The sequence below is a fragment of the Leucopleurus acutus genome (assembly GCF_964270905.1).
Source record: "Leucopleurus acutus genome assembly, chromosome: 19".
NCBI classification, from domain to species: Eukaryota; Metazoa; Chordata; class Mammalia; order Artiodactyla; family Delphinidae; genus Leucopleurus; species Leucopleurus acutus.
Window position 1 is genome coordinate 13,863,113 of NC_139161.1, and position 127,990 is coordinate 13,991,102.

General features: G+C 37.9%; 1 protein-coding gene across 2 annotated transcripts; it reads left to right on the forward strand.

The window, feature by feature from the left end:
• The first annotated feature begins 3,635 nt into the window (after positions 1 to 3,635).
• On the forward strand, positions 3,636 to 120,595 carry SMURF2 (SMAD specific E3 ubiquitin protein ligase 2). 2 transcript variants are annotated; one of them, XM_082860473.1, is made up of 19 exons: positions 3,636 to 4,174; positions 69,124 to 69,162; positions 74,887 to 74,995; positions 82,064 to 82,197; positions 84,789 to 84,854; positions 86,372 to 86,456; positions 89,229 to 89,312; positions 91,609 to 91,811; positions 94,097 to 94,181; positions 98,382 to 98,540; positions 104,433 to 104,625; positions 105,670 to 105,773; positions 108,293 to 108,407; positions 110,191 to 110,369; positions 111,252 to 111,389; positions 114,840 to 114,960; positions 117,273 to 117,474; positions 118,736 to 118,811; positions 119,152 to 120,595. In XM_082860473.1, the coding sequence occupies exons 1-19, from the start codon at positions 4,123 to 4,125 to the stop codon at positions 119,249 to 119,251; spliced, it is 2,244 nt and encodes a 747-aa protein (XP_082716599.1). In that variant the 5' UTR covers positions 3,636 to 4,122; the 3' UTR covers positions 119,252 to 120,595. The 2 variants fall into 2 exon arrangements, with proteins under 2 accessions (XP_082716599.1, XP_082716600.1); XM_082860474.1 differs by lacking the exons at positions 3,636 to 4,174; positions 69,124 to 69,162; positions 74,887 to 74,995 and adding an exon at positions 81,492 to 81,594.
• Positions 120,596 to 127,990: the final 7,395 nt, after the last annotated feature.

Below are 127,990 nucleotides of genomic sequence, written 5' to 3' on the forward strand. Positions count from 1 at the left end.
TAACTCAGTGGCTTAGTGTTCCATTTCATGTTCCAAGGAGAGAAAATCTGATCTGCCACTTGGTCACTCATCCACCTTTGGCTCAGTTAGCTGAGGCCAAGCTCACCTAAGTACAAACGTAGCCACCCAGCCTCATCCCTAGTCTAAGGCAGTGGTTCTTAAAATTGGTTCTCTCCACCAGCGGCATTAGAAACATAAATTCAGGGCCCTCACCCCAACCTATTGAACCAGTGTCTCTGGGGGTGGAGCCTAGGATACTATGTTAGAGCCATGGGTGAGGGCAGATTCCCTCAGAAGAGGATGTGGGTAAGGACTACCATCTTAGTACACCAAGGTAGAGGCGGAGAAGGCCAGAGCTGAGGTGAGTAGCATGGGGGAGCCCACACCTGGAGAGAGAGGTCCCAGATGTGACTGCAACTTCCATCACTGGGGACCAGGTGTGCTGGGAGGGTGTGAGGGAAGGGGTCACAGAGAACAGCTCAGAATGTGACCTAATCCTAAATCATGTCAGAACAGGACTACATGTGAGGGTTTTTAGTGAACCTAACTTTGAGGACCTGGGACAGGCAGAGGCAGAGAGGAAATGAGTGGAGGTTGGAGAGGGAGAGTCAGGTTGATAACAGCAAGTATATGGGGGCTGTGCTTGGCTGCTTCATCAGTTACAAGCTGATTTGGAGGAAGCTAGAACTAAATATTAAATCAAATTAATAACAGTTAAACATTAAAGAAAGTTGAATTTTTAAGCAGTGGTAGAAACTGCTGAGTGCCTGATGTTTGCTTTTTCCATGGCACATAAACTGTATTAAATTTGAAATTTACACTACAAAAATAGCTTCACAGGAGTACCATTATTAACATAAACTTACCTCTGACAGATTTTTTATTACTGGAGACAACTCTTCTATGTACAAAATGTATTAACGGCTGGAGCAGAAGAAAAATACCAACTACAGATGGTAAGCATTTTCTTGCAAAGTCACATCAAATTTAACATTAGCTTTGGAAAATAGAAACATATTTAAACAAAAGATTTTAGATATTCTTAGAACTCTGTGTAGCTTTTCACCTCTGGTCTAGGATACCATCATAAAGAGTGCAACTTTAAGTGATTAAAATAAGTTAATGAAAAAGTTTACCACTTCTGCTCAAAAATGCTATTTAACGTGTTGTTACAGCATTTTCATTGGCAGGTTCTATTAAGTGGCATTTATGGAAAAAGACATATTTTATTGGTATAAAATAGGTGGAGTCAGTATACTTGAGAAAGATGCCTAAAACAATGATTCGATAGAAGGTGCACAATTCCACTGAAAGCAAATTAGAAGTCATAAGGGAATAAAAAGGCTTTGAAAAGATTTTCTGCAATTCCCATACCCATTAGAGACCTGTGCAAGTACAATTTACATTAGAAGTAGATTTCTATTTTAGGCAGAAAGAAAAGAGTGAATTCCTAAGAATTGTTATTACTCCTTTTCTTTCTCAAAAATATGTCTAAAAGTGTTGCCATGATGAAGCAATGCTGTGCATCTAACGCTGAAATGTAATCCAGTGAAAGTTTAGCTCTCCTGAACAGTATAAATGGTTTTATTATTTTTTTTAAAATTTATTTATTTATTTGTTGGTTATTTTTGGCTGCGTTGGGTCTTCGATGCTGCGCGCAGGCTTTCACTAGCTGTGGCGAGCAGGGGCTTCTCATTGTGGTGGTTTCTCTTGTTGCCGAGCACAGGCTCTAGGCGCGCAGGCTTCAGTAGTTGTGGCACACGTGCTCAGTAGTTGTGGCTCGCGGGCTCTAGAGCGCAGTCTCAGTAGTTGTGGCGCACGGGCTTAGTTGCTCCGCGGCATGTGGGATCTTCCCGGACCAGGGCTTGAACCCGTGTCCCCTGCATTGGCAGGCGGATTCTTAACCACTGCTGCGCCACCAGAGAAGTCCCTAAACTATTCTTATATGAATCGTTTTTTTAAACAATGAGATTTAAACTTACATGCCGGCAAGAGTAAACAAATCCTCCTCTGCATATTAAGCATGTATACATTTTTCTGAATTGTCACTTACATATTTGAATATACTGCTTTAAACTTCACAACAGGCAATCTCCACAGCTCCTCCATTGTGTTCTGAAATCCTAACTTTTGTTACCTAATACAAAGCTACAAATTGTGTTAGTGGGTGGTTGGGAACAGTGGGTGCCATTAGAATGGGGCAAATGCGTATGTATACATCAGTTTGCTAAGTTTTATTGCCATTATACATCTAGTCGTTTAAATTGTGATCACAACTATTGTTGAAATTGATTAGGGTATCTTCAGAGCTTCTGTAGCACAAAGAAGCATTTCTAAAGGAACTTGTTCACTGCTTTGCGCATAGTAGGCACTCAGTATTTGTTGAATGAATTTCTAGCACCGTCCCCTGAATTTCTAGTCTAACTTCCAGAACTTTATATAATTTTTGGATCACTTTAATTGTAGGGCTGTATCCAGACTGATGAGATGTTCTTGGAGGTAACTTGATCTGGAGAATAAAATGACATCACTGATGAATTAAAAGAAATGACTGACACTGACTTAGGATTAAAATATATCAGACTTTATTAAACATTTAAAATTGCAATAGTAGTAGTCTTAAGCAAAACTAATAAGGCACACAAAAAATCCCCCATGCATACGTTTGCATGCATACATACAACTTTTTATTCTGCTTTTAAACTTGATTATTTGTAAACTCTTCTATATTATATGGTCTTCATAATTGCCATTTAAATGGCATTAAAACCCATGCTGTTGATGTAATTCGCCATTAGGCTGTTAGCTCATCCCCCTTTTGTTATTAACCGAAGTTTGCAAAGAACATCTGTACTATCATATCAAGAATAAATTCCTAACAGTGCGATTACAGGGTCAAAGGGCAAGGTACACTTATTTTTATTTCATTTTCTATTTTTTCCCTCCTGAGATAACGAAATACAGTACTGTACGAAGAGCTTTTCATACATTGCTCTCGAAGGCTTATCTTGTTAATTATCCTTGCAGGCATTACTATCCTCCTATCCTTGAGCTACAGCTGAAAAAGGAGCCCAAGCAGGCCGGTAACTTGATCTCGTTCACCAGGTGAGTCCTGGATGGTGGTGGCAACTACGATACCAGGAGCAAAACACCCCGGGGGATTTGCTGGAACCCTCGGTAAGGGAATAGTGTCTCTTCCCTCACCCCAGCGACGCTCAATCCGGAGCGCAGCGGATTCGGTTATCACTTTGCTCGCCCCAGCCTCTCAGAGCCCTGCACACAGTGGGCGTCTAATAAAAGCGGTCTGCATTGCACTGACAAAAGCTCTCCGTTAAGCGGGATGAACACTAGGCCCTGCTGGCACCACAGACCTCGGCGCCGCCACTCTGCTTCTTTGCCCGCTCCTTCCTCAAGTTCCTGCATGGGACAGCAGGACACACCAACACAGACCGACGCGCCCAGGCCGAACCCGGGCCTGGCGCCCCAGCGCCCCAGGAACCCTGCGCGCGCCTGCCCAGGCCCCGCCCCAGGCCCCGCCCCGCCCTCCGGCCCCGCCCCCGTCGGCCCCGCCCCCCACCCCCCACCCCGTCTCCTCCCCGACCCCGGAGCCGACGAGTGGCGGCGGCGGCCCCAAGACCCGGTTCCCTCAGACAAGAGGGCGGGTGGAGGAGGAAGCGGCCGAGCCCCGAGTCCTGCTCCGGCGCCGCCGAGCACCGCGCGCTTCAACCGACCGGCCCCGTCGGCTCCTGGGCCTTGCCGAGCCGCGAGGAGGGAAAGGCGGAGGCGGCTGCGTGGAGGCAGCCGGGGCGCGGGAGCGGGCGGAGGCGGCGCGGCCGGCCGCGGCTGCCGCTTTGTTGTGCGTCCCGGGCCGAGGAAGGAGAAGTGGGAGGAGGGGGGAGCTCGGCGTCCCGCTCCCTCCGCGGCTCATGGCGACGACGCTCGGCACATCCGGGACCCTCCGGCCGTGGCGGCCGCGGCGCCGGCTGCTCGGGCCCCAGCCCCGGCCGCTGTGGTGACTGCGCCGCGCCTCGCCGTCGCCCCCGCCCCGCCCCGCCCGCCGCCCGCCGGCCCCGGGCCCAGCGCCGCGGCCGCAGCCCCGTCGCCGCCCCCGCCGCCGGGGACATGTCTAACCCCGGGGGCCGGAGGAACGGGCCCGTCAAGCTGCGCCTGACAGGTGAGGGGGTTGGGCGGGCGGCAGGAGCCGGGCCGGGGCGGCCGCGGGGTGGCCGAGCCGGCGGGGGGGGTGCCTGTGGCCTTGAGAAGGGCCAGGGTCGCGATCAATGGTGAGTGGCGAGTCGGGAACGTGGGAAGGCCTAGTTCAGGGAGAGTAATTGCAAACCACTCTGCCTTGTTTGGAAATTCTTACAAAAGCCAAGGGTGACTCGGGTGTCTTTTGTTGGGGGGGGGTCCCCCGGTTCGAATTCCTGGCGGATTTGAGGTCGAAAAGCCTGGTCCGAGAAGCACGGTTCTCTCCTGGGGCGTCGGGGAGCAGCCCTTGGGCTACTGCCCAGGTGGGGTCGTGGAGGGGATGAGGAGCTCCTGTGGAGGGGATTATTGAATCCGGCTGCTGACTGCGCGCAGTAAACACTCCTTAAAGATGGAGCGCTTAACGGGAGAGAGTGTGTGTGTGTGTGTGTTCCCTGGTTGTTAACTTGTTCGCCCACTTGTGCCCGCGTGCAAAACCTTCCCTCTCTGCTGCCAGGCACAGCAGCCGGTGCCACACACCTGAAACGCACGGCTTTGAGAGGGAAGGAGACTGAGGTTGACTTTTCCGGTGTGTCTGTCTGATCCGACGACTCGGGCTCATTGTACCCTCTGTGTTTTGGAAGTGTTTGATTGTAGGGTAGCGTGTTTGGGGTTTTTCCTTGTAGGCCGCAGAGCTTGTGTCTCACTGCTAACTCTAGACCTGCTTTAAAAACACCTTTTTTTGGGTCCATTTCTAAGTATGTACTCAGACATACTTTAAGCGAAGTTTTCTCTCTCTCCCCACTCTCCTCCCCTTCCCTTTTCTAAATGGAAAAGAATGTCTGGAGGGGTTGCTAGATAGCAGGCTTTTCTTACAAAGTGTTTATGATTCCAAGTGCATGAAATCTTTAACGTTACAGGTACATTATGCTTACAGCGCCGTTTTTGATATTCTTACATGGTCGTGTTACCCCAGTATAAGGAAAAATTATTTGGGGTTTGAAAAGTGTAATGGAAACCAGTGTACTTATCCTAGTTTCAGTATTCATTCTTAATTATCCACGTTGATATTCAGATATGTGGTGAGAAAGGTGGCTTTCCTTAGAGAATCTGTGTGTGTATGTGTGTGTGGGTGCGCGTGTAAGAATAAACTGTAATTATGTTTGCCTCCACTAGACTTTGAGATTTATATGGACTAATTTTGTAATTGAATGCTTGTGTGTCACATCCCAGTCCACTGGCTGAACTTTCGAGATAAAAACTTGCAGTGAATTAGGTATTTGAGAATTTAGCCTGACTGTATATGTTGGCTGCAGTTTTTAAAATATATTACTTTCATGACAGTTTTACCTTCCTTAGGGAAGATTGCAAAGAATCATTAACTGAGTGGTTCTTAATGGAAAACCTGGATTGGGAGATGCCTGTCTCCCCTACTTCCCCCCATTCAGTTTCCTTATTTTCTTAGGAAGCAATGGAAACCTTTATAAGGGATCTTTGTTGCTTTAGAGTTTATCTACTCTATCTGTTCCTCTCTGGAGTCAGTCCTGTGTCAGTGATGGTGGAAAGAACCTGTGATTCCAGGTGTGCAAAAAGTATTAGAAATTGGCTAGTGGCCACTTAATTCCTTCTAGGCTGTATACACAATAAGAAAATGAGGGAGAAAACAGGGATTTTGATTTTCTGCAGAATGAGTTTGAGGTTTTTAGTGTGACTCAACAGATCTTAAAGTGTTTATCTGTGGTTTCCTTACTGAATATGATACATTATAAAAATTCACGAGTAAAGTTAGGAGAAAAGATTACACTTATTCCCTATCCCTCCAAAAAAATACTGGGCTAAATTTGTAGAGTGATTTTGTATTTTTACATTTTTCTGAGGAATTTTAAATACACTGTGTCCCCTTAATTGTAAAAACAGTTTGAGATACTCTCAATTTCTTAAAACCATTGGGAATTTGTCTCTGTCATATTTTAAGAGAAAACTATTCAAATATTAAAAACATCGCCCTCTCCATTTTGGTTACGTATGGTGGATTTTCTTGTTTTGCCAGGAAAGTTAACATGTATTTTTTCATTTTTGTTCGTTTACAGATTAGATGGTATAGATTTTAACAAATAAGGTTTCAAGAGCTGGATTCAATTAGCAGCTTTTTAGGACATAAACATTAAAGAGTTAGATGGAAAAGATTGTTTTGACTGACTGGATAAATGACAGGGCTGTGTTTGATGTGCGTCCAGGAATTGGTCTGGAGCTGGTGCCCAACTTTTCAGTCCATCTTGAGAAGCCAAATAAAATATTTAACCTAGGCCTCGTTTTGTTTAAAAAAAAAAAAAAGTTGATTCTTTGTTAAGACCTTAAGAAATGTTTGGCATACCTTTAGACTAAGTGTTTAACAGTTCATTTAGATTCAGGTTCCATAAGAGAGGAAAATTAAAAGAAAAAAAAAACAGATCCTGTAGTGATTTTTTATTTGGTTTACAATACACTTGGGCTGTAAGATGATTTAAAGTAATTGTTCTTTGCTTTAAGTTAATACCATACTAGTATTTTAAATTTATAGACTGTCTTTGATTCCCAGGTACCTTATGAATTGTAGTTACTCAATTATATCCTTAATGTAGAGTTGCCCCTTTACTGAAAGATGTAAACAACTCTTGCATGGTGTCTGTCTGTCACACACATACATAACACACACACACTCTCATACACACACTCTCACACATACATACAAACTGAAGGAGAAATATTTGAACCATGAGATCTTTGCCCACAACAGATATTAAACTTTTCCACATGTTATTCCTGAGACCACAGTCAACTAGCAAACTGTTTAGTATTTGTTGATGCAAAGAAGGAAGGGCTAATTTAATCCCAAATTTGAGATTCCTCAGGTCATTGGTGGTTGAAATCTGATTTGGTCCATCAAGCTACTTCTATTTTTTATGACACTTTAACACTTGATCATTAAAATGGGCTGTATGGTAAAGCTATCAATTTCAACTAGTATTTGTAGAGCAAATTGATTATAAAATGTAAAATTTGTATACATTATACTTATGAATAGGCTTTTCTTATGATGGTTTGGATAGAAGATATTCTTTGATGATAAAAAAATTGGGGGTAATTTTTTATATTACTGTTTTTTAAAAATTAATTAATTTATGGCTGTGTTGGGTCTTCGTTTCTGTGCGAGGGCTTTCTCTAGTTGCGGCGAGCGGGGGCCACTCTTCATTGCGGTGCACGGGCCTCTCACTATCGCAGCCTCTCTTGTTGCGGAGCACAGGCTCCAGACGCGCAGGCTCAGTAATTGTGGCTCACGGGCCCAGTTGCTCCGTGGCATGTGGGATCTTCCTAGACCAGGGCTCGAACCCGTGTTCCCTGCATTGGCAGGCAGATTCTCAACCACTGCGCCACCAGGGAAGCCCTATGTTACTGTTTTTTAAAACCAAAGGCTGGAAAAAGCAGTTAGTATAATTTCTAATATTTAAAATTCTTAGATATGGAGAAATAACAGATTACTTCTCCAGAACATTTATTGCAGACCTTTTTGTAATTTAAATGTTTTCGTACAGTGCATCTCATGTTCTTAATTTATAAAACCCTAAGCAGTAATGAGGTTAACCTTGTCTATAGCTAAAGGAAAATTACCTTTAAAAGTCTCACTTTAGATATGCTGGTATCTTAGTATTGTTTTACTGCATATTTTATTGATTCAAGGCTTTAAAAATTACAACTTGATTATACCTCGCAGTTTTCTAAGTGGGAATGTGCCTGTACACCATAATGACTTGTTCTAGGGGCGTTAGTGATTTGAATGTCCCCAGTTCATTTTTTTTTTTCTTGGTTTCTGAGGAGGAAGCCAATGTGGCTTAGCTCCTTCCTTTTCTCTTAAGTTTCTCTCTTCTAGTCAAACCTTCAGGCCGGGGGGGCTGAACCTGCCTAGGTGCTTCATGTAGTTTGGTTTTCATTGGTGAGTAAAAGAGAGAGAGAGAGAGAGAGAGAGAGAGTGTGTGTTTAATCATGGATTCTACTTTTTTCCTGTTGGTTGAACTATAACTATCACAACATACTAACATGTCATTTATTTAGCATGTAATTTAGCATATTTAGTATATAACTCAAGTTTTCAAGGTAAATGAAGATCCATGCTTTAACCATGCAAGGTTTTAATTTTAGCTATTTTTGATGTCTTTTAAAGATTTTGAAGGCTTTTGAAGATGTAATATGCCCTACTCCTTTCAAATAGACCGTACTTAACAGAACTTAATGTTTTATTTATGATTCAGTATCATTATGAATATAAGTTATTGTGCTGTTGTAATGTGTAGTACAAGGATATCATCATGGTATGTAGAGAGAACCGTTTGACTCTGGCTTTATGGTGACATGTTTAACCCTGTTCTTACTGCTTTTTCTCTCTTTGCCTTTGTTTTTGTTTACTGTTACTTTCTTTGCTCTAAGAAAGCTGAACCCTTGAAATGTACTGTTGTAATCAACATTGTTATGTGTTTCTGTATGAGGGACATGTACTGAATGCTTATTAAGTGCCAGACACTGTATTAAGTTTACATCTGTTATTACTTTTAATTCTCATAATAGCTTCAAGAGGTAGGAGAAATTTGGAGAGGTTAAGTACATGTCAGAACCCAAGCTGTCTGTCTAGAAAGCCTGTTACAAACTTACAGGATTTTGTGTGGAAAATAAAATAATTTCATTTATTTGGAATTACCCTTGTCCCTTGAGATACTTGCTTATCTTTTAAGGCTCAACTCAAGGTACCCTTATCCACAGATCTTTCCTTGACCTGTGTTGACCTTTCCTCTCTGACTAAGAGGCTCTTCCTCTAGCATCAGACCTAACTCAATGAAGGGCATTTGTTGTCTGTGCTGTAAGCTCCATGAAGGCAGAATCCTGTTTCAGCATGCATTAAGAGCCTTTTGGCATTTTATTTTGAATGAATGCTGGAGACATAGAAGTAATTCTCTGTAGTTTTATACATGTTTTTTATGGCTGATGCACTGGGTGTGAGTGGCAACAGGTGAGGCTTGTAGACAGGGACCAACCCATTTTAGGACCTTGTTATATTTTGTCAAGAAGTTTGATTTTTTTTTTTTTAATATAGTGGGAACCATTGAAGGATTTTAAGCTTCAATATATTTGATGTTTAGAAACGTTAATCTTTGGGCAATAGGAAAGATGGACTGGAATGGGAACCACGAAGACTGATTTTAGGATAACCAGTTAAGAGAATCTATACAACAACCATTGTTCATATTTTTTTCTTGTTTTAACTTTTATTTCCAAATTCTGTTATTATAGATAATTTATAAACATCTTGGTATGGATAATTTTTTTTTTTTAAGGATTGTTAGGATATTTCCATAGAGAGAGTGCTGTTGCATTAAAGGGTGTGGATCTTTTTAGGTTCTTGATTAATTTTTCGTCAGACTGTTTCCTAAAAGAATTGTGCCTGTTTAGAGCAGCATTGAATAAATGTGTCCCTCTTAATATTCTATTACAAGAATTGGCTCTTGTTTTTTAAAATGTTCGCTAACTTCATGGCATATAGTATTTAACATTTTCTTGTGAAGTTGAATATTTTCCTGTCTGTTTACTAATTATATTTCTCTTTGTTGCCTTGTTTGGTCTTGTCCTAGTTACCACTTAGGCCATTTGTGTTTTTCTTAGTGATCTGCCTGAGAATTAAAAAAGATACTAATCTTTTGTCATATTTGTTACAGACGTTTTCCCCAGTCTGTTATTTGACTTTTAATTTTGATCATTTCTGAAAGAAAAATGATTTTGAATAAATTTGTTACTTTAGGAGTCAAATTTGTCCAACTTTTCCTTTGTTTTTCCTATCGTTTCTATACTTAGGAAAACCCTTTTCTTCAAGAGGCTTAGTAAATATTTACATTTTATTTTAGTATTTTTAGAAATGGTTTAGGAAGATGTTTCCCCCCAAATTGCTACTCAGTCATCTCATCATTATTTATTAATCAATTTTTCCTTTCCATAGTGGTGTGATATCTTTTTAGTTATGTTAACAAATTAGTTATAATAGTCAGATTATCTCTTGTTCGGTGCCATACTCTTCATTATTGTAGCTTTATAATTTAGTTTAATCTCATTGTGCTAGAAATTTTTTTTGACTCTTTTTACTTATTTGCTCTTACACGTGAATATTAAAATTGTTAAATTTAAAAAGAAATTTCATTGGGATTGTAATTAGAATGCATTAATTTGGGAAAAGGAGGCATTTAAGTGTTTTTAGTTTTCCCACCTAGGAATATGCTATGTTTTTACGTTTATTTAAGCTTTTGTTCATATTGCTTAGGATAGTTTAATAGTTTTCTTCCTATGTTTTAATGTAATTCCAGCTAATCTAATTTATATTTGTGGCATATCCATTGTATTTTCTAACATTAGTTATTGGCTTGTATTTAGGATTGCAGTCATATCTATTTTTGCTTGATTAGAGCAACTTTGCTGAACACTAAGCCTACTAATATTTCACTAATGCTAGTTTTCCAGGTATCAGTATTTGGCATTTTTTACAGTTGAATGCTAACATTAAAATTTTTTTTTCTTTTGTATTTTTCCACTAATACATAATTAATTGAACAAAGTGAAGAATTTTGTGTTTGTTTTAGAATCGTTTCTAAAGGCATTGACTTTTTAAAAACCGCATTTGATATGAATTAAGAAATATCAACATGTGTCTTAAGTTTGGCATTTGGTTTCTTACTAAAAATTGACAGCAGACATAAAACTTAGTTTAAAATAAATCCTGATTTTAGGTAGGAATTCCTATATAGATGATTGCACAAATAGCATTTCTTTCTTTCCCAAAAGTTTCCTCCTGCCTCTTCACAGCCAGTCTCCTCATATCCCCAGCCCTTGACAACCACTGATTTACTTTCTGTTGCAATAGTTTTACCTTTTCTAGAATTTTATGTAAATGGGATCATACAGTATGTAGTCTTCTGATTCAGGCTTCTTCTCACTTAGAATAGTGCTTTTGAGGTCCATCCATGTTGTGTGTCAGTTGTTTGTTCCTTTTAATCCTGAGGAATATTGCATTATGCACACATACCCCATTTTGTTTATCCATTCACAAATATCCACAGACATTAGTTTCCAGTTTTTTGCCATTATGTATAAAGCTGCTATGAACATTTGGGTACACCTCTCTTTGTGAACATGTTTTTATTTCTTTTGGGTAAATGTTTAGGATTGTTGGATCATATGGTAAGTATGTGTTTAACTTAAAAAAACAACAACTGCTAAACTGTTTTTCAAAGTTGTACCATTTTGTATTTCTACCAGTGTTGTCTGAGAGTTCCAGTTGCTCCCAATCCTAGCCAACACTTCAGCACTTGCTGTTGTCAGTCTTTGATTTTAGCCATTCTGATTGGTGTGTAGAGATTACTTCAGTGTAGCTTTAATTTTAATTCCCTTTGACCTACGGTGTTAAGCATCTTTTAATGGACTTACTTATCATCTGTGTATCTTTGGTGAATATCTGTTCAAATCTTTTGCTCATAGTTTTAAAATCGGGTTGTTTTCTTATTATTGAGTTTTGAGAATTCTTTTTGTATTCTGGATACAAGTCCTTTATCAGATATGTGTTTTGCAAATATTTTCTCCTAATCTGTGGCAGTTTTTCCCCCCTCAATAGTGTCTCAAAGAGCAGAAGTTTTGAATTTTGATTAAGCCCTGTTTATCAGTTTTTTTCTTTATGGTTCATGCTTTTTATTTTCTATATAAGAAATCTTTTCCTAATCCACAGTTCTAAAAATTTTCTATGTTTTCTTCTGCAGTATTTATAATATTAGCACTTACATTTTGGTGTAGGACCCTCCTAAATTTAACTTTTTAAAAATTTGCTGTGAGAAGTAAGGGTCAGGTTCTTTTTTTTTTTTCATATGGATATCCAATTTTCCTAGCACCATTTGTTAAAATGCTTATGTTTCCTCCGTTGAGTTGTCTTGGCACCTTGGCTAAAAATCAGTTGACAACATACATGTTCTATTTCTGGACTCTATTCTGTTCCTTTCATCTATAATTCTTTTCTTTGTAAGTTTATTATTTATAATTCACACTTTCCTATTACTGTAGTTTTAACTTAAGTCTTCTGATTTCAAACATTGATTGAACTTTTCATAAACATTTTGATAGTTTAATAAGCATAATTGAGTCTTTAATTTAGGACCCCATAATACTTTAGGATCTTGTAATGCTTTAGAGCAGTGGTCCCCAACCTTTTTTGCCACCAGGAACTGGTTTCGTGGAAGACAGTTTTTCCATGGACGGGCAGGGGATGGTTCAGGCGGTAATGTGAGTGATGGGGAGTGGCAGATGAAGCTTTGCTCGCTAGCCTGCCGCTCACCTCCTGCTGTGCCGCCTGGTTCCTAACAGGCAACAGACAGTTAGCAGTCTGTGGCCTGGGGGTTGGGGACCCCTGCTTTAGAGCCTGTTTCATTTATTTAGTCAACAAATATTTATCAATTTCTTGACATGTGTCAGACATGGATTTTTAAAAAAATTCTATAGTACCATGAATGGAGATATAAGAAATCAGAATAAACCTAGGTTGGTCTCAATATTTTTCTTTTCAACATTTCTATTATGAATCTTTGAAAAGTTTATTATTATTTTTGTCTCTTACTGATGAAAGTGGATTACAATAAGCATGACTTAACAAAGTTTGCTGTTTACCAGCTATCAGCCCTCTCAACTCATTTTTGGAAAAAGATGGGATAAAAAAAAATAAACATATCTAAAATGTGGCAATAGAAAAGAAAGGATATAATTGTTTTGTCAAATGTGGGTTGGATTATGGTTTTTTAATTTTATTTATTTTATTTTTTAATTTAAATTTTTTAACAATCACTTAATTTGGTTGTGCCGGGTCTTAGTTGTGGCAGGTGGGCTCCTTAGTTGCGGCTTGCTGTCTCCTTAGTTGCAGCATGTGGGCTCCTTAGTTGTGGCATGCATGAACTCTTAGTTGCGGCATGCATGTGGGATCTAATTCCCTGACCAGGTATCAGACCCAGGCCCCCTGCATTGGAATGGCAGAGGCTTACCCACTGGGCCACCAGCGAAGTCCCGATGGTTTTCTTAAACTTATATTTTATATTATGAGCATTTTTTCCTATAAGACAAAAGAAAGGAAGAAACTTAATTTTTGAGGTATAGTTGATTTACAATGTTGTATTAATTTCTGCTGTACAGCAGAGTGATTCAGTTATACATATATATGCATTCTTTTTTAAAATATTCTTTTCCCTTATGGTTTGTCATAGGATGCAGAATATAGTTCTCTGTGCTGTACAGTAGGACCTTGTTGTTTATTCATTCCGTATATAATAGTTTACATCTGCTAACGCCAACTTCCCACTCCACCCCTCCCTCAGCCCCCTCCCCCTTGGTAACCACAAGTCTGTTCTCTATGTCCCTGAGTCTGTTTCTGTTTGGTAGATACATTCATTTGTGTCGCATTTTTAAAAAAATTAATTAATTTATTTTTGGCTGTGTTGGGTTTTCGTTGCTGTGCGTGGGCTTTCTCTAGTTGCAGCGAGTGAGGCTACTCTTCGTTGCAGTGCGTGGGCTTCTCATTGTGGTGGCTTCTCTTGTTGTGAAGCACGGGCTCTAGGCGCGTGGGCTTCAGTAGTTCTGGCACTCGGGCTCAGCAGTTGTGGCTCTCGGGCTCTAGAGCGCAGGGTCAGTAGTTGTGGCACGCGGGCTTAGTTGCTCTGCGGCACGTGGGATCTTCCTGGACCAGGGCTCAAACCCGTGTCCCCTGCCGTGGCAGGCGGATTCTTAACCACTGGGCCACCAGGGAAGTCCTGTGTCACATTTTATATTCTATATATAAGTGATATTATATGGTATTTGTCTTTCTCTTTCTGACTTACTGATAATCTCTAGGTCCATCCATGTTGCTGCAAATGGCATTATTTCATTATTTTTTAATGGCTGAGTAGCATTCCATGGTATATATGTACCACATGTTTGTCCATTCATCTGTTGATAGACATTTAGGTTGTCTCCATGTCTTGGCTATTGTGAATAGTGCTGCTGTGAACCCTGGGGTGCATGTATCTTTTTTGGATTAGAGTTTTGTCTGGGTATATGCCCAGGAGTGGAATTGCTGGATCATATGGCAACTCTATTTTTAGTTTTTTGAGGAACCTCCATACTGTTTTCCATAGTGGCTGCACCAATTTACACTTCCACTAACAGCGTAGGAGGGTTCTCTTTTCCTCCACATCCTTTCCAGCATTTGTTATTTGTAGAGTTTTTAACGATGACCATTCTGACTGATGTGAGGTGGTACCTCATTGTAGTTTTGATATGCATTTCTCTAATAATCAGCGATGTTGAGCATCTTTTCATGTGCCTGTTGGCCATCTGTATGTGGAAAAAGCTTAATTTTATTAAAATCTAAGATGACTTTTTTATTTGACCACAGTGCATTCCTGGGAACTGTCACAAAGCAGACATCTGTAATGTAGACCTATTTACTGTTATTGTTGGAGGCAGTTGGGATGTTGTAGAAAGAGTATAGAACTTGGAGGCAGAAAATTTGGGTTCATATCCTAGTTATGCCACTGATAAGCTTTGTGCCTTTAAGCAAGTCACTTATTTTCTTGGTGCCTATGCTTTTAGTTATAAATGCATATTTAAAATGAGTGTTGTTGGGGCTTCCCTGGTGGCACAGTGGTTGAGAGTCCGCCTGCCGATGCAGGGGACACGGGTTCGTGCCCCGGTCCGGGAAGATCCCACATGCCGCGGATCGGCTAGGCCCGTGAGCCATGGCTGCTGAGCCTGCGCATCCGGAGCCTGTGCTCTGCAACGGGAGAGGCCACAACGGGAGAGGCCACAACAGTGAGAGGCCCGCGTACCGCAAAAAAAAAAAAAAAAAAAAAAAAAAAGAGTGTTATTTATTTTAGGATCCTGCTAGATAAGAAATAATGTATGTGAAAAATACTGTTCAAGCTGTAAAGTATTCTGTTAATGTATTTTGACATTTTTGATAAAAGATTATGTTTTATTTTTTAATTAATTTTTATTGGAATATAGTTGATTTACAATGTTGTGTTAGTTTCTGCTGTACAGCAAAGTGAATCAGTTATACATACATCTGTTCTTTTTTAGATTCTTTTCCCATATATAGGTCATTACAGAGTATTGAATAGAGTTCCCTGAGCTATACAGTAGGTTCTTATAAGTTATCTGTTTTACATATAGTAGTGTACAAAGATTGTGTTTTTTTAACATCTTTATTGAAGTATAAATGCTTTACAATGGTGTGTTAGTTTCTGCTGTATAACAAAGTGAATCAGCTATACATATACATATACCCCCATATCCCCTCCCTTTTGCTTCTCCCTCCCACCCTCCCTATCCCACCCAACTAGGTTGTCACAAGCACGGAGCTGATCTCCCTGTGCTATGAGGCTGCTTCCCACTAGCTATCTTACATTTAGTAGTGTATATATGTCAATATTACTCTCTCACTTTGTCCCAGCTTACCCTTCCCCCTCCCCGTGTCCTCAAGTCCATTCTCTACATCTGCGTCTTTATTCCTGTCCTGGCCCTAGGTTCATCAGAACCATTTTTTTTTTTTTTTTTTAGATTCCGTATATATGTGTTAGCATACGGTTATTTATTTTTCTCTTTCTGACTTCACTCTGTATGACAGACTCTACGTCCATCCACCTCACTACAAATAACTCAATTTCGTTAAAGATTGTGTTTTAAATAAAGTAGTCATAACCGATTATATGCTGTTTTATAGGAGCAAGTGCAACATTAATAATGGTTAATATAGGTATTGATTTAAATGAAATCATGTCTTATAAAATAGGCATAAATGTTTTGTACACCTTGGGGTACCAGTGTGTTGTAAGGAATTCATATAGTTAAATTAGCTATTGTTATAATTAAAAAAATATTTAATTTATTTGGCTGTGCCAGGTCTTAGTTGCAGCACGTGGGATCTTTAGTTGTGGCATGTGGGCTCTTTAGTTGTGGCACATAAACTCTTAGTTGTGGTGTGCACGTGAGATCTAGTTCCCTGACCAGGGATTGAACCTGGGTCCCCTGCATTGGGAACGTGGAGTTTTTTTCACTAGACCACCAGGGAAGTCCCTAAATTAGCTGTTGTTATAATTTTTATCTTTAAATGATATAGCAAACATTTAGACAGTTAATTGTGTTCTCCCTCAACCCCTCCATCCAGTTTTGGTAAGAAGTGGAAGAGCTTTGGTAAGTAATTTGAATGGCTCAGGATTTTGGAGATGGGAGAACTGTTTGGATCCAAGTCTTCAATGACTTTCTGCTGGTACTTTCAAAAATAGCCTGTAGTTTCATCTGTTGCCAGTAGATGGAGATATTTCTGCACAGGTAGATGTCAACAGTGAGTAAAGACCTGTAAAACAGAAACCCAGAGTGTAAATAAGAGTTCTTGAAATAGAGTTGGAGAATTAGAAACTATCAAAGATGATGCTGGCTTCTAATGCATATCCATACTTTAGGATAAACTTTCTCATATAAACTCTATGTTACATGTACAGGAGCAATACAAAAATTATTTTTGTTATATTAGAATTACAAACATTAGTAGTTTATTCAACTTTTTTTTTTGTTTGATCTTATGTCATCAGGCTTTAAATACAACTTTCTCTAGTGAAGTAGAAAACTTATTGCTTGGTCACATTATTCAGAATCATATAAATTTAATACTATAAATAAGGTTGAAAGAGCTTTCTTTTTTTTAAATTTATCATCTTAATCTTTTTTAAAAATTATTTATTTATTTATTTTTGGCTGTGTTGGGTCTTCATTGCTGTGCGCAGGCTTTCTCTAGTTGAGAGAGAGCGGGGCTACTCTTTCCTTGCAGTGTGCAGGCTTCTCATTGAGGCGGCTTCTCTTGTTGCGGAGCACGGGCTCTAGGCGCGCGGGCTTCAGTAGTTGTGGCACACAGGCTCAGTAGTTGTGGCTCGCAGGCTCTAGAGTGCAGGCTCAGTAGTTGTGGCACACCGGCTTAGTTGCTCCGTGGCATGTGGGCTCTTCCCAGACCAGGGCTCGAACCTGTGTCCCCTGCATTGGCAGGCGGATTCTTAACCACTGCGCCACCAGGGAAGCCCTGAAAGAGCTTTCTTAAAAAAATTGAATTTTGTAAAGGAAGAAGAATGAAGAAAAAATATTTTTAAAGATTCTTCTATCTTTTTAAAGTAAAATAGTATTTGACACATTCAAAACACCATGTCTAACACAGTACTTGGTACATAGTATATCTTCAGTAAACTTTTGTGAATTAAAGAATGATTCATGAAATTGAAAAAAGCTTACATGGTTTAAGAGGACCTCATTTGAAACAGATAATAGAATCTCTCTTTGTGACATTATTACTGAATTAACCGATGTTTGTACCTTAGTAATTTTGACAATGTTAAGTTATAAAGATAGAGGACCAAAGTATTCATTCAAGTTCGTATTTGACTTGATGGCTAGAACTCCTTTACCATTCTCTGCAAAATTTACTTCTCAACAAAGTGAAGATCAGTCTGATAGTCACTGCAAAAAGATCTACTTTTGCATGTCACCTAAGAAATTCACATATATAACTAGTCTGTCAGTGTTAGGAAGAAAATTAATATTTTTTCAGAGCTCTATAGTTTTAACTTGTTCTCATTTGTTATCTAATTTAATTACTGTTGAGATCCTGACTTTACAAGTATTCTAAACCAGTGAAGGCAGAATATAATCTTTTATCTGATGAAATTTTTTTCTTGAATCTTTTGAAGAGAATAGCAACTGATTTTTTTGAGGGAACAATTGGTACAATTATTCAAATTCCATAGAAATTAGGCTAGTTGTACCAGAAATCTTGTGTAATAAAACATGAATCCTTGTACATTTTAGTTTTCTATTTCCTAGTTGTTTTGAGTTTTTCTTATTTTAGATAGGTAGGAAAGCTTAGGTAGTAAACCGGTCTTTTTCTCTACGTTAAAATAGGGTTGGTGATGATATTTCAAGTTTCTTCTGATTTCCAGTATGGTTATCTCAAGTCTTTTTTCTCTAACTAGAAAGAGGACTTGGAATGGTGGTGAGATATTTACATATTCATTCAGTGATCATTTGTTGAGAGTCTTAACATGCACCTTACCCTGAGGTGTAGGTTCTGGGATTTCAAGAAGAGATTTGGATCCCGATCTTGCTTTCAGGGAACCTACAGTGTAAACAAGTAGAGACAAGACTTGATGGATGAAATAATTGAACAGTCAGTGCTAGAGTTAGTGATACATACAATGAGGGTGAAATAAAAGAATGAAAGCCCATGGATATTTTTAAGGGAGCTCAATTTCCAGATTCTAAAGTTGATCAGTTTTTCATATTTTCTTCCTTTCACTTTACAAAAGAAAGGCACATCTCTAGGCCATCCCAAATAGTACATTGTCCTGGGGTAAGAGGCCTTCCAGGGCACCTAAGAGACAAATTAGAATATTGATGAGGTTATTGAGAAGGCAGTGACTCCAATGACTTAACATCTTTTCACAAGTCACGTGGTTTCAGCCCTTCAATTTCAACAAAATTAGGGACCCGATCAAGTTGTTAGTTGATCATTAAAAATAATTTTCATAAAAATAAGTTTTCTTAGCACTTACATTTATAAAAATGAGAAATAGGAATAAAATATTTTCAATAAACATTCATTGATAGACACATGAACGAATTGAAAATAAGATAACCTCATCCATGTCATGAAGAGATACATTTCCAATTCTTCTTTTCCTCGTCCCGTTCCCCCTTTTTGAATAATTGGTTTGTTCTAATCCGTATGCAGGAAGGGCCTACACGTTGTATTTTGTTGGTATGTCTGAAGTCTTTTTTAAAGTATAGGCCCATTGCCCCCCCCGCCCACCTTTGTTCTTTGAATTTTCTTTGAATTTACTTATTATAGAAACCAGATCTGTTAAATACCTTCATCTAAAAACTCTATGATTTGGTTCTAGTATTGTTTCCCATCATGCCTGTGTCCCATCATATGCCTATGTTACACCACTCTGAATTCCTCACTCTTTCCTATTCTTTTCACATTTTCTTATATCTCCCAAGTTTTTGATGGTGCGCTTTACTTAGACTCTGTTACAGTACTTTCTTCCTTACCTAGTCACCCTGCCCAATCTCCTCGGCTATTAAGACAGCTGAAGCATTTTCTCCTCTGAGAAATCTTCCCAGACTTCCCCAGGCTGAGTTAGGTGCCCCTGTCTTAACAGTTAGGGTCCTGATAGAAACAGATAACATTCTCACAAAAGGTGAAAGAGAATGTTGTTAGGGGACTACTTAGAATAAATGGGCAGGGTTAAGGGAATCCAATTAGGTATGGTGTAGCACCTAGGGACTAGCAGTGATAGGAAGTTGCATCATCTTTGGGCAAGAAAGGGAAAGGGAGCGAGTAGTCATGGGAACGCAGAGAGACCGTTGCTGTTGCTTCTCATTTACTGAACCCAATTTGAGGCTGGAGGGTAAGGGAGCCCAGTTCCTATAGTCCATTACGTCAGCCTCCTAGGACACTAAGTGCTGGTTAAAGGATGGAGAATGATCTGAAGGAGCAAATAGAAATATCCAAAACACCCTCATTTATATTCCTACAATACGTTAGCATACTTCGTTGTATCATGAATTATACTGACTTAAAATTCATTGGTTGTATTGATGTTTTCCCCATAGCACTGTGAACTCCTCTGTAGCTATGAACTAGCTCTTACTCATATTTGCCTACCCACAGTGCTCATTAGATATTTAATTAAATGAATAAAAGTTTAAAAAAGAGATGAATGAGATACATAATTTAAAAGGTCTGTTCTACTTAGTGGTAATGTGTGGTGATTCTTAGTTCAAAAGAGTAAATCTAATACTTTTTGCTTTGTTTGGCAGTTTTGATGCTTCTGCAATAATTGACTCACTCTTTTTGGTTGAAGAAAGGCCAGGGATTAATTTAGGCCATAATAGATAACTTCTGTATTTAGAAGGATTATAATGCAAGACTGATCTGGCTGAGCTCAGTGGCATGGTAAATATATTTATGCACTTCCTTTTACTATGGGTGAATCATGATGCAGGGAAAGAATCTGTAGAGGCTATAAGGCCATAAAATTAAATTGATTTCAGGAAGAGTGTGCCTTACTTAACTATTATTAGACTTTCTCTGGATTATTACATAGCTTTTTCAAATCTCTTAAGTAAATGAAAGCTGGTCTTGGGACTTCCCTGGTGGTCCAGTGGCTAGAACTCCACACTCCCAATGCAGGGGGCCTGGGTTCGATCCCTGGTCAGGGAACTGGACCCCACATGTCGCAACTAAGAGTTTGCATGCCGCAACTAAAGACCCTGCATGCCACAATGAAGATCCTGCGTGCTGCAAAGACTCAGTGCAGCCAAATAAATAAGTAAATATTAAAAAATAAAAAAATAAATAAATGAAAGCTGGTCTCTATATGGAAAAAGGCACCCTTATTGCTAGCCAAATTCTTCCCCTCCCCCCAATAAGTTGAACTAATCATCATATATTTGCTATAAAGGCTTGTTAGAATTGCTGCATAAAAAATTACTCCAAAACTTAAAGGTCTAAAACACAAACAATAATTTTATTATCTCTCGTGATTTCTGTGGATTAGGAGTTTGGAAAGGGCTCTGCCAGCTTTTAAAAAATTTTTTTTAAAATTAATTAATTAATTTTATTTTTGGCTGCATCGGGTCTTAGTTGCGGCACACGGGATCATCCTTTGCGGCACGTGGGTTCTTCATTGTGGTGCACAGGCTTCTCTCTAGTGTGGCGCCCGGGCTCCAGAGTGCGTGGGCTTTGTAGTTGTGGCACGTGGGCTCAGTAGTTGCGATGTGTGGGCTTAGTTGCCCCACGGCATGTGGGATCTTAGTTCCTGGACCAGGGATCAAACCTGCGCCCCCTGCATTGGAAGGTGGATTCTTAACGAGTGGACCACCAGGAAAGTCCCTGCTGGCTGGTTTTGGCTCAGGGTCTGTCATGTGTTTTATTCAGATGATGGCTGGAATTGGAATAGCTCGGGGCTGGCTGGGGATTTATCTCTCTTCAGGTCATCTGCGAGCCTCTCCATGTGATTTCACTGCACGAGCTAGTTTATGGCAGCTCCAGGGCAGTTACACTGCTAATATGACTGGCTCAGGGTACCAGCAGGAATTGTCAGGAAACAAGGCGAAAGCTGAATCTCCTTTTCTGACTCAGCCTAGGAAGTCCTTGTTGCATTTTATTGGTTACAAGCAGGTTACTTACAAGTTCTTCTAGATTCAAGGGGAAAGAACATAGATTGCATCTCTTGATGAAAAAAGTGGCAAAGAATTTGCAGCCATTTAAAAAACTGTCATAGGTGACAGTGGTGGCAGCTACCACTGCTACTTCTTTTGTTCTTTTGGTTGGACTCCGTGCTCTTTGGTATCCTAATCTAATACATACTATTTTCCAGCTTTTGTAATTGAGTTATTTTATGTTCTGCCTTTGAAGTTTCCAGGAATTTTATTACAGAGAACTTAACAAAAGAAATTTTCAACAGTTTCTAGAAGAGTTATGATAATGTTATTAAAATCCATAAGTTATTTTGGTAAATGATAAGAAAGATACTCAATGGAAACAGAAGCAGACTGGTAAAAAGAAATAAGGCAGATAAATACTATTTGAATAAAATAATTTCTGCAAGTATGTGAATTCTTTAATTCTCTGGAATGAGTCTTATATTGAAAAAATATTATAATTCAGAGCTAATAATCAGAGTTTTAGTGCTCCCCCATCAGGTCTGCATTGTTTTTCTTTAACCCTTTTATAATCTATTCCCCATGGAGCAGTTTCATAAATTAAAAAAGAAAATGTAAATTGGATAATTTTACTGCTTGCTTCAAACCCTCCAGTGGCTTTCCATTATACATTGAATGAAATAGACATTATTTGAACAAGATCCTGTACAATCTGGCCCTGTCTTTCCTTGGCTCATTTTGCTTTAGTAACATTAGTTGTGTTTTGATATCTTGAAAAGGCCAATCTTTTTCCCATCTGAAGGCACCCCCACCCCGCTTTTGTTGCCGGGGTCTTCTTTCTCTACTTATTATTTTTTCTGTGTCAGTTTATGATTTCAAAGAGTTCCTAAATACTCTGTCTAAAGTGGCTTCTACCTTCATTATTCTCCATCATAGTATCTTGTTAACTTCAGAGGACTTATTATAATTTATTTTTATTTATTTATTTATTTTTTTGCGGTACGCGGGCCTCTCTCTGTTGTGGCCTCTCCCGTTGCGGAGCACAGGCTCCGGATGCGCAGGCTCAGCGGCCATGGCTCACGGGCCCAGCCGCTCCGCGGCATGTGGGATCTTCCCGGACCAGGGCACGAACCCGTGTCCCCTGCATTGGCAGGCGGACTCTCAACCACTGCGCCACCAGGGAAGCCCTATAATTTATTTTTATATTCACTTCTTTACCTGTTTGTCTTTTTAAAAACTTTAAATTTTAGATTTACAGAGAAATTGTGCAGGGCAGAGACTGTGTGTTTCATTTACCTAGAGTAGTACTAAACACTTAGGAGATACTCTGTAAATATTTCTTAGAAGAACAACTACTAGAAAGATGTCTTAAGAGTTTATAGTCTAACCTCTTCCGCACTTTATGTGAATAACATGCTCACGGAGGTCATGTGTGTCTTCTTTTAAGTCCATGGCTAGTTGGCAAGTCCCAAGTCTCCAGGGTAGTACTAGAAACCACATCTTGTGATAATCCAATTTGTTGTATTTATAGGTGAGTTTACTGTGAAACTAATGAAGCTTAACTTTCAGGATCCTATCTGAGGGCCTGGGAGGGACCCTGGCAATGAGTTCATGGTCACTTTAAGAGGGGTGGAATAAGGAGGGTGAGAGGGAGATGCAAGAGGGAGGGGATATGGGGATATACATATGCATATAGCTGATTCACTTTGTTATACAGCAGAAACTAACATAACACTGTAAAGCAGTTATACTTGAATAAAGATGTTAAAAAATTGTTTTATTAGTATATATTATATTTATATACAGAAAGAGTGCCAAGCTTATAAGTGTGCAGCTTAAGACTTTTCACAAACTTAACACGCCTATATAACCAGTGTCCAGATCAAGAAACAATATTTCCTGTACGTTGTCGCATAGTTATGAAGGATTTGCAAATGTACTATATCTTAACCACAATCAGTTAAGATTGCTGTCTCTTTTTACACTGATTTCCCTTCTCTCATACTTCTCCTCATGTTGGTGGCACTGGAATAGCTGTAGGCATTTTGGGCATCTGGCTATGGGGAAACTGACTTGGGGATACATTTAGTTGGGTATTAGCAGGATATGTTGATGTGGTTCACAGTCTCTTCGTGTATAGTCAAGGTATTGCTAGCCGTCTGAGTACAAGGATAGTGTGTATGAATACTACACATTGTGTTAACTCATTTGGCGTTGTGACATAAACATGCAGTCCTAGAGATGGTATAGTGATATGAATATGTCCCATAGCATCTGGCACCTGAAGTATGTAGTTAGTGGAGCAAAAACCAAGGTTTGATGCCAAAAGGCCAGTTTGTGAAAATTTTTTCCGAATCTTAAAGCTTCATATGAAAGAGACTTGTTAGTAGTTTTCCCAAGTTTGGCCACAATCTTAAAAGTTTACATAACATTACCAATAATGGCTCTGTGCTAAAAGAAACTTTTCTAAGTTTTACAACAACAACAAAAATATGTTCAACTATGCTAGAGAAAAGACTGAATTATTTTTCTGTTATCTCTATAGAAAATGATATTATAAAACTCATGGGAAAGTATGATACTAGCATAAGGGTTGACATATGGGTCAATGGAGTAGAATCGAGAGTCCAGAAATAAACTCATACATCTGTGGTCAATTGATTTTTCCACAAGGGTGCCAGGGCCACTCAATGGGGAAAGGTTAGTCTTTTCAGCAAATGATGTTGGAACAATTGGATATCCACATGCTAAAGAGTGAAGTTGTACTGCCACCTCACACCATATACAAAAATTAACTCAAAATGGATTAAAGACCTAAATATAACAGCTAAAACCATAAAAACTTTAGATGGAAACACAAGACCTTGGACTGGCAGTGATTTCTTAAATATGACACCAAAGCACAGGCAACCAAAGAAAAAACCAAATTGGACTTCATCACAATTAAAAACCTGTACCCCAAAGGACACTATCAAGAAAGTAAAAAGAGGGAATTCCCTGGCGGTCCAGTGGTTAAGACTCTGTGCTCCCGATGCAGGGGGCGTGGGTTTGATCCCTGGTTGGGGAACTTAGATCCCACATGCTGTGTGGTGCAGCCAAAAAAAAAAAAAAAAAGGTAAAAAGATAACCCATAGAATGGGAGAAAATATTTGTAAATCATAATATCTGATAAGGGTCTAGTATCCAGAATATATAAAGAACTCTTACAACTTAATGACAAAAGGACAACCCAATTAAAAAATGGGCAAAGACTATGGAAAACAGTATGGAAGTTCCTCAGAAAACTTAAAATACAATTACCAAATGATCCAACAATCCCACTGCTGGGCATATACCCGGACAAAACTATAATTCACAAAGATACATGCACCCATGTGTTCATAGCACTGTTCACAATAGCCAAAACATGGGAGCAGCCTGAATGTCCATCAACAGATGAATGAATAAAGAAGATGTGGGGGACTTCCCTTGTGGTCCAGTGGCTAAGACTCCACGCTTCCAATGCAGGGGGCCCAGGTTCGATCCCTGATCAGGGAGCTAGATCCCACATGCTGCAACTAAGAGTTCCCATGCCGCAACTAAAGATCCTGCACATGCAGCAACTAAAACCCGACACAGCCAAATAAATTAAAAAATAAAATATTAAAAATAATAAAGATGTATATATATACAATGGAATACTACTCAGCCATGAAAAAGAGCAACATAATGTCATTTGCAGCAACATGGATGGATCTAGAGATTATCATACTAAGTGAATTAAGTCAGAAAGAAAGAAATACCATATGACATTACTTCTGTGGAATTTAAAATGTGGCACAAATTAACCTATCTACTAAACAGAAACAGACTCACAGACATAGAGATCAGACTTGTGGTTGCCAAGGGGGAGGCAGGGAGGGAGAGTGATGGACTGGGAGTTTGGGGTTGGTAGATGTAAACTATTACATTTAGAATGGATGAATGGCAAGGTCCTACTGTGTAGCACAGGGAACTGTATCCAGTCTCCTGGGATAAGCCATAATGGAAAAGAATATTTAAAAAGAACATATATATGTGTAAAACTGAGTCACTTTGCTGTATGGCAGAGATTGGCGCAACAATGTAAATCAACTGTACTTAAATTAAGAAAAACACAAAAAAACCCAAAAAACGGGCAAAGGATTTGAGTAGACTTTTCTCCAAAGAAGATAGACCATTGGCCAATAAGCTTAATGAAGAGCTGCTCAATATCATAAGTCATTAGGGAAATGCACATCACAATGAGATACTATTTCATACCCACTAGGAAGGCTATAATAAAAAATGGGAAAATGACAAGTGTTGGCAAGGATTTTCATACATTGTTGGTGGGAATGTAAAATGGTTCAGCTACTGTGGCAAAAGTTTGGCAGTTCCTCAAAAAGTTAAACATGGGAATTACCATATGACTCAGCAATTCTGTTCCTAGCTATATAACGAAGAGAATTGAAAACATATGTTCACACAAAAACTTGTACACAAATGTTCATAGTAGCATTATTTATAATAGCCAAAATAGTTGGGTGGAAACAACCCAAATGTTCATTAACTGATGAATAGGTAAATAAAATGTGGTATATCTATACAATGGAATATTATTCAGCTATAAAAGGGAATGAAATACTAATATTGATACATGCTACAATATGGATGAACCTCAGAAACATTACGCTGAGTGAAAGAAGCTAGACACAAAGGGTCACATATTGTATGATTCTAGTTGGAAAATCTATAAAGACATAAAGTAGATTGATGGTTGCCAGGGGACACGGGAAGGGAAGGGTTGAGAGTGACTTCCCAGGTATGGAGTTTCTTTCTGGATGATGGAAATGTTCTGGAATTAGATAGTGGTGATGGTTGTACAGCATTGGGAATATACTAAAAACCATTGAATTGCACAGTTTAAAATGGTGAGTTTTATGTTATGTGACTTCTATCTCAATAAAACAAATTGCAAAAAACCCCTGTCACAGGGGAAGAGGTACTCAAAGAGTACGCAGCCAAGAAACTAGGAAAAATGGCTTTATAGGGGGTGTGTCAATTAACGAAAGTATTATTTTCTGGTTTTTATAATGTTTATGATATTTGTCAGCTTGTTAAAATTTATGATTTCTCATTCTAAATTGAATATTTGCTTTCATAGCTAATTTTGTATTATTCTAAAGTGGGGCCCCCAAACTCTATAAACTCCAGGCTCTACAAAACCTGGACGCACCCTAAGATGTATATTAGCATCAGATAAAAATGATTCAAGAGCTGTGCCGTCTTTTTAAGCATGAGGGATTGAACAAATGTTTATTTCTGTTCTCTCCCAAACCCCATTCAATGATAGTAAAGGGATAAAAACAGCATACACCTACAAGAGCAAAAAAACAGAGGAGGAGACAGCAAATAAATGATGTCAGAAAGTTTCAGGAAGATGGAAGGTAGTTGGAGCATATAATTTAGCTGAGAAAGTAGAATATAAAGTATTTGCAGAGGGCGTACCAAATCCTTGCTGTATTCCAGCTAGTTCATATCACAGATCTCTAGAAAAGACTCAGGAATTGGAGGCACCAAGTATCTCTGGGGGTACAGATGAGATGTGAGGCTGAAAACGAGAAATGTTTTAAAGTCTGTGGAAGGTTCTATTTGTATATATATATTATCCCAGGAAGCCTGATGAGTGTTCTTCCTCAACCCTCACAGAAAGTTAAAGACATTTTGGGAAGAAAGTTAACCAGATTGGCTCCAGGGGCAGGGATACCTGGCACTGTGGAAGGTAGGGGAGAAATGCTCACCTGAAAATGAGGGGACTGGCAACATTTTAAATAGTGAAACTCCCAGCCCGCCTCTGCTGTTCAGCTGCATGAACACTAGCACCCAATTAAATCTTTTCTCCTTTATGAAAAAGTCTTCTCTGGAAAATATTGGACAGCTCAAAGAAAGCACTAATAAATACTTATATTTAGAGTGTCCTAATGAAACAGCTAGGTCACCCTGCTAGACACCCTACAGTGAAAGTTATCAGTTGCTAGGTGGGAGAGAGAAGGCCTCACCACTCCTTAAACTTTCACTTGCACATGAAGAATTAGAAATGGCACTGACCTCTCAACAGCAATATCAGAACTGAGAAGACAGTTGAGCAATGCCTTTGGAATTCTGAGGGAACATGACTTCCAGCCTAGAATCTAACCATTTGCTCATCAAGTATGAAGGCAGAATAAAGGCATTTTGGGGCATGCCAGATCTGAAAAAATTATTTCTACTTATCCCTTTTTAGGAAGCTACTGAAGGATATATCCATCACAATTAGGGAACATACTATAAAAAAGTAATACATGGGTGATTGTATCCTTATACACAAAGGGAAAGGCAGAGTCAAAGGGAAGTCAGTAAACCTAAAGCCTGGGGAAAAATACTCTCAAAGTCTATGCAACGTCTTGTGTATTTTTCTTGGGAGAGGGTCTGTGTTGAGATTCTTGTTTATAAACAAACAAAAGCCAAACTTGTAAAACAAACAAACAAACAAAAAACATTGCCAATCATGAACATTATCAATTTTTTAGTGTTTGACAGTCTTGTAGGTAAGAGAAGAAATGACATGTTTAAAGAATTTTGAGGGACTTCCCTGGTGGCACAGTGGTTAAGAATCTGCCTGCCAATGCAGGGGAGATGGGTTGGAGCCCTGGTCTGGGAAGATCCCACATGCCGTGGAGCAACTAAGCCCGTGCGACACAACTACTGAGCCTGTGCTCTAGAGCCTGTGCGCCTGGAGCCCCTGCTCTGCAACGAGAAGCCATGGCCATGAGAAGCCTGCGCACCACAACAAAGAGTAGCCCCTGCTCGCTACAACTAGAGAAAGCCTGCGCGCAGCAACGAAGACCCAACTCAGCCAAAAATAAATAAATAAAATATAAATAAATTTTAAAAAAATAAAGAATTTTGAGCTTGATAGTCTTTTTTTAAAAAAAACTTTATTGGAGTATAATTGCTTTACAATGTTGTGTTAGTTTCTGCTGTATAACAAAGTGAATCAGCTGTACGTATACATATATCTCCATATCCCCTCCCTCTTGCGTTTCCCTCCCAACCTCCCTATCCCACCCCTCTAGGTTGTCACAAGCACGGAGCTGATCTCCCTGTGCTATGCAGCTGCTTCCCACTAGCTAGCTATTTTACATTTAGTAGTATATATATGTCAATGCCACTCTCTCACTTCATCCCAGCTTACCCTTCCCCCTCCCCGTGTCCTCAAGTCCATTCTCCACGTCTGTGTCTTTATTCCTGTCCTGCCCCTTGGTTCATCAGAACCTTTTTTTTTTTTTTTAGATTCCATATATATGTGTTAGCATACGGTATTTGTTTTTCTCTTTCTGACTTCACTCTGTATGACAGACTCTAGGTCCAATCACCTCACTGAGCTTGGTAGTCTTTTATTAGTCCTGTTGATAACTTTTATTGTCAGAATTTTTTCTTTTTCTTTGCTTTGTCAAGTACTTTATGGCTTTATTGCTAAAATACTTGCTGTTAGAAAACACTCAAGTTTTAGAGCTGGCTGAGAACCAAGCTCTAAAATTACCTTAACCTGGGATATGTAGACCTTTAAGAAGTTTGTGCATTGGCTCCAGGTGGGTACTGTGAATCCCCTGGGTTGTATATGTGGACAATACTCACCCCCCACCCGCCCCCACCCAGCCTAGGGTCCAATTTCATATCGCAGAAAAAGAAGCTCAGAGAGGTTAAGTGACTTAACTCAACAGTGGTCTTCTGATTCCTATTTTGGTGTGCATTCTCCTGTTAAATCATGCTGTCTTCAAAGTCCTGAATTAGTTTCATTTTTGTTACATGATCAACTTTTAAATTTCTTGAACACTGTGTGTAATGATTAAGATGAATCTAGGAACTGATATGAATTTCTCTTGAGTGATAAACTATGTTAAAACACCGAATTTTATTTATTTATTTTTTATTTTGGCCGTGCCGCGTGGCTTGCAGGATTGCAGTTCCCCAACACAGATTGAACCTGGGCCATGGCAGTGAAAGCACTGAATCCTAACCATTAGACCACCAGGGAACTCCCCAAAACACAAAGTTTTAAGATGTGACTAACCTCAGGGGGACAGGCAACATAGGGATAGGGGATTAAGAGGTACAAACTATTATGTATAAAATAGGCTTCAAGGATATATTGAAGGGGAGTATAGCCCTTTTTTTTTTTTTTTTTTTTTGCGGTACGCGGGCCTCGCACTGTGTGGCCTCTCCCGTTGCGGAGCACAGGCTCTGGACGTGCAGGCTCAGCGGCCATGGCTCACGGGCCCAGCTGCTCCGCAGCATGTGGGATCCTCCTGGACCGGGGCACAAACCCGTGTCCCCTGCATCGGCAGGCGGACTCTCAACCACTGCGCCAACAGGGAAGCCCTAGCCCATGTTTTATAATAGCTATAAATGGAGTTTAACCTTTAAAAATTGTGAATCACTGTATTGTACACCTGTAACATACAACAACTGTACATCAATAAAAAAGTGACTAACCTAAAATAATGAGACATTTCAAATAGTCATCATTATGAAGAATAAAATTTTTGTACTTTTCTGTTTGTGAAGGAAAAAACTGAAAAAAATAAAAATTCTAGAAACATTCTTAAAGTGTTAAAGTGTGCATCTCACACACACGTTTTTTAGTTTTTGTTGGGGGGGAATTGTTGAAGAATGAATATTTAGGGAGACAAGTTGGGTTGCTTTATCTACTGTGTTGAAATTTTTTCTAGAATGTAAATCTCCTTTTCTGCCCTAGTTAGTAATATCTTAATGGCTGTTTCGGGGTCTTGTACTCTTGTAGTTTGGAAGTCAGTTTGAATGCATTTTAGCATTGAAACCTTAAGTAATGTAGGAAATTGGATAGAACACACATTCCTAAGCTTTTAGTTAATTTTGGAAATAAAGCTTAAGGACTAGTGTACCTTTCTGTGACTTGTCTCTTGAGCAATTGCTGAGCTTAATGCTATATCTTGTCTCTTACTAGGCTGAAACCTCCTTGGGGGCAGGGCAGGGACTTATTTTGTGTAATTTGTATCAAGCATATAAGGAGAAATCAAAGGTTATTTATTAAATAATCAGTCCTCAGTTTAAGTCCATTAGGGTGTATTGTAAAGATTGAAATTATTGTCAGTTTGTAACATTGTTTAAGCAAAACTGATTACAAGATAATAGATACATTTTAGAAATGTAGAAAATTACTAAGTTTTAAAAAATTACTAATTATTTAGAAAAGTAAGTCATTACTCAGAGATTACCTTACATTTTGGAATTACACTGAAACATTTTCTTTTGTTAATAGTATACGGCCCAGAAATATGTTTTAATAGGGATATCACTTTCTTTTTCTAAGTGTAAAAATAAATTTATATTGATATGCAGTCAAGGACTTTCTTTGCCTTTTTTCTCTATTAAAACTTTTAGTTTTAAACTTTGCTACACAGTGATGGGAGAAAGATCAGAGTTGCCTTGGGGTAGTTATTTGGCTTGAACCATGAAGAACAAGACTTAGGACTTGGGAGTTTCCTGGTCGTCTAGTGGTTAGGACTCGGCGCTTTCACTGCCAGGCCTGGGTTCAATCCTCGGTCAGGCAACTGAGATCCCACAAGCTGTGTAGTCGCAGCCAAAATTAAAAAAAAAAAAAAGTTAGGACTTGTTCTGATATTGTGATTGATTTTGAGGTGAATTGAAACAGGTTGTTACCCAGTTTTTATATCTTTTATGCATGATTTTAAAAAGTTAAAAACATTGAATAAGCTAAATGTGTATGTGTGGCAAATTGTACAGAAGATTGTACAGTGAAATGATTAATTTCTATCTGCTCCCTAAACAGTTTCTCTTTTTAAATTGAACTGTAGTTGATTTACAATGTTGTGTTAGTTTCAGGGTACAGCAAAGTGATTGTTATACATTCTTTATATATTATTCTTTTTCAGATTCTTTTCCAATACAGGTTATTACAAGATATTGAGTATATATAGTTCCCTGTGTTCTACAGTAGGTTCTTGTTGGTTATCTATTTTATATGTAGTAGTGTGTATCTGATAATCCCAAACTCCTAATTTATCCCTCTCTCCCCTTCCCCTTTGTTAACCATAAGTTTGTTTTCTATGTCTGTGAGTCTGTTTCTGTTTTGTTTTTGGCCGTGTCATGGGGCTTGTGGGAATCTTAGTTCCCTGACCAGGGATCAAACCCAAGCCTGGCAATGAAAGCGCTGAGTCCTAACCACTGGACCGCCAGGGAATTGCCTATTTCTGTTTTGTAAATAAGTTCATTTGTATCATTTTTTAAGATTCCATGTGTAAGTGATATCATATGATATTTGTCTTTCTCTGACTTACTTCATTTAGTATGATCGTCTCTAGGTCCATCCATGTTGCTGCAAATGGCATTATTTCATTCTTTTTTATGGCTGAGAAGTATCCCACTGTATATATATACCACATCTTCTTTATCCATTCATCTATCAGTGGACATTTAGGTGCTTCTGTGTCTTGGCTATTGTAAATAGTGCTGCTATGAACATTAGGGTACATGTATCTTTTCTAATTAGTTTTCTTCTTTTCCGGATATATGCCCAGGAGTGGGATTGCTGGGTCATATGGTAGCTCTATTTTTAGTTTTTTAAGAAACCTCCATACTGGTCTCCAAACAGTTTCTTAATGTGGCTCCCCCAGATATAATTAGTTGCCAGTTTCACCTACTTTGTAAATTGCCAGCTGCTGAAGTAGAGGCGTCTTACAGTTTTGCCCCATTCTCTTTGGGAACCTCTTCTGTCCCACTCTCAGTCCAAGTAATTCCAGTGGTCTAAACTGATCTCCAGGTGGAGAGAAGCATGAGCAAAAGCAAAAGATATAGGGACTTCCCTGGGGGTCCAGTGGTTAAGACTCCACGCTTCCACTGCAGGGGGCGCGGGTTCAATCCCTGGTCCAGGAACTAAGATCCCACATGCTGCGCGGTTCGGCCAAAAAAAAAAAGGAGAAAAAGCCAAAGATATAAAATGTCAGGTGTACAGTAGGGTAGGGAGGGGAAGAAAGGAAAACCTGAGGTCAGATTGTACAGTGACTTAAATGATAGACTAAGTCTGGATTTTATCCAATAGGTAGTCAGGAGTTAATAAACATTTCCAAACAAGGGAGGAATTTTAGATTTATAATTAATTCCCTATTCCTTCTAACCCTAATTCTCAAACCTTACTTTTTCTTCTTTGAAATCTCTTAACCTATCCTTCCTTTCCCATTCTTACTCATTCCACTACCATAATCCAGTCCTTATTACATCAGACTGAGATGGTTGCCATAGTTGACAAACAAATGGTTTCTCTACTTTGAGTCCTTTGTCCTGCAGCCCATTCTGGACATCACTATCAGATTAATGTTACTTAGAGCTTCACTTTGATCAGGTCTTTCTCCTGCTCATAAACTTTTAATGTCTCCTTATTTTTGACAGAGTAAGATCCAGACTTCTTAGCCTGTCATTCAAGCCATTCCAATAATTAACCCCGTCTACCTTTTAAGCCTTATTCTTTCCCTTGATTCTAGAGAACTTGGAATGTTCCGTTTTATTCTCTCATATATCTTGCCCCTTTCATTTTAAAATTTTGTCTTTATTTCTTCCTCCTGGGTTATCCTTTCTCTAGTCACTGGTTAAAAACCGTACCATCCTTAGAGTTCAGTTAAAGTTATACCTCCCTTGTACAGCTTCTTCAAATTATTTAGAAGCTAGTTTTAGTTCTTTCCTCTGAAATCTCAGAACTCCTTGTACTTAAGGCACTTAATGCTTTCTGCTATGCTTGTTTGTCTTAACTGCCTTGCTAGATGATGTAACTTAGTTATGGTGTTTATTTTCTACACACAGTACCTTCATATACTTGTGTGCTTGACAAATATTTGTTCTGTTAATTGCATTTTCCTATTTTGGACTGTCTTTTGTGCTGGCTATAAATGTTTTGGTAGTTCATTTTAGCACTAATTGTTTAGCACTAATTTGATAGTAGTTGTTTTATGTTTCTTAGTCATGGCTTCTCAACTAGACTATAAGATTCTTAAGGGCAGGAAATATGTCTAATCTGTACTTCCAGAATTCTTCCATACTGTATACATAATGTTTTCATTTTTCAAAATAGTGCTGAGATGCTCCTGTCTGGCATGAAATACTGGACAACTGATTATTGGACTTAGAGCTTTTTTAGTAACTGAAAAAAACTTAAAACATGTTTCTCAGAACCCTAAAAACACATACATTTGTATGAAAAAGAAATAAACACAAATATGGAATTTCTATAGCTTTAGATTTAGGTTCTATTGTAAGGAAACAGAGGTTCAAGTAGCCCCTCCCTTTTTGGGGTGCAAACACAATATGATACCCTTTTCTATAATTTAAATTTTCCTCTATTCAAATAATCAAAAGCTTATCTGCTTGAAATAGTTTTATAGAAATTATTCTGAGATGAGTGCCTTTTTCTGTGTTTGAAATCTGAATTTGATGAGATAATTGGTTTTATGACAACTCTGTGTGTGTGTTTACAATTTGTCATAATGTGTCCTTTACAGTTGCCACCTAGTGTAGTTGATTTTTTTTTTTGAGGGGAAGTGTGTATTATTTTGAGAATTATGTTTATATACTAATGGCAATTGTGTTTAATAATAGTGTGTATTCTTGTGTCTTAGTAATTTTTTCCTTAAAATCACAGAAAAATCAGTACCTTCCATTTTTCAGTATTATGCTAATCATCTTGGAGTATTTGAACGTTAAATACATAAATAAAATAAATGAAAACATAAACACATAAGGACCTGTGGCAAAAATATGCTTGTGTGCCTGTCCGGTTTTATAACAGATGTTAATATGGAATCAAATTGCAAGTATTGTCTGCTTTTGAAGTGGAATTTGGCAGTTTGTGTTCAATTCAGAGGCTTTCAAACAAGGCAGAAAACAAAAGGGGAAACAATTTGTTACTTATAATAATTTAGATTAAAAATAAGTAACTCTTGGCTCTTTTATTGTTTTTAAAAACTGCAGATATATTCTCTACTTTATAATGCAGATTTTTGAAGTGTAAATTATTTAAAAATCCAGAAAGTACAATAGTATATGTTAAACATTTTAATTTTCATTGTTTTTCAGTTACACAAGTATTATAAGTCTACATGCTCACTGTAAAAATTTCAAACAGTATAGAAGTATATAGAGTAAGAAGTGTAGGTTCCTCCTCGTACCTTGTCTTATTCTCTTCCCAGAAGTAACTACTGTTCATAGTTTAGTGTATGTATAAGTTTTCTAGATTTGCCCTATGCATTTGGCTTATACACACTCACATAGTATTTTTTTCCTTAATAAAACATGGATATAGAATCATACTGTACCAAGTGTTCTATCACTTTCTTTTTTCACTTAATTTATCTTGAAGTTATTCTTTTTTAACCATAGAATAGATAATATAAAATAGTAGGCAAAAATACTGGCAGTAATTAAAAGTAGAGGGTACCTGTCTTCTATTGCTGAATACTTAGGTTGTTTCTTTTTAGCTGTTATAGTTACCCAGTGAACATTCTTGTGTGTGCATCTTTTTTTTTTTTTTTGCGAGCATTGCGCAGCTTGTGGGATCTCAATTCCCCCACCAGGGATCGAACCCGGGCCCTCGGCAGTGAAAGCCTGGAGTCCTAACCACTGGACCGTCAGGGAATTCCCTTGTGTGTGCATCTTTTGGTTCATATTTTAGTATGTCAACAGAATATATTCCTAGAATTGCTGAGTTAGGATAATTGTATTTTTAAAAAATATTTATTTGGCTGCGCCAGGTCTTAGTTGCGGCACTCAGGATCTTCGTTGTGGTGCTCAGGATCTTCATTGCGGCATGCCGGTTCTTTAGTTGCAGCATGTGGGATCTTTAGTTGCAGTATGCGGGATCTTTTTTTAGTTGTGGCATGCAAGCTCTTAGTTGAGGCATGTGGGATATAGTTCCCTGACCAGGGATCGAACCTGGGTCCCTTGCATTGGAAGCTTGGAGTCTTAGCCACTGGACCGCCAGGGAAGTCCCAGGATAATTGTATTTTTTTTTTTTTTTTTTTTTTGTGGTACGCGGGCCTCTCACTGTTGTGGCCTCTCCCGTTGCAGAGCACAGGCTCCGGACGCGCAGGCTCAGCGGCCATGGCTCACGGGCCCAGCCGCTCCGTGGCATGTGGGATCTTCCCGGACCGGGGCACGAACCTGTGTCCCCTGCATTGGCAGGCAGACTCTCAACCACTGCGCCACCAGGGAAGCCCGATAATTGTATTTTGATTGCTGTCAGATACTGCAAAATTGCTTTACATAAAGGAGGAATTAATTTACATTCATAGCCATGCACAGTAAAAAAAAAAAAAAAGTCTGTTTCTTTATAATCCTGAAAATACTGAGTTTTAACAGATCTTTAAAATTTTTGCCAGTTCAATGCGTTAAAAATGTTACCATAATGTTTGTTTCAAGTTTAATCTCTTTGGTTCTTAGTGTGGTAATCATATTTTCATATTCTTATTTGCCATTTCTACTTCTGTGAATTCCATGTTTATACTGTTTTAACCATTTTTCTATTTTGTCTGACAGTTTTCTAAGTGATTTGTAGAAGCTCTTTATATGTTCTGGATATTAGTCCTCTGTTAAATTCTATATTTATTTTTTTCTGTCATTTCTCTTTTAACTTTGTTTTATGGTAACTTTTGCCATACAGAAGTTTTAAAATGGTTACTTTTTGTGATGAGATTCAAATTTAATATTGCATAAAGATCAGATCTGGCATTATATGGAACTGACATTATTATACTAGGTTTTAACTTTTTAAGAAAAGTTTGATAAACCTTAACTGATCATAGTTTCATTTCATTTTCTTGCTGTTACTATAACATGGACATTTATTGATTGATTGCCACGCTGCGCGGCTTGTGGGATATTAGTTCCCCGACCAGGGATTGAACGCGGGCCCCCTGCAGTGGAAGCAAGGAGTCCTAACAACTGGACCCTGGCATGGACTTTTAAAAATCATCCTTCTAGGGCTTCCCTGGTGGCGCAGTGGTTGAGAGTCCGCCTGCCGATGCAGGGGACACGGGTTCGTGCCCCAGTCCGGGAAGATCCCACATGCCACGGAGTGGCTGGGCCCGTGAGCCATGGCCGCTGAGCCTGCGCATCTGGAGCCTGTGCTCCGCAACAGGAGAGGCCACAATGGTGAGAGGCCCGTGTACCGCAAAAAAAAAAAAAAAAAATTATCCTTCTAGGTATAAAGTTGCATACAGGCTTCTTTTGTTCCTAATTTTAAATAATAAGGACAGTAATTTAAATAGTTGGATTATGTCAGATGATATTGAAATGATTCAAGTCTTAGAGGGCAGTAATTTCTATCTGTATAGCTTTTTTTTTAAAGTTTTTTTCCACAGAGTTGATTTCATTGAGAATTTATGCTTTTTTCTGAGAAAAGAAAGCCTAGAAGACGTGTTTGTTTTTTGTGAAAAAAAACAGGAAAAAGAAAGTGAAATCTCGTATCACTTTGGTCTGAAAGCTCTTTCTCTTTTATTTTTTAAATTTATTTTTTATTGAAGTATAGTTAATTTACATTGTTTCTGGTGTACATCTTTTCTGTTTTAATATGCATATCATTATGTACTTGAACAAGAGATTCTACACATACACAAATAGAACTTGTGACTCTTCAACAATTTTGAGCATATTTTCTGTGAAGGTACTCTGGGGGAGATTCTGTCCTTAAATGATTAGCAACTAATTCTAGTCATGTTTAACCCCTCTCAAAATATGAAATAATTGAAACTAAAAAAATAACAAAATTCATCTTGACCAAGTAGATTTTTCCCAAGATTGTAAGGGTGATTTAACTATAGAAAACATGTTAAGTGATCACCACATTAACAGAATAGAAAAAGCATATGTTCATCTTAATTGATGTAGGAACAAATTTTAGTACCCATTTATGTTAAAAATTGCTTGTTAGCACATTTAGAAGAAACTTACTTAACTTGGTAATGGATTATCTACTAAACTCTTTTTTTCTTTTTTTTTTTTTGCGGTACGCGGGCCTCTCACTGCTGTGGCCTCTCCCGTTGCAGAGCACAGGCTCCAGACGTGCAGGCTTAGCGGCCATGGCTCATGGGACCAGCCGCTTCGCGGCATGTGGGATCCTCCCGGACTGGGGCACGAACCCGCGTCCCCTGCATCAGCAGGCGGACTCTCAACCACTGCACCACCAGGGAAACCCATTATCTACTAAACTCTTAAAGGAAAAATCACATTGAATGATTAATGATAGAATTATTTGCTTTAAGATAAGGAATCAGAGCAGAAAGTCCAGTATTACCGTTTTTTATTCATCATTGAACTGGCAGTCACAGGCAGTACTTTATAAGACAAGAACAAATATAAGAATTAGGAAGGAAGACATAAAATCACATATGACATAAAAACCTAGTGTTAAGGATACTACCCTGGGATTAATGATCACCACATTTGAGGGTAGACCTAAAGGAGCCGATAAGAGTTAATCTAATCTCTAGATTAGCGCTAATCTAATTTTTAATGTAAAAGTGGTAAACGTATTTCTGCTAACTGTATTTGACAGTTTGAAGTTTTTCTTCTACTTTTAATAAACCATCAAAGTTGTTGGCCTCATTTTGGGAATAAAGTACCAGTGAGTCTTTGTGTCTAGGAGGATGGTCATTTTTTTTTATATAAATATTTTTTTAAATTTATTTAATCTATTTTTATTTTTGGCTGCATTGGGTCTTTGTTGCCGCGTGTGGGCTTTTCTCTATTTGCGGCGAGCGGGGGCTACTCTTCGATGCAGTGCGTGGGCTTCTCATTGCGGTGGATTCTCTTGTTGCAGAGCACAGGCTCTAGGTGCGCGGGCTTCAGTACTTGTGGCACAAGGGCTCAGTAGTTGTGGCTCGTGGGCTCTAGAGCTCAGGCTCAGTTGTTGTGGCGCATGGGCTTAGTTGCTCCACGGCATGTGGGATCTTCCTGGACCAGGGTTTGAACCCGTGTCCCCTGCATTGGCAGGCAGATTCGTAGCCACTGCGCCACCAGGGAAGCCCGAGGATGGTCATTTTTAGTGTTAACAGAGCAAGCTGCAAATAATCTCTGAGAGTTACTTTAGAGTTCACTTTGAGAGTTAGAGTTATGCTTCCTTGACAAAAAAGATTTTACATGATGATATTCACCAGTAATTGGTGAATTTGCAGTTATTTATCGGTCGATTCTGAGATAAATTATCCTCATTGCCTGTGGATATTCGTTAATTCATTCTACCACTGTTAACTATTCAGAGTCAAAAATAAGGTTCTGAATTTGGTATTGTGGCTATATGGATGGGTGGAAGGATGAATGAGACAGTCTCTCTTCTTATGGGGAGATCAGTTGATAGCTGCAGCGATAAAAATTATGTAAAACAGATGTTTCATTCGTGTATGTTCTGTAAAGGGATGTGTGTCAGATACATTATGGGGAAAATAGTGAAGTAATTGGGGCTATTTTTGGATTTTCTATTCTATTCCATCAGTCTGTTAATGCACCAATACCCATGTCTATTTATGTGTTAGTGGTTTTAATTATAGAGGTTTTGTAGTTTGTTTCAGTATCTGGTAGGTCTAGGTCTCTCCTTTCCCCCATAGCTTTTCCTCTCAATATTCTTTCGTGATATTTTCATGTATACTTAGCTACCAATTTTCCCAGAAAATGATTGTTAGTATTTTTATTGGATTTTCATTAAATTCATAAGTTAACAGAGTCGATACTTTGATGATATTGAGTAAAATGTTCTAATCAAGAGCAAGGGATTTAATTGTATTTCATAGATTACACTTAATTGTGACCAGAGAGTGTACTATTTATACTTTATGGAACTTTTTGATTTTTTTTTTTTTTTTTGGTGGGGGCGCTCCTAATATACATCAAGAATTTAAAAATTCTTTACCTAAATCATCTCATTTAATTTTCAAAGTAATTCTGTGAAGTAGGTGGGTACAAATATTGCTGTCATATCATCATCAGAAAACACTGACCTCAGAGAGGTTAATTAATTTGTCCAAGGGTACAAAGCTAGTAAGTATAGGGGAATTTGAATTCGAACACAGAGGTGTTTTACTCTCCGCTCTGTGTTATACTGTCTTCTTAAATTGTTCAGATCTCTTGACAGAGAGCTCTGGAGGCCTTTGAACAGGCTTTTGTTTGTTTGTTTTTCCCCTAAGCAGTTCCTTTTTGTCCCACTTTTCCCTTCAGCTTAAAAAAAAAAAAAAAAGGGAGACACAAGCATTTGTAACTTCCTTGAGAACCAAGTTTTAGGTCAAGTAGGCTGAGTGTTTTGAATTAAGAGAAGTTTGGTTTTGTCCTGCCCATCTCTCTTTTCAACAGCTGACTGACTGTAAGTCAACTGGAGATTCATTTCATTTATTTGGCAGACGTTCCCTGGGAGGGTTGATATTAGGAGAGTGTGGGGGCCTGGTGGATTATTAACCATGTGCTGTGGATTACACAGCATACTTTGGCCATTCTGCCTTCAGACGTCTGAGCTAATGGAGAAATTGGTGATTAATGTGCCAAAACTTAAGTCAAAATTTAGGGAAATTGAAAGTGTTGCCTTTTTTCCCTTTTTAAACAGAGAGGCTTAGGGTGGTTAATAGATGATGAGAGGCATATGATAGTAAAGTACAGCTTCACTGGTGATCTTCTCTAAACCTTCATTGTCTTCTGTAGAATGAGAATAATATTATTAATCCAGAGAATTTAATGAACTAATACATATAAAGTGCTTATAAATAGTAAGTGCCTGAGAAATAGTAAGCACTCAATGAGTATTTATTGTGTGAGTACTTTTTTACACCCAATAAACATGGTGTAAAAATGAGAAATGAGTTCAAAAGTAGAATTTAGGATCTTGTCACATTTCTTTGGTGTTTTTTTTGTTTGTTTTTGGAGCGTATTGGTTAAATGCTTTTTGTGAAAGAGTAGATCATAGGGGCTTGGGATCCTCATCAGTCAAGGCCAGTTAATTTTCCTTTTGGGATGTGGAACTCTGCCCTCTCAAGTACCCTTTTCCACTTCTTTCAGAATTTAAATATCCACATGTGCCTCTCATACTAAAAAGTCCTTCTTCAACCCATCTCTTTTACCTCCTGTATTTCTTCTTTTCAAGTCTGACTTTAAGAGGCATCCACTCTCACTTTTATCCATGTTTCTCACCTTTCATTTATGTGCTAATCCAGTTTTTGCCCAGTGTTCTTCCAAAGCTGTTATTGGTGAAGATAATGGTGCCCTAATTGATAAAATGAATGGAGACTTTTCTGTCTTACTTTTCTTGACTTCACTACTTCATTTAACTAGTAGTTGCTTTTTAAAGATACCATAGAGTTAGTTGAGTGCTGGCCTCAGGGGATGTTTTAAGTTCTCCCCAAAAGAAACTTGTTCTTTGTCAGTTTAGCTGATGAGAGGCAAACTCCGGGTAATTCTTATAGTTTTCTAAGGACAGTTTAAAAAACTGATTTGTGCTAAATTTATTTCAACTCTGGATGGACTATCACCTATTTTCTTTCCTCTGATGGTTGTCCGAGAGCCTTTTTTTTTTGTAATATATGTTAGCATTCAACTTCAAAGCTATGTATTTTATTTATTTTAAAAAATAAAATTTATTTTTAAAAATAAATTTATTTCATTTATTTTTAAAAATAAATTTATTTCATTTATTTTTGGCTGCATTGGGCCTTCGTTGTGGTGCGCGGGCTTCTCATTGCAGTGGCTTCTCTTGTTGTGGAGCACAGGCTCTAGGTGTGCGGGCTTCAGTAGTTGTGGCTTGCAGGCTCAGCAGTTGTGGCTCACAGGCTCTAGAGCGCAGGCTCAGTTGTGGCACACAGGCTTCGTTGCTCCACAGCATGTGGGATCTTCCCGGACCAGGGCTCGAACCCATCTCCCCTGCGTTGGCAGGTGGATTCTTAACCACTGCGACACTAGGGCAGCCCTGTCCTAGAGCCTTTAAATAGAAACTTTTAGCTCTGACAGTATTAACAGGCACTTCTCCTGCCTTACTGCTTACACCAACCTGTTACACCTGTTTGCATGCGGTGACAAGAACTAATTTCTTGTGTCTTGGTAGATTAGTTTTCTGCACATTTGCAGAGTAAGAGGCTTCCTTTCTTTTGTGGCATTTAATTTGAATGATAGTATATATTTTTAGAAATTCCCAGTTGACTGATAATCTCTCAAATAAAGTGGTGTTCTACTTGATGCAGACATGAACACTCCTAAAACAAAACAAAACAAAAAACTCTTTTAGGATCTTTGCTAATCACTTAATCTGTATTAACTTTATATTCACCACCTAGGGGCAAAAGCAGGTGATTATTCCCTCCAGTCACCACAGGTGACTAGTCTTCCCTGTCATTAATTGTCTCCTTTTTTAAAACCACCTTGTTCACTGAGGTCAGATTTACAGCTAATCTTCATATTTTGAGAGCATTTCTGGATTCAAACTGTATATAGTCGAAAGACAAGTAGTTTCACGTCTCTCAGCTTGACACATGTTTAAAGTATAAAATAGCTCCTTCAAAGTTTGTTTTGTGATTTCTCAGGTCATTCTTCTAAACCGAACTAACACTTAGGGTTAATGTCCTTTTTTTTTTTAAAGTAGCCCTTGAGTTGACTATTTTAATTAATTAATGGCTGCGTTGGGTCTTCGTTGCTGCACGCTGGCTTTCTCTAGTTGTGGGGAGCAGGGGCTACTCTTGGTTGCAGTGCATGGGCTTCTCATTGCGGTGGCTTCTCTTGTTGTGGAGCATAGGCTCTAGGCGCACGGGCTTCAGTAGTTGTGGCACACGGGCTCAGTAGTTGTGGATCGCAGGCTCTAGAGCACAGGCTCAGTAGCGCACGGGCTTAGTTGCTCCGTGGCATGTAGGATCTTCCCAGACCAGGGCTTGAAGCCGTGTCCCTTGCATTGGCAGGAGGATTCTTAACCACTGCGCCACTAGGGAAGCCCGGGGGTTAATGTCTTTAAGTTTTCTCTACATCTTCTCTTAGGCCTAAGCCTTTACTTTCTCTACTAGTAGCCTAGGTTTCTGGATATGTATTTTTCTTGCAGTCAGGTCACCAAATTCATTTCCTTTAGACTTTAGGTCAAAACTCTTATCTCAAGACAGCCTTCTATGGTGGGTGTTCTTCTAGGCTCTTCCTTGTAGGTTTCTGAGTAGGCTTTCTTTGGTTAGTTTACCTATTCATTATTGTGATTGTTTTTCCTGGCCTCTGTTCTCTTAGTTCTTTTTTCTTTGTTTTCTGTCTCTTTTTCCTATCTTGTTCTTAAAATTTTAGCAACCTGCTGTTCATCTCAGCCTCTTTTTTTTGGCCGCGCCACGTGACTTGCGGGATGTTAGTTCCCTGACCAGTGATCAAGCCTGGGCCAGTGAAGTGCTGAGTCTTAACCACAGGACGGCCAAGGAATTCCCTCAACCTCTTTTCTTAAAACTAACTTATCTGTCATTTTTTCTAGCCTTTCTTTCTACTGCACTGTTACTGAAAAAAGTCTTCTTCAAGATACTGACCCAGAACATCAGTCCCAGTCTCCAAGATTATTTCCCAGGACATCTCTGGAAATTTCATCTCTTTAGGAACTTGGCTTACCCTGGTCTGGTTGCCCCTTTAATTCCAGTGCAATGATAATTGCTCTTACTTGCCTTAAGGAGTCTTAAATACTCTTTACAATTTATAATCATGGTTTGGGGAGGGATGAAGTTGCCACAGTAGATGAGAAGCTATTTTCTCTCTAGATTTTACCCATAAGTAAACAACAAAATGTAGTGGAGAGAGTATAGTTTTTGTAGTGAGAAAAAATTGAATTTTAAATCTTCCTTTCCCACTTTGTAGTTTTGAGGCTCTGAGTCTCAATTTCCTCATCAGTAAAATTTTATCCACCTCATGCAATTGTTGTGGGACGAAAAGGACAGTTTATGTAAAAGATGATATCTAGAAGATAGTGAGCATGTACATACATAGCGAAGGTTTTTTTTTTCCTCTTTAAGAAATGGGCCCCAGTTAACTAACCTCACTGGGGTAATTATTCTGCAATATATATGAGTATCAAATCATCGCATTGGACATCTTAAACTCACACAATGTTATATGTCAGTTATATTCAGTATTTCAATAAAGCTGGAAGAAAACCCAGATCTCTCAGACTGTTAAAATAGTGACAGTCCAACACTGAGAGCATCATTCATTCAGTACAGAAATATTTATTGAGTATTTGGTATATGTCAGGCACTGTAGTAGGAGAATAGGTGTTAAGAAGACATTATCTTTATTTCTAAGGTAGCTACAGTGTGGTATTTCAATATGTTTTGGTAAGTGCAGTGGTAGAAATAAATACAGTACTGTAAGAAGACTAAGAAAGGAAAACCAAACTTGGCCAGGTCAGTAGAGGCCTGAGTTAGGTGCTGAGGATCACTTTCTGCTGGGAAATGATGATTGTGTTCAGTTTTTAAGGCTTAGTAAGATTTCGGACTTCCCTGGCGGTCTGGTGGTTAAGACTTCACCTTCCAATACAGGGTGTGCCAGTTCAGTCCCTGGTTGGGGAACTGAGATCCCACATGCCTCGTGGCCAAAAAACCAAAACATAAAACAGAAGCAATATTGTACCAAATTAAATAAAGACTTAAAAAAGTAATAAAAGGATTAGTAGGATTTAGCCAGATGTGTAAGTTGGGGTAGAGAAGGAGGCATTCTGTATTGAAGGAGTATAGTGGCTGAAGGGTATGTTTGAGTGTATGAGATTAGGCTGGAGAAGATGGTGTTCAGGCCCCAAATTATAAAGTACCATGTGTGCTAGGGTGTTTTGGCAAGCCATTGAAGAATTTTAAGCAAGTAAGTGATAGAGTCTGAGTTCTGTTTTAGAACGTTTACTATAGAATGTGTATAGATGATGGATAAAGATTAATTTCTCAACTGCCTCTAAACTGTGTGGTTTGGTAATGCTGTTAAAATTGAGGGGGAAATGGAAAGATGAATCAGAATTTAATAGTAGGGAGAACCCTAGAAACAGTTACTAAAGAGAACAGTGAAGACTATTCGAGACCAAAAAAGTGAGCACTGAATGAAGAAATTTTACTGCCAAGCAGGGAACCTGATCTAGCACAGAGCCTAGGTAGGCTCTGGAGGACATTGTTAGGGGGAGGAGAAATGGAGTTGGTCTTTCAAGGCCAAAAGACCACAAGATACCCCGTTCTGTATTAGGAAAGCAAAGTGTCTGAGTGTTGTTGATAGGCTGGTGATATAGGTATTTGTTGGTCAGATAAGCAGTGGCCTGGCCAGAAGTGGTCTGTGTATGTGTCTTGAGTATATATGTATGTGCCTGTCTTGAGATTATGGTGTGTAGCTAGCTGCCAGTGCACAGGCTAACCTGTAAACGTGTGTTTTAACTGTACCAGGAACTAAACATAGTTAAGGTCAGTTTCACTATACTAAGAGAAAACAACAATCACTTGGTATTTGAATTAAACCACCAGAAGAATACTGTAACAATTATTTTTTAAAAAGAACATATTATTCTGTGTTTTGTTCCAGTATCTTGTGCAGAAACTTCTATATATGTAGTTAATAGCTTGATCTCTGGTGCTGGGGCAAATTGTAAGTTTCTTGGAGTCATCTGCTTCTGGAGTCCTTTTAATTAGACTCGTTTAATTAGACTCGGTTTAAGGTCACTCAGGGGCATGGAAATCCACTGGTCTGGATTAGTAGCTTGATTTCACTGTGACACACAAACCCATGCATCAGAACCTGGAAGTTGACTGTTGTAGCTGTTGACAGGAGGTCCTGAAATGGTCCCTTTAGGTAAGATCCTTTCCAGAGAGGAAAGGTAACTTAGTACTTGTTGGGTGAAAGACGGGGTAAATCAGGTATTTAGTGAGATTTGCATGTAAGAGAGATTTGCATAAGCTTTTAGTGGAGTTGTATCCCGGTTTTGTTGGGCATATTGTTATGATTTCATAAAGAGAGAAAGTCTTTGTCAGCTATGAGGGAACAATTGCATGGCCATTATTGATAGTGGCAAAACTTTAGGTTAGGAAAAATGAAAGTTTTCTGAAACTTTGGGGATAATTTAACAGTGGAGTTTCTGTGTTAAGAGAAGGATATTACAAAGTTTCTGTTTAACTCCTCCAGTGAAATGAATTCCTTGATTATTTGATAGGAAGGTAGGGCCCCATGTTTCATTAAGCAGTGAACTTGCTTCAGTGCCTACATGTTCGATGGTAACACCGTTCCCTGCACAGGGAATACCTTTGTCATTTTTAAGATAAGTCCTTCCACAAACAATATGAAATCAGATTTGACAAAAGGGGTTATCTGTAGGATCGGACCTGGGCATAATTATTTTTGAATTACTGTTAAACAGTCATGTAGTTCCCCATCATCTGAAGAGGCAGTAGGGTTGCATGATTAGGTTTTGAACAAAGTTGAAGAGTGATAACACAAATTAAAAAAAAATCAACTTCATGAGAGGTAAGATGGTTGACAGAGTGCTGGATGTTGCTTAGAAGTAACAAGAATTGCGTAACATGTGGGACCCATCAAGTGAGTGGAGAGGGTGCCACCAGATGCAGAGAGGGTATATCTCAATAAGCAATAGGCTTCTGGTGTGGACAGTGCTGTTAAATTACTTATGGATGGACCTAGAGATTTTCATGCTAAGTGAAGTAAGTCAGACAGAGAAAGACAAATATTGTATGATATCGCTTATACATGGAATCTGAAAAAATACAAATGAACTTATTTACAAAACAGAAATAGACTCACAGACATAGAAAACAAACTTATGGTTACCAAAGCATGGGGGGGATAAATTAGGAATTTGGGATTAACATATCCACACTACTATATATAAAATAGATAACCAACAAGAACCTACTGTATAGCACAGGGAACTGTACTCAGTATCTTGTAATAACCTGTATTGGAAAAGAATCTGAAAAAAAAATGTATATGTATATTATGTATAACTGAATCACTTTGCTGTACATCTGAAACTAACACAATATTGTAAATCAACTATATTTCAGTAAAAATTTACTTATGGAAGGAATGGAGCATAGGGAAATGTTTGCTTAAGAGCCACTGGGAGTCTGAGGATCACAATTCTATTGATTGTCCTGAGATCTTGAATAGATCTGCAGTCTTTTCCATTAGATTTCTGAAGGAGCAATAGGGGAGTATGACAAAAGACACTAAGTCTTTGTTCTAGTTAATACTCAATATGAGATTTATTCCTGATAATCACTTCAGATTTAAATGGATATTGGAGTAACCTGAAGCATGGCTTTGTAAAGATCAATTTGAACTCTTTAAGAGTCAGCACCATATATTCTGCCTGTGCCAGTAAAGTCTTTAGCTCAAAGGGTACAGGCTGGTTTAGGAGAGGCCAATATGTGCAAGAAAACAAGGGTGTCTAGGGCTGCTACAATTTGGCTTTGTGTACACTTTTCATTTGGGATCTCTAAAATATATATGCCTTCTGTAGAGCATTTAATTTGACGATGCTACCTACATAATAATCCTCAACCAGTAAATTATCCAGAGCAAAGATTACACTGTAGGAAGGTATCTTCCTTTTCTAATAGACTAATTGAAATTGGTAAACGTTGGGAGACTGGGAAGATAATAGGGTTATTGGTGATACCCACCACTGTTATTCTGTTAGTACTATGAGGAAGAGTAGAAAGGAATTTAAGGTAGAAACAGAAAGCCCTGTACCCAGGAATTTGCAGGCCTGTTCCTCAACAGAAAATTCATTTTGTCTAGTAACAGCAGAGAGTATAATAGGGTATTGTTGAGATGCTCAGAGATATGTCATTACCATGCATCTCTAACTTGGCTTGTTGAACTCCTTTCTCAGTTTTTAAGGGATAGTCACTTTTCTAGCACTTGAACTCCTTATGGATTCAACAAACCCCCTCGGACAGTTCTTTCCCTTATCTGTCCTAGGAGGGAATGTTAGACTTCGAGTAAGTTGTTTAATTTGAAGGGGACTTGTGTTTTTTTTTTTTTTCTTTTCATTCTTTTAGAGTTCTTTGACAATTTTCTGTTGTAATCCATCTAAATAATCTCTTTGCTAATCCACTGACATTCTTCTCACTAATCTGGTTATTTCTGGTTTTAATCCGTTAAAAGGCTCAGGAGATCCTGTAGTGGTCTCCCTCTTGGTCTATATTAAAGTATTTCCTAAAGGTTTCTAAAATTTCTGATTATGAATAATTTTGCTTGTAATTTTGGATTTTGGTCCAATCTACTTTGGTAAAAAAGGCTTTTGCACTGGCCAGAAGCAAACACTTTCCTGTGTCTTTAGCTTTCTTTAAAGTTTGTTCTGATTTGTGGTACTCTGATCTGCATTAAGGACTCCAACCAGTTTTTTCGAACCACCTTTGACCTTCTGTTGAGGAAACTAATAGTCTGTATAAACTTGTGAAGTTCTGGAAAGTCAGAGGGGTATAGGTGTCTAAAAGTAAACTCCTCAGAAATCCTTTGGTTTTCAGTGAGCATGGGGATTCTGTCTGACCAAAGTTTGAAAGCAACAGTATGACCTTCTTTTGAAGAGTGGGATGGGTAACTCCATGATGGAAATTGTGATTGTCTGTCCCTTACTGTGTGGGTGCTCAGCAAGAGGGGAGGAGGTAGGACCATGACACCTAAGGAAGGAAGATATTAGGGGAAACCCATGATAATAAAGAAGTTGTGAGAGAAGCATGAGGTCTTCATCTGAAGAGTCAGTACATTAGGATTCTGGAAGATGGGATAAAGGCTAAACTTCGGAGGCAGGAAGTCAGGAACAGAGAAGAAGCTGCCTTTTCTTTAGTGTTTGCCAGGGACTCCTTCAAGGAAGTTAATTTTGAGTTTCTGAGGCATTTAGATGTCTTGGTGTATCAGTTTAAGAAGGCAAACTATTGCCTTGGGGGCAAGCCCTTGCTGAAATCATAAGTTCCCCAAAGTGGCTGCTGCAGTTATAAACTATCCTTGGTGTAATTATGCCGTGTTATTAGACATGTATATGAACTTGGACTTTAATGAATGTACATATACTTGATTCTTTGGATTGACAGTCCTACAACAAATACCAAGAAGGAGATTGTTTTACCATTTGGTAGACAAATGTATACAGAGTAACTAGGCAGTCGAGAGAGACCCAGTAGTCTAGTACATGCAGTCCTTGAATCTGGTCTAAACCATGAGTTTTCTGAGGAATCACTTTGACAGGACATAGGTGGACTAACAACATAATATATATAGAATAGATCCCCTCTGTTTGTGTCACTCAAGAAAGAGACCAAACTTCTACTCATGAGAAACCAGATGGCTCTGAGCCAGAATAAACAGAACCTTTGAGACAGGACCGAACAAACTCAGAGCTGAAATCAGCTGAGTCACCATCAGAAGGTGCCAAAAACGTGCTAAATTCAGGGCTCTGTAGGTTCTTAAGTGTCAGTGGTCTGTCAGCTTCACTGGGTGTTTCAATCATATGATCTCCGTGGGACCTCCAAACTGTTAAAGAAAGCACAACAACTATAAGAGACCAAAGATTGTGCACTAAGTGAAATAGCTTTATTGCCAAGCATGGAACCTGAGTCTATAAGTAGGTCCTGAGGGATGGCTTCAGGGCAGGAGAAATGGGGTAGGTCCTTTAAAGCCAAAAACCATGAATTATCTTTGTTTCACAGTAGAAGAGCCAGATCTTTGAGTGTTGTTGATTGGCTGGTGATATCTGGGTTTGTTGGTTGGTAAGCATTGGACTGGCTGGAGGTAGTCTGTAGCATACATGTGGTATGGAATTATGATGTCTAACTGCCTCTATTTTCTATGTAGTACGTCCAAGTTAAGATTATATCACTCAGCTGCTACATTGGCACCAGTAGGGGAGGTGGCCAGGTTAAGGTTTACCAGATTTAGTAGTTGTCTGGATATGAGGGTGTGAGTGTTAGGAGAGAGATCTGGGTATGGTATAGGCTTTGAAAGGTGGTCTAGTAGAGAAAAATGTCTGCTTTCATGGGTCTTAATCTGTTCTTTACTCATCTAATGGTGTTCTAATTATCTGTTGATGTTCAATAAACCACCCCAAAACTTAGTGGCTTGAAACAACAACATTTAGTTTGCTTGAGAATTTGTAATTTGTTCAGGACTTGGCAGGGTCAGCTTGTCTGTTCCACTCAGCATCAGCTGGGGTGTTTCAAGGGCTGGGACCTGCATTATCTGAAGGTTTATTCACTGATATTTCTGGCAGTTCAGCTGTCTGTCAGCTGGGATCTTAGCTGGGACTCTCAACTGAAATTCCCACCAGTGGCCTCTCTATGTGGCCTGGGTCAGTTCCAAGGTGAGTACCCAGAGAGAGCCAGATCACCTCCCAAGGCCCCACCTCCAGATACCATCGCATTGGAGATTAGGTTTCAACATACAAATTTTGGAGGGACACAAACATTCAGTCTATAACATACCCATTTTTCAACTATATCAAAGTTTCATACCTAAAATAACATCTTAATTTCCATAAAAGAACACCTTACTAAAAATAAAACATCATCTAGGATTTTCCAAATGTGGAAGTAAAGGTTTATGAACTATAAATAATGAAACAGTATGGCTTTTCATTGTTTACAGATTTTATTATGGTGCCTGTCACATTTTAGTCACTGTAATAGATACTCTTGAGGATAATAGACCTAATAACCCTTTGAAACAAAAATCCTAAATATTCTGACCTTGCAGGATAAATGATCTGAATATTACACTATATGTAAAAGTGCTTATGCACCTGGATTTTTCCAGTGGCCCAGAGAGCTTTCAGAGAATGAGTTTCTCCAGCTTTGTCCAGGTATGGTAGATTATATGTGTAGGTTTCAGTGGAGAACGTGCTTTTTGGAATGACTTTTCATAGAAAAGAATTTGTACCTTAGCTGTAATCTAGAGGCTGTTTGTTTTTTGGTTGTTTGTTTTTGAAGGGAATACAGGTATGTCTTTCATGTATAATTTAGTTATTCCTAAATGTTTTTCTTTTGTGTTTAAGTAAATCTAGATACAGATTTTGTCTATTTTGTAGGTATAATTTTTTTAAGTTTTTTTTTTTTATGTGGACCATTTTTAAAGTCTTTATTGAATCTGTTACAGTATTGCTTCTATTTTATATTTTGGGTTTTTGGCCGCGAGACATGTGGGATCTTAGCTCCCCAACCAGGGATCGAACCGCTCCCCGTGCGTTGGAAGGTGGAGTCTTAACTACTGGACCGCCAGGGAAGTTCCTGTAGATACGATTTTGTCTTTTTTTTTTTTTTTTATGGCAAGATGAAATTGTTTTTAGGTAGGTTTCTAAAACAGATTCTTCTTTATTTAATTAGTAATTTGAATGAAAAAGCCTGTGTTCTCTAAAAAATCAAGGTGAATGTGTGAAATAAACTTTAGGTAAAAGTTCCGAAGTGTACTTGAAAAACATGGATATGTAAGGACCCTATGTTACTATTTTAATGTGTTTCTTAACCTAGAATCCTTTGGAAGAGGATGTGGATGAGCTTCTGAGTTTCCATAAACCCTTTAATGTATATGTGTGTGTGTGTGTGTGTGTGTGTGTGTGTGTGTGTGTGTGTGTGTGTGTGTGTGTAAGTACACGTTTTCATCAGATTTTCGAAGTGGCCCTTTACCACCACCATCGCATCCCCCTAAAAGTTAAGAACACTACTCTACAGCTGTGGTTTTCAAAGTGTGGTACGGAGACCAGCAGCAGCAACGTCACCTGGAAATTTAGTCCTGGGACCCCCAGGACTAAAGTCTAAAGACTCCCCAGAGAGGGGAGTCTATATATGTTGGCCCTAATCTATACTAAGCTACATGATCTACACTGATGTTAATTTGCTGACAGAATTGTAGAACAGAATACAAAATTCTGTTGAATACAAAATTCTGTAAGTATGTTCATATGTTCTTGTCTGCATGGCAGTTTTATTTAACACAAATACTGTTTTGTTGATATTTAAGATTGGAACTAATATTTGAAAACATTTTGATTTATAAAATGTTAATGAATTTTGGGTTTAACATATTTTTACTTTTGGTTAAGTGCCTTTTGCTTTGAGAGTGTTTTGGTTAGCGTTGTAGATTACCTTTATTCTAATGAAGCCAGTTTTGGTTGCAAGTAACAGGAAAACAACCCACTCAGACTAACTTAACCCAAAAGAGACATTACTGGGAGGATACAGTTTTCGCACCTGAGGGGAATGTGCAGCCTGGCTTTAAGTGAGACAGGATCCAGGAAATGGAAAGCCTCAGGAACTTAGACAGCTGTTCCCAGTGGCCCCCTCAGGCCATTTAGAACTCTTCTGTTTCTAAGTGGTATGCTTCCTTCTTTGTAGTGGCTCTGACTCCCAATGCTAGTTTCACAGGAGAGAGGATCCGACTGGGTGGATCATTGCGAATATGGTGGCTGCTCATCATCCAGTTAGCTGTGATCAGGATCACACTTTTCTTCTATGGCTCATGCTGTAGCTATAGATTACATTTTATTGAGGTAATATAATTTAATAGCATTTTGATATCCTGTTAAGGTTAAAGTAGAACTACATGACTTGTATTTTGGTTAGTAGTGAGTAGTTTTCTTTTTCTCTCCAGTAACTTTTTCTAAAAAATAAGTCATCAAAAACTATTTAGTGAATATTGTAATTATATTGTAGATATAAGGTTGTTTAGTGGGACCATTCCATTATAATCTTGACTTATTTTTGCATGTGTTTGGATAGGCTGTGGAAACATGCCTTCAAATTATAATCAGACTGTGTACACATAAGACAGTATATGTTTAGCTTATGCTTTTTCCTTTTACATATTACAGATTTATAAAAATATATTGGTAGGTTTCAGATGCTTTATTTTACATACATACCTACTTGGTGTTTGAGGGGGCGTTTTGTGTAAACAGGTATCAGTTGATTTTTGGCACTTTCATTGTCAATTTTTCTTCTGCTGCCAGTGTTGATAAGGATTTGGCATTATGCCTTTCATTCAAACTCTACATAGGAAGTTAAAATGATCATTTGAATAGAACTTGGACAGGATGATGTAAATGGCAGTATGCCATTACAGAAAGAATCTAGGAAATGCATTAGTCCTTTGCATTGGAAATTTTACTGGGGAATACTTAACAGTCTTTGGGCTTGCTGTGGAATAAGAGGGAGGAGCAGTGGAAAAAGGAAGCCTTTTGTTTACTGTAAGACAATGCAGTGAATTAGAGAGAGTGGTGTTAGAACAGGAGTCTAAACATGACAAATCTAGGCAGATTCCATTGGAATGGCGAGTTATATTGTGGCTCAATCCTGAGCCCTCTTTTGGAGCTTCAGAATTTCTAAGATTTCAGTATTTTTAGTAGTTATTGAATGTGTATTCTGTGCATGGTTTTCTAAGCTGCAGGGAGGCAATGGAGATCAAAAACAAGTTCTTAGCCTCATGGAGTTTAATGTTATGGTAGGGGAAGACCTTAGGAACTGAAGGGTTAGTTAGCTTAACTAACTTAATTTTTTATATTTGAAAAATGTGGGTCTTTATTGATGTTTAAATGTGATAATCCCAGGGCTCCTTGGAGAAATGACCAATTCTAGGGCTGGGGCAGGGAACATACAAGACGAGCCTAGAGCATTTTCTAGTGTCAGAAAGTACAGAAGTGTGCCCCTTCTCACCTCAGTGATGTGGGTATGTCAAAGGATCACAGGAACCAACTGAAAGAGCTCCTAATGGCTAAAGCTGGCACAATTTGAACAAGAAAATAAAGTAGTATTGTATTATAACCCAGCATATAAAATAAATATTTATGAGTCCAAACTCATATATGATACATAAATGAATGGAGGAGGATAGATACATTTCCTATGCAGAATTACAAATAATTTATGTAGATATTCCACTGTTAAGGAGGGGGAGAATAACTCCCTGGTCCTTAAGTGTGGGCTGCACATAGTGATTTCCTCCAAAGAGTACAGTATGGAAAGGAGGATAAAAGAGTACCTTTACAGTGGAGAAACCTTACAAACATTACTTCAGCCAGGTCAAGGTTAATATCAACAGTGATAACTCATGCTGATAATATACACCCTTGATATGATGTTATGAGAATGAGACTTTTACCTTTGTGGTCTTCCTCCCAACAACCCTTAAACCCAGAATAATCATGAGAAATCAGACAAATTCAGTAGAGGGGCATTCTACAAAATACCTGACCAGTATTCCTCAAAACTGTCAAGGTCATGAATAACAGTAACAAAGTCTGAGAAGCTATCACATCCAAGAGGAGCCTAAGGAGACATGATGACTAAATGAAATATGGTACCCTCAGTGGGATCTTGGAACAGATAAAAGACGTTATGTGAAAACTAAGGAAATCTGAATAAAATGTGAACTTACTTAATAATGTATCAATATTGGTTCATTAAATTGTGAGAAATATACTAATGTAAAATGTTAATAATAGGATAAATGGGTGTGGAATGTATAAGAACACTGGACTATCTTTATAATTTTTCTGTAAATCAGATTATTCTAAAATAAAAGTTTATTAAATTTAGTAATTTCCAGTCAACCTTGGAAATATTTCAAAAACATGAAGTTATAAAGAATTATTTTCTTATAATTAACAGTGCTTTTTATAGTTGCAGTCTTCTTTCTTATTTATGCTGGTCGCCTGTGTTTACAAACGAAGCCTATTTGGGAAACTAAATATCTTTGGCACTTTACTCTGTTAGAGTAGGTCATCAGGTACTTGAGTGACTACAGTTTTTAGAGCCTGGAAGAATGCAGAAGACCTGGGAGCTTATCCTTATTTGCACTGTTCTAAAAATAGGTTAATAAATTTGGATAATACCATGTGACAGTATACCTTTTTATTGTGTATGAGAGACAAAGCTCAATGAGATCTGTTATTAGGAAAGGGCTCCAGTAGGTAGTTGGGCCCTCTGGTAAAACAGAGTGCTTACAAATAGTTGAGGAAGCCATCTTGACTTAAAAAGATTTTTTGAACAAAAGTTAGGCTAAAGGAATCAAGGAGTGAGTTTTGTTTTATTATTTACCTTTTAGTTTGCTTATCCTTATACCTTGTCAGTGGTTTTTGGAGGATTTTCATTGATTCAGCAAGTATTTGAGTGCATATGATATAATAAAATGTAGGAGAGAGAAAAATAAGCCAAACTTTGTCTTCAAGAAATTTACAGCTTAATGGGACATAAAGGGAAGGGTTAGACATTGTGTGAGTATGTTTAATACAAGCAGAATGAGAAGGAACATACACAACAACTAGAGCCAGTATTGGAAGTGCATAGGAAGGGAGAGATCAAAATCAGATTGTGAGAAAGAAGGAGAAATCAGAAAAGTTTTCACATGGAGTTGAAATTTGATGAATGGATAAGATTTTGAGGGTCAGTAGTTAGAATAAGGACTTCCCTGGCGTTCCAGTGGTTAAGACTCTGTGCTTCCAATGCAGGGGGCACGGGTTTGATCCCTGGTTGGGGAACTAAGATCCTACATGTCGCATGGTATACACACACACACACACACACACACACACACACAAATTCCCAGTAGTTAGAATAATAGCACTTGGGATGGGGAGAGCATTTTGAATAAAGGCAAAGGCAGAAAAGTCCTGGGCTTATTTCAGGGGACAAAGAGGATGATATTTTCAATGTAGGGGTTAATGAGAGAAAAAAGGGATCATGGCAGCCTCTGAGTGAGGAATCTATAGAAAAAGAAGATGGAACCTGGATTCAAAATAACCTAAGCTCATTTACTAGGTGACAGGTTAGAACGGGCCACAACTTTTGAGTTGTAGTTTCCCTTTCTGTGGATTTTATTTTATTATTGTTATTATTATTTTTTTGCTGTACGCGGGCCTCTCACTGTTGTGGCCTCTCCTGTTGCGGAGCATAGGCTCCGGACATGCAGGCTCAGCGGCCATGGCTCATGGGCCTAGCCGCTCCGCGGCATGTGGGATCCTCCTGGACCGGGGCACAAACCTGTGTCCCCTGCATTGGCAGGCGGACCCTCAACCACTGCACCACCAGGGAAGCCCCCTTTCTGTGGATTTTAGAACATAACTTCCCAACTTGTAAGGGCCGAGCAAAAGACTCTGTGCACAAATTTTGGGGGCACATTATAAAATGCTTTAGATATATTATTTAAATGTGAATATTGTAAATGGAAATAGGCAGAGAGATATATGATACCTGATATAATCTGGCAACTACTTTAGGTGTTCAGGGAGAGGGAGAGAGATAAGAAAGACATTTGCTTTCTGAATGATTGCAAGCATGTGGTGCAGTTCACAGAACTAGGGAGGTCAAAAGGAAAAAGAGCTGGTTCAGTAGGGAAGCTTATTAATTTAATTTTGAATAAAGATAATTTCAAGTGCTGGTAAGGTATCCAATTGGGTATGTGTGGTAGGCAGTTGAAATGTGGGCTTGGATTTTGAGAGAGGAGTGAGGTTAGACATACAGATTGAGACTCATCTATTTACCAAAAGCTTACTAGGTACATAAACTTTCTTATTGACTGAATATTTGTGTCTGTGTCCCCCCATATTTCATATGTTGAAACTCTGATCTGGGAATTCCCTGGTGGTGCAGTGGTTAGGACTCTGTGCTTCCACTGCTGGGGGGCACGGGTTTGATCCCTGGTTGGGGAACTAAGATCCTGCAAACCAAAAAAAAAGAAACCCTAATCCCCAGTGTGATGGTATAAGAAGGTGGGGCCTTTGGGAGGTAATTGTGTCATGAAGGTGGAGCCCTCATGATTGGGATTAGTGCCCTTCAAGAGAGATGATACTTCTTTTGGCAATGTGAGGATACAGCAAGAAGGTGGCTGCAAAACAAGAAGGGGATCCTCACCAGACATTGAATTGGCCTGTACCTTGATCTTGGACTTGCCAGCCTCAGAACTGTGAAAAATAAATGTTGTTTAAGCCACCCAGTCTATGGTATTTATTACAGCAGCCTGAACTAAGACAGGCTTCTCACCAGCTTGTGAGAAGATCCCTTTCTTGCTGTTTAAGGTGCTTGCAACCTGATGGATTAATTTTATTTGAAGTTTTAGAGTAGAAAGAATAATAGCTAATATTTATTGAGCACTTGCTGTATACCAGGTACTGTTCCAGGTGTTTTATGTGTTTCAATTTATTTAATCTTTAAAACAACACTATGAGGTGGCTCCTAGTATTCCTCATTGTAACAGATGAGATCTGAGGTAAAGAGGCATTAAGTAGTTGTTCAGGGTCACAAGTTAATAAGTGACAGCACCTGGTTCAAACACAGGCATTCTGACTCTAAGTGTTTAACTTTATATAGTGCTTATAGCTTAACACTATAGTATGCTGTTTCTGTGAATGTCTCTAGAAAAAGAGGGTAAAGGAGAGAAACCTGGGAGTGGCCAGAAAGTGATATAACTTTTCCCCTAGGTGTAGAATAGTGTTAAGGCTTCATTGCAACTATATTCTTGAATTTTATACTAAGGTTTCCTTCTCTTGGTGTTTTGATGAAGAAAGTAAATTATTGTATGATTTAGATATACTAAATAAATCTCTTGAGCAGCCACCAGTTAGGAAATGGGTCTGTTTGAATGAAGGTGTCCAGTGAGGAAGGGGCAGTGGCTGTCTCCAGTAGCACTAGCCTGATAATGTTCAGTCTGCATACTGCATTGGAGGTCCTTAAGTCATAGTGAATTTACCATCCTTATGAATGAAGGGTAGTACTTTTATGTATTTTCATCCCCAAATTGGAGAAATGAATTCAAGGAAATTTTGATTTAAGATAGCAGAAATGCTTTTAGATAGTTTCTTAAAATAACAGCTTCTATAGTTTGCCTGCTACTTGCCAAGTACCTAGACTACATGCTTTACATTTATTTCATGCTGAATATGTTGCTTGGCTTTAGCGGAACCTTTTTTTTTTTTTTTAAAAAACGTGTGAACTTATGCCAGAACTTGATTATTATGTTTATAAGAGAAGCTTTATTTTAAAATTACCTCTGATCACTATAAGGTAAATATTTACAGTTGTGGCTAGAAGAAATAATATCTGCCCTATTATGTCAAAGTAGATCATTGTTTTTGTGTTGAAAAAGTTTGCACTTAATTTTTTTAAAACTTATTTGTACACCCTAATCCTGTTTCAGTTTTATTCAGTTAAAAAGTATACTTGTTTGGGAAAATGTTTTGAGTAAAATCTTCATATGTTTGAAAATTTTTTTAAAAAGTAGTTACACGCATATATATGGAATCTAAAAAAAAAATGGTTCTGATGAACCTAGGGGCAGGACAGGAATAAAGATGCAGACGTAGAGAATGGACCTGAGGACATGGGGAGGGGGAAGGGTAAGCTGGGACAAAGTAAGAGAGTGGCATGGACATGTATACACTACCAAATGTAAAATAGCTAGTGGGAAGCAGCTGCATCGCATAGGGAGATCAGCTCGGTGCTTTGTGACCACCTAGAGAGGTGGGATAGGGAGGGTGGGCGGGAGACGCAAGAGGGAGGGGATATGGGGATATATATACACATATAGCTGATTCACTTTGTTATACAGCAGAAACTAACACAACATTGTAAAGCAATTATACTCCAATAAAGATGTTAAAAAAAGTAGTTACATTTCATGAAATGTAAATTTTCATGAAGTATTTGGTTAGAATCAAAGTTTGTCTGGGTTTGCCCTTTTTTTGAAAGTGGATATATATGAATATGTATATATTTTTTATGGATATTACATGAGTTGGCTGCATGCTCACCTGCCATAATAAATAAAAACTTGCAAGGTGAAAAAAAAAGTAGTTACTTAAAAGTTGTTTGATATGAGTGAACTGGGTCATTTTCAATTGGTTAACTTGAGAAACGGTTTTGCCTTTGATGAAATATTTAAATGGTGACTTTGTTTTTTGGTAAGAGTATTTACCTCATTTTGGTAGAACCTGTATCTTTTAATACATCATCTGTATACTAATTATTAATAAATTAACTACCTACCAGATACTAAATACATGAAGCTAAACTTAGAGGCCAGTTTGTTTTGTAACATGCATGAAACGGATTGCCTAAAATTCCTTGATTAAATGGCACTGTAACAAGATATTTAGTTAAAAGCAGGTTTAATATGATTGTAGAGGTAAACTATAATCTATTGAAAGAGAGAAATTGCTCATCTTTTGGAGGAGGTCCTTGTGCACCCTGGGTTTCTATTAGCCGTTTTTGTGAACCTGTTTCACCAGTAATTGCTTTAGCGTGTTAAGTTCCTTTAAAAAGGAGAAGCTAACCTGACAGACTATGTTCAATTCTATATATGGTGGTTAAGAGTTTGGATTCTGTGATTAGACTATTTGAATTGGTATCTCCACTTTAGCACTTACAGTGTAATCTTTGGCAAGTCTTTTATGCCTGAACCTCAATTACTTTATCTCTAAAATGTAGGTAGGGACTTCCCTGGTGGTTCAGTGGGAAAGACTCCTCACTTCCACTGCAGGGGGCACGGGTTCAATCCCTGGTTGGGGAACTAAGATCCCACATGCTGCGTGGCCAAAAAAAAAAAAATGTAAAATGTAGGTAATGCTACTACTTAACTTCACAGAGTGGTTGGTATACACTTGCACATAGTAAATATTCAATAAATGTTATCCAGTCTTTTTATATTCCTTACTAAAATTCCTTTTTATTTAATGTACTATTTAATAAATGGACTTTTACTCTTAACAGCATATTAAGAAATATTTTCTTACCAATAAATATTTACATAATTTTAATGGCTGTGTAATATTTGTGCATGCTATTTGTCATCCTTAACTATTTCGTTATGGTATAAATAAGGTTGTATCTGATATTTCTGCTAAGTACAGCATTTTGTAGTAATGCTTTTTTGGGATAATAACGCTCTTGAATATGAATCTTTGTGTAGTGCTCCTGTTTCAAGCAACAATAACTGAAACATATATAAGAACTATATTGTGTACACATTGTCAATAGAACTTAAATTTTGTGTTTAGGAGTTGAGGTAGAGGTTGTTTCTTGGAACAGAAAGATCTAAATTGTTGTCATGTGCCCGTGATCAGGAAGGGTGTATATTGTAGACATTTTTAAAGCACTAGGCCATCCTGTTGGAATTTGTTTAGGAATGCTGTCCTCAACTTCAGTTTTATTTTACAATGGTAATATAAGTTCAGAGAAAATACAGAGTAATCTACTCTGTTGAAAAAGAGTCTGTACAACTTGCAGGAACAGTACTATATTATAAAATCTGTTTTTGTGGGGTGAAGGAAAATGGGATATCTGAGTGGTTTTTTTCTTTCTCTCAAGCAGCCTCATTCCGATCAGCAGTGTAATTAGAATGCAACTCCAATCTGGAGGAGGAAAGGAAATTTTTGGCAAGAAGATACTGAGCAGTTGGGAGTTTTATTCAGATTTAGCATAGGCAGCCATTCATTATGAGTACAACTCAGTAAGAGCAGCAATAGCATTCTATTTTTGCAGCTGGGATTTATACTCTGATATTATTAGATGGTGTGTTGCATATAGATAGCTCTTTTCCAACCAGAAAAAGAAATTATCAGCTTAAAAGAAATGATAATATTTATTGCATCTGCACTTCTGCAAATAGTTTCTTCCAATCACTGCCTCAAATAAAATAGACTAAAGGAGATTTTTATGAAATTTAAAAATATTTCTTGAGAAAACAACAAAAATGGCATGATATTATACCTGACCTGCAAGCTCTGAGGGCAAAGGACTGTGTCTTATTTATCTTTGTATCTGCAGAATCTATCATTGCACTTGGCACAAAGTGGGTGTTCAGGAAATGTTAATGAAAGAGTAAATGAAGGAGTGCTCCCTTCTAATTAAGCATCTCAAGGTGGTCACATCTGGGGACTTCCCTGGTGGGTGCAGTGGTTAAGAATCTGTCTGCCAGTGCAGAGGTCACAGGTTTGAGCCCTGGTGTGGGAGGATCCCACATGCAGCGGAGCAGCTAAGCCCATGCACCACAACTACTGAGCCTACGCTTTAGAACCCATGAGCCACAACTGCTGAAGCCTGCGAGCCACAACTACTGAAGCCTGCGCACCTAGAGCCCGTGCCGTGCAACAAGAGAAGCCACCGCAATGAGAAGCCCACGCACCGCAATGAAGAGTGGTCCCTGCTCGCCGCAACTAGAGAAAGCCTGTGTGCAGGATTGAAGACCCAGCACAGCCAAGAATGAATGAATGAATAAATAAATTTATTTTAAAAAGATGGTCACATAAGTAAGTAAACAAATTTAATTACTAAAAAAAAAAAAAAAAGATGGTCACATCTCCTTGTGTGTGAAATAGAGAGGAAGTTACCAGTATCCCAGCAAGGCTGATCTTGCCTTATTTTGATTATCTCCTCTATCTATTTCAAACCCATCTATCTGCTGAAGAGTAGAATAGCTAGAACAGGTTTTAGGTTTTGGGAGTGTACACATAAGAATGAGAAATGCTTTGAAGGAATTTGAGAAGGGTAGTAACATGATCAAATTAGTCTAGTAAAATTAATCCAGTGCAGATCTACAGGCTGTGTGAGACATGGTCCCTAATGGAATTTGAAGTAATGGTACTGTGCTGGTATAATGCCACATTTGTAGTTATCAGTGATGATAAAAATCTGGAGTCCAGTATAATGTTTTGTTTTAGTACAGAAATTAGTGGAAGTTGATTGAATTATATTCTTAAGAATTCTGCACCTTTCTTTATAAATTATTTCAATAGAAAACTTACTAAACATTCAAAACTTTGAAATATTGATAGCTGTCTAGGAGAAAGTCTACACTCCGTAGCCTTTGTTCTGGCCCCACCCCCCTTACAGGGTTTCTCTCCTGCTAGTCCCTTCCAGTAATTTAGTGTTTCTCAACATTATTTTTTACCTCTCTCCTGTAATAATCATTTAGAAAACAAAAATGAAAGTTCTTCTGCACCGCTACCCTTCCCAAGTGCCACGATTCCCAATCTTGGCTCCACTTTCTATAGTTTGTGTTACAAAAAATGATTTACAAATATAAATTTGTGCAAATATAAATGTAAAATTATACTACAAATATAAAAATCACATTATAATATTATACATACATTCCTCAGGAGATTCTCATATATACCTCCTTAGCTGAGAATTTTGTTATGGTAACAAATAGGGAGTTTGTCCTAGTGAAATTCATTAATTCATTGAGCATTTACTGAGCTCTTATAATTGGTACCAAGGACAGAAAGAGCAGTGGGCTGTGGTTCTAGTACCCAGAGTACATTCCCAAGAAAAAGAACAGTAAAGGCTCCAAGGGGTAAAAATTTATTTATATAAACAAATTACCAAAATCTGAAATGGTGCTTGACAATTTCCTTTTAAAATTTACAAGTGCAAGTTTTTGCTTCTATGGTATAAATAATTAAAAGACTGTTTGGAGCTTTTGAGATATAGTGTTAAAGTTAGCAGTCTGACCAATCTTGATATTTCTTTGTTTTAAATTAGTCTTGTTTCTCTGTGTTATCTTCCTTAGTCTCAGGGTTGCTAAAATTTCTCTTTATAAACTTTGAACCCAACTTTAAAGTTCATTCTTCTCTCGATTTTTTCAATTACCCTTTAAAACTTAGTCACATATTAGCAACATCTTATTTGTGATTAAAAGAAAATTTGTCAAACATGACCTGATGAGTATGTTTTAAATAGAGGGAAATGATAACAATGAGATTTCATTAAGTAAAAATTATGATTACTTGCAGATTGGTAATCTGTCACATAGTATAAAAAAATCACCCTTTCAATGAAATTATTTTAGATTATTTTGGAGTTTGTTTTATTCATTTAGCATTTTACCATCAAACGCCTGGCACAGTGTTTGCTTGGTGCGGGAGATATAAAGAAATGATGCAGACATGATTTATGCTGGATAGAGTTTACCACGTTTGTAGTTATAAGCAACATTCTAAACTTAAAAACTTATAATAAAGTGTAACTAGTGCCCGTGATAAGTATGGGCTTCTGTGAAAATACAAGTGGGCAGAAGGTTCAGAGAAACACGTTCTAAAAAGCTTCCTTCCCTTTTGAGACCTAAAAGATGAGTAGGTGAAGAAGCCTGGGAAAAATATTTCAGGCGGAGGGAATGGCACGTGAAGGCTGTGGGTGAGAAATGGAATGTATTTGAGAAAGTGAAGGTTTAGTGTGGCTGGATCTTGGACTTGGATTCTTGGAGGGGAGGGGTGGTGATGGAAGATGAGGTCAGAGAGGTAAACAGGAGCCAGGGCCTGATGGGTTTGTAAACCAAATAGGTTTTGGGCAAGACCTTGGCAATGTTCTGAGAATGGAGGTCAGTAGAGGAGACGAGAGACAAGTTTACTGAGAAAGTGGTAGGTTGGGTATGCGATCCAGAGCACAGGTGGAAAGATTGTTTTGAGGAATGTTTTAAGCATGTTTTGGAATGTTATTAGGAGGGGAAATGGATGGAAGGAATTAAATTATATTTTTAGAAAGATCACTTTAGGGGCTTCCCTGGTGGCACAGTGGTTGAGAGTCCGCCTGCCGATGCAGGGGATGTGGGTTCGTGCCCCACATGCCGCGGAGCGGCTGGGCCCATGAGCCATGGCCACTGAGGTTGTGTGTCCGGAGCCTGTGCTCCGCAACGGGAGAGGCCACAGCAGTGAGAGGCCCGCGTACCACAAAAAAAGAAAGATCACTTTAGGTCCAGTGTGGAGAGCTGATTGGAGGCAGTTGAGCCTTAAGGCAGGGGACTGATGGGGAGGCTGTTGTAATGACCTAAACAGTAGTTGATGGTGGCCTGGACTAGGGTGATGGCACTGGTAATAGGTAGAAGTGGACAGACAAGGATATTTCAGAGGCAGAGTTGATTAGAATTGGTAATTGCCAGGAGGTGGGGAGGGGGAGGAGTAGTGAAGGTTGCTATGGAAGTTTCTGACTAGGGCAATGGAGTGGAAGGCAAGGATATTTATTGAAAGTAAACTGGAGAAGGAGTTTGAGGGAAGTGGCTGGTGGGGGGGGATGGTGATTTTAATTTGAGGGCATATTTAGTGTGCCTGTGTGGACCTGGAGTTCAACAAAGAGCTAAGAGTTGGGTTTATAGATTGAGGTTTCATCAAAATGGTAAAGACCAGGGAGAATATATGGAAAAGAGGCTCTTCAAATTTATTTTTCAAGACGGGAGGAGGAGCTTTGTCAAACTGTTAAACTATGAACTTTCTCCCCAGAAAAGTACACGTGCATATAACAGTTTTTGTTTTTATTTTGTTTTTCTTTCCCACTATGGTTTATTACAGGATATTGAATATAGTCCCCTGTGCTATACAGTAGGACCTTGTTTATCTGTTTTATATATAGTAGTTTGTATCTGCTAATCCCAAACTCCTAATTTATCCCTCCCCACCGCCTTTCCCTTTTGGTAACCATAAGTTTGTTTTCTATGTCTGTGAGTCTGTTTCTATTTTATAAGTAAGTTCATTTGTATTATATTTTATTTTTTAAAAAAATATTTCTTTATTTGGTTGTGCTAGGTCTTAGTTGCAGCAGGCTCCTTAGTTGCGGCTCTCTGGCTCCTTAGTTGTGGCTTGCGAACTCTTAATTGCGGCATGCATGTGGGATCTAGTTCCTTGACCAGGGATCGAAACCGGGCCCCCTGCGTTGGGAGTGCAGAGTCTTAACCACTGCGCCACCAACGAGGTCCCTGTATCATATTTTAGATTCCACATATAAGTGATAGCATATGGTATTTGTCTTTCTGCTTTACTTCACTTAGTATGATAATCTCTAGGTCCATCCATGTAGTTGCAAATGGCCTTGTTTCATTCTTTTTTATGGCCGAGTAGTATTCCAGAGTGTGTGTGTGAGTGTGTGTATCACATCTTTTTTCTTTCTTTTTTAAATTAATTTATTTTTTATTAAAAGAATTTATTTTTAAAATTTCTTATTTATTTTTATACAGCAGGTTCTTATTAGTTATCCATTTTGTACATATTAGTGTATATATGTCAATCCCAATCTCCCAATTCATCCCATCACCACCCCACCCCCACCCCCCTGCCACTTTCCTCCCTTGGTGTCCATATGTTTGTTCTCTACATCTGTGTCTCTATTTCTGCCCTGAAAACTGGTTCATCTGTACCATTTTTCTAGCTTCCACATATATGCATTAATATACGATATTTGTTTTTCTCTTTCTGACTTACTTCACTCTGTATAACAGTCTCTAGATCCATCCACGTCTCTACAAATGACCCAATTTCGTTCCTTTTTATGGCTGAGTAATATTCCATTATATATATGTACCACATCTTCTTTATCCTCATCTGTCAATGGGCATTTAGGTTGCTTCCATGACCTGGCTATTGTAAATAGTGCTGCAGTGAACATTGGGGTGCATGTGTCTTTTTGAATTATGGTTTTCTCTGGGAATATGCCCAGTAGTGGGATTGCTGGGTCATATGGTAATTGTATTTTTAGTTTTTTTAAGGAACATCCATACTGTTCTCCATAGTGGCTGTATCAATTTACATTCCCAGCAAGAGTGCAAGAGGGTTCCCTTTTCTCCACACCCTCTCCAGCATTTGTTGTTTGTAGATTTTCTGATGGTGCCCATTCTAACTGGTGTGTGATACCTCATTGTAGTTTTTTTTTTTTTTTTTTGCGGTACGTGGGCCTCTCACTGTTGTGGCCTCTCCCATTGCGGAGCATAGGCTCCGGACGCGCAGGCTCAGCAGCCATGGCTTGCAGGCCCAGCCACTCCGCGGCATGTGGGATCTTCCCGGACCGGGGCACGAACCCGTGTCCCCTGCATTGGCAGGCGGACTCTCAACCACTGCGCCACCAGGGAAGCCCTCTGCCCATTTTTTGATTGGGTTGTTTGATTTTTTGTTATTGAGTTGTATGAGCTCTTTGTATATTTTGAAAATTAAGCCCTTGTCAATTGCATTGTTAGCAAATATTTTCTCCTATTCCGTAGATTGTCTTTTTGTTTTGTTTATGATTTCCTTTGCTGTGTAAAAGCTTATAAATTTGATTAGGTCCCATTTGTTTATTTTTGCTTTTATTTCTGTTGTCTTGGAGACTGACCTAAGAAAACATTGGTATGATTTATGTCAGAGAATGCTTTGCCTGTGTTCTCTTCTAGGAGTTTTATGGTGTTGTGTCTTATATTTAAATCTTTAAACCATTTTAAGTTTATTTTTGTGTATGGTGTGAGGGAGTGTTCTAACTTCATTGATTTACATTTGGCTGTCCAGTTTTCCTAACACTGCTTGCTGGTGTTTTCTCCATTGTATATTCTTGCCTTCTTTGTTGACGAGTAATTGAACATAGGTTTGTGGGTTTATTTCTGGGCTCTCTATTCTGTTCCATTGATCCATATGTCTGTTTTTGGGGCAATACTGCACTGTTTTGATTACTATAGCTTTGTAGTATTGTCTGAAGTCCGGGAGCGTTATGCCTTAGGATTGCTTTGGCAATTCTGGGTCTTTTACGGTTCTATATAAATTTTAGGATTATTTGTTCTAGTTCTGTGAAAAATGTTATGGGTAATTTGATAAGGATCACATTAAATCGTAGATTGCCTTGAGTAGCATGGCCATTTTAACAGTGTTAGTTCTTCCAATCTAAGACCATGGGATATCTTTCCATTTCTTTGAATCATCTTCAATTTCCTTTTGTCAATGTTTTGTAGTTCTCAGCATGTAAGTCTTTCACCTCCTTGGTCAGGTTTATTACTAAGGTGTTTTTTTTTTTGATGCAATTTTAAAGGGAATTTTTTTTTACTTGCCTTTTCCAATATTTCTTTGTTAGTATAAAGAAATGCAACAGATTTCTGTATGTTAATCTTGCATCCTGCTACCTTGCTGAGTTAGTTTATCAGTTCTAGTGGTTTTTGTGTGAGTCTTTAGAGTTTTCTATATCTAGTATCATGTCATCTGCACCAATGCTCTGTTGAATAGAAGTGGTGAGAGTGGGCATCCTTGTCTTGTTCCAGATTTTAGCAGGAAGTCTTTCAGCTTTTCACCATTGAGTATTATGTTGGCTGTGGTTTTGTCATAAATAGCTTTTATGATGTTGAGATATGTTCCCTCAGTAGTTTTTATCATGAATGGATGTTGAATTTTATCAAATGTTTTTTCTGCACCTATTGAGATGATCATGTGGTTTTTTTTGTCTTTTGCTGATGTAGTGTATCACATTGATTGATTTTCATATGTTGAACCATCCTTGTGATCCTGAGATGAATCCAACTTGATCATGTGGTTTCAGTTTGCTAATATTTTGTTGAGCATATTAACAGTTTACATATAATTCCGAGGTTTACAGGATGGATATCTGTGCTCCTCGGTTTATAGAGTAAAAGAGGACCTAAAGTAAAGCCCTGAAGAACCTCAAGTTTCATGGGTGGAACAAAGGAAAAAGATTTGGCATAAAAGACTTTGAATGAATTTTATGCTTGGTGTAAAACCACGTGAATGTGGTGTTAAACAGAAACCAAAAGAAGAGAGGGGTTTTAGAAGAGGGAGTAGTCAGTAGTGGCAAATACCCCTCAGGGGTCAAGTGCGATAAAGAATGAAAAGTGTCCATTGGGTGGATTTATTAATTAGGTCCCCAGGGCTTTGGAGAAGCAGTATAGGGGCAATGGTGAGAGTGGAAGCCAAATTGCAGTGGATTGAGGCATTAGTGGATATAAAGAAGTGAAGTCACAAAGTGTAGACAGTGTTTTAAAGTAGTTTAATTATGAAGGAAAAGAGGTAGGATGGTGGCTGGAGTGGGGAGGCATGGGCAAGGCTTGAATATGTTTAAATACTGATGAGGCAATCGGTAGAGGAAGTGGAGGGAAAGTTCTTGAGAAAGTGGTGGGTTGGGTATGAGATCCAGAGTACAGGCAGAAGGATGGTGTTAGGAGAGTAGACATTGTAAGTGGAAGGAAGAAAAAAAGAATGAGTGTTGAAACAGTACGTTTGTAGGTTTAGTGACAAGAAGTTGGAGGACTTCCCATATATTTTCTATTTCTCTTAAGTAGGGTGTGCATTTATTTTACATCTTGAATCTTAGGATGGTGGTTAAAAATTATGAATGCCTCGTCAATACTGGAGATTATAATTTGGATTTATGTACGTGTTGTATATGTATTGATCCTGAGTATTCTGTTCAGTTTATATGATGATAATAAAAATTTATAGAGGAGTTATTCTTTTTTTTTTTTCTTAAAACGTTTAATCAGATCCAATTCCAGGTTCTATATGACAACAACACCCACCCTCTTGGTTTTCTCTCTCTCTTTTTTTTTTTTGGCCACACTGCACGGCATGCAAGATCTTAGTTCCCCAACCAGGGATTGACCCTGTGTCCCCTGCAGTGGAAGCACAAAGTCTTAACTACTGGACCGCCAGGGAAGCCCCTAGGGAAGAGTTCTTCTAAATCAAGTTTCTGATTTGGTACTCCGAGTTATGGCCTTAGCTTTCATGATTGAGTTCTTATGTTTTTAAACTATGACAGGGCCTAAGAGACTCTGACTAGTAAATCAGTATCTTGTGCTTACTTAATAATTTTATTCATTTACTGATGGCATCTGTGTTCAAAATTATTTTTATTTGAACTTTTCGATTAATTATATTTAGACTTGTTCCCAAGGTTTATGTTAAATGAATTTTTATACACTAAACTTCCAATAAGTGTGACTAATTGAACAGACCATTTAAACTGTGAGTAGAAGTGGGTAGAAGTTAACCCAACATTACTTTCATAGATATTTTATAAATTAAAATATGAATATATGGAAATTGGTGGTTTCCCTTCACTTGTAACAAGTTTGGATTAAAGAAGTTAATGACTGTATAAACAGTGATTTTTAAATTGACATGCAATTCACATACTGTAAAATTCATCCCTCTAAAGCATGCAATTCAATGGTTTTAATATATTCACAAGGTTGTGCAGCCATCACTGTGTAAGTGATAATTTAATGCAAGGTAATCCAGAGAATGTGGATTTGGGATAGCTATCTCAATATATTAACTTAATTTTTGGAAGGTATAGTAGATCTCTCTTGTCATTGAGCCGATGTTTCTGTGGAGTTTAGATGGAGAGTAACAGAATGTCATTTTTTAAAAAATTGTCACCAGTATCAATTAAGCTTTGTTTTCTTGTGATCCTCTTCAGTATAAAATTATTTTACCCTTAAAAAAAATATATATATATATATATATAAAAAACACCCAATTTACATATTTCCTCCTTAGAACTATATTTTTCCCTTGCCACTAAGCCACTCTGAGACTAGATCTTGATGGAAGACAGGAAGTAGTTCTTTATTAGAATACCAGATTTAAAAACTTTCTTGCCCTCAGCTGTTACTGGTGATCATTGCTGAAGTTGCCACCACTGGTTCAACTGTCTTTTGCTAGTCTTTAATCAAAGATTGTGATCATATTTCATACCTTGCTATAGTTAGTGTTTAATTATTATTCACTGGTATTTTCAGTGTTTCGAAATGAAACTTTGACAATGCAGTCTCACCATTTTAATTCTTCCCATGTATTTTTTGTTTCCTTTACAGTACTCTGTGCAAAAAACTTGGTGAAAAAGGATTTTTTCCGTAAGTAAATTAACTTTAAATCTTGTATGTTGTGTGTAGATTCTTTGGAAAGCATTTTCAGAATTCTCTGGTTTAGGGATTTCTCTATTCAGAAATATACTCAGTGTTGTTTTATGAATTCTTTGATTCAGAGGCTTTTGGCATCACATGTTTTAAAGACGATTTTGTGCTCCTTAGCCCCTTTCCCTTTATCCACCCCCCCCATATTTGTGTGAAACGTGTGTGTATATGCAGATGAATGTAATGTATATTGAAGGTGTGCATACTACTAGATTTCTAGAAAAGGTTTGAGATTATTTCGTAAGCACTTTTTCCCCTAACATTTTATAGGAAATTTTACCCATGCATTCAGGAGTCATTAGAAGGAAGAGAAGTCATTTAGCCTGCTTGGAATTTCCAGAGTATAGGAAAGAAATCTCTGCCACATTTGATCGTAGAATCTCTTATGTCTCAGACTCCAAAACAGACATTTAGTTCACATATTTGCAGTCTCTTTGCCAATCTGTTGTGAAAATTTTTGTGGCTTTATTTAGGATTAAGTTTTGCGAGGGAAGATTGGGAAGTACCACTCACGTGTGTGTGTTTACCCTATAATATTATACTTCACATTCGCTTTAAATTATTATGTAAAAATGATATAATTTTTGGACTTCCCTGGTGGCTCAGTGGTTAAGAATCTGCTTGCCAATGTGGGGGTCTCGGGTTTGATCCCTGGCCTGGGAAGATCCCACATGCAGTGGAGCAACTAAGCCCATGTGCCACAACTACTGAGCCTGTGCTCTAGAGCCCCTACAAGCCACAACTACTGCGCCAGTGCGCCACAGCTACTGAAGCCCATGCACCTAGAGTCCATGCTCCGCAACAAGAGAAGCCATCACAATGAGAAGCTGGTGCACCGCAACAAAGAGTAGACCCTGGGCTTCCCTGGTGGTGCAGTGGTTGAGAGTCCGCCTGCCGATGCAGGGGGTGCGGGTTCGTGCCCCGGTCCGGGAAGATCCCACATGCCGCAGAGTGGCTGGGCCCGTGAGCCATGGCCGCTGAGCCTGCGTGTCTGGAGCCTGTGCTCCGCAACGGGAGAGGCCACAACAGTGAGAGGCCCGCGTACCGCAAAAAAAAAAAAAAAAAAAAAAAAAAGACAGAGTAGACCCTGCTCGCCGCAACTAGAGAAAGCCCGCGTGCAGCAACGAAGACCCAAAACAGCCATAAATAAATAAATAAATATATTAAAAAAGATATGATTTTCAGTAAAACAAAAAAAAAAGTCCAAGCCAGCAAAATTTTTTTTGAATTTTATTTTTTTATTCAGCAGGTTCTTATTAGTTATCTGTTTTATACATATTAGTGTATATATGTCAATCCCAATCTCCCAGTTCATCACACCACCACCACCCCACCCCGCCAGTTTCCCCCCTTGGTGTCCATACGTTTTAAGCCAGCAAAATTTGATAAGTAAAAATATTTGAAGTTAGAAATAGAGAAGTTCATTAGATTTTTAGATTCAGGTCCTATCAGCCAGCAAAAACTGGCTATGTATGCTGTCTAATTTAATATCTGACTTAGTTAATTTTCAAGTGTTTGATTAAAAGAATAATAAGCTCTTGATATATTTTTAAATCATACTTAATTCATTCCACTTGAAATTTTATTACTTAGTCTTCCTAGAGTAGAACCTGAATTAAAGTTTATAAAATAGCATAAACTATGTAATTGAAAAATTATGCTTATATGGGAAAGCAATTAAATAGGATAATCTGGGACATAATTAAGCAGTTTTCAGTTTATGTACCATGTGCCTTCTACCCCAAAGCATGTCGCAGGAGGAGAGGCCAGTGTGACCTCTCTCCTTGCTGCCACCAATTAATGTTATCTTCACAGGCTGCTGCTGAACTACCCACCTCATCCCTGTTGCTAATAACCTAATAGCCAATGTGTACTCCTTTTACCCTCCTTAAGGTTGATCCAAGGTAGGATTTATCCTAGTGGGACTGCAAAGTGGCCAATGGGATTGGATAGGCAGGTGACAAGAAGAGGGAGGGAAGTGAGTAGTGCACATTCTTAGAGCTTCTATACTCCCCAAGACAACTGGTCTGGTTTGAAAGACAAACTCTTCAGTTTTGTCTCCTAGCCTTCCTTCCCAAATTCTTTTCCTTCCCCTAGAGTCCCAAGACACACCTTCTCCAATAAAATATCAGATATCCTTGTCTCAGTTTTCCTAGGAAATCTAGAGGAATCTTACTCTAATTCTCTGTAAGCCCCTGAGAGCCGATTATTATCAGTTATATGATCTTTATCTGTCCTTAAGTTGTACGTGAAAGAAAGAAGGAAATCTTCCCCTTTTTTATTGTTGTAAGCAGTAAAAATTGATAAAAATTCTTGAGTTGTGAGCTTGCTTCAGGGATAAGAAAACTAGGGGAAATTGTGTGATTATCTTTAAAACTCAGAATGGAAAAAGCACTTGATGACCCTGGAAAGGAAAACAGGAAAGCCAATCCTGAGGCTTTCAGAAGGGACTCAGCCAAGGATGGAATATCCCGCAGGTTCACAGTGGCGGAGGTCCTCCTGCTGTGATAGATTTATATTTATTTTTGATCTGTTTATAAGTTGAGGGTTGCCCACATTAATTTCAGAGAAAGAGTTAAATAATAGTTCCTAAATCTCTTAATCAAATTTGAGTGAGAGTGTGCCTTTATTGATCAGAATGCAGTTATTGATACTGTAATATAGTTGTTTTTGCTTGTAAATCAGTTTAAATCGTGTTGAATGGGAAATGTAAATTTTAATATGAAGCATGACTATAGGCTGAGTATATATATGTGTATATATAAATATATTTAACTATAGAAAAAAATGCAGTGCCATGTGTTGTCTTTTGGAATTTGTATACTTTGAGATAATACTATTTATTCCAGGGTATCTACCTTTGCTGAGAAAAGTTTTGCTAACGCATTTTTTGGAACTATTTTCAAACTTACTGGCTTTTAAAAATAAAAGTACAGTACATCCCCCTTCCCCCAAAATTTTGGCAGGAAGAATTTCAGACACATAGCAACATATAAGGAATTTTACAGTGAATACCCATCATCTAGATTCTGCCATTAACTTTATCACCTATCTATCCATTTATCCATTATCTGTGTTTTTAAAAGAATGTTTTTATTAGTATCAAATTCTTTCCATTTTTTATGCAACGTTTAAGTAAAAACTTTGTGTGTAAGGTACTTTGTTAAGGTTTGTATAGGGGCCAAATTGAAGTCAGTGAGCTGCAACATGGTTGGTTGAATGTATGTTTTCTTCCCCAATCAAAAATAAAGCTTTATTTTCTCTGGTAAGTAACTCTTAAGTTGAAATTTTTGTTTCATTATTTGCAGCTCATTAAGTGCGTTAGTGTAGTGAGGAAGTTCCTGAGCTTTAGCTATTTTATATGACTCAGAAATGATGGGGAGAAATTTTAAAAAATACTTTAGCCACTTCATATTTACCGCTAGAGGTCTCACTAACTTCTGAAAACTTGATATCTTTGACTACACTGGAAGAACTTGGCTCTCAAGTTAAATTCTTGCAGAATAATATAATCAGGTAAGTTGAAACCTAGGTATTTTTTTGTTAGGGAATAGAGCTTGTATTTTGTATTATTTAACAGAAGGGAAACATAGGAGGATGGGACTTAGACTTTCATACTTAAATAAGGATCTGGAAGCCACACCTAGTGACTTCTGTGTGGAAAATGTTGTTTTTCTCAGTCCTAATTCTTTAACTAGTTAAGCACCATCTAAAGGGAATGCTAGAAATGTGATTTTTGTTTGTTTTTGCTTGCAGACATACATTTATCTGTTTATTTGTTTAGATGGTAGAATCAAAAGAACAAGATAAAATGGATTCCTCCCAGGAGAAAAATACTTAATGTTATTGAAGGTAGAGGGGAAAGTATTCTTCCATTAGACACATCTACAAATGGTTAGGTATTATTGAAATACTAACATGAATAGTGCTAAACTTAGTTAAACAATATAGTTAAATAGATTGCTACGCTAACTTGCCAGGTTTTTTCTTAAATACTTAATACTCTTAAATATTAGTCTTTTCTTACTTATTTGAAGTTGACAGATCACAGAATCATAGAAGTGGGAAACTGGCTAGGTGATTTCTGTCTGGCCTTAAATCTTGGCAGATTAGTATCTTGACTTAAAAAAAATTAGCATAGATATATCAAGGTACAAAATTTCTGCGATTATCAACACTTACCAACATTTCATTTTAGTGTCTTCAGCTGTCCCTAGGAAATTTACAGTATCTCAGTATGTCTCACATCTAAACTGTTGTTGTGGTCTCCAATATTTTATTTAGTTCCACCTTCATCCCCTGACTTTTAAAATTCTACTCATCCTACCGTTCTTCATCCTACTGTATGAAGCTTAACAACAGCTTATCTGTACCTTTAATCTTTCCTTCTCTGAATACCACTAGTAGACAAATATGACAGTGTATTTACAGCCATGCTCAAGCGTCTAAAGTGGCTCCCTGTTCTCTACCTCAGTCATTCCAAGCCTTTATTTTCTGACTTTTAAGCCTCTCTTACTGGATCCGTCTTATCTCTCCAACAGTATTTACTTTTACACCTTAGCACAAATGCTTTGATTAAACCCCTCAAAGTCCTTCAAATATTGTTATACCCTCCTTGGAACGCCTCCTGTTTGTCCTTTAAAGCCCAGATGAGTCCCATCCCCTCAAAAAGGCGGGGGGGGGGGGCGGGGGAGAAGAAAGCCTTTTTCTATTGTTCACACTCAACTTGTTCTCCTGCTTTTCTGAGCTCTTGTACTCACTGTTGAACTACATAGTAAATGAGAGGTGTGATACAGCATAGTGGTTAAGTGCATGAAATCAAGAACCAGATTGTGTGTGCATGGGTTTAGAATCTAAACTTTAGACCCTGCCTCTGCCACTTACTACTGGGTGACCTCAGGCTAGTTAATTAACCCCTTTCTGCCTTCAGTTTCCTCATCATTAAAATGGAATAGTAGTATTTACTCCATGGGGTAATTTTGAAGATTAAGAGATCTAACATATGTAAAGCATTTAGAATAGTGCCTGACATAGTATTATAAGTGCTTTCTTTATAATCAGTATGGTCAAAAACTTGTTTATTCTCAGGAGTTTTTTTTGGTTTTTTGTTTTTAGTGTATGGTGTTTTAATTTTCCCAATTAGATAGTATTCTCTTTTAAGGCAGGATATTAAATTTTTTGTTTCAGTTTCTCATCACTCATGATAGTTAATCATTAAAACTTTTTGGCTAATTTGATATCTCTGTAGCCTGTGTTACTGTGTGAAAACTTTAATAAGCTCTTTCCTTTAAATGAGCTACTAAGGGAGACCGTGGGAAATCTCTAAGAGAGCCAGGGATGTTTTAAGCATTCACCTTTCTGGGGTTAAAGGGCTGGTAAAGATCTATGATAACTTACACATTATAAAGTAACCTCTAGACTTTGGTAGTTTAAGCTGAGCGTGTTTTGAGATAGGAGCAAGAAAAAATGTAGTTTTTGATATTTAATGTAGAGTTAACTTTAATCTTAGTTTTAAAATGGACCACTTTTCATTTATAGCTTATCGTTAAACTTTTTATGAAGAATGGAATAATCTTTTGTAGCAAATATTAATCTTTATTTAATTAATCTTCCATGTCAAAATATTCTTTAATTAAAAAAGAACCCTCCCTTTTTTCCCCACAGGGCTTCCTGATCCATTTGCTAAGGTGGTGGTTGATGGATCTGGGCAGTGCCATTCTACAGATACTGTGAAGAATACACTTGATCCAAAATGGAATCAGCATTATGACCTGTAGGTTTAAACGATTTATTTGAAATGAAACATGGAATCACTGTTATTTGACATAGTCTTTGAAAAGAATCACTGAATATGATCTGAGTTTGATCTGTGGTGTGATTTGGTCCTCACAGAGGGATGCAAAACCTAGTGTGAAAGTACTTTGGCTTATTGATAGCTGGTTTTGGAAGGTGAGCTATGCTTAATAAGCCCATGAAGAACAAAATGGATACACAGTATAGAGCAACCCCCCCACACACCTTTTTTTCAATCAAATAAAGGTATTAATTCACTTTAGGTCAGTTATAAGTATAAATCAGAAATCATAATTGGAGTACACTCATAGGCATTCTTTTTGTTTCTTATATGAATGGTTTCTTCTAAATTTTATTTTAATCATAGTAGCATATGTACTGTTTTTAAAAAAGCAGATGATACTGTAGGTCTTTTAATGGGAAAATGCAGTTAACTGTCCCATTCTTATTCCTGATTCCAATTCTCAGGGTAACTGTTTTCAATACCTTTGGCTGTTTGTTCTAGAATTTTCTTCTGCTTCTAGATATCATGCTTATTTATAGCATTTAATATAAATATATATTTATTTCGTGTTAGGTATTATTTTTACATTTTCTACCATAGAAAATGATTTAGCTTTTACAGCTGCTATCTCTCATCCCATTCCTACAACATCCACGTGACCCTTTCCTTCTCCCAGTCCTCCTGTATAGTTATTTGAACCTTTTCGGTTACATCATTGTTCTGTGTTTATGCTATTATGATCATGTAAATATTCATAACTGAGTCACGTGGTGTGCAGTGATTACATTTTCTTTCTTGACAACTTCTGTTTTTATGAAGTTAATAACTGTCTAACTTTGCCATTTGTTTAGTTTTCCATCTCATTAAGAAATTCACAAACTCTCTTACAGTACTGAAGGTCTCCTCTGCTTATTTATGTTCACCACATGAAATAGTCTGTTGGCTTTGTTTTCTTCTTGGAGATAGCCCTCCTAGAGCTTCTATGCTTTACTTCAGTCTGGACTGGTAGTTCTCTAAGACCTTCTGCACAGTTGTCCTGGAACTTGCCTTTATCATTATGTTGGGAATTTCGTTTCTCTCTTCTAAGTCCAATGACTTCTTTTTTTTCTGTTTACTTCCCTGTTTTTTTTTTTTAGATGTTGGGGGTAGGAGTTTATTAATTAATTTATTTATTTTTGCTGTGTTGGGTCTTCGTTTCTGTGCGAGGGCTTTCTCTAGTTGTGGCAAGCGGGGGCCACTCTTCATCACGGTACGCGGGCCTCTCACTATTGCGGCCTCTCTTGTTGTGGAGCACAGGCTCCAGACCTGCAGGCTCAGTAGTTGTGGCTCACGGGCCTAGTTGCTCCACGGCATGTGGGATCTTCCCAGACCAGGGCTTGAACCCGTGTCCCCTGCAATAGCAGGCAGATTCTCAACCACTGCACCACCAGAGAAGCCCCTACTTCCCTGTTTTGGTGAAGTATGTCTTCCATTGTTATCTTGAGGAAGAGTACAAAGATGGGGAAAATTTCTTTGAGTTTATGTCTGAAGATATATTTTGTCTTCTTACTTGGTTGATAGTTTGTCTGAGTATAGACTTCTAGGTGAGACATCACTTTCCATTCAAATTTTGAATACATTACTCCAGTGTCTTCTAGGTCTAGATCAGCACTGCTGAATAGAAATACAATGTGAGCCACAAATGGGAGCTTATCTGTAATTTTAAATTTTCTAGTAGCCACATTAAAAAAAGTAAAAAGAAACAGATGAAATTAAACTTAATATATGTTTTATTTATCTAAAATATCTTCATTTCAACATGATATCAAAATAAAATAATCGAGTTGTTTGTTTTTTGTTTATTTTATACAAAGTCTTTGAGGGACTTCCCTGGAGGTTCAGTGGTTAAGGCTCCGCGCTTCCACTTCAGGGGCACAGGTTCAATCCCTTGTTGGGGAACTATCTCGCATGCTGCGTGGTGCGGCCTTTAAAAAAAAAACCCAAAAAACAACGAAGTCTTTGAACTCAGGAGTTTGTTTTGCATTAACAGAGTGCCTCAGTTTGGGCTAGTTATATTTCAGGTACTCAGTAGCCACATGTGCCTTGTGACTACCATTTTGGACATCGCAAGTTTAGAGTATTGCTGATGGCATCCTGATTTTGGTCCTTCATGATTGTTGTTTTCCACTGGAAGATTTCAGGGTATGCTGTTTTTGCCTGATGTTAAATTTTTTGTTTTGTTTTGTTTTTTTGTTTTTTGCGGTACGCGGGCCTCACACTGTTGTGGCCTCTCCCGTTGCGGAGCACAGGCTCCGGATGCGCAGGCTCAGCGGCCATGGCTCACGGGCCCAGCCACTCCGCAGCATGTGGGATCTTCCCGGACCGGGGCACGAACCCGTGTCCCCTGCATCGTCAGGCGGATTTTCAACCACTGCGCCACCAGGGAAGCCCAATGTTAAATTTTTTAATGAGGGACTTGGTATATCTGAAATATAGTACTAGATACTGTGACTTTAATCTGGATACTTAAACTCCTGAGTTATGAGAAACTTTTCTATTTATTTAATCATCTATAGATGATTTCCTCTTCTCCATTGTATTTCTTTCTCTCTTTTACTTTTTCGAGAACTCCTGTTATTTGGATGTTATCCCTCCTGAATTGATCATCATTTAGTTGTCCTATCTTTTTTCTCTCATATTTTATCTTAGTTAAAAAAAAAAGTTATAATAAAAAATTTTTGTTCTAGTAAAAAATTAAAAACTACCATGAAATATTTGGGCTGTTTTCCCAACTTTGTTTTCTAGCATTCCTATTTATTGTAATTTCTGCTCTCAAATTTTAAATTTCCAATATCATTTTGCTTTCTGACTGTTCCTTTTTCATAACTTTTATTCCTAGACGCAATATCTTCTCTGATGAGAGAAGTATTATAATTGTAGTGTTTTTCTGTTGTATTGCCTCTCTTTTCTCAGATTTCCTTTTTTTTCTCTTAGTTTGGTTTGTATTTCTGTCTTTATATTTAAGGGGAGGCACTTAAATGTTGATTGGAAACTCTCTACCCATGGGTAGAGCTGATCAGCTTGGTAGGGTAATCAGGAGTAACTGTGACATTTTCTGCACAGAATTCTCTCTCTCCTTCCTGGGGGCTGTATTCCTGGATGCTTGTGTTCATGGATCTGAACGGCATAGGGATGCTAGGAGGTCTCTCCATTCACTAGATTAACCTCTTCTTAATACTCTGTTTTTATTACAGAATTTCACCTCCTCCCTCAGCTGTGCCTAGTTTCCCTGAGTGCTGCCACGTTTTGAGGATGAATTAGGTTGGGGAAAGGATTCAGGAGGTCTTTCCATTCCATTTATTTATTTTATTTTTTTATTTTTTAAATTGAGGTGTAGTTGATTTACACTTTCCATTCCTTTTAAATACTTTGACTTATCATTCTGTTTCAGCCTCATCATCACCATCGGAGTATATTGGGCTTACAGTTTGGGAATATTTCGGGGCTTGGTGGCAGTAATAATCTTGTTTCAGGGAGTCTATTGCTCCTTGCAGGCTTAGGTTTCAGTTTTCTACAGGTTGCTAATTCAGTTATCATATGCTCTTTAAACTTCTCCTGTTTTGTGAACATCTCCCAGGTTATAAACATGTTAAATGTCCTGATATCCTGACTTTCCAAGTGTTTAGCCTTTTAAGCTTCACAGTCATTCTATTTCATGCTTCATCAACATCAGCTTTTCTTCCAAATGTTCCACTTGTCTTTACCTACTATCTATGTAGCTAAGCTTTTGAGTTCTTAATCAGATTCTTTCTTTTCTTTTCTTATTTTGGCCGTGCTGCGCAGCTTGCGGGATGTTAGTTCCCTGACCAGGGATCGAACCCGTGCCCCCTGCAGTGGCAGCACAGAGTCCTAACCACTGGACCACCAGGGAATTCCCTTGATCAGATTATTTAAAGCCATTTCTTTTAGCTTCAATCAGATCTAAATTCAGCCAGGGACCCAGCTACAACAGTGAACAAGACATAGTCCTCCAAGCTTACAGCCACGTGGTATATAAAGACAAGAAATAGGAAAGTATAAACAGTGTGATGAGAATCTGTATAGGGTGCTGTGGAAATACATAGAACTTCTTGACACAGATTTAGGAGCTGGGGAGAGCTTCCTAGAAAAAGTGGCATTTAGGCTTATACCCTAAATAGGAGTTAACTTGAGGATGGAGAAGGTGGGAAGGTTCTAAGCAAAAGCTGTCTGTGTGAAGACCCAGAGGTGAAAGACAACGTGATTCTGAAAACAGTTCAGAGAGGCAGCATTGGTAAGTTCACATGTAAGGTAAGGGGAGTCTGGTAAAAGACAAGCAGTGAGAGGCAAGCAGGAGCCAGCTCATGAAGGTCCTTGAAAGCCTATTAATAAGTTTGAATACTCTCTTAAAAGCAGTAGGGAGCAATGAAAGTGTTTTAAGTGGGGAAATGCTATTATCAGATTTATATCCAAGAGTGGACACTTTGGCTGTAATGTGAAGAATGGCTTAGAGGGAGCCAAGAATGGCAAAGAAACTAGTTCCAAGATTATGAAGGAAGCTGTCAAATAGAAAATAACTTTATGTTAGAAAAGCGATAAAGTGAATGGAGAGATACAGGCATTGTAAGTATTTTTAATATGGCCTTCAAACTTAAAAAATTTTTTTCCTTGGGGAAAAAAAGTGAAATTGTACTAAAAAAGTGAAATTGTACTAAAAACCCTTTGCTGGATTTGGCTCACAGGCTGTGGTTTTTCTATGGACCCCCTCCTTAGAGTCCTTGCTTTTCTAGCTTTGCTGCTGCTACAGTCTTTCTCAACACAGCAGCTAGAATGATCCTGTCAAAACGTATATCAATCTGGTTACTCTCCTGTTCCACATCCTCCATTGGCTTCCTGTCTTACTTAGAGTAAAAGTCAGAGTTCATACTATGGCTGACAAGGCCCTTTATGATTTGTCCCTTGTGTTGGTTAGATATAATAGACAACCCCACATTTTCAGTGGTTTAGTACAACAGAAGTATATTTTGTATATAAGGTCCATTTGGCAGGGAAGCAAGACACTGTCACACAGTCATCCAAGGATACAGGCTGACAGAAGCTCCCTTGTCTTCAGTGTATGTTCCCAAGGTGTCTCTGGGCTTTGACATCCAGCCTCCCAAAAGGACGCTTAAGCCATTGGTGGGTGGGCTGCTCTAAGCCCTCAGGGAACCAATATTTTAGCATACCTGTATATCAGGCTTATCAGTTGGGAAACTGATTTAGTGTGATTTTTTTTTTTTTTTAATGTTTGGTTTGGAGCAATTTAGCTGGTTAATACTTGATTCTGATTCTAGAATTTTTACATATCATGCAGGTACATATTTGCCAAGTTAAGTCTGTTTAGGTCTATTTGAAAAGTGATACATGCATACTGAATGTTATTTTAGTCCAGATTTTTTCATTTGCAAGCAACAGAAATGAAATTCAAATTGGCTTAATTTTTGAAAAGTATTAACTTGCATAATTAAACATATACACACTACTATATATAAAATAATCAACAAGGACCTACTGTGTAGCATAGGGAACTCTACTCAATATTCTGTAATAACCTATATGGGAAAAGAATCTGAAAAAGAATAGATATATGTATATGTATAACTGAATCACTTTGTGTACACCTGAAACTAACACAACATTGTAAATCAACTATACTCCAATATAAAATAAACATTAAATTTTAAAAAAAGTATTAGCTTGCATAATTAAAAGTCTAGAAGGGTAGGCATGCTTTAACACAGCTGGATCCAGGGCCTCAAGTGTGCCTTTCACATTACTCATTTAAAAGTTTTAGGGCTTCCCTGGTGGCGCAGTGGTTAAGAATCCGCCTGCCAATGCAGGGGACACGGGTTTGAGCCCTGGTCTGGGAAGATCCCACATGCCGCGGAGCACCTAAGCCCGTGCACCACAATTACTGAGCCTGCGCTCTAGAGCCCGCGAGCCACAACTTCTGAAGCCCGCGCGCCTAGAGCCCGTGCTCCGCAACAAGAGAAGCCACCACAATGGGAAGCCTGTGGCCCGCAACAAAGAGTAGCCCCCACTCACTGCAACTAGAGAAAGCCCGTGTGCAGAAGCGAAGACCCAGTGTAGCCAAAAATTAAATAAATGAATAAATAAATAAATTTATTTTAAAAAAGTTTTAGTCCTTACTTAAGTGGTCTAGGCTTTTTTATATACCAGGTGAATTTTTCTGATATTACTGCTTTATTGAATGACAGTTTAAGGTCAAGGTTGCTGGACCAAAAATTTGACCTCTTAGAGTCATTGAAATTTAGGGTTCTACTGATATAATTATGTTATTTTATTATATTTTCGCATGGGATGACACCATGTTAACAATTGGCTGTGGTAGAGCTTCTCCATACTTACAGGTATATGCACAGACAAGTAATAGTAACGCTTTCCCCTGCTCTGCTTGTCTGCAGGCAGTGAAGTGAAATCTGCAAGAGTCCTGCTCGCTCAAGGCCTGCATACAGGAGAGAAGCAGGGGAAAAGCGTTACAATCAGCTTTTGTTCTACAGCATTTTAAAACATAACAGGTATGTCAGATTTTTGGTCTGTCAGCCTTGACAATGCCTCTTGAAAATGAACTGAGTATTCGCTGAGGTACTAGGTCATGTCATTGAAGTGTATTTAAAATGTGACTGTGATAAAAGTTTTTCTAAGATTTTTGTTTTTGGAAAGAAATAATCATAAACTTCCATAGGGTTATTTGACACTAGCTACTAAAATAGTTTTTTTTTTTTTTTTTTTTTACTAACAAAAATTGTTACTCAGTCTGAGAGTGGCAGGTATGATAAAGAATATATTAAAAATTCTTTTTAGATTTTACTTTAGAATTAAAAAAAATTAAATTCAGTCCTGTGGATAGACTGAATTCAAACATATTTTGCGTTATCTAGCCATACTCAAACATTTGTGACTTTAGACTACAAAAACAAAAGAAAAATTTTATACTAACTACTCATAATTGCCAAGTTACTCATGCAGTCATTTTGTTTTATATAGGTATATTGGAAAGTCTGATTCAGTTACGATCAGTGTATGGAATCACAAGAAGATCCATAAAAAACAAGGTGCTGGATTTCTTGGTTGTGTTCGTCTTCTTTCCAATGCCATCAACCGCCTCAAAGACACTGGTTGTGAGTAGATACTAGTGCTTTTAAAAATTTAAATATACATATTTAAATATATATACGTATGTGTATTTTTTGATGGGGAGGCAGGGGTCTAAAAACTTAATTTCCTGTGTGTGTTTGAAACATTGGTAAAAATTTCTGGTCTAAATTTACTTTGTTGACTTTTTAAAAAGAATGAAACATTTTAAATATGTGAAACCTAGAAATGAATCAGAGCTGATACTTAGTATCCAGTGAATTTATAAGTGCTAAGAAATGACTGATATCCAGAAGAATAAAAAGAGGGAATTCCCTGGCGGTCCAGTGGTTTAGGAGTCTGTGCTCTCACTGCCTCGGGCCCGGGTTCAATTCCTGGTCAGGGAACTAAGATTCCACAAGCCGTGCAGTGTGATGCAGCCAAAAAAAAAAAAAAGTAAAAAGGTGTCAAAGTATTAAATGTCTTTTTTATTACTTAGCACTCATCTCTGGTTTAGGTGGATTTGTGAGATAAAGGGAGTTTTATTTAGATCATTGGAGTGTTTAATGTAACAGTTAAAGGGGAATTATTAGTGAATAAAAATGACATATAAAACTGCTCTGAAAAATTAAAAGTTATAAAGGTAAGACATTATTTTGAGTGTAAGACAGCTGTATTAACTGCTTAACTGTAGCTTAATTTTTCACCAAACTGGTCATTTACAAGATTAGACCAAGATCAAGACATTAGAAGCAATTTCTATATTGGGTTGACAAGTTGACTTGTTAGTGTATGTGTAATTCATGTAACCAGATGACAGAGCATCTTTTGGGGGGTATTTCCATTGGGACATAGATGGAAATATCTTTTTCAACAGAAAAATTTTTTCTTTTTCTACAGAATTCTTTTTTATATAATATAAAAAATATTGCTAGCTGTTGTCATGGGATTGTAGTCCAGATGCCTATTCTAAGCAAAAATTCACATGGACTCCAGCTAAGGAAATTAATAAATAAAAATAGTTTGAATTTAGCTTTGAATGTTAGATATATAATATTAAGAGATGATCCCTTTTAATGTAGTATGATAGCACAACCCAGTTATAAAAATATTGCTGTTAAAAAGTAAAAAGGAGAAAATTGAGCTAGAAGTTCTGAGGGGAATTTAAAGGCACCGGAGAATTTCTTATATTTCTGGGTTGACAGGGTGACCAACAGGAGGTAGAAGATGTTGGGATTGGAAAAGGTCTAGCATATAAAAAACGAACAATTTTTGGGACTTCCCCAGTGGTCTAGTGGTTAAGACTCTGCCTTCCAATGCAGAGGGCATGGGTTTGATCCCTGGTTGGGGAACTAAGATCCCACATGCTGTACAGTGCAGCCAAAAAAACCCAAAAAACAAACAAACTAAATGAACCATGTTATTCTAACCCAATGCAGCAGGCAAACTGAAGACTTGTTGTATGTATGATCTTATTTCTGGTTCAATTTAGCCAACATTTATTGAACCTTTTAAGTGTCAGGTACTGTTTGAAACCCCAGTGATAGAAAGGTGAAAAAGGCATGAATCCTGTCCTCTGAGAAGCAAGGGCAAAGGCCTGCTGGCAGAGGGAGCAGGACACGTTAGAAGGAGCGAACAGAAGAGGCATTGCTCCGCACAAGTCCACTGTATAGCTGTCTTATTAGTGTCCATTTATTTTGCAAAGGGAAAAATAAGCTAGGTGGGGCACAGATTTTCTTTCTGCTGCTTGTGAATGTTTCATTGCAGTAATTTATATGACCTTTTTGATGTATAGTAATATTTATTAAGCACCTGGTGTAGTTCCATTCTATCAGGTTGGAGTGGAGAATATAAAAACTTAAGATATGGTCTCCTCCTTTTATCAATTCGTGATTTACTTAAGTAGACAAATGGCATACAGCTATAAAGAGAATTCAGTTATAAGTGCTGTAATCAAAGTAAAACCAACATGCAGTGGGTGACATTGTTCCTTACTGTAACTAACCAGGCCAGTGTTATATCTGTTTTATAGATGATGCATGAGAGAAGAAGTGAGCTGCTTCTAAATGAGTTAGTACCAGAACTCAAACCCTTATGTTAGTTTATACTTGGCTTCTTATTAATACTTACTTTGTGTGTGTGGGAGTTATGTGAAATGGTTAGATAAAAAATAACAATGACAACTAACATTTATTGGACACTTATGTGCCAGGTACTGTGCTAAGAGTTTTACATAACCATCTGATTTAATCCTTAATAGGAGGTAAGTACTACAATTATACACGAGAAAATCAAGACTTGGGGATAAATTGCTTAAGAACAAAACTATTAAGTGGCAAGCTAAGACTTAGACTGAAGTGTTCTGAAATCTTTGGAGAGAAAATACTGCATGTTGGCACCAGTGTCTTATGGTTTTTGAAATCTGAATTTGTCAAAACTTTTGTCAAGACATTTATACTAATATTATGTATGCAGTTAGAGAATTTTAAACATTTGTCTCATCATTAAAACTTGATTAATTCTTTAAATGATTGGTCTGATTTCCAGTGGATTGTAGAAATTTACTATCACTCTGTAGATGTGAGAATCTCTGATACCAACTTATTTTTTGCCTTTTGCTGTTGTTGATTTGAAATAGATCAGAGGTTGGATCTATGCAAACTTGGGCCAAATGACAATGATACAGTTAGAGGACAGATAGTAGGTAAGTGTGGAATTGAAAGTTATGTGAATTTTGGCTTTATTTAAGCTGACCTAAACTCTAAATACCTTTAAAATCAAAGTACAGTAACTGTAGCTTCATTGTATTGGCATGAATTAAATGAGTCATGTAAAATTATTCAAATAGTGGATGCAGAATCTAGGACAACTTAATTTTTTAAAAAAGCAAAAAAATACAAATAATGTAAAAAATAGGCTCCTAATATGAAGAACTCTTGATCCTTTAGGAAGGAATTCTTTACAAGTATACAAATATAGTAGGACACTGAGATAGACTTTATAGATGATACTAAGGTTTTCTGAAAGTAATTCTCAAACTGGTTTTTCAGTAAGAAAAACCAGTTTAATGCTTTGCAGTTTTAAAGTAATCTTTACTAATTGAAAAAAATAGAATGGTAGTGTAGCACTGATTGGAGAAAGGGAAAAATTGTTACCTTACTCAAGGCATTTAGTGGGCTAGTGGGGTTATCTTGAATTGGCCCCTTTGTATAAAATTTCCTGAGACTTATCTTAAGAATTGATAGATTGAGATTTGATCAAGGTACCTAGAATGGTAGGGCACTGAGGTGGGCTCCTTTGAAGCTTCTTAAAGAAGTAACAGGCAATTGGAACCTTACCATTGCATTATAGAGCAGAATTTAGAATAACATGATTGCATTATATGAACCTATCAGAGAGGTTTTAGTTACAGGAAGGACTTGAAGGACTTAGCTTTACAAGGCAATGAATTAGGTTCATAGAGAGTTGCCAAAGTAGCATCATAACAAAAGCCCTATTCTGGTTATTGCAGGGAAATATCTACACTACAGCGTTATTCATAATTCCTGTCATTCTTAGATTGAGAAGGAAGTTAAAAACTCAAAAATATGGAATACACAAATATACCTTTCATGTGTTATGCCTCTTTTTAAGTGCACTAGTGGCCTTGCGTTGCCCCATTAGGATGGGAATAAAGGAGTTAGATTCTCCTCCATGAACATGATAAAGTGTAGAAAACCTTGAAGAGAAAAATCTCATGGACAGAGAAATTGCAGGGGCTTCCCTGGTGGCACAGTGGTTAAGAATCTGCCTGCCAGTGCGGGGTACACGGGTTTGAGCCCTGGTCTGGGAAGATCACACACGCTGTAGAGCAGCTGTGCCCGTGCGCCACAGCTACTGAGCCTGCGCTCTAGAGCCCGCGAGCCACAACTACTGAAGCCTGTGTGCCTAGAGCCTGTGCTCCGCAACAAGAGAAGCTGCCACAGTGAGAAGCCCGCTCACTGCAATGAAGAGTAGCCACTGCTCGCCGCAACTAGAGAAAGCCTGCGTGCAGCAACAAAGACCCGTCACAGCCAAAAAAAATAAATTTAAAAAAAAATTGCAGAATTTAGTAGAAACTAAAGAGTTCGTTCTTAAGTATTAAAATAAGCGAAGACAGGTGTCTTTCAAAGAGAAATATTTTAAATTGCAGTAACTCTTTCTAGTTCTGTGACTCTTAGTAATGTTTTTGTTGTTTAATAGTAAGTCTTCAGTCCAGAGACCGAATAGGCACAGGAGGACAAGTTGTGGACTGCAGTCGTTTGTTTGATAATGATTTACCAGATGGGTAAGCAAAAATCATTAGGTAATATCCCTAAAATAATGAGAAATAAGTTGGTGTTTATATTTAAGTTTAGAAATTTGCTGATCAATTCCAAAATCTAGGTTTTCCTTGTACTTAGAAAATTAGTGAGGGATCTTATCACAACAAATTCGTAAAATAAGCCATGAATTAGATATGTTACATTTGTTTTTTAAGAGTTTTGACTAGGAGACAAATCAAATTTCTTGACAAATTTAAATCTCCTGTAAATATTATATATTCAAAAGGAAAACTTTTTTGATTGATTTAATTATTCAAAACAAGGCATGCTGAATCTGAGGCATTGCTCTATTTAGAGGGATGAGATACAGAATTTGTGTAATAGTAATTACAATAACATAGTAACATTTATTGAGCCTGCAAGTGTCAAATAGTGTTATAAGCACTTTATATCATTTATCATTACATATATATCATTACATGATATTCATTAGATCATTTAATTCTCATAATGTGATTCTGGAATTAGACCATTTGGGTTCCAATCCTTACTCTTCTGTTTACTAGCTTTATGAGTTTAATCAATTTATTTGACTTTTGTAAGCTTTGGTTTATATTTATGTATCAAAGAGGATAATGATAATAGTATATACGCCATCAATACTTGTGAGGATTAAATGAAATCATTCATGTAAAGCACATAGCACAATGTCTTGCATAGAGTAAGTGCTTAATAAATAATTAGCTATTACTACTACTACTGTTACTACTATTATTACCCTCATGCATTTTACAGACTTACAAAACTGAGGCTCAGAGAGGTTAAGTATTTTGCCAGAGGCCACATAGAAATGGCAGAACTGGAACACAGATTTAAGCCTTGATTCCAAAGCTTATGCTTTTTATCATTGCTCTCTATCTTTGTTTCATACTAGTTCTGAAACCTTACCGATTTTATTTTTAATTCTCAAAGTATTTTTAATTAACTTCAGTGAGGTATACTTTACATACAATAAACTATATCCATTTTAAGTGTATAATTGGTTGAGTTTTAAGTTATTTTTGACATGAAATTTCAAATCTAAGCTATGGTATTTGCTCATTTTGTGTAAGCTGTTAAAAATTGCTATAATTTGTTTATAGATCATTTTAGCTTCTTGATATATCTTAATTTTTATGGATTTGAGGTGGATTATGGTACTTTTGAAGGGGAAGTTTAGGATGAAATAACTAGTCAGTATTGAGAGATTACAACAGTTGTACGGCTTATTCTAAATTTGTTCTACATTATTGTACTATAATTGTAATCACAGGGGAAAAAACCTGTTCAGCATCTTTTTATTTTCTATTGTTTAAGGCCTCCAAACCTCTGCCAGTGGTTTGGTGGAATATTAACATAACATAGTCACTCGCCTAATTTTTTTGTTATATGAATTAATAAGATATTGAAGAAGAAGTGGCACTATTGCTTTTTAAAAAATTAGTTTGAGAAATAGCCTGTGTTGGTGAGGTTGTGGAGAAAAAGGAGCACTTGTACAGTGTAGGTGGGAATATAATCAGTACAGCCACTGTGGAAAATGGTAGGGAGGTTCTTCAGAAAGTTAAAAACGGAATTACCATATGATTCAGCTATCCCACTTCTGGGTATGTATCCTAAGAAAATGAACACACTAATTCAAAGAGGTATATGCACCCCTTTGTTCATTGCAGGATTATTTACAATAGATAAGATATGGAAGATAGATAAGATAGGGAAGCAGCCTAAGTGTCCATTAATAGATGAATGGATAAAGAAGATGTATTACACACACACGCACGCGTGCGCGCGCGAGCACACACACACACACACACACACACACACACACTGGAATATTGCTCAGCCATAAAAAAAGAATGAGTTCTTGTAATTTGCAACAACATGGATGGATCTAGAGAGTATTATGCTAAATGAAATAAGTCAGACAAAGACAGATACCATATGATTTCACTTACATGTGGAATCTAAAAAATAAAGCAAACAAACAAAACAGAAACAGACTCATAGATACAAAGAACAAACTCTGTATTGGTTTGCCAGAGGGGAGGGAGAGGAGGGGAAATTGATGAAATAGGTGAAGGGGATTAAGAGGTACAAACTTTCAGTCATAAAATAAGTCACGGGGATATGATGTACAGCATAGGGAATATAGTCCATATTGTAATAACTTTGTATGGTGACAGATGGTTCCTAGACTTGGTGATCATTTTGTAGTGTATAGATGTCAAACTACTATGTTGTATACCTGAAACTAATATAATATTGTGTGTCAACTATACTTAAAAAAAATTCATAACTTTTAGTAGAAAATATGTAAGAGAAAATAAAAATATGAAGATTAAAAAAATTAGTTTGGGTAGGCTAAATGCTTTAAAAAGCTTTTATATACTTTTCTAGTTAAATTTAATTTTTTAAAATTATGTATAATTTTTATTTTTAGTATGGCCTTTTTTCCCCCATTAAATTCTGGAGAAATTAGTATAATTTAATTGAGCATTGTTGACATCATTGAAAAATTCTCAGTTTGGCTGATGGAAAATATTAGTCACACCTCAGTATAAATATTTTAAAAGCTTCAGAATTCTAGAAGACATATTGTACAGTTCTAAAATAAGTTGAAACAATTCCTATATTCTGTGTATTGCTTTTTCAATTTGTCATTCCTGATTCATAACAGCAAATGTCTTCCTGGCTTGTTCCAAAAACATTCCATGTCCGGCTTCCTATTACTGCTTTATCTCTTAATATTTTTATTTAAGCTGGGAAGAAAGGCGAACTGCCTCTGGAAGAATCCAGTACCTAAACCACATAACAAGAACTACGCAATGGGAACGCCCAACACGGTAAGAACATATAAGTATCTTCCCATGGTCTATGCTGTTTGCCCTCCTGAAGTCCCCTATCTGTTTATCTGTCAGTTTTACCAGATTGCCTTTCTTGGTTTAAACTGCTCTAGATCAATAGATCTTATAGCAAATGCCATTATTATTATTATTATTAATTTTGGGGGGGGCGGTATGCGGGTCTCTCACTGTTGTGGCCTCTCCCGTTGTGGAGCACAGGCTCCGGACGCGCAGACTCAGCGACCATGGCTAACGGGCCCAGCCGCTGTGCGGCATATGGGATCTTCCCGGACCGGGGCACGAACCCAAGTCTCCTGTATCGGCAGGCGGACTCTCAACCACTGCGCCACCAGGGAAGCCCTGCCATTATTATTTTTAATAAAGGTTGCTTAGCAGGTCATCCTGTAGCTCCATGGCCTGTGATGGTGTTCAGTAAATATTTATTAGGTGAGTTAAATGAATACATTGAGAAGTCATCTTATTTCTGGGACTCTAAAAAATTTTTTTGAGTCCATTATTGAACGGCTGTAACAAAATATGTATACAGGATCTCCATTTATTCAGTAATGTTGGGGGATGATTATATTGTGTCCAGTAAGGTCTTTGACCAAGATAAGAACCAGATGCTCTGAGACCATATGGAGGGGCACCTGACTTAGAGTTGGGGGCAAGATGGTAAAACTTGCAAAGGAAAACTCTGAAGGAGGAGAGTCTCTGAACTAAATCCTGAAGAATATGAGGATTTAGCCAGGTAAGGGGAAGGTGATAAAAAGTGTTCAGGGTAGTGGTAACAGCTATCATTCAGTTCACCAAATTGTTATATGCCAGGCACTGTGCTCAGCATTTGGGCTATAACCATGAATAAGGCAGAAAGGCCTTCCTGGAGCTTAACGTGTAAAGTCATGGGGATGCAAGATAAGTTTTGAAAGCTTCAAGGAAAGCTCTGTAAGTAACTGAAAATGAATAGGATAAGTGGCTGGATTTCCTTTTTTTTTCAGAATAAGAAAAAAGTTTATTTGCCACCTCTACTCAGTGTTTGTTTTGCTCCTTCTACTTTTTTTTTTTTTCCCCTGAGCAGGCCTGGCACCAGACATAGAACATCAAATGCTTCTCATTAGCTATACTTTTATTTATTGGGGATTAATTGCTTAACTCATTGAACCACAAAGTTTTCTCTATTATACTGTGATTCTCAGATGAAAGCTTAGCTTATTTTGCCATTTTAAAAAGTGCTTATTTGAGAGTTGATTTCTAGTATTAAACTGCCAAGGATTATATGGAAGTCAAAGAACCTATTTTTATCATATCTGAGTGTAAATAAATGTGTACTTGTGTCAGTGCTTTAGTGAAGTCTATTTCCTTCTCATTTAACTGATAAAATTGACTTTAATTTCCACATGTATAAAGTCGATTGTGTTGTAAATGTTAGTTTAAAAATTAACGCTTAATTATCCTCTTAGTTTGGATGACCTACAAGAGACTGGAAGCTCTTTGAAGAGACAGACTATCTTTCCTTTATTCACTCAATATTTATTGAACTACTACTCTTAAATATATGCTAAGCACTACTCTAGGTGCAGGGAATACATATGGTGGGGAACAAACTAGGCAGACTTTCTTCTCTCAGTAAATATTCTAGTGGGGGAAGACAGACGAAAACAAGGATGCAAATGAGAAAAATATCAGAAGTAACTGCCATGCTGAGGAAGTAAGGTGAGGTACTGTCAAATGCCTGGGTGACTACTTTAGATGTGAAGGTCAGGAACGACCTCTTAGAGGCAACATTTAAGCTTAAACTAAGATTTGAATGACAAAAAAGAGTCTGGCCTAGGGAGAATAGGAGAAAAAATCACTCTACGTAGAAGGAAGGGCTACTCTCCAGCACTAAAGGTAGAACGACCATGGCAAACTTGAGGAGGAGGAAGAATGTCAATGTGGCAGAGGCAGAGTGGGAGAATGGTGGGGACGCAGGTCTGAGGTCACCTGTGGCTAAGCCAAGTAAGGCTTGGTGAGCTCATAGTCACATCTACAAATATATGCGGATTTCATATGAAATGTAATTAAAATCAATATAAAGTGATTTGAATACGTAATTGACAATCTGCTTATCACCTGGGTTTCTTTGGTGCTTTGAGGCTTTGGGTTTGCTTTTATTGAGAGTTCTTGAGTCATTATATTTATATTAATCATTCCGTTTTCTTACAAGTGATTGTTACTGCTGTACATACATTGTCTATAAAATTCTGCTTTTGGTATCTGAGTTGAGTAACTTTTTTTCCTTGTTTCTTTTCGATAGACCAGCATCTGAATATTCTAGTCCTGGCAGACCTCTTAGCTGTTTTGTTGATGAGAACACTCCAATTAGTGGAACGAACGGTGCAACATCTGGACAGTCTTCAGATCCCAGACTGGCAGAGAGGAGAGTCAGGTCACAACGACATAGAAATTACATGAGCAGGACACATTTACATACTCCTCCAGACCTACCAGAAGGCTATGGTATGACAACTAGCAGAGGAAAAATAAAGTGTGTTTTACTGATTTCAGCTTGCTAAGAAGCCAGAAAATCAACTTTTAAAGAAGTTATTAATCTGGGTTTAGGAATTCTGCATGAAAATCTAAGTAAATGTAAAACTCCCCAACTTTGAAAAGTCTTTGAAATGGTAGAAGACTAACAACACTTTGACTTTGGGCTAGTCGTTTAACCTTAAGCTTTTTGCCCAATTACAATGAAATGAGATGAATGATACCTCTCCTTTTCGCAAAGGTTGTGAGAAGCATATGAAACAATGTGAGACTGCTTTGTAAACAGGCACTGTAAAAAGTGAGATGGTGTTTTTCTTGATAATGGCAATCTGAAGTCAGACTTGTAATTTTCTAGACGTGCATACTTAGAAATAATTTAAAAAGCATATTTCTGATGGTATTTATATATTGTATTTGTATTGTCTATAATTTTGTGTTATCTGAGTGATTGGATTATTGTAAATGATTTAGTCACTTCTGTGTTTGTGTAAAAGTACTATAATCTTATATAATTTCCTAAATTTTAGAATTCCATGTGAAAGATGACATGAATCTTCTCATGGTTGAATACAGAACTTCCTAAACTCTTGTAGTATGACCTCAGCTGTTCTCTCCTCTGTTGCTAAAAGCTTAACCAAGTTACTTAACATCCTTGCCCTTTCCACAGCCTCTAGATAAACAGTTCTGGGCTGATGATGACACCTAGTGACCAACATTGGGAGTTGCCTGATCTAACTTGTATTTTATTTTTACTCCAGAATGTTTTTTAAACTTACACAAATGCATCATTCTTACTTTATTTTTTAAGTATTTTAACTATTTAATTTTTTTAAAAACCCAAGTTTTCCCATTAATTGAGCTAGGCCACACAGGTTAACTTAAGCACAGTGGTTAGAGCATGGGCTTGGGAAACATCTGGGTTCATATCCTGGCTTTGCTATATATTAGTTGTGTGACGCTGGGCACATTAACCTGTTTGAGCCTCAGTTTTATCTTCTATACTATAAAGTGGGGAAAATATTATTACCAACCATGTAGATTTGTTGCAAGAAATAAATGAAATTTCATGAGAAGTTAAAATTTAGCTGTTATTATTAATGTCCAGACCTTAGAATCAAGTATCTCTTGGCATTCTTTTTAATTGAGATTATAAGGCAAGTGGTTTGGAGTGGGGGTGGTTAATACTTTTACAATATTTGTATGATTTGGATTAAAAAAAATTTTTTTGTACAACCAAAAACATAGGGGTAAGTGGGTATCAAGGCTGAAATTATTGCAGCTGTCATCTAGAACCAGTTTTAAACATTTTTACATTTATAATTTTAAAAGTTTAAATTGATTTTTATTACAGGTTTATAAACAAATTTATACTAATAAATATTAGCAATAGTTTTATTGTTTCATATATTGGAATTTTTCATTAGATTTTGTTTTTTTAAAAAAAAGTTAGTTCTGTTGCTTGAAAACATAAGTAAATAAAGACTACAGACCACCACCGAAGAAACCGTTTCACAGATTCCTTCTCTTTGCCCTGACCTCCTCACTCTCTCCCCAAGGGCTTTGACCTAATTTTGCCTGCGGCTTTTTTTCCCCAGTAGGCATATGTGCTCTTTAGTCTTCCTGCTCCTAACTTGATTATTTTTCCATCATTGCTTCTTTTAGTCTATAGGGTGTCTCTTCTATATTCCATCTTTTTTGCTTCTGTTTGAGTCCAAATGCAGTCTTGAGAATACACCTCTCTCAAGGAAAGAAAAAACATAAATTTTGATATAAAATTAGGCATAATTTAAAAAAGCATTACCAGCCTGCAAACTCTTTGAAAGTTTCTGCAAATCCCTGAGAATCTCCCCAGAGTTGGTTAGCCTCTTCCTCTGAGCCCTTCTGTTTCCCTTAGGCTCCACATTTAAGACAAATAAAAGATAATTTCTTCATGTTTGTTTTATTTAATTATTGGTACTGTGACAATCTTGTTCTCTATTTTCCATTGCAACATGTTTAATATTTGAGCCACATTATAAGTGTAGTTGGCTTTTAAATAGCTGGGCTGTGACCCTCACCACCATTTATAAGACTGTTTCCAGGAGAAAATGTGTTCTGAGTTCAGAACAAGTGATTTGTAAAGCAGTTCTTTTGTAATAAAATTGATTGGTAATTTGGAGAGTTTACCTATTAATATAACATCATCCTAGTGTTTATAGCTGTTTTTGATTTGGACATTCTGAATATGTTTTTATTATTAGTGTTTCTTAATTTTACAGAACAGAGGACAACACAACAAGGTCAGGTGTATTTCTTACATACTCAGACTGGTGTGAGCACATGGCATGATCCAAGAGTGCCTAGGTAAGAACATATTCTAAATACCCTTCATACCACTGAATATCCATTTCACCTAGGATTTATTTGATTATTTAATCTTTAACTTCTTAAAATAGATGATGTAAAAGTTTGGCTCTTTCTGATCAAAAGTTTGACATTTAGTAGAAAGTCCTACTTACTTCTCTGCAACCCTACCCCAGTGCCGTACCACCCATCCAGTCTCCAGTTCCTCTCCCTCTCCCCCTTAAAAAAATTGAGGCAAAAATGTGGGTCTTGTAGGAATTTGAAAATTGACCTGGGGAAAACATACATACCCTTACAAAAACATACATACCCTTTTTTCTTAAGGGTAGTAAATTGATATTTTTATTTCTGGTTAGGGTTTTTTAAAAAAGGTTTGTTTATTTTAACTTTATATAAGTGTATTCAATCTTCAAGTTTCATTTTAATGTAGAAAAGGAATAACCCAGTTAACATAAATGACTTCTAAATGCCAAAATTTGTATGTTTGAATTGCAGGCCTTGTTGAATGCATTTACTAACCAAAATGTCAGCTGTCTTTTAACTTTAAGAAGATGGAATGACACAAAATCAATTTAGTAGTTTAACACAGTTTCTGGTACATTTTAGTATCAAATAATACATTTTAAACCACTAGCTATTTTGAATTATTTTCTACTGAACAGATGGAGAGTGCCAAGTAGTCCAGTTGAAGCTGCAAAAAAAGGTTGAGTTCTAAGTGAAATTCTAAATCAACTTTATAAGCTATACATATACCTTTGTTGGATGAGGATATTTTATATATTAAGTGCAACATTCCTCTCTTCAAAAAAAAAAAAAAGTCCTATGGAGGGTCAAGAGATCTTTTTCTGCCTAAAGTTTGTACTCAGAGCTCTACTTGTGTAGAATCATGTTTTTGAATTAAAAACAGTTGTGACTAGCTGATTTTGGATTGCTTTGATACTCTGTTTATTTATAAATAAAGCTATTATAATGAAAATGTTTTCCTTTTTTTCTTTTGGTCGCGCTTTGCGGCTTATGGGATCTTAGTTCCCTGACCAGGGATTGAACCTGGGCCCCGGCAGTGAAAGCACCGAGTCCTAACCACTGGACCTCCAGGGAATTCCCAAAATATTTTACTTTGTGATAGAGCTTAATCAGAATCTTTTGAGGGTGGCAGCCAAGGAAATGTGTTATCATTAATTATTGTATCAAGGTTGCCATTTCTGTGTCTTCATGATATAGCTGTTGATTTAAAAAAAAATAGTGGGGAGGAAATTTTTGTTTTATTAAATAAGCTCACTGAAAACAATCTAAGTGCCTCACTTTTAGAAATAAGAGTTTTGATATGTAAATTATGAAGTGTTTTGGGTTCTGTTTATCAGGTTGAAGGTCAGTAACGAACTTTTCTATAACATAATTTAAAATCATTGGAAGGAAATGTTTAGAAGAGAAATGATTTTTTAAAAAAACTGAATGATTTACAACAGTGTGAAAGCTGATCTTGAGCTGCCTTTTTTTCCCCAGTACGCGGGCCTCTCACTGCCGCAGCCTCTCCTGCTGCAGAGCACAGGCTCCGGACGTGCAGGCTCAGCGGCCATGGCTTATGGGCCCAGCCGCTCCACAGCACGTGGGATCTTCCCGGACTGGGGCATGAACCCGGTCCTCTGCATTGGCAGGCAGACTCTCAACCACTGCGCCACCAGGGAAGCCCTTGAGCTGCCTTTTGAAAGAGTGGTGTGTAAGCTGGAGTTGGAAGTTGAAACAGAGATTTTGGCACCACAGTGGGCAGTGTGTTCTTACTCCTAAGGAAACAATGTTGGTTTTTCATGAATGAATAAGGGGTTTCTATAAAGATTTAAGAATATTTCATATTGAGTATTGAATAATGACTTTATGAAATAACGCTTTGGATTATATTTCTTTTCTTTAGTCTCTATGCTCCGAATTGTTATCTTAAAATATATTTTGTTTTGGGGGATCCTTTAGTGAATATGTCTTTTGTATGGAGGATCTTTTATCAAAGCAGACTATAAATATTTAGATTCTATTAAAATATCATTACTGTTCAATCAAAGACATTTATAAAATAGTGTCACTCAGACACTTTAAAACTAACTTTATGTAAAGATATCCAGTAAACTTAGATTTATCTGAGAAGCACCATTTTAGAATGTTTTGTATTTCTCTTTAAAATAATGATTAATGCTTTGTTATTCATTGTATTGCATACTGACTATGTAGTCTTAAAATACAGATCTGTATTACTTTTTATGGCTGTATAACATACCATTTTCCTTTAGTCATTTCCCAGTTCCACATAAAGAGTGTTTCCAGTTTTCTGCTTCTCCTCAATTCTTTAGAGCCCTCCCATGTATGACTATAAATTTATAAAATTCTAAATAAAATGATATAAAGTGAAATTCTGCATTACATCAAAAACATTATTCATTCTTTGATTATAAAGAATGATAATTGTTTTTCATTTCTAAAAGTTCCATTTAGAAAAAAATCTATCTGTTCATTCTTAATAATTTCTCAGTGATAGTTTGTCTTTGTAATTGTTCCCTTTTATTATTTGTTTTAAACATTGCATATCATAGCTATTCTTTTTGATCTCTGACAGTACTTGGGGATCTAATTCCGTGGTTTTGTTTCTACTGACTCAGTAATCATGAATTCCTTTCTGAAGTGTTTGGTGATCTTTGATTGTGAGTTTGATTTTAATTGGTTGGAGTTCTGTGGACCTAAAGTGAGAATTTAGGAATTTTTTTTGGAATCACTTCATCTTCCCATTGAGTTCTCCATGGGGAAGTTCCAGATTTCCTTTTCCAACCTTGCTGCTGACCTGAGGCTGAGTTTCCCAATTAACCACTACCCTCTGGCAGCCCCCCACTCTGCCTGTCTGCCACTCAGGTACCAGCTCCAGTTTAATTCACTTAAACAAAATTTGAGGAGGACCCTTGGAACTTTTTCCCTTGCCTCTTTTGAGACTAGCAGTGTCTCAGAATAGTGTGTTCTTTCCAATCTTTAGTTCTGTAGCAGAAGAATCTCTGGGGCACCTATAAGCACAAGTTAAAAATCATTGTTCCAACAAATCTCTGGGTGCCCATCATTACGTTTTCACTATGACCAAGAAGAGGTTATTTCAGGAAAACTTTTTTTCTAGTTTAACTTTGAAAACATAATTTTGATGAGATTTGTCATTGTAATTATTGGTTACAGTTTAAATTTATATTAGACATGCTGCTTTTTTTTCATTCTTTAAGGTTCTATAAATCTTTGTCATATATAATAGTATATATATATGTATTTTGTGTGGTACGCGGGCCTCTCACTGTTGTGGCTTCTCCCATTGCGGAGCACAGGCTCTGGACGCGCAGGCCCAGCGGCCATGGCCCACGGGCCCAGCCACTCTGCAGCATGTGGGATCCTCCTGGACCGGGGCATGAACCCGTGTCCCCTGCATCCTGCATCGGCAGGTGGACTCTCAACCACTGCGCCACCAGGGGAGCCCTTATAGTAGTATTTTAAGAATGCATGATATAGTAACAGTGGTCTTTGCCCCAAAAAGCAAAAAGTCTTTTTGCTTTTTTTATTGTAGCAGTAAACCTTAGAACATTCTTCCTAAGGTGTCTTAAACAGGTTCTTCATTCACTAGCTTTATATCTTTCAGAATTCAAAATGGAGTAGTTATCCTTTAAAATATATACTGTGGTTATTTTCAGGATCACAATTTCAATAACATTTCCAGTTTTGCTTTGCTGAAGAGCTTAAAATTAATCATGGAATGAACGTTTACACAGATTTTATGGTGTAGTAAAGAAAGAAATAATTGAAGGGAAATTTTAGAAAACATTTAATTCCTTATATCACTGACATTTGGAAAACAATATTTTGTCAGACAAGTATTGAAGTACAGTTTATGTTGGCAAATGTTGTGATTGCTTTTATATTAATTTAAAACCTGAATTACATTAAAGCCCAGGAATGAACTCACTAAAAATGTAGGCTGTGTGGTAAGTTTCTGAGCCATCTATGGATTGGGTTTTGAATATGCAACTTTGTTAAACCATTGGGAATTAAAGATTCCAGCTGAACGTCTCAAGTTTCTGAAACAATACATTTTCTCAGACTTCATGGAATTGTTCTGTGTCATTTACACTTGCTTGGCTCAGCAGGCCCAGCAGTGAGGTATTTTTTATTTTATATTTGTTTTTGCAGGGATCTTAGCAACATCAATTGTGAAGAGCTTGGTCCATTGCCTCCTGGATGGGAGATCCGGAATACAGCAACAGGCAGAGTTTATTTCGTTGACCATAACAACAGAACAACACAGTTTACAGATCCTCGGCTCTCTGCTAACTTGCATTTAGTTTTAAAGTAAGTTTTTGAAACAATACATGTTCAAATGCAAGTCTGAACAAGAGAAGACTGATAGATGCTTTTTATAATAAATGTGATAGAATGTCTGCTCTCTTCAATTATAAATCACTTGTTGAACATAATTTTATATAAGAATATGACAAATTTTACTCTCATGTTTGGGTATTTTAATCCCACTGTGCTTAAGTAGGAACCTGTCCTGAAATGTTAGGAAAAGGGTGTGTATCAGAGGTGCACCGTAGCACACCTGCAGAGACAGGCTACTTTATGGAGTGGATGGATTTTTTTCCTTGAGTGCATCAGAAATAGCTCTAGGATAGCTGAATCTATCCCAGAGGATTTTCTGATGTGTCAGTTTTGTGCTTCAGCTTTAAGGCTTCTTTCCCATTTGCAGGACTTAGACAGTCATTCTTACAAGTCTTTGTGAATGGGCTTGATGTACCCTGGGTTTTTTTCTAATTATTAAAATACAGTTGATTTACAATACTGTGTCAGTTTCAGGTATATAGCAAAGTGATTCAGTTTGCTGTATACATATGTAATATATATATATTTCAGATTATTTTACATTTCAGTTTATTACAAGATATTGAATATAGTTCCCTGTGTTCTATAGTAAATTCTTGTTACTTATCTATTTTATGTATAGTAGTTTGTATCTGTTAATCCCATACTACTAATTTATCCCTCCCCACCCTCCCTTTCCCCTTTGGTAACCATAACTTTGTTTCCTACGTCTGTTTCTGTTTTGTATATAGATTCATTTGTATTATATTTTAGATTCCACATATAAGTGATATCATATAATATTTGTCTTTCTCTCTCTGGCTTACTACACTTAGTATGATAATCTCTAGGTCCATCCATGTTGCTGCAAATGGCAATATTTCATTCTGTTTTAATGGCTGAGTGATAGAGTGTGTGTGTGTGTGTGTGTGTGTGTGTGTGTGTGTGTATACTTGGGTTGCTTCCATGTCTTAGCTGTTATAAATAGTGCTGCTATGAACATTGGGGTGCATGTATCTTTTCAAATTAGAGTTTTCATATTTTCCAGATATATGCCCAGGAGTGGGATTGCTAGATCATATGATAGCTCCATTTTTAGTTTTTTCAGGACCCTCCATACTGTTTTCCATAGTGGCTACACCAATTTACATTCCCTCGAACAGTGTAGGAGGGTTCCCTTTTCTTCACACTCTCTCCAGCATTTATTAATGTAGACTTTTTGATGAACTGTGGGTTTTAAAAAAGTCAGCTTTATTAAAATTTAATTGACACAATAAATTGTACATATTTACAGTGTACAGTTTAAGTTTTGACATATTATATAACTGTGAAACCATCACCATAATGGAGATAGTGAACATATCCATCACCCCGAAAGTCTCCTCCTGCCTCTTTGTAGCCTGTTGGTAGTCCCTCCTCCCATCCCTTCCCTAGTTTCCTAAGGCTGCCGTAACAAAATATCACACACTGGGTGGTTTATAACAATAGAAATTTATTCTTTTACAGTTCTGGAGGCTAGAATTCAGAATCAAGTTGTCAGAAGGGTTGGTTCCTTCCGGTGGCTCTGACGGAAAATCTGTTCCATGCCTCTCTCCTAGCTTCTGGTGGTTGCCAGAAACTTTACTGTTCCTTGACTTGTGGACACATTATTCCAGTCTTTACCTTTGTCTTCACGTGGCCTTCTATGATCTATTTTATCCACAAAACTTCTGCCACCAAGTGTGTGGGTTTTTTCCTCAAATATTCCAATTGTCCACGTCTGCAGACGCCATCGAGGTGTACAGCGCCGGAATTCAGTCTAATACCACCTCCAGTTAGTATCAGGCCTCACAGGTTAAGGGCTCAGTCTCACAAGACTGTTCTCACTTCTGATGCCATTTATAAGTCCCAGGCCTCCCGTATTTCTTGCCAACTGGCTATAAATCGAGTTCTCATGACTTTCTCCTTGGGTTCAATAATTTTCTAGAATGGCTCACAGAACTCAGGGAAATTATTTCTTTACTATTACCAGTTTATTATAAAGGATGCAACTCAGGAACAGCCACTTGGAAGAGAGGCACAAGGCAAGGTATGAGGCAGGGGCTGCATAGTGCGTCCACGCCCTCTCCAGGCGCTTCACCCTCCGTGTGCTCACCATCCAGAAGCTTTCTGCACACTTGTTTAGGCGTTTTTATGGAGTTGTTATCACACAGGAGTGATCGATTATTAACTCAATCTCCAGTTCCTCTCCCCTTCCCCAGAGGCTGGGGGGATGTGCCTGAAAGTTTTAGGCTTCTAATCAAGCTTTGGTCTTTCTGGCGACCAGCCCCCATCCTGAAATTATATAGGGGCCTAGCAAGTCACCTCACTGAAACAAAAAATGCTCCGATACCCAGGAAATTCAAAGGGATTCAGGAGCTTCTGTATCTTGTACTGGGGACAAAGACCAAATATTAGAACAGAATACACTCCTGTCACCTGTGTCACTCAGGAAATTTCAAGCATTTTAGGAGTTCTGTGTCAAGAACTGGGGACAGAGACCAAAGTATATTTCTTATTATGCCACACTTTATTTCCTGTATGTCTGGGTCGAAATTTACCTCTTCTTATAAGGATACCAATTTATTGGATTTAGGGCCACCCTAATCCAGTGTGACCTCATTTAACTTGATTAAATCTGCAAAGACCCTATTTCCAAATAAGGTCACATCCACAGGTGCCAAGGCTTAGGACTTCAACATATTTTTTTGGACACAGTTCAATCCACACCCCATCTTCAGCCAACCATTGATTTGCTTTTTCTGTCACTATACATTTGCAGTTTTTAGAGTTTCAGATGAGTGGATTCATACAGCATGTACTCTTTGCTGGTTTCTTTTACCCAGCCTAATTATTTGAGATTCATCTCTGTTGTATGTATAGTTCATTTCTTTTCCTTGCTGGGTGGTATTCCATTGTATGGATAGACCTCAATTTATTTGTTTACCTGTTGATGAACATTTGGATTGTTTCAGTTTGGGCCATGACTAAACTGTTACGAACATTCGAGTGGGTTTTTTTATTTTTGGCCACACTGTGTGGCATGTGGGATCTTAGTTCCCTGACCAGGGATCGAACCCGCGCCCCCTGCATTGGAAGTGCGAAGTCTTATCCACTGGATCGCCAGGGAAGTCCCGGAACATTTATGTTTAAGTCTTTGTGTGGATGTATGCTCTCACTTCTCTTTGATAAATAAATACTCAGGCTGCACAATATGATAGATTTATGTTTAACTTTTTAAACTGCCAGATTTCTTTTTGAAGTGATTGTACCATTTGACTTTCCCACTAGAAGTGTATGAGAGTTGTAGTTGCTCTTGCTAACACTTGGTATGGTTAATCTTAATTTTGGACATTCTAATAGATGTGTAGTGTTATCTCATTGTTTTTTGGGGTGGGGCGGTCTGTGTTGGGTCTTCGTTGACAGGCTTTCTCTGGTTGCGGCGAGCAGGGGCTACTCTTCGTTGTGGTGCGTGGGCTTCATTGCGGTGGCTTCTCTTGTTGCGGAGCATGGGCTCTAGGCACGTGGGCTTCAGTAGTTGCGGCACGTGGGCCCTAGGGCGTGTGGGCTTCAGTAGTTGATGCACGCGGGCTCAGTAGCTGTGGCTCGCGGGCTCTAGAGTGCAGGCTCAGTAGCTGTGGTGCACGGGCTTAGTTGCTCCGCGGCATGTGGGATCTTCCCAGACCAGGGATCGAACCTGTGTCCCCTGCATTGGCAGGTGGATTCTTAACCACTGCGCCACCAAGGAAGTCCCTCATTATAGTTTCAATTTACATTTCTCTAATGACTAATGATGTTGAGCATCTTTTCATGTGCTTATTTCCATCTGTATATCTTCGGTGAAATTTTTTGCCTCCTTTTTTAAAAAAACTGAGTTTGTTTTTTTTGACTTTCGAGTTTTGAGAATTCTTTAGATATTTGAAATACAAGTTTTATGTCAGCTGTATGCTTTAGGAAGATTTTCTCCTAGACCATATGATTTGTCTTTTCATTTTCTTAACAGTGTCTTTTGAAGAGCATAAGGTTTCTTTGAAATTTCAATGAAGTTCATTTTATCCATTTGTTCTTTTATGAATTGTGCTTTGGGAATCATATTTAAGAAATTTTTGCGTAACATGAGTCATAAAACTTTACTAGTGTTTCAGAAGTTTTATGGCTTTAGGTTTTACATTGAAGTCTCTGATCTACTTTGAATTAAAGTTTGTATCTTTAAGTTGGTATACCCAAGTTTTTTTTTGTTTTTGGATAGGATTAATACAGTTGTTTAGAGACTATTTTTAATACATTCTGTTTTGATTTATATATGTGTGTATTAAAAAACACCTTTATTACAATGTTTTATGAGAGTAGTAAATGGCGATTTGTAATTTTCATCAAAGCTGCATTTTCTCTGGATAGTTACACGTTCTAGGATAAAATTTGGCCTGGTACATAAAAGAGTCACTGTATGTAAAGTAAGTTTGGGTGATTTGTTAGAGAACTGAAAGTTATTTTTGTTTATTTTCTCATAGCTACCATTGCCCTTTATCTTTAGGTTAGGAGATTGTACTCTTGTGTCTGTTGTGTGTAAAATTAAATTCCAGGGACTTGCCTGGTGGCGCACTGGTTGAGGGTCCACCTGCCAATTCAGGGGACACGGGTTCGAGCCCTGGTCCTGGAGGACCCCACATGCCACGGAGTAACTAAGCCCGTGCGCCACAACTACTGAGCCTGTGCGCCTAAAGCCTGTGCTCCGCAACAAGAGAAGCCACCGCAATGAGAAGCCTGCGTGCGGCGGTGAGAAGTCCCTGCTCGCCACAACTAGAGAAAGCCTTGCGCACAGCAACGGAGACCCAAAGCAGCCAAAAAAAAAAAAATTAAATTCCAACAGAGTCACTCAGTGTTTGCATAGATATCAATAGTGAATTATCTGACTTTTTACTTCCTGACGGTTTATTGGAATTAACTAGTTCATTATATCATAAGATTCTTTTAAAAAATTCTTAGATGCAACTTATATTATTTTTGCCAGGAGAATAAAAATAACTCTAGGCAATGTGCCTTTAAAAATTATTATTATATTTCTGCTGTACTTGGGAGATTATTTTAGTGTATTTGTGGTAAACCATATATGTTTAGTTAGAAGTCACTTTAGCACAACAGACAATGTGATTGTACTGAATGCCACGGACTATAATACTTAAAAATGGTTAAAATGGTAAATTTTATGCTACGTATATTTTACCACAATAAAAAGACAAGTAGGGACTTCCCTGGTGGTCCAGTGGTTAAGAATCCACACTTCCATTGTACGGGGCACGGCTTCGATCCCTGGTCAGGGAACTAAGATCCCACATGCCGTGCAGCGTGGCCAAAAGAAAAGAAAGAAAAGTAGGCACTTTATAAAGCGTTTAGACTTGTTTGTGAAGTGCTCATTTCTCTGTGCCAGTAACTTGCTGTGACCTCCCACATTCTTGTGGTCTAGACTGTAGCGTGCATAGGAGAAGGGGTCCCTGCCAAGCTGCCAGTTCAAACTGTCTCTTCCAGAGAGACAGACTCTAGATAACAGGCACAGGGTTTGGCCTATGCCTGAATTTTAAAGGGAGAGATGGTAAACTACGCAGAAGAAAATGGAAACGGTATTTGGGAAAGTTGTTCTCAGCAGTTGTATAAAAGTTTTTTGAATAAAACTCTGTTATCCACTTCCGTAAGTTCCAAGAAATAAACTTTGGGGCTAGTTTATTATTGTCAAAAATGTCAAGCTAAGAATATAATAAGGCCTAGAAATGCTATAGGTAGACTTGGTTTAGCGTAGGATGCTATTTTAAATGTGTAATTGCAGTCTCTCTTGTTTAAAATACTTCAATAATATTTGTTTACTTTTAGTCGGCAGAACCAATTGAAAGACCAGCAACAGCAGGTGGTATCGTTGTGCCCTGATGACACAGAGTGTCTGACAGTCCCACGGTACAAACGAGACCTGGTTCAGAAACTAAAAATTTTGCGGCAAGAACTTTCCCAGCAACAGCCTCAGGCTGGCCATTGCCGCATTGAGGTTTCCAGGGAAGAGATTTTTGAGGTAAACTTGCAAGTCTTGTTTTAAAGTAGAGAAAAATTAATTCAGTGATGTACTCTGTTTTCCAAGTATATTTTGGGGGACTCATATCTCTTTAGAATGGGAGAATTTTCATTAATTTTTTTTTACTTGTGGGAATAAAGGCAATAATATTGGAGAGATTTAATACATAAGATAAACATTTAAATGTGATGAAGTGTGAGATGTTCTGATTGGGGGCAGCTTGGTCCTTGGAGTTGCAGATACTTATTTGTTAATGAATTTTAAAAGACCACAGATATTATCCATCCCTTATTTTCTAATTCTTCCAAGAGGTTAGGGACTCTTAAATCAAAAAATCATTACTGTTGGACTACTTCCTTAATTTATTGAAAATCTTCCTTTCTAGTATATCCTTTTATATTTGGATTTATAGCTTTAATAGCAACTTCAAAGTTCTTACATAATAAATGGCAGAGGTCCAAGGCAGGGGTTTCCCTCTTATTAGAGTGTTCTGGGGCAAAAGATGTTTGGGAACTTTATAATCCTTCTCCCAAAGGATGAACATTTTTCTCCCAGGACCATGCTGACCTTGTTTGTAGTCAGTCATTTGTATTTTTAAAATAATAGAAAGTTGTCTGTTTAGTGAAGATCACATTAATGATGTTTTTATGTTCTTTGAAACTTTCTTACCTTTACTTTCTACTGGTGTCTGTGACAACTAGCTAAAAAAAAAGTGGTAATTCTATCAGATTCTGTTTTTTAATGTGAGTGGAATCATTGCTATCTATGGTTCATAGGACTTAAATATGGAGCTTTGCATTTAGTAGGCTTTTAATATAATATTTATCAAAGGAATTGGTTTCAGTAGTACAGTATTAAGCTATATCCATTTTGTTGTCAGAAGTTCCATGAGGTTTCAGACCCTTGGAGCTTATCCATTGATTTGATTGTTGAACAAATTCTACCTTATTTAAATAAACATGTTTTGTAGGTGGAATGGAGGGAGAGTTTAAGTAACAGGTTAAAAGCACCTAGTAATAATAGTATATTAAACATTTATTTTAGGAATCATATCGACAAGTCATGAAAATGAGACCGAAAGATCTCTGGAAGCGATTAATGATAAAATTTCGTGGAGAAGAAGGGCTTGACTACGGAGGGGTTGCCAGGTAAAGCCTTGATCATCAGTAAATGACATATGGATCCTTATATTTACAAATTTAAGATACTCCCTGTGGTGTGACTTTCTCATTGATATTTATTTTCTAGCATAATATTCCCTCATGTTTGCAATAGAGGGTACCCTAGTAGATATATTCATAATTAGGTTAGGATAGTACTGCTACCAGAAGAGTGTTTGTGAACTCCCGAATGGATCATGTAGTCCAATGAGACTTTCTCTGAAAACTAGCTGCAACCCTATATGGACTGTTGGTAGGGTCTGCAAGCCCAGTATTTTCTCCATTTCTCTCCTTCAGTACATGTTATTCCCTCTGCTTTACATTGTCAGTAACAGTCTCGAGATTTTAATGACGTATTCTAAACTGAATACTGTTTCCCTTTGCTTACACTGCCACGCTTTTTAACCTTGTTAAAGGAATGTTTGTGTCTGTAAGTATGTGTGTATATCATATGTGGTCCTTAGAATGTTTCAATACAGAAGCTATAACGTTTCTCCTACATTCAAACATCAAGTATTTTTTTTTCCAGCTGTGAGAATTCACTTTATGTAAATGTAGCAGAAACGTTATAGCTTCTGTATTAAAACATTTTAAGGACCGTCATGATAATTCTGCTTCCCCTAATCTAAATCCAGCCTAAATTAAATTTGTGTTTCCACCAAGTCCCATAATCGTTATTTGGCATTACTTGTTTTCACCTGTAGACATACTTTCATTCTGTGACCTTTTTACCTGCAAATGAATAGTTTCTTTAGTTTGGATTTTTAGCATTTATCACTTGTACATCATACTTAAGGCTTGATAGTTTCTGTGGAATGCTTACGATTTACTCATAAGTAGATTTTGAATGCTTGTTGGGAAAACTTGTTAATTATCTGCTGATGGAATCTAAATGCTATAATTATATGTATAGGCCAAATAAGTAGTTAGTTTTTTGTTGTTTATTTCTTAACGTCACTACTTTAGGGGTTTGGGCGGACTAAATGGGATGTGGCAGTGAACTGCTTTTTCTGATCTTTATCCCATAGTAGAACCCAAAAGTAGAGTTTTGCTTTTATGCATGTTCTAAATACTTAGTAAAACAAAACAAAAGTTGGACTTCCTTTTAAAAAACACATACATGGGGCTTCCCTGGTGGAGCAGTGGTTGAGACTCTGCCTGCCGATGCAGGGGACACGGATTCGTGCCCCGGTCCGGGAGGATCCCACATGCCGCGGAGCAGCTGGGCCCGTGAGCCATGGCCGCTGAGCCTGCGCGTCGGAGCCTGTGCTTCACAAGGGGAGAGGCCACAACAGTGAGAGGCCCGCTTACTGCAAAAAAAAAATAATAAAATAAAATAAAAAACACATACATGCATAAAAAACATACAGGACACATTAGGTGGGAAGGTTGCTTATGTGGAGACCTCACTTTTTCTTTTTAATCTCTACAGTTTTCAAGTACGGTGTTGGCCAAAAAGTTCGTTTGAACGAACTTTTTGGCCAACCCAATATTAAACGTAGTGATTTGATTTAGACTCCGTCAAATGATAGGACTTTGAAATATTTTCCTTTAACTACTTTAATAGTGTTTCACTGCATTTCATAAAAATATATTATTCCATCTGTTTAATCCATAATATCAGAATATATCATTTATGTGCCTTTCCTAGCTGAGGAATGACAGGAGTTGAGACTAGAATGACATCTCCTTAAAGCCTAGACTAGTCATTTTATTTCAGTTTCACCAAGATGAATAACAAGTTGTCTTTCATACTTTGAAAAATATAAATGATTTAATAAGTTTAAGTTGATAGTACTGTTTATTATGAGGTTTTAAAAACACCGTTGTATGCTTGAAAGCAAGAAGTGGTATGGAACATACCCAGAAAATGCAGGTTTGCCCTTGTGTTCCCACCTATACCAAATGCCTTGCAGTTTCTCACCACTTACATTTTTATCATGGTGTATTTTAGGGTTTCCACAAAAAAGATAATGAAGATGGATAATGAAATTTTCTTACTAAAACAATATCAACAATAAAACATACCCTTGTCCGAAAGTAAGAGTAAATTAATGTTATATATCTGTATAAACTAGTATAAATCTGCCATGATTGGAGAGGACCAGGGTGGTATAGATGGACCACATGGATGTTTTGAAATACCATATTCTTCCCTTTATTTTATACTTATTATGAATTACACATTTGTTTAGCAATTAAAAGTAACAGACCACTGGGCTGCAGCATCTAATGAGTAGTTGGTACTTCTGGATATTATCCTTAGATTCTCTGATGTTAAAATGTCATAAAATCACTCAAAATTGAGTGAGAAGTGACAAGAATTGAGTGAGAAAAACAAGAATTTTCATTTGCTTTTGGGGAATGGTAGACTTTTCTAATGTGATTTTATATAACTAGTTAGTGCTTTGTTTTATTAAAAACTTCTTGCTAACATGATTAATAGTGTATCTTAGTAAAGATGTATTCATTAACAAAAAATTCCTTTGGCATATCTTGTTTTTTAGGGAGTGGTTATATCTCTTGTCACATGAAATGTTGAATCCTTACTATGGCCTCTTCCAGTATTCAAGAGATGATATCTATACATTGCAGATCAATCCTGATTCTGCAGTTAATCCGGTATGATTGGTGGTTATAATGATACAAATTAAGTTATGACCTACAATGTTTTTTAATCTTTAAATGTCAGTGTAGTTTATGACATAGGATTACTGTCTTTGTCCAAGTTACATCCTTGGACTCGGCAAGTCCTCTTTTAGAAAATGTTCTCAAGTAAATGATCGTGGATATGTGCAACAGTTTGGGCACAGGGAGGTTTACTGCGTCACTGTTTATAGTAGCCCCAAGTGGAAACAACATTGCTGTCCATTAAGAGGGGTTTGATTAAATTATGTCATGAAGCAGAATGACATGGTTAAGAGCATAGACTCTGGAATTAGAAAGACATGAGTTCATATCCTTGTCCCATTACTAACTAGCTTTGTGACCTTCATTGACTTAAGCCTCAATTTTATCATTGCTAATAATAATAAATATAGTTTGGACCTGAGAGAGGGGTTGTGACAGTTAAATGAGACCCTGCACATTAAGTATTTAGCACAGTGCTATACATTATTAACCCTATTACATATTATTAAGCACTCAACAAGAGTTAGCAGCTGTTATTAATTTGTTGTTTTTATATTATTTCTGTTATCTTTCCATACAAGGTTATATTATACAGCCACTAAAATGATGTTGTGTGATAATAGTTAATAACATGTAAAGATGGTATTTGTAATATATTAAGTGAAAAGAAGATTACAGAATAATAGTATGAAGCAAATTTTGGTAAACATGTATATGTAAACATTGAAAGGCTCTACAATACTGGTAGTGGTTATCTCTGGGTGTTAGACTATGGGCATTTTTATTTTCTTGTCTATATTTTCTAAATATTTTGTAGTGAACAGGTATTGCTTTTTAAAAAGAAAAAAACTTTTTAAGATAAAAGGGAGGCTTAAAGATTAGCTTAAAGATTATTAAATAGAGAAGTAAAAGAAGTTGAAAATACAAACATCCAACTAATAAAACAGTATATCCTAAAAGACCAAATCTGTCTAAACATGGTAGGCATGTTAGATTCATTGCAGGGTATTCTTTATAAAGGGAAGATTTTTAGGTGAAGGTTCTGCTTGGAGAGCTCATTACTGCCACTGTAGTAATGATAGCTCACGTTTGTTGAGCATTTACCATATTCCAGGTCCAGTGCCTTGGGCTTCATCACCTCATTTTACTACTCACAGAGCCCCTTTTTAGATACTATTATTACCGTCATTTTTCCAGGTATGGAAAATTAGTTCCACAGGGGCTAAGTAATTTGCCCAAGTATACATAGCTAGTAGCTGGCAGAATCAGGACTCTAGTCCAAGTTAGACATGAAATCTGTCCCCTTAAATCTATGATGTTTTGAAGTTCAGTTTCTGGTTAGGTCAAAGGAAGAGAGAGGTATAGAATTGAAAGCTTTTTTCCCATGACAGAGCCAGGATTATAAGGGGCTTAGCAGGAGATGGGAGGAGAGGAAGAGAACAGGATCTGCAGGTGATTTAATGAAGCTGCAGAGGGACTGTAGTTTGGGCTTAATTTCTGAGGATAAACTTTACAGAATGACTACCCTTTGAGAGGGGCATTGGCTCTGCTGTAATATTTTATAGCAAAGTATAGTATCTATAGAGACTCTCCCTAATGATTGTTGAGCTTTGATAGGATAACCTATTCCATTTAAATAGTTATAAATTGGAATATAAGTTGATACTTACTGTTTATTTAAAAAATTACCATTGCTTAAATATTTAATTTTTATTTAAAAATTCCCTGGATAGTATCTACCTTGAGTATTTATATAAACTCTTCTCAATTTCAGGAACATTTATCATACTTCCACTTCGTTGGACGAATAATGGGAATGGCTGTGTTTCATGGACATTATATTGATGGTGGTTTCACATTGCCTTTTTATAAACAGTTGCTTGGGAAGTCCATTACATTGGATGACATGGAGTTAGTTGATCCTGATCTTCATAACAGTTTAGTGTGGATACTGTATGTATTGAGTCTTGTTCGTTATATTTAGAATCCGAGCTTTTAAAAAAGATATATGTTTCAAAATAGATGTACTTTTTTTGAAATATAAAAAATGATTTTTAAAAGTACTTATACATAATGATTTCCTCAACACGATGCAAGTTGTTTCCATCCTGCATGTTAGAATAAGATATTCCTGCTTAAGTGGTGGCTGTTGAAAACATACTTTAAAAAGGGCATTTGTGGGGCTTCCCTGGTGGCGCAGTGGTTGAGAGTCTGCCTGCCAATGCAGGGGACACGAGTTCGTGCCCTGGTCCGGGAAGATCCCACATGCTGCAGAGCGGCTAGGCCCGTGAGCCATGGCCGCTGAGCCTGCGCGTCCGGAGCCTGTGCTCTGCAACGGGAGAGGCCACAACAGTGAGAGGCCCTCATACCGCAAAAAAAAAAAAAAAAAAAGGTATTTGTAAGAATCAGTTCTGTTTTTGGGGGTGTCATTCGTTTGTGAAGATACACTGGCCATGGTTATTTTTACCAAGTACACGAGTAGCTTTCTCAGTGGGGATACTCAGGTGTTTAGTCACTTGGGTTACCCAGACTCAAGTAGGGCTTCTTACCTGAAAGCCAAACATTACTGAGTTTTCCCTGTGTAAACCCCAGCTTTCCAGGGCTTTCTCATTACTCAGGAAGGAAAATGTTCCTGGTGTTTATGAAGGTTAAAGCTCTTTGACTTTTCTGCCCCAAAACTAGGAGGTATGGTGGCATAAGAACTAATAAAAGGAATCTAACCCTATGTTTGCATGTCATAAAACTACCTTAGTTTTGTCTCACCAATTAATACATCTACAATATCTGTATTTTAGATTTTCCAATGAAGTGTCTTTCCCTGTCTTCCCTTCCTAGTGAGAATGATATCACAGGTGTTTTGGACCATACCTTCTGCGTCGAACATAATGCCTATGGTGAAATTATTCAGCATGAACTTAAACCAAATGGCAAGAGTATCCCTGTTACTGAAGAAAATAAAAAAGAATATGTCAGGTAAACACTTATGTGTTCTTAAGCCGGAGATTTGTTTTAATGTTCTAGAATGGCGGTACAGAAAAACATTTATGTGTTTAGGTAGTGTTACTTATTGCTACAAAATAGGCTTCTGCAGAATTTAGTGGCTTAGAAACAACCACCATTTTATTATTTCTCACAATCCCGTGGGTCAGAAATTTAGATCGAGGACAACAGGGACAGCACACTTCTCCTCCATGTGGTGTCAGCTGGGATGGAAATGTTAAGAAGGCCTCTTCACTCACATATCTGATGCCTCACCGAGGGTGGCTCGAATGGCTGTGGGCTAGCTGGAATGGACACTGGGTCTGGGGCTTAGTTCTCACTGTTGGCTGGGCTCTTTGGTTATCCCCATGTGGTATCAGAGGCCCCTCATTCTCACCATGGCCTCTCTCTCTAGCACAATAGCCAGACTTCTTATGGCGTGGCTCGTTTCCCAGAGCACAAAAGCAGTTGTTGGATCTTTTTAAGGCCTAAGCCTGGAACTGGCCAACATCACCTCTGCTGTATTCTTTTGGTTAAAGCGAGTCACATGCCAGCCCAGGTTTGGTGTGGAGGAGAGGCTGTACAAAGGCACACATACCAGGAAACACGGTTCGTGGCGTCACGTGTAGCGTAGCTACCACAGCTAGCTGTACAGAAGCACTTTTGTGCTGTATCACTAGGACTTATCCTATTTATAAATAAGCACATTGTGGATTTATATAAGAAATATATATATATTTCTTATAAAAGAAATACAAGGAAATGTTAAGTTTTATGAAATTACCTGTTGATTGAGGAATTTAGAAGTGTTGAGTTAGAGCATTTGGTTCATGGTATCTAAAGTTCTTCTAAACATTAAACTATGATAATCAAATTTAGGAGTTTGAACTTCACCATATATACATAGAAACATTCATGCTATACATTTTTGTACAGAATATGTCCCCAGGTCTTATTGGCTAAAATTTTCTAGTTTATAGATGAGGCCCATCAGTCTCATAGATTGTGAATATTGGTACAGCTTTTTTGGAAAACAGTTTGATAACAGCTACCAAAATGAAACCACATATGCAGCTCCATTTTTAGGAATCTATTCTTTGGAAACACATATCTGATTAAAGAAATACGAATAAGGATGTTTAACTAAATACTACTTGTAAAAAAATTGAAAACTGCTAAAATGTTTTTAGAAAGAGAATGGATGATTAAATACATTAAACAGAATATTATGTGGATATTTAAAGAAAGATAGACTCTGCATAAGCTGTCATTTAAAAGGCAGGTCTTAGAAGGAACAAAGTCTGCATTGTTTTATACTCAGAAGATGTTCAGGAAGGCTGCTTACCAAATAAAATGTTTGCCCAGAGTGAGGGAGTAGAGGTGACGGGCCTGGAAGTAGAGAGGGAAAAGAGGATAAAAGAGTGGACTTTCAGATTTTACTCTGTCTCCACATTTAATGTTGTTTTTTTTTAAGGCCGCACTGTGCGGCATGCAGGATCTTAGTTCCCTGACCAGGGATTGAACCCGTGTCCCCTGCAGTGGGAGCGCGGAGTTTTAACCACTGGACCACCAGGGAAGTCCCATTAATATTTGATTTTTTTAAATATAATTTTTCTTTTCTTTTTTTTTTTTATAATTTTTCTTTTAATAACAAACATGTATTACATTTCTAATTAAAAAAAGAAGAATGAGGGACTTCCCCGGTGGTCCAGTGGTTGGGACTCTACAGTTCCACTGCTGGGGGCGCAGGTTTGGGGTTCGATCCCTGGTCGGGGAACTAAGATCCCCCATGTTGTGTGACACAGCTAAAAAAATAAAAAATAAAAAAATAAAGAAGAATGAATGGGAATTTCCTGAATTTCAGTAGTGTCTCACTTCCAGGACCTAGTGTGGGCTGCTCACTTTCTAGGATTCAGTCACGTTTATAGCACACAGTAATTTTCCCTTACCAAATACATTTTTTTTTTTTTTGCGGTACGCGGGCCCCTCACTGTTGTGGCCTCTCCCGTTGCAGAGCACAGGCTCCGGACGCACCGGCTCAGCGGCCATGGCTCACAGGCCTAGCTGCACCGCGGCATGTGGGATCTTCCCGGACCGGGGCACGAACCCGTGACCCCTGCATCGGCAGGCGGACTCTCAACCACTGCGCCACCAGGGAAGCCCACCAAATACAGTTTTGAGGGACTTTCCTGGTGGTGCAGTGGTTAAGAATCCGCCTGCCAATGCAGGGGACATGGGTTTGAGCCCTGGTCTGGGAAGATCCCACATGCCACGGAGCAACTAAGCCCACGTGCCACAACTACTGAGCCTGCACTCTAGAACCCATGAGCCGCAACTACTGAGCCCGCATGCTGCAATTACTGAAGCCCATGTGCCTAGAGCCCGTGCTCCGCAGCAAGAGAAGCCACTGCAATGAGAAGCCTGCGCACTGCAATGAAGAGTAGCCCCTGCTCGCCATAGCTAGAGAAAGCCTGTGCACAGCAAAGAAGACCCAACACAGCCAAAAATAAATAGTTTACAAAAATAGTTTTGAAATTTTTAAAATGACAAAGAAAACCTTTTTACAGGTGTGTAGTTTTGCTGTCCCCTTAAACAAACAAACAAAAAATGAGGTCCCCCAAAGGATATCATTAATATTAAGTAACTTATTTCTTAAAGTAGAGAACTATTTCTCCAAGTTTAGAAAAGGAAATACTGGCGAATTGGGAGTATGAGTAGTTCTGAGATTTGTGAGATGGAGAGGTTTTCCTGGGAAGATAGATTAAAATAAAAAACAATTCATGTATAAATTGTAAGTCCAAATCAAAGGCGTAAGTAGAGCTACACAAGAGATGTAGTTTAGTGTACATTTGTTGCTAAAATTACATCTTCCAGGGCTTTTAAAGCTTATAGGGAAAAATGAGTATTTAGTCAAAAAGTGCTTGCTATTGGCTTTTACTGTTTCTTCTCATTTTGGATATGGGGATTCTCTTTACCTCTTCTTCCCCCATATACAACCCACAAAATATAAAGAAAACACCCTACACATTCAGATTATATTTTCAAGTGAAACCAGAAAAATAGTCATTTTTGGTTGAATGGGTTTTTCTGGTTATCAGCGTGCATGCCAGAAGTTGAGAAAGACATTTCATTCTCATTTTAACTTCAGACTCATCTACTCTCTAGCCAACTTCCAGTTTAATAGGACTTTTTCTGATGTGAAGAGTTGCTGTATTGATGCTGCTTTTGTTGGTGGAAGGTTACCGCTTTTTAATTTATGGTGAACTGTCTCACAGCTCAGGATCCATCTATACCTTCAGTAACCTGAGATTCTTTTAGATTTTAGACTAAATTCTTAATGCTAGATGCTTGTAAAGTGCAACGTTGCTAAAGTACTAGAGATTCATAATAATTACCAAACATGAATATATTTGATCATATGAAACCCCTGTCCGATGTTTCCAGACTCTATGTGAACTGGAGATTTTTACGAGGAATTGAGGCACAATTCCTGGCCCTGCAGAAAGGATTTAATGAAGTAATTCCACAGCATCTGCTGAAGACATTTGATGAGAAGGAGTTAGAGGTCAGTGTATTAATGTCATGACATCATCTAGTATAACAAAGAAAGTTTGGGAATTTTCTGTTACTTAGTTTTAGAGGAAAGCTGTATTTCTGGTGCTTTTGAAGTTTTATGATGTGATGCTGTGAGAATTCTAATTCACAGGAAAAGTCTTTCCTGCTTTTGGAAAAGCCTTTCATGTTTTGGAAATTTTACAAGTAACCAGTCTCTCTTATATTGTGACTATTCTTAATTTATTTTTCCATATTTTCCATTCATGCGTTTAATAGATTTTGTGTCTTCTGTGTACGCTCTTCCAGTGTTGTTTTCTATTCCCTAGTTAAGTGGGTATTGATTTAGTTAAATAAAACTTTATTAATTGGTCTCCACCATATTGACATTTATTTGGAATAAAAGCCTAGGCTTAATTGGATTTACATTAAGCTTTGTAAGAAAGCAGTTGAGGGGCTTCCCTGGTGGCGCAGTGGTTGAGAGTCCGCCTGTCGATGCAGGGGGCGTGGGTTCGTGCCCCGGTTGGGGAAGATCCCACATGCCACGGAGCGGCTGGACCCATGAGCCATGGCCGCTGAGCCTGCACGGCCGGAGCCTGTGCTCTGCGACGGGAGAGGCCACAACAGTGAGAGGCCCGCGTACCGCAAAAAAAAAAAAAAAAAAAAAAAAAGCAGTTGATAGACAAAAACGTAGAGGAAATAATTGAAACACTTAGGTTAAACTCTGTCTCAACAACCTCAGTCTCCTTGGAAACATTCGTTACTAATAGTAACTATAATAAACAGTTACCATTTTTTATTCTAAAACTAGTCCTTAAAGCACCATAGGGTTGGTGTTATAATTAAGACCTTTAACAAATACATCTCAGTTTCTACTGAACTACTTTGAAAAAACAATGAGGTTTTATTCTACCTGAGGTTCCAAATTTAATTAGTGGCTAGGGATAGCATAAATATTTAAAGTCGATACATAATTTAAAACATGATTTTATTCATTAACTTCAGCATCCTTTCTAACTAAATCTGTTAACAGACCTGTTAGCAAACAAGTCTAAAAAGATTGGCTTGACTTACTACCATCCCCATTCCTTTTTTGATTGGACTATTCTGTAGTGAAATGACCAGAAGGAAGTAGTCAGAAGGGGGAAGAAAACATAGCAGGAATGGCAGTAAAGTTGAAATACGATGCATTTTTATCTATTCATACAATGAATAAGGAATTTGGCTTTAAAACTACCACTCCTCTAAAGAAAAGAATTAAGGGAGGTATCGTCTGTGGTCATGGGTGCTTCTGTAACCCTGCTCGGACACCTACTACCTGTTAGTGTGGCAGTGGCCAGTCATTTTTTCAGACGCTACAGAAGCTTTGTTGCAGGTTTTATTCAGTAACGTTAGGGTTTGTTATATACTTTGTACTGCTAATGAAGTTAGGCTTTTTACAAAAGTATATGTATATAATTTATTTTAGTGTTAGACTAGGTTAATTATGAAATATAGGATTTGCAGGTTACAATATGTTTTACACTACACACTATCATAATTGAGTGTTATAAACACATCAGTAGGATGAGTCAGTCTTGGACCCTAGGGAGGTGAGTATTAATAATATCAAAGTGATTTTGATATACCTCGTCTATACTGAGGATGCCAAGCAGGATGCCAAGCAGAGCTCTATTATCAGGATGCCAAGCAGAGCTCTATTATCAATGCATTCATATATTTCATACTTCGGTCCAACTTTAAGCAGATTGTATCACTTATTCAACACAACTTCTTGAGTTCCTGTGCAGTGTTGGTTGCTTTCGCAGGATGTAACGAAACAGATGTTACTGCCATATTATAGCAGAGGAGACTGTGGCCAAGGGAAGTGAACTGAACTGCCCAGAATCCCAAAGCTAATAAGTGTTGAAACCCGAATAATAGATGCAAGTCTTAAGGAAGGCACATATAAACTGTATTTACTCTGAGTCTAGTTTCTGTCCATTAAAAATTTTTTTAGAATTCTGTGAAGTTATGGAACTTTTCATCTTATGTCCATCACAGTGGTGGTTCTCAGATCCTGGGTAGGGAACCTGCAGTGACTAGGTACTCATGGAACTTTTTAAAAAATACGGATCCTAATTCATCCAGATTCACAGAATTAAAATCTCTGAGCATAGGACCTAGTGTATATATTTTGAAAAACTTTCCAGATGGTTCTCATGTCTACCTTCAATTAAGAACACCATATGAAAGCCAACTCTGCAAATCTAAAGTTCTATTTTAAGGAATTTTTGGCTTAGGTTGGGTTTCCATTGGCTCATTATTTGTGCAATATTTTAACAGCTCATTATTTGTGGACTTGGAAAGATAGATGTTAATGACTGGAAGGTAAACACCCGGTTAAAACACTGTACACCAGACAGCAATGTTGTCAAGTGGTTTTGGAAGGCTGTGGAGTTTTTTGATGAAGAACGACGAGCACGGTTACTTCAGTTTGTGACAGGCTCATCCCGAGTGCCTCTGCAGGGCTTCAAAGCTTTACAAGGTAAGAAAGCCAGAGGGACAGACGATGTGGCATCTAATAATTGGGGGCAGGGGGTCAATATTTGGTGTACATAGATGGTGTACAAACATGTGCTTACATACAGATTCTCTTTTCACTCTAGTTCTTATCTGTAACTCTCATGTCTTGATACCTTCTTCTCTTTCCTTTCCTTTGTTCCCTCCCAAGAGCACGTTCTGCTGGGTTCTCTGTGATTGTAGTGAGTGCCGCATGTTAGAGACCATATGTGTCGATGCTCTGCCTTTTCTTTTCTGGTCTCCTTGCTTTTAAATTCTGTTGCACATTCCTGTAGGGGAAGTCTGTCTGCTTCCATGTTCACATCTCAACCTGGCAAACATTTACCCACTTGGGATGCTTCTCCCCCCTACTTTTTTATTCTTTTAACAGAAAGAGGCAGCATGAGTTGTGGAAGTCATTTGTTTGGTCAGAGCACTTTAATTAATGCATGGCATCAGACCATTTTACAGCCATATTCCATTTTTAAGAATTGTTGTCCATGGAATAGCTGTTTAATTTTGGGAGGAGTTGGTATATTGCTTATGATCGTGGTTGCCTCTCTGGGTGGCAGTTGCTTCCTTTACCTCTGAAGCTCTTTATTTTCACAACTGCTGCTACTGGTGATGACTGAGGGTGTACGAAGCAAGACTGGTACATAATTCAACAGTGTTGCCCACAGTCCATATATCAAAAATCCATTGGGAAAGCATACTTTAGTCATGCTTGCATTCCCTATTTGGAGAACTCATCATTATCAGACTACCCAGATGAATAAAGTGAAGTTGTATCTACAAACTTTTGTATGGGGTGCCTTATGTTACCTGAAATTTATTCTACAGACTGCTAATCTTTTGCTCTCAGTGAAGTTTGAGTTGTGAAACTTAAAGTTGCATTAGGTTGTCATCTTTTTGAATGTGTATATATGTATTGGATCTTGGATTTGCCCATTTACTTCTTTTTTGGGGACACTGATTTTCTGTAGAAGATAGAAGTTGGCAAAGGATTTCAGTCCTGAACTTTTTCTCAAATTGAAATGCTAGCAGATTAAGGAATCCAGCCTTATCCAAGGTCAATTCCGGCTTTTAAAACCCAGACTGTTTTCCTGCTGCCCTTTGGCAGCTTATATGGACTCACTAGTACCCTCCTCTCCCTCGACCCTGTGGTTTACATACCAGTTTTATCCTGAGATTCTGGAGACTAATACGTGCACCCACAGTGGTCTGACCCTCATTTGCTTCCTTTGCAGGTGCTGCAGGCCCACGACTCTTTACCATACACCAGATTGATGCCTGCACTAACAACCTGCCAAAAGCCCACACTTGGTAAGTTATTTCTGTAGCTTTTTTCCCTCATTCCATGTATGTAGCTGTTAGTTCCAAACAGATTTGACATTTCGTTTGTTGTTCTTATTACTAAATGGACCCTTAAAAGAGTTGCTTATCATTCCTTTTAAGTGAATTAAGATTATCCAGAAATTGATAGGAAAACCCGAAAGCAATAATCTCTACTTGAGAGAAATATAACCTTTTTCTTGTCATTTTCTATGTGACACAAAGAGTAATGTGGCTGTATTAGGGTAAACGAATTAGTATACACTTGCTAGGTCAGTTCAGTTGACCTGTTTTGAATGAACTGTGTAAAATCTGATTTGCTTAATTACAGCTTCAATCGAATAGACATTCCGCCCTATGAAAGCTATGAAAAGTTATATGAAAAGCTGCTAACAGCCATTGAAGAAACATGTGGATTTGCTGTGGAATGACAACTTCAAGGATTTACCCAGGACTCTATTTATACCCTGACTGACAGCCTCCTTTCAGCAGTTTCAAGGAATGCTGACATACAGGAAAATGCACCCCCCTTTTTAAAAAAAATTTTAGGATACTGTGAGGGGAAAGGACAATTCTGAAATTCCTTTTCAAGGAAAAAAAGGTCTTTATGCTTTGCCATGAGGCCACATTCAGCTGCTATTTAAAATTAATATCTTGAACCTAAAGAATGCTGACTTTTCCTACATTTCCAGAGTTAGGCAGTATTCTACACTTAAAGACTACTACTATTTTTATAAAAGGTAATCTATTCAAATCGCTTCACAGATTTCAACTCTATCAAACATCAAGACAACTTCAGCAGTCGGTACAAGTCACATTTCATTTTGGTTGAATACATGATTTTGAACAGCTCCTGTACTTGCTCTTTGTAAAAAAAAAAAATAAAATTATTTTGAATTATTCTAACTTTGTAAACAATTGGCTATAAAAGAATCTTAAAAAAGTTAAGCCATTTACATGTTTAATTACATTTTTCTATAGCAAAGCATTATATTTTAAAAGCATTATATGTTTCAACCTAGCCTGAGTCTCTTTTTATATTTTTCAAGCATGAATTCCATGGAATACAGCTGTATAATTTTGGTTGTCAAATTCTTAATGCAACCATTTAGTCTGAACTTAGTAGCTTATTTGCTACAATAAGATGCATTCAGGGGCTCCCTGTTTTTAAGAGACTTTAAAAAAATCTTAATTTTTTATCTTGAATGAATATGATCGAGTATTTTGCATTTACTTTGCATCTTAAATGGAAATACTGCATTTTTATAGCTACTCAGATCATGTGGATGGTATCGGATTTTCATTCTTTTATTGGGTCAGCTTATCTTTGATATATATATATACTATTTCTGTAAACCAAAGTCTCCTGTGACAAGTGCACCTAACTTATATTACGTTTTAATTATGGTAAGTTTCTATCAAGTAAACCATCCTGAATCTCTGTTTAGCTGCTCATATTTTAATCAGATAAAATTACGAAAAGGAAAAATTTTGCTCTAAAGATTATTTAGCAAGCTTAGAAAACCCTGCTTTTACCTAAAATGAAGTGGGGTGGTGGGGCAGGGATGTGATTACTAACAAGCGATTCTGACTCTATCGCAGACAGTACTTTTCGTCTGAAGAGTGATTTTGGAGGTAAGGGAATCCCAGTTTGCTTGGTGTTGAAGATCAGCATTTGATTTTGAAATATCCATATTTAGCTTTCAAGGTGTGTGGCATGTTGCATGACCCAGAAGGCAACCACAGTTCTGGAGTGAGAGATTGGAAAAATCTGAAATCATAGCAATTTTGATGAGATAGCTTTGTTTAAATTTTGCAGCTTAATTATCAAGTGAATAAGCCCCTTGTATTCTTTCGTTTGATGGATTGGTTTTCAGTCTGTGTTCTTGGAGCCAAGGGGCTCCTCAGAGGTGCCTCAGAAGTAATGGTTAAGAGAGGAGGGACAAAGAGAGAGGGAGAAGAAACATAGCTGGTACTTGAGCAGGGGCCTCCAACTCCCCACCCCTCTTTACCCAGAGCAGCTCCGATTTTTCTCTTTTAAATACATTGGAATTCCACGTAAGCTTTCATGGGGGCTAGGAGGGGTGGGGGGATGGGTAGAATAAAAGAGGTGGAAAATTTGCTGCTTAAAAAAAGTTGAGAACTACTCCTGTCGTTTCTAAGTATTTAAATTTATTTCATTCAGCCAAATTTGACAGCCATACAAGCTGGTTACAGTCATAACTGTGTAGGGGCGATGTGCTTATGCTGACCTTTTTCTTCCCACTTTGTTTTCCTACTGCATTCTTAGTAGTACCGAAGAACATCTTAAAACATACTGTTTGATCATCAGTAGTTTTCAGCTTTCACGATAGTACCTTATTGGTTCCAGGTCCATCTCTCTCATATATGAAAGCACTAGCGCAGTGTGACTGTGCCTGTTATAATCTTTCAGTAATAGTAAGTACATGATGAACACTTTAGAGAAATCATAACTGACGGATGCAGTACTAATGAAATGCTACTCTCATACTAATGTACAATACAGAGCAGGCAAATACCATCGCTTTTTGAGTGCCTTCTTAATTTTATAATAATGACTTAATAGAGCTTTAAAAGAAATAAATTACCCTCCCTTACAGTCTGTGGTATCACCAACATAATTTATAAGAACAGGATGATTTAGATTTCATTTTCAAAGTTATGTTACCTGATCACTTCCAAATAGGTGCTAAGCAAACAAAACGTGCCAATGTATCATTGAACCTTGGACTTGCACCTCATGTGTAATGTGAATATTTATTTCCACATGTCCCTCTCAGCTGGGTTTTTTCTAATCCTTCCTCTAGTTTTATTTCAGATTTGTGATATCATGTTTCCATACATTGCCTTTCTATCATGAATACTTATGAACAATGGTTACTTTGTAGAGCTCATATGCAATACAGAGGTGAGTTTTGTTTCTGAGGGTCTTACTTCTTTGGTGTAAAGAGTTTTTAAATAGTGCTGTGTATAGTGTACATTTTGTTTTGCACATAGTTTGTTGCCCTGAATGGGTTTTGTTTTTACCAAGTCTTTTATTTTTTCCTTGTAATTACACTCCAGAGCACAAGTTTCCTTTCTTTTAAATACAAGGTAATTTGCTTTATTTTACAACACTAAGTCTGCTTGAACTTCTGGTGCATCGAGCTGATTGCATTGATGGGAGTTAAGAGATTGTTCCAGACATCTTTACAGTTTGATAGAGCAGCTCCTTCTGCTTCTGTCTTTAGCCTGCAGCACAGTCAATGGGTGCCATTTGTAGTATTTAATGTACTTACATTAGGATGATGATTGTACCAAATGCTGAGTTGTTTTGTTTCTAGATGTAATTAGTTCACTTAATGTAATATTCTTCCTTCTCTCAAACTGACTTTAAAAACAAAGTTTTATCATTTTCATTGTATTTATTACAGAGTGTTTTAGCTTTGATATTCTTTGTATTTTCACTCAGTTGTTACATGAGCTTTATCAATAACATCTGTATAAATGGTTTTTAAGAATTAACTATGTATGTGCCCATGCCGAAGTTGAGCAATAAAATGAATGCTGTTTGCACTGTCACAGCATCAAAGTTTTTAAAGAATATTGAGTTTATAATGAATTGTTTTGAAGAAATTTGGGTCTATGAAGAGTGACAGCATACGAGCCATAAAATGTGAAGTTTAAGATTCATGGGCCTTCCTTAGTTGATGCCTTTGTCACATGGTAGAGCCTCAGAGGGCTCAGGACCCCCTTTCTGTCTCCAGGTTGAGCAGGGAAGGTGCTTGTTTTCTCCTGCCATGGCATATCCTTAGGTTGGCAGTGGCTCTTGGTGGGCAATGGCCTGTAACAACTGTCACAGGCTCTGGAGGGCAGAGCTATGACTGGGGCCTCATTTGCTACCTTGGTGTTGAGCAGTAGAATCCTCAAAATGAAATGCAGAAGTCAGTTATATTTTTCCAAGAAGCCATGACTTCTTGGGTCATGATTCACAATTCTATAAATATAGTGGATTAAAGTCCAGCTAAATATGTGGGTGGAAAAAGAACTGGATACGATGTTTTTTCATCAAGAATAGTCCATGTAAGTCTCTCCACAGCATAGGCCATACAGAAAGGAATGTCTGGGAGATGCAGTGGAAGCAGTGGTGTATTAAAGTTCCAAAAGTAGGCATGGGGTCCATTTTTTACATCCTTTTGCAATGTAGTTTTTTGCTATGCCTCCCATTGCCAGTTTACAATTGGTTGTGATCTAAAATTTATAAATTTTTAGTACATTAAAGATTTAGTATTATCACCTATAAATTACCCAAAAGTTTGAGCAATATGTGACATTTTTCTGCTCTGTGGTGACCTGAAAGATTTGTCCTTTCATTATAATGAAGGTTAACCTTTGCACCCACTGCATTTATTTGTACTTTATATCCCAAGTGCTTATTGTAGTATATGCATAGCAGAACTGAGGTAATTATACAGAAAAAGGGTTAAATCTCTATGTTAACATTCTTAGAAAACTAGACAGATCAGATTTTTTAAAGTTATATTTCATTAAAAGGTATGTGCCCTAAATGTGACTTGTTCTTTGTCCACTCAGCAAATATCTGCTGTGCTCCTACTATGTGTCCGGCTCTGTACTAGCTTTAGGGATTAGCTTTGGATGGTTGTTAAAAAACTGAACTTCCAAACTAGTGCTTCTAGCGTATCTCGGTAGACGCTGAAGTGCAAACTGAGGTACTCAGAACTCAGTTTGTGTACAGCAAAGAAGTTGGTCATGACGGGAGCACAGGATTAAATACCTCACCTAAGCAAGGCTTCACATCCCAGACTTGGTTTTTAAAACAGCTGGTTTGTTCCCCCATCCCCCTTTCCCCATGACATCTCAGATCCTAGCATACCTTTTGTGGATATTTGGGCTGGTTTGATCCAGGTTATCAAAATAGTCTGAGCTGTAAACCCCACTTCTCTCTTACAGTGTTTTGTAAGCAAAGGAGGTGGAGAGGCAACTGTAGCAGCCTGTGGGGTGGGTAAGTGATCCATCCAAGATTTTCCTCCTGCTGACTTAAGTGTTTATGAAGTCTTTTGATTTTCAGCCCAGGAAAGTAAAGATGGAGAGCACATCACACTCAACCTTTGAGACCACTCACTCCTCCCAAAGACGATGCTGGCATGGCAAGAAGGTGGAGAACCATCGACACCAGAAGGACAAAGTTTTGCTTTTTAACTGAGGTACGACTGACATACCACATTATATAAATTCCAGGTATACACGATAATGATTTGATATTTGTGAAATGATCACAATTAGTCTAACATCCATCACCACACAGTCATAAAATTGTCTTTTCCTTGTGATGAGAACTTTTAAGATCTGTCTTAGCAACTTTCAAATACGCAGTACATTGTTAGCTATACTCACCATGCTGTACATTACATCCCTATGACCTATTTTATAATTGAAAGTTTATACCTTTTGGCCTCCCTTCAGCCATTTTGCCCATTCCCCATCTCTGACAACCACCAGTCTGTTCTCTGTATCTATGAGCTTGGTTTTGGGGCGTGGGAGGGTTTGTTTTTGTTGTTTTAAATTCCACATATAAGTGAGATCATATGGTGTTTGTCTTATTTTACTTAGCATAATGCCCTCAAGGTCAATTGTGTTGCAAATGACAAGATTTCCTTTTTTTAAAAAAAAATAGCTGAATATTTCATTGTGTGTACATACACATTTTCTTTATCCATTCATTCATCCGTGGACTTTTAGGTTGTTTCTGTATCTTGGCTATTGTATATAATGCTTCAGTGAACATGGGGGTGCAGACAGCTTTTCCAGTCAGTGTTTCATTTTCTTCAGATAAATACCCAGAAGTGAAATTGCTGAGTCATATGTTAGGTCTGTTTAATTTCTTGAGGAATCTCCACAGTGGCTGCACCAATTTATATTCCCACCAGCAGTGCACCAGGGTTCCCTTTTCTCTACATATTTGTCAACACTTCTTTTTGGTAACAGCCAGCCAAACAGTTATGAGATGATCTCTCATTGGGATTTTGATATGTGGTTTTGTTTTGCATTTCCCTCATGATTAGTGTTGTTGAGCACCTTTTCATGTACCTGTTGACCCTCAGTATATCTTCTTTGGAAAAACATCTATTCGGTTCCTCTGCCCATTTTATAATTAGATTGTTTGCTGTTCAGTTGTATATGTGCTTTATGTATTTTGGATATGAATCCCTTATCAGATGTCTGATTTGCAAATATTTCCCCCCATTCAGTGGTTGCCTTTTCATTTTGTTGATGGTTTGCTTTGCTGTGCAGAAGCTTTTCGGTTTGATGTAGTCCCACTTGTTGATTTTTGCTTTTGGTGTCGAATCCAAAGAGAATCATTGCCAGGACTGATGTCAGTGAGCTTACCACCTTTTTTCTTCTAGGAGTTTTATGGTTCCAGGTCTTAAAGTCTTAATCCATTCTGAGTTAATTATTTGTGTACGGTTAAGACAGTGGTCCAGCATCATTCTTTTGCATATGGCTGTTCAGTTTTCCCAACAGTATTTATTAAGAGTCTGTCCTTTCCCTGTTGTATATTCTTGTCTCACTTGTCATTAATTGATTATATATTCGTGGGTTTATTTTGGGCTCTCTGTTCTGTCCCATTAATTTGGGTCCTTTTGCCAATACCATGCTGTTTTGAGTACTATAGCTTTGTAATATAGTTTGAAACCAGGGAGCCTCATCCCTCCAGCTTTGTTCTTCAGGGAGCAAAGTTTTAAACGCAGTTCAAATTTAATGTTTTTTTTAAGATAAGAAACTGGTCACATCAGTCAAATTCTGGGTAATGGTTCAAATGGCTTGAAATGCCAGATAAAACATGTTTTCAGCATGTCTGGATTTGGGATCTAATAGATTACTCTATAAGATGCAGCTTAAACCCCAATTTTGGATTCCTCCTTTATACCATTTCTCTTAATGACATCATCTTCTGTCTGCCCTGCCTGTCTCTTTCTCCCATTGCAGACTCCCCCTAACCATTTTTCAATATGATGCCTCTTTCCATTGCGAATAAATTTCCCCTACACCCTTAGTTCCCTCACTAAAGGCTCTATTCTCCTGCCTTACCTCAACACAGGTTCTCTTTTCCTTCTTACATTTTATAGGACAGGCAGGTAATTTCTCCAGTGCCCCACCTGATATAGTAATGCATATATACAACTAGACATACATAGTTTAAAAAAAACACATAGTTCTCATTACAAGTTAAAAAAAATCTGTGTGAGGTAACAGATGTTAACTAAACTTGAATCATTTCATGTACACTTATCAAATCATTGATATATAAAACTGTAAGTTTATATATTATATCATTAAAACTGGGGGAGGGTGACTCTTCATCACCCTTTCCCCTCATCCCTAGTCTTGCTTTCCAGAAGCTACTATTCCTAAACTTTCTGTCAGCTCTTCTGGTATTTCCGCATTTCTAAATGATATGGTTAATAGCGTACTTCATTAATTTTAGAATCTGGTTTTTTTTGGGGGTGGGGTGGGGGATATTTAAAGATTTAGTTCTCACACCAACCACCTCATTCTGTAACACCTCCACCCCCACTCTATACAGTTATAGTTAAGTTATAGTTCTAAATAACTTTTCAAATGCATGACTATGATGTGCTTTTCCTGGCTTCTTCTGGGCAAACTGGATTCACACACAATCCTCTCTCCACTGGTACTTGGCTAGCAACACCCCTCCACTTGCTGAGTTAGTTACCACTTCATTTGTTTTCTATTTTTCAAAAATGCATTGGCATCTTTTATTTTTGTTTCCTCTCCTATGAAGAATGACCTTTGCTTGGCAGTCCCATCCCTTTCCTGGTCAATTCCCTCACTTTTTCTTCTTTTTGGTTAGTCCCAGTTAATTAGTTTGGTAAAGAGCTAGCAGAAGAGTCCTCCTAAAACATTAAAAAAAAAATAAGTGTAATGATGCTTTTATAACAAATTCAAATAGTATATTAAGCAGAGTGAAAGTTTATATAATCTGCCAAAGTCACAACTACTATTACATTTGGGGACTGTTCTTCCAGACCTCTTCTACATTGTATTGATTATACTGCATTATAACCACACAAGGCCAGCTAGAAGTCCAGTGCGCCATCCATTGTGCCACAGAGCCAGTTATACTGCATTGTATATACGATACCCATTCATACCATAGCTTTGTAAAGACTTGCTCGTTTACCCAAGGATATACTGTATTTTTTTTTTAATTTATTTTTGGCTGCATTGGGTCTTCGATGCTGCACGTGGGCTTTCTCTAGTTGCGGCGAGCAGGGGCTACTCTTTGTTGCAGTGCACGGGCTTCTCACTGCAGTGGCTTCTCTTGTGGTGGAGCATGGGCTCTAGGTGCACTGGCTTCAGTAGTTGTGGTTCGTGGGCTCTAGAGTGCAGGCTCAATAGTTGCAGCATACGGGCTTAGTTGCTCTGCAGCACGTGGGAGCTTCCGGGATCTTCCTGGACCAGGGATCGAACCCGTGTACCCTGCACTGGCAGGCGGATTCTTAACCACTGTGCCACCAGGGAAGTCCCTAGTGTGTATATCTTTCTATCTAGAAGTTCTTTATCATTTTTCTCTAACATTTTTAGAACTTATGTTCTAGCTCTTGTGCATTTCCCCCATCCTGTCCATTCACCTGCACTGATTGACTTGTCACTATATATATACTGCAGCTATCTGCATGTCTTTCCTTCATGATGCTCCAAATTTGGCCATCTTCCAAGTCTTTAACTCAGGAAGCCCCTGCCTGCCTACAGGCCCTACATTGTCAGCTGCCATTCCAAAAGGGCAGCACTTGGGACCACAGCACTGGATACAGCTGCCTACTCTTTTCTGCAGGATAATCAGATCCCACCCCATCATGCCTCCTGGCCTCTATTATTTTTCATATATGTTATTCCTATATGCCCTAATGGGAGCCTCTCTTCTCCATTCCAATCCTTTTCTGGTGCCCTCTGCCATTCTCTGGCTTTGATCAGTAACTCCCCATATGCTCAATTGCTCTGAAGCCTCCCTCCAGCTCCTGGCCTTCACTGAAGCCCTCCTCTCCAGGAAGGACACCACCCTTGAGTGGGTTTTTCTTCTTCCTCATCTGCCCCCATACTAGAAATAGGGTGTACTCTTGCCCACT

What these genes read in the sequence shown, in the direction of transcription:
- SMURF2 (XM_082860473.1), top strand. Translation starts at nt 4,123, where the DNA reads ATGTCTAACCCCGGGGGCCGGAGGAACGGGCCCGTCAAGCTGCGCCTG. An exon ending in CAATGGGAACGCCCAACACG is followed by an intron (nt 89,313 to 91,608) that starts GTAAGAACATAT and finishes TCTTTTCGATAG; the next exon opens with ACCAGCATCTGAATATTCTA. An exon ending in AGACCTACCAGAAGGCTATG is followed by an intron (nt 91,812 to 94,096) that starts GTATGACAACTA and finishes TTAATTTTACAG; the next exon opens with AACAGAGGACAACACAACAA.